The 114,738-nt window shown below is 37.9% G+C and overlaps 3 protein-coding genes across 25 annotated transcripts; 1 reads left to right on the top strand and 2 right to left on the bottom strand.

The window, feature by feature from the left end:
- Positions 1-34,142: 34,142 nt before the first annotated feature.
- On the bottom strand, positions 34,143-43,061 carry MACIR (macrophage immunometabolism regulator). Of its 4 annotated transcripts, XM_068177143.1 has the most exons (4): positions 42,990-43,061; positions 41,420-41,485; positions 37,802-38,168; positions 34,143-35,426 (listed from the first exon to the last, which is right to left on the bottom strand). In XM_068177143.1, exons 3-4 carry the CDS (start codon positions 37,952-37,954, stop codon positions 34,782-34,784), a joined length of 798 nt encoding a protein of 265 aa, XP_068033244.1. In that variant the 5' UTR covers positions 37,955-38,168; positions 41,420-41,485; positions 42,990-43,061; the 3' UTR covers positions 34,143-34,781. The 4 variants fall into 4 exon arrangements, with proteins under 4 accessions (XP_068033244.1, XP_068033246.1, XP_068033245.1 ...); XM_068177145.1 differs by lacking the exons at positions 37,802-38,168; positions 41,420-41,485; positions 42,990-43,061 and adding an exon at positions 42,735-42,953; XM_068177144.1 differs by lacking the exons at positions 37,802-38,168; positions 42,990-43,061 and having other exon boundaries at positions 41,420-41,471.
- Positions 43,062-50,922: 7,861 nt separating this feature from the next.
- PPIP5K2 (diphosphoinositol pentakisphosphate kinase 2) lies at positions 50,923-87,543 on the bottom strand. Of its 17 annotated transcripts, none has more exons than XM_068177106.1 (31): positions 87,150-87,543; positions 85,800-85,995; positions 85,371-85,461; positions 84,331-84,416; positions 82,880-83,034; positions 82,473-82,574; positions 80,601-80,762; positions 79,375-79,496; positions 77,963-78,064; positions 77,323-77,409; positions 76,333-76,408; positions 76,138-76,247; positions 75,000-75,085; positions 74,250-74,375; positions 74,014-74,135; positions 72,392-72,574; positions 70,360-70,501; positions 69,588-69,811; positions 67,889-68,016; positions 67,588-67,702; positions 66,218-66,325; positions 66,006-66,122; positions 65,184-65,357; positions 62,614-62,787; positions 61,694-61,717; positions 61,325-61,394; positions 59,170-59,289; positions 58,251-58,313; positions 54,251-54,382; positions 52,593-52,721; positions 50,923-52,059 (listed from the first exon to the last, which is right to left on the bottom strand). In XM_068177106.1, the coding sequence occupies exons 1-31, from the start codon at positions 87,291-87,293 to the stop codon at positions 51,956-51,958; spliced, it is 3,774 nt and encodes a 1,257-aa protein (XP_068033207.1). In that variant the 5' UTR covers positions 87,294-87,543; the 3' UTR covers positions 50,923-51,955. The 17 variants fall into 17 exon arrangements, 15 of the variants coding, with proteins under 15 accessions (XP_068033207.1, XP_068033208.1, XP_068033209.1 ...); XM_068177107.1 differs by having other exon boundaries at positions 76,138-76,243; positions 76,329-76,408; XM_068177108.1 differs by lacking the exon at positions 61,694-61,717.
- Positions 87,544-97,779: 10,236 nt separating this feature from the next.
- GIN1 (gypsy retrotransposon integrase 1) lies at positions 97,780-108,169 on the top strand. 4 transcript variants are annotated; one of them, XM_068177139.1, is made up of 8 exons: positions 97,780-97,892; positions 101,326-101,471; positions 102,370-102,563; positions 103,418-103,723; positions 104,419-104,607; positions 104,703-104,870; positions 105,315-105,603; positions 107,347-108,169. In XM_068177139.1, exons 2-8 carry the CDS (start codon positions 101,333-101,335, stop codon positions 107,643-107,645), a joined length of 1,584 nt encoding a protein of 527 aa, XP_068033240.1. In that variant the 5' UTR covers positions 97,780-97,892; positions 101,326-101,332; the 3' UTR covers positions 107,646-108,169. The 4 variants fall into 4 exon arrangements, with proteins under 4 accessions (XP_068033240.1, XP_068033242.1, XP_068033241.1 ...); XM_068177140.1 differs by lacking the exon at positions 97,780-97,892 and adding an exon at positions 99,978-100,256 and having other exon boundaries at positions 104,479-104,607; XM_068177138.1 differs by lacking the exon at positions 97,780-97,892 and adding an exon at positions 99,986-100,256.
- Positions 108,170-114,738: the final 6,569 nt, after the last annotated feature.

The following is a 114,738-nucleotide window of genomic DNA, read 5'->3' on the forward strand; positions in this document are numbered from 1 at the left end:
ACTGTTCAAATTATTTGCTACAGTGACTACAGTGATTTATTTCAAAAATAAGAAGGGCTAGTTAAACAGTGTAAGAAATTTTTTGAAAACAGACACCCAACCCTAGATATGTTACCATGTTTGTTTTGTATAAATCTGTGTTCTGAGGTAAAATGCACAACTGTATTTGAAAAAAAGGAGTCATCACAGCCATATTCTACATTTTACAGTGTTTTAAAAATTTTATGTTCAGAAATGCAATTTGCATTTCTGCTACAACTCCAAGAATAAATAATGAAATAGCTATGAATGCTTCTTTTCCTTACTCATTTTCACAATAAAGAAAATAACACTTATAGGTCAAGTACAAATGCTTGAGACTAATAACTTTCCCTGGGTTACCTATCTAATATCCAACAGCTATCCAATTCAGAGTGACAGTTCAGAGCTAAAAAGCAGAAAAGCAAACAAAAAAAACTATATATAAAACAAATGCAAACAAAATTAAACACGAAAAATATCTTTTCCATTAGAAACAGTAGCAAGTCCTGAGAAAGGCAATGCAACTGTAGAAGAGTCTGGAGTACAAATCCTATAAGGAGCAGCTGAGGGAGCCTAGGATTGTTTAGCCTGGAGGAAAAGAGGGTCGGGGGGGTCTTAATGAGTTTATGATTTAAAAAATTCAGTGTAGTGAGTAAACTTAGGATTTCTCAAATTACCATAAACGTTGAAAAATTATTGAAAAAGCAAACCAAAACTATCAAACTTTAGAACATTTAATTTTTAACCCAGGGAATCTGAGGAGGAGCCCAACGCAAGCTTTCTACATTTATTTGAGTCAAGGCTTTTTCCTTTCTGTCCGCTTGACAAGAGATCAGAGTAGCCTATAGCTGTTGCTTTTTCCCTGGGAAGTAGCTACAGATGCCAGGGAGTTGGGCTGCCATCCATTCCTTGTACCACTTCATCTCCTTTTCTTGGTAGGAGAACCAAAGACATTCTGAAAAGTATGCTGAGATTTTTCTCAACGTGTATCAATAACATGAAAATTATCACCAGGGAAATTTGCAAATTCTCAAGCTTAGTGACCATAGCTGATTTTACTGTGATTTTCACCAGGTATTCACACCACTTTTTGGACAATATTTCTAGTATGAATTATAGCTCACTTAGCTTGGCTTACATATGAACTACAGGACAAATGTTAGTAATGGTCATCAAGTCAGCCGTGTCTTTTAAAAAAAAACTAAAGTGGGAGGTTAGTTCTACATCCTTTCCATAACACAACCAGATTTTATTTATTATAATGAAACAGTAGTGCATGCATCTTGTGTTGCTAGTGAATGGCCCTTCCCAAGAATGTCTCTTTAAGGTAGAAAACAGAGTAGCAGAAGTATACCCAGAATGCTCACTTTACTCTTCACTAGCCTAAACATTTAATCCAATACATTTCATATCAGAGGATATGTTATTACCATGCTCCAAGTGCAAAGAGAAATGATGAAGAAGTTACGGTTAAGTTGAAGAAAGTCAAAAACCACAAAAACATGAATCTCTTAGGCAGGGAAAGGCTGAGAGATTGGATGAGGTGGTTTGATGGAGAAATTGTAGCTGTTCAATAGCAAAAAAGACCCTTCCACTTATTCAAGGGCAAACATGGTACTTATAACCAGAACTAAAATTACTGGATGGCATGTGTGGTGGAATGTAAAATTAATTTCTAATTCTTTTAACAGGTATGATATTTATTACACACATAACCTTCAACATGCACTATTTCAGTACTATGCAGTTTATGTTTAGTTATTTAAGATCTTTGTAATGAAAAGTTTTAAGGCCAAATAAATAAACAATGTGCCTTTATTGACAAGGTAGGGTAAAAACCATAAGCAGAACTGTCATATCCATTCCCTTCCTGGGTAACTGCACCACAGCATAAAGCACAATGCAATGTGCACATTTTAGCAGAAAAATACTTTTTTTCTAGTTTTTGCAACATAATGCATGCAGTCTGAGGGCTGAGATATGAAATCTGCAAAATACTCCAAATCCAATCCTGACAGTCCAACAGAGAGTTTCATTCCTTTCTCTGTTTAAAATTAAACATGTGATTACAAGTTAGGAGCATGCCTGTGGTAGTGCATACTCTAATGTGCACGCTTAGCACTTTACAGTCTCATATCTGCGGCTGCAGTTGATTACATTTGTGATTTTAATCCACACTAGGCTAGAGCACAATTAATTAGGAGTTGAAACAAATATTAAAATTTTTGGGTTTAAAATGGGTTAGAAATTATTCTGTATGCAAACAAATAAAACAGTTTTCTCATTATTTCATCTGTAGTTTAGAAAAGATACTTTAAACAATTCTCATGTTTAGTAATTTTTCAGCATCAAAGTTCTCCATTTTCTTATATACGTAGCAGTTATCCTGTAATAAATATTTTATCACCTTAATAACAATAGAATCAAACAAAAGTACTTGGTTGTTAAAAAAAAAAAAAAAATGAAACACTTCCAGTACTACCTACAGCACAAGCAGAACACATGTGAACTTGTGAACTTAAAGATTATCAGATTATCATTTATTTTGTTAATAAAAAATTTCCACACACTGGTCGTGCACCACAATGTCACAATTTGCTATTTATGCATTCTATCTCTTGGCAAAAACTGCTGAGCTGTTTTTACCCCCAGATGTTTGTTGCCATCTTCACCTGAGGGACTGATACACATTAAAATGCCACATTTTGTGAGCCATAAGAATTGTGCAATAATTCCTCATTTTCTCTAATGAAAAGTCACCTGGCAGAGTTTAAATGACTAATGACAGTTTTACCTTTATATGAAAAACTGTTGGAGAACAGTGAGAAAAATCTGATCACAGCAAAAACCCTGCCTCCATCCTGAGAAAATGAAGTCTTTTTAGGCCTTCCCACTGAACTGAGAAAGAAATTAGACACATCTTAGATAATACAATTGAAGAAACAAAAAAAAAAAAAAACCCAAACAAAAAAAAAAAAAAAAAGCAAACCAACCACCAACCAGAAAGAAACCCCACCACCCCACCAGTGGTATATATTTTTCTATGAGAGAGAACAGAGTTCTGAGTTTGCCACCAAAGAAATAACAGTCAATCCAAATCCAGATTTCTCCAAAGGCTGTGGAAGTTTGTATTTAAAACTTTATTTAAAGTTCCCCTTTGGAATTGAAGTTTTAGTGCTCTTCTAAATTTTTGTTGCAATTCCTTGAAAATAAGTGAAACTGGTGAGTTACTTCACTGCTGTCTCAGAGGTCAGCAAAGTTGTACAATCACTATATGGTCAGTATCCTGCTTATGGCTCATTTGTTTACAAAGAAGACTTTATAAATATTAGGAGGTATATCTGCTTTCAAGGTTTTCTTTCCACTACCAGGAACAAGATAACTGTGTTGAAACCAGAATGCTTCCACTATCAGAGTATGTATTGTACTGAGAAGAAATGGGATCGTGTTCTTGAAACAGGGTTTATTCAGATGGTTTTCTGCCCTCCAAATTGAGCTATTTTTCTGCCCTGTTCAATAGGAAAGCCACAGAGGATCACCAAGGCATTCCTCAAAGGAATGAGTTATTTTGCTGGAAATAGTTTGAATCCACAAAAATATTTTTGGGACGTGTATAACTCCCTTTTGTAGCAGGTTTTTGAAGGATAAAGGCACTGGGGTTAGTTTTTTTTACCTTCTTTCTCCCAGACTATGGAACCTGAACCACTAGAAGCTGAAAGTAATTTTAGTGGGAAATTATTTTTACTTTTTCACAGTTAATCCATTTTTCAAACAACACAGTTATGAGATACACATTAGCAAAAGCTGAAACACTGCAGCATTCTGGGACAGAAATCTGACTAATACAAAGACTTTGCTGATTCATGAGTACATGGCCATTCCCTCTGTCAGCATCACAACCACTCACAAGATGACATGCTAATTTTATCTAAATGAAGAGGAAGGATTTCAGCAATATGTAGAATGTGACAAATCTTGGTCAATATGATCTTCTCAAGGGCAATTTATGCCAACCAAGCCAGATATTTACTAACAAAAAACATGCTGACAGAGCCAGGAAAGACATTCCTTTTTCTCGGGAAAAGATACTGCTTTCATCTAAAGGCTTCATCATTTTGGAGAAAGTGTCCTGTTAATTAAAATACACAAGCAAAAAGACCTATGTAATTTCTCAATACTGTAGGACAACTAAAGGTTTTGAAGATTATATTTCATGGGGGGTTCATTTGCATATTAGATTAGATTAGCTGTAGTAATGTATTTATCATTTGTATTTTCCTAATTTTACATTGCTGAGAACATTTTTTATCTAGCACCATCTGAAAAGCATTGTTTTTATTACAGCAAGCTGCAGTTACTGTGATTAAGAAAAATATTTGAAAAAATTAATTAGGAGATGATATATTTCAATAAAAATTAATTATTCTTCTGATCTTTTGTTGGATTTTGGCCTGGATTTTTCTGCAAATAACACCATTGTTCTACATTCTGAAATAAGACAACATGCAACATTATTTAGGAACACTATGAACTCTTTAGCTAAATATTCTTCTCTAAAATTATTTATTTGAATTTTTTTCCTGTTAGGAAATCTGACATCATGCAGGTGTTGGTCCAATCACTCAGAGTGAGTGAAAAGAGCATTTGCTGGTGGCCCAGTGCAGTTTGTTTGAGTGCTGGAAGTAAGATCCAGAATGACCCTGTGCAGCACCACAGGAAAGAGCCAGCACGCCAGCCTGTACTCTGTGTTCCTATGTAAGATAGAGAGACCACAGGTTACGATTCACAAACAATTGTGAAAATTTACCAATGAAACAGACTTCTCTCTACATAATTAGCAAAGTAATCTGATGAAGTAAAGGACGGAAGCAGTGAGAACCACCAGGAAGTAAATTTTCAACCTCAGTCTGCAAGAACTCAAGAAGCAGCCCTAGACAACAATACACTCATTATAATCCACTGTCAAGGAGAAAACATGAAAGCTAAAATACTATTAGTAAGAGCTAAAGTGCAAAGGTAGAAGAAAAAAATTAACATAAGTAGTCACCAGTAACTAAATGAAGAGCAGTAGTATACACAGTGACTGACAATCCCATGGGAAAAGGGAATTCTCAGAGTGAATCATGGTAAATATAGCAGAGGCAGGAAAATCTTATCCTAGCTTTGTATCTTAGACACAATACAAGCTGGCGCTGGTTGGAAATAAGAAGAAATTATACACATAATCCTAGTGGAATTGAGTTTGAGCCTGCTGTGCCTTCATGATGGTAAATACCTGTGTTAGCAAAACAAAAGTTTAGCTATGTCTGCAACAGTCACTCTGTGCCCATGCATTCAGGGTATGTTCACTGCCGCAAAGCTTGTTCATCTGCAGTTACTCTGTTCCATCACTAGGTCACTGCCAATTTCATTATGATTGCAAAACAACTACAGCATAATTCCAACATTATCAACAAGTTGTAACAACAGAGTAGAGAATATGGCCAGATGCTTTTAAAAATTATTCCAATGACAATTTGTGGGAAGAAATGTAGGCTGCAAATAGGACACAACTGATGCTTTGAGCTGATTGCAAGTGTGGATTTCAAGGAGTTCCACCCACATCATGGCAGTGTAAACAAGGTAATCCTACAGGAGATATTCAATGCTAAAAAAAAAGAACAGTCCCTCATCATCAAGCAGGAAGATAGACCAAGGATCTCACTTTCAATCAGGAATTTTCAACAAGTGGACGGAGTGGGATCAGCAAGACCCCCTCCTCTTCACAGACACACAAACAAATATGCAGGACTGACAGAAGAGGTAGTGCATGGAGAACCCTTACAGAGAGCTCTAAGTGCTGATCTGCTGAGATAACAATTGGTTGCTAAATTCAATGAGAATAAAAGGCTACTCTTGAAGACTTTTAAAGCATATTCTGACATTCAGATCAAAGCATTGTACAGATTAATAGCAGCTATATATCCTTTGTTACAGAGTGCTATGCAGCTTTCATAGGGAACTTATTTGACATCAGGTTTGGAGATGAAATCTCAATACTTGTTATTAGCTACGGAGATCTGTCAGGAGCACAGCTCTAGCTTCAGAGACTTCAGATCAGAGGCAAAGGATAAAGACCAGAATTTTAAAAGTCATGTTTCCATGTCATTAGCCTTTCTCCTTAATTTCTTGGGTTTTAGTTACTAGAATGAAGCAAATATTGTATTGTAAGACTTTTTTATAGAACAGTATTATTTTCAGGTCCACATAGCAATGACATAAAGTATTTTTCTATTTTTATCTGCCACAGTCTTTAGCTGTGATTTTTTTTCTTATATATTATTATGTGTATCATACTAGTAAACACAAAATATAAGTTCTTACCCAGCAGTATAATAGCCTGTAACTACTACTCAGAGCTGCCTCCAAAGAGATAAACTGTGATCTATCAAGAATAGCCAAGTAACAGCTCCAAAGCAGTAGTGATTTCTCAACGTTAGTGATAAAAATTAATATGCAAAAAGTGCTAAATATGCAAACAAGCCTATGGGTCCATACTGTCATGCATCCAGCATGCTGCCATGCTGACCCCCAGGCTGCTCCAGACAAGTTAGCTTAGATCCCCAGGGCAGCTTGCCTGGGTATGCGCAGTGCTGTGGTTGGGCTATGAGGTGACAAGCTCATTCAGGTATGTCTCAGTTGTGGTGTGTTGCACATGAAGGCTTTTCACCAAGTTGGCTGAGGCTTAACAGTCTAAGACATCCAAGCCTCTGTTGATATAAAATGAAAGTTTGCAAACTTCCCTGTGCAATGCATTGTAGCCACTATGTATGCAAAATATACTTCCAGTTAACAGAAAGAATGGTGGTTTCCTTTAAAAGTTTGAGTTGCTGCATCTAGAAATAATAAAAGAGAATAAAAAAGAAAAGAAAACTCTTTCAGAAGAAAAATTGAACACAGCACAGTTAGTAAACCTGCTACTGGAGAATTGCAGTGCCAACAGAGAGTAAAAAAGACTCGTTAGCAAAAACAATTTCTTCAGCAGCCAACATGCATTCAGGTATGTGCATTACTGTCTTATTGTTTGGATCCTTAGGAGGAAGAGATGAAGAGCAACTCAAAGTAAGTATAAATACATTTAGAATTTATTTCTTGATAAATAAACTTATCTTGTCATTGTGACAACATATGGAGCACTAAAAGACAAAGAGAGAATATATGAAAAGAGTAAATGTTTTAAAATTTTGGATGGACTGATAAAAACATAGTCTGATGCATCTGTAGCCCAATTTATTTACCCCATAAGTTGTTTTGCTTGAGGTTGCACTAAGGTTAAATAAAATATTTGTAGTCAGCATTATACATGAACATGTACACAGACAGTCTGGAAGGATTGTACTGCTTGTCACTGCTTTTATTTTAACTTTATCCAGATCACCCTAGACCTTGTGGGACTGAACCATTGTTTACTGTTTAGAAGATCAGGCATGATTTTCTCTGGAGATAACTGCCTAGAAAGTGCCTTTTGACCAAATGGAAAGTCTCTACCAAGAAACCCTTAAGGGAACAGTTCAAAGATCTCCATACTGCTGAGGATAAAAAATTATAATACAAAGCCAGGCTTCTCCTAATTAAAAGCATGATTTTTTTTTTTGTTTCAGGTTTTTCTCCCCTCATTTATTTGCTTAGGGTGCCAAACCAGCATTCTTACAAAAGCATTGAACCCCAGAAATTTTGGTTCAGAGATGGGCAAATGGGTAGATGGAAGTGCTTAAGGGAAGTTTTTTCTTCTCTTGTCCCTTTGCAGCTTCAGTATAGTTGCTGGATCAGTGGAAGAACAACGACTCAGCAGAAACATCTATACATATCCACAGTGTGTAGCTCCTTGACATTAAAATCTCCAAGTGGCACTGAGAAGAAAAAGAAAATTCTTGCATAACAGGAGGTAAAATAAGGGGGGCACTGGGAATGGTCACTGAAGGAGTATTCAATGGTGACAAGTGGTGCACTGCAATTAATCAAGATCACACAAAGAGAAATACCGTTTCTGATCCCATAATATTCACTAAAATCACAAATTTTTTCTGCTCTACACTCTGGGATAGTTTGTTGTTGTTGTTGTTTTAACTGTGCAAAGAGACACACTACTTTTGCTTTCCCCTCCACATGACCTTTCTTCCTATTACTGTTTCTCCTGCAAAGGAAAACTAGAAAGCATTAAGCACTAAATCATACTGTGAAATAATTTATTCCCAAACAAATAAAGCACATCTATGGGACTTTTTTTTTGCAGCAATTCTAACCAGCAGCCTCTAACATTCTTCTCTTAAGCATTCAGGAAAAGGATTCACCTCAGAGATGAAAAACTCTTCAAGTCAATTATGGTGCCTATACAATGTATGCCAGAGAGCAAGCATAGAAGATGCTTATGTGTTACTAATGTAAATGTAGACTGTAAGACATACAGCAAAATCAGCTAAACTCAGCTACAAACTAAAACTAAAATTCCTGATAGTATACGCAAAGTGAACAGTCCTAGAGAAGCAGTTTCAAAAGGATTATACACATCTGAACATATACTGTGTACCTAGGACCTCACACTCAGCTTTGAGAGGGAAACTGCAACACAGGCTTTATAACCATTAAAGCAAACAACAGTCTGTCAGCTTCAAAGAGTACAAAGGATTTGCTAGGGCTTATGCAAAGAAGCAAAGGTATCTTTCAGATGCAGTAAGATGTCTTTCAGCAAGTCAGCTTCAAGTTTCCAGTCTTCCGACCCCAGCAGCACCTCCACCACCTTTGCTCTCAGTGTCTCAGTAAGGGAATAGCAAACTGCTCTGGCCCTGTGAGCAGTAAGAGCGAGCAAGAAAGTGTGATGAGAAAGCAATCATTCGTGGACTTCATATATCAACTTCATTAGAGCCAGGCTTAAACTAGTACATTCCTCCCTGATCTCTTTTTCATCAAACAGCTACTGATGACATTGAAAGGAGGGCTGCAAATATGTTTTGCAGCTGCTTTGCTGTCCAGTTGATGGAACTGTCAGAACCAAAAGTATGAAATAAGAACTGGGGTTTTAATAACTTTGTATCCTTGGTGTACCAAGAGTAGAAAAGGCACTGAGACGCTGCTACAGCCTTCAGTAATGCACAGCAGATTCACAAACCCACATTAATGTCTTTTCTGTGCCTCTTGTTGCCCCTGCATGTAAGATCCAATAGAAAAAGGAGAGGGAGGAAACCCAAATAAACTGAGAACCGAGACTACAGGGAAAGCAAATAAACCAGAATAGTTCCTTGAAGAAAATTAATTTTAAGAGTTTCATTGATGATTCGGATTTGACAGATACAGGCAGCTATCCCGGTGAAAAGGACTGCAAAAGAAAAAGCACCAGCCAGAGACTGTAGGAGATAAAAGGGAAGCAGCATGACAAGTAGAAAGAGACGAGGGAAGAGAAGGAAAACAGTAGTAAATGTAGGAATTTTTTGAGTACAGCAAGACAGTGAAGTGTGATGCCAATGAAGATACACAAGAAAGTGGTGTTGTAGGCTAGACTACAGTCTCTAATGTCCCCCAGAAAAGCTGCTACTTCATAGGACTGAGGGAGCGAGGCTGGCAGAAATGCAAAGTAAACAAATAACATTATAACTCATAATAACTGTATGCACAGCACAGACATCTTTAAAAGTTTTGGCAGCAACAGGGGAGAGGGACAATGTGTTTTGACAGATTGTCCTTGCTTGAGGCAATCTAACCTATTTAACCTAAATAGGTTAGCTTGCTTAAATAGTACCTTAGTCAACAAATATTTGAATTATTCTTTCATCTTCCATATGCCCTTGGAGTGTCATTGTGAATTTATGAAGATGACAGCAGGTTGCATGTTACAGAACAACCCATTTGTTGCAGAAGCTGTTGCCAGCAAGCCTGGTAAAAGCATCTGACCGGCTCTGCAGAGAAGCATTTCTCCCAGTCATTCAGATCTTTAAATCATGTCTGTGTACACTCAATGTTTACCCACAGCAATCATCAATAAATGCTTAACTGTGATACCTCAGATCTACAGATTATCTGTAATGTTAGCTCAATGTCCTGAGGTCTCTCTCATAACAAATATCTTGTATTGTGTTCTTTGTGGTCTGCCTTGTGTGGTTTTGTTTGTCTCTCTCTTTGAGGGTTAAACACAAGAAGAACCCCCTTTAAAGAAGGAAACAGAAAGAGAAGTGAAAATGGTTTCTACATCTGCCATGTGACCAGAAAGCTTTTCTTGCCCTAAAATTTTATACCAAATGCATTTCACCATAGAGCCAATGCAGTTGCTGTACTTATTGGGCTATTTACATACCTTTATAGGTATTTGTGTAGATACCTGTAGTAGTGGGATTTTGTTGTTTAAGAAATTGTTTAATATAATTGTAATGGTTTGTCCCTATTCATCCCTGTTCACTTTTCCTAATAGTCTCTCCCCAAAGTTATTTTTCCACCTGCTTTCCTGCCTTTCCCCATGTCAATCCTGGGGTATACCTCCCTTATTTCCAGACCCTTCCCTGTCTATCTTCTAAATCCTGCCCCTGCAGCTTGTCTGTCATTATTTGCTACACCCATTTATCTGGAAGCTTCCCTGCCAGTTATGATATTTTCCTTCACTCATTGGCACATTATGTATGCACTCTTCCCTTCCCCTTCCCTATTGGTTTTATGTTTGCACATATCCACCCCATACTCCTTCTATCTAGCCCTTGATTTGTTGTTAGGCTGCCCCCCCACCGGGGACAGCCCCCCCTTTAAAGCTGCCATTTTTCCCTACTTTGTGCTCTTTTGCCTTGCCTTTACTTTGAGTCATTACAGTGTATCACCCTGTGCCGCTGCCTCCTGCACGGGGAAGAATAAAGATTGCTCGGAGACGCAAGCAAAGGGTCCTTCCCTCTTCCTTTGCCTTGGTGCTTCAACGTGGGCCCAGTCCTATCAGCCACTTCTGTCGGTAAGGGACCACAGCCGACAGCCAAACTGCCACCCTTTGCCTACTGGTGGCTGAGGCGGGGTAGTGGCCACTCGTGACACGCGCTTTGGGGAAAGTGGGGTTGGGGCTTGCTCGCAGCCAGTGCCACCCCCTTCTCCTGCAACCAGGGCGCGACATCAGACACCTTTTCTTAAAAGTGGAAGAAAACATTAGATCTGAACTTCACCTTGTTATATGTAGTATGTATAATTCACGCCTATAAAGTGATATACAGGTAGAAGTTTCATATCATTAAAATGTAGACATAAAGCAGGCGAGCCAGGGCAAGGGAGTTGCCTCACGTATGTTGAAACCATTGCCGACAAGGCTTCATTTGCAAGTTAATACATGTGGCTCGCTCAGAGATGGGCTGTTTCTTGAGATAATCTAGGAACTCCCAAGTGATGATCGATGATTGTACTGACAGCTACCCAAGATTGGGATCACTGGAACCTCAGGACGATGCATCTCAATGCCGGGTTCCTGTAACTCAATCACCAATGTACATCGCTTTTCAGACCTCAAGTTGTTCAACCCAGTGCAGAGAAAAGAGACTTTATGAATATGTGGGGCTTTGATGGAAAGAAAAGGCTGATCACTGAAATCCCGGCCTCAAGCAAAATAAACTGTATAAAAACTGCTTGTGCAGGACAGATGACATGAAGCATAGGAGACCCTCTGTTAGAGATGTCAGACCTGTGTCTCACCCAGTGCTGATCCCGGTCTCGGCACTGTCCTTTTCTTTGTAGCTGGCTCAGATAGAATTTGATCACTATAATAAAAATTGGATTTTTTTCTTTTCAATTTGGCTGGGTCAATTTTTACCTATAACAATCTTGGTGACCCTGACATGATATGACTGGGCCATCCAAGGGCTCCCTGCCCTCAGTCCGGGTGGTGCCGGATTTCAACGGCTGGACAGGATTGGGGAACCTGCAGAACCAATCAGATTCTGAACCAAAAGCCAAAAGAAAAGCCACAATCAGAAAGGGATAAAACAGGCCCAGAGCTCTCAGGTATTCTGAGTCGGAACCTCTGAAGCTGCAGCAGTAACTTTTTCACTCATAAAAACCTACGTGCACGAAGAATCCACGCGGAAAAAAAAGACTGTAAGTATCATGTAGTTGAATGGGGTGTGATCGGACGGGTGTGTGAGACGTGACATCATCATGGGGTGAGAGCGGACCCCAAAATCGCAGTTCCACAATCCCGCGAGGGAAGTGGTTGGTTAAGGGGGAAGTGAGTGAAACTGGGTGAATTCATACCACGTAATAAAGCCTGTAACTCAGGGGATTCAGGGGTTCGATCACGGCAGGATCAGAGAAGGAAGGAACATTCTCGGACACTTGAGAATTGGGAAACCTCTTCAATCCAGGACTTGGGAGTCCAGGAAAAGGTAAGAGAGCTCATTTTTATCAGCCAAAAATCCCCAGATTGGTTCACTGTGCGACTAGTAGGCTGATAAGACTTGGTTGGGGGAGGACCAAGGCACACACTCAGCGACGGCCAGTTGGTTTTGGAGTCATTTTTGGAATTCGACACAGAGGTACGGTAAGGGGATTTTAAAATGTGACAAAAGAAAAGTAAGATCCAGGGAAAAACCCATGAGAAATCAGGGAAGTAGAAAAAGGGGAAAAGAAATGGGGTGCCCAAAATTCCAAGGGAGAGCCCCTTGGGATGGATGTTAGAACACTGGGAGGAATGTCCTGCAAGGCAGGGAAAGTTAAAGGAGAAAATGATCCATTATTGTGTAGAAGTATGGGGGGGTATGGAAATCAGGAAGTACATGTTCTGGCCCACGTATGGTACGTTTGATACAAAAGTGTGCCAAGCTTTATTTGACTATGTATATGGGGAAAGTAGACCGGACAGTGAGGAGATGGACTATGCCAAGTTATGGGAATACGCCAGCGCAAGACTATTCCCAGTCAAGACCTCTGGCAACAAGGTAAGTCCTAGCAAAGCATGGGAACCCTTAGAAAATCTTCCACCACCATATCAGCTCCTCCTTCCTCAAGCACAGGTCCCCATACCTGCCTCAGCAGCTTCCCTATCACAACCCACACGGGCATCGGCACCACCACTTAATACACAGCCCTTGGCACCGGTGGTACCGGACACACCGGGACCTTCCCAATCTCTCCTCCCCACACAACACATGGGTGATTTTAGCCGCACACTTCACACTGGGGAATTCATGTCTCCTCCTGCCAGTAGAATCCAGTGGAAAACGAGTAGAGATAACATCGATTATAGTGAGGAGGAAAAGGATAGACCCAACCTCTACCCCTTAAGGGAAGTATCTACCACTCCGGGAGTTATCAGATATGTAAACGTACCGATTAACACAGGGGATGTGAGAGCCTTTAAGAGGGAAATGGGAAAATTGGTAGATGACCCCCTGGGAGTGGTGGAGAGGTTAGATGAAATCTTGGGGAACAGCATTTATTTGTATGATGATATCTCCGCTATACTAAGGTCTTTGTTCAATGCTGAAGAGTGGGATATGATAAAGCAGGCTGCTGTAAAGGACTGGGAATTCAGGAACCCCCAGGGAGGAAGTGGGGGCAAGAAACGGCCTGAACAAAGGCCACAGTGGAATGCCCAGGCAGAGGAGGACTGGCTTAAAATTATAGGACTGAGGAACATGGTAATACAAGGGGGTGGTGCCAAAGGGACAAAACATTAGTAAAGCATTGGGGGAGTGCCAAGGGAGGGATGAGACGCCCACCAAATGGCTAGAGAGGCTTAGAAAAAGCCTCCAAATGTTTTCGGGGACGGATCCAAATTCTCCCGTTGGGGGAATTTTGTTAAAAAACCAATTTGTTGCCAAATCATGGGAGGATATGCAGAAAAAAAAATCAGAGAAAATAGAAAATAGGGAAGAGAAAAGCCTGCAGGAGCTACTAAGGGAAGCCCAGAAAGTTTATATGAGATGGGAGGATGAAAAGCAAAAAGCACAGGCAAGGGTATTGGTGGCGGTGGTCAGGGATGCTCAAAAGCAGGAGCAAGCCAAAAACCCTGGGAAGCCAGCACAAGCTCAACAGCCTCAAGGAAAGCCCAAGAAGGACACAAACAGACAGGTAAGTGGCCCTGAGTGCTTTTACTGCAAACAGAAAGGGCACTTTAAGAGAAAATGTAAGAAAAGAATAAAAGATGAAAAGATTTTCCAAGACTATTAGAGGTGTCAGGGACTCTATAATTTGTGGTCCAGAACACCTGGAGAGCCCTTGATACAATTAAAAGTAGGACCCCAGAAACAGGAACTGGTTTTCTTAGTTGATTCAGGGGCAGAAAGGACCATGGTCCAGAGATTGCCACCTGGGTGTGCAAAAAGTAAAGATTCAATGGTAGTTACTGGGGCAAAAGGGGAACCTTTCAAGGTACCGGTGTTAAAGGATGTGGAAATAGAATCTGAAAATAAAATCTGTCTTGGGAATATCTTATTAGTAGAAGAAGTGGACTATAATTTACTGGGGCGGGACTTGATGGTGGTCCTGGGGATAAGTCTAATTGCACAGAATTCACAGCTCATGGTAAATCTATATTACGTTAACTATTGAGGATGAAAAAGAAATAAATCCCAAGTTCTGGCACACCCAGGGGGAGGCAGGAAGGTTGGATATGGAACCCATACACATTGAGATTGAGAGGCCGGAGGATCCTACTCGGATCAAACAATATCCCATCCACATGGAAGGCAGACAGGGATTAAAACCTGTAATAGAGGATTTAGTAAAAAAGGGCATGCTGGAGCCTTGTATGTCAAGGCATAACACACCTATTCTAGCGGTGCAAAAATCAGATGAGAGTTACCAGCTGGTGCAGGATTTGAGAGCTGTAAATCAGAGAACAAAAAATTTGTTCCCTACAGTCTCAACCCCCCACACCTTGTTAACTAACATACCTCTGGGGGACACTTGGTATAGTGTCATAGATTTAAAGGATGCCTTCTGGACTTGTCCTTTAGCCAAGGAAAGTCAGGACTATTTTGCCTTCCAGTGGGAAGACCCAAAGACAAAAAGAAAACAGCAACTAAGGTGGACCTCCCTGTCTCAGGGGTTTGTGGATTCCCCGAATCTCTTTGGTCAGGCTCTCGAGAAACTATTGAGTGAATTTGTGCCAGTACAAGGTACAAAATTACTGCAATATGTGGATGACCTGCTAGTAGCCGGTCCCAAGGAGGAGGATGTAAGGACTGGCACTATCGCCTTGTGAAATTTTCTGGGAGAAAAGGTGTTGAAGGTTTCAAAATCTAAACTACAGTTCACGGAGCCCGAGGTAAAATACCTAGGACACTGGCTGACAAAAAGTAAGAAGAAATTAGATCCCAATAGGGTAGCAGGGATCATCACCTTGCCTCCACCACAAACGAAGAGGGAAGTCAGACAGCTACTGGGACTCCTGGGTTACTGCAGGCAATGGATCAAAGGTTACAGTGAGAAGGTAAGATTTCTTTATGAGAAGCTTACCACAGACAGGCTTAAGTGGACAAAACGGATGAGGAAGGTTTCAAAGAGTTAAAAGAGACCCTCATGGCAGCCCCGGTATTGAGCCTCCCAGATGTAAAAAGACCCTTCTAGCTATTTGCGGATGTTAGTAATCACACTGCCTACAAGTCCTAACTCAGGACTGGGCAGGGGCAAGAAAACTGGTCAGATTTGTATCAAAACTCCTAGACCCTGTAAGCGAGGGGGTGGTCCACATGCTTACAAGCAATTGTGGCAGTGGCAATATTAGTAGAGGAGGCCAAGAAAGTAACCTCTGGGGCCTCGTTGGTAGTCTACACCCCCTACAATGTAAGGAGCATTTTACAGCAGAAGACGGAAGATGCTAGGCTCCTGAAATATGAAGCCATCCTGATTCACTCCCATGATTTAGAATTGCAAACTACTTCGGCACAAAATCCTGCCCAGTTTATGTTTGGGGAAGCCACAGGGGTTCCTTCTCATGATTGTGCTGAGGTGGTGGAATTACAAACCAAAATAAGGCCTGACTTGGAAGAAGAAGAACTAGAAGATGGAGAAAAATGGTTTGTGGATGGGTCAGCAAGGGTTGTTGATGGGAAAAGAAAATCTGGGTATGCCATAATAAATAGAAAAACTGGGGAGGTGGTGGAATCAGGACCCCTGAATGCTAGTTGGTCAGCCCAAGCTTGCGAGCTATATGCAGTATATAGAGCTTTACAGAAATTAAAAGGGAAAAGGGGAACAATCTTAACAGATTCAAAATATGCATTTGGGATAGTACACACCTTTGGAAAAATCTAGAAAGAAAGGGGGCTGCTTAATACTTGTGGACGAGGGTTGGTGCATGAGGAAATAATCAGGCAAATCTTAGAGGCCATTAGAGGACTAGAGGCAATTGCCATAGTCCACGTGAAAGGACATCAGACTGGGATGCAGTTTAGAACCCGAGGAAATAACCTAGCAGACAAGGAGGCAAAAAGCACAGCTTTACTAAAGGTAAGCACTCCAGAGATCGAGGAAGGTGAAGTATGAGAATACCACCCCCATCCTTCTCAAAGGGAGATTGAAGGATACCAGAAGATCTGGGGTTGGCTGGAAGAAAGTAAGTGGCTATTACCAGACGGGAGGGAATTACTGTCCAAAGATTATACTAGAAAAATTCTGGGGAGGTTGCACCAACAGACACACTGGGGGGCCCAGGCACTCGCAGAACAATTCTTAAAGTTCTTTGGATGTAAAGGAATCTATGAATTGGCAAAACAAGAGGTACAGGGGTGTATGATCTGTCAAAAAGTTAATCGGGCAAAGACCTAGCAGGTGGCATTGGGAAGCCGCCCTGTGGCATACCGGCCTTTTGAAAGGATTCAAGTAGATTTTACTGATCTACCTAAAGTGGGGAGGTATAAATTTTTATTGGTTATAGCGGATAAGCTAACCCATTGGGTAGAGGCTTTTCCATGCTCCCAGGCTACAGCCCAAACGGTATCGAGGTTCCTATTGGAAGACATCATACCTCAATACAGGATAGTAAATTGTATAGATTCAGATCAAGGAACACATTTCACCTCAAAGGTCATTAAGCAACTGGCTGAGGTTCTGGGAATCCTCTGGGAATACCACAGCCCATGGCACCCCCAGAGTTCCGGACAAGTTGAAAGAATGAACCAAACATTGAAAGCCCAATTGGCAAAATAACTTATGGAAATTAAAATGTCCTGGGTAGAATGCCTCCCTTTAGCTCTGTTAAACATTCGAACTATGCCACATTCTGAGACTGGGCTCTCCCCCTTTGAAATGTTATATGGGATGCCATATGAACATGGCATACCTGTGGGACATCCAAAAATAGAGGATGGGCAGCTACAGCCCTACCTTATATCTATAAGCAAGAACCTTCAGGAGTTACAGAAACAAGGAATAATAATAATGCAAAACACTCCCTAGGCTTTTCCATACACAAAATACCTGGGGACAAGGTACTCATAAAAACTTGGAGGGAGGCTACACTAGTACCTCAGTGGGAAGGCCCCTTTCTTGTCCTCCTGACCACAGATACAGCAGTATGGACGGCAGAAAAGGGGTGGATGCACGCATCGTGGGTGAAGAATATTGAGCTCCGGGAAGGGACACCAGAGTGGAAAATCACCTCCCCCCTGGGAGACCTGAAACTGACCCTGTGCTAGCCAAGTAAATGACTGATAGAGACCTGATAAAGTGCTCTGTACCAGATTGTGCATGTTACCCATTTGTGCATTTTATTTGTGAATATTGTAACAAGGTTTGGGTAAAAAGCACTGCAGAAGGGGGAATTGGCTGTGAGGGTTGTGTGATAAGTGTCTGGAACAGGAACAGTGCCTGACTAGCCGTGTTTTAGGGCTCGCTAAGAGATTGGGGATAATTGAACAAGATTCTACAATTTGGTTTTGCTTATTTCAAGACGGGCTAAGGGGTAAACTACGGTCAAAGGCTCAAATTATTGCTGTTGAGTGCCAGAGATTAAACAGGGTACCCTGCAGTGCAGACACTGTTAAACTACACAGGTGGGGCATTTTCAAACGGAGGTATGTGGCTAGGTCCTGGCATGAAACCATGGGAAACTATTTTTGCTGCCAAGAAGATGGTTTACCCTGCTGCTGGTTGCCACCCAATGGGCATCAGGAAAGGCAGAGGAATGTTAGGGGTGGGAGTAATCCTGATGTACCTGAGTCTAACAACGTGCCTCAAAATTAGTACACCAATAAGTAGCACCTCCAACCTGGAGGGGCGGTGCCCCGACGGTGGGTGCAGACAAAGCGTACTGACTGTCCAAGAATGACAGGGGGACTCAGAGCGTCCGACATCCCCAGCCCCAAGAAACTGCAGCAAAGGAATTTTACTCCAAGAACAGCACTCAGCAGGGGGAATACAAAATAAAAGGAAGGACCAAATTTCATTTGCAAAGAGCAACCCCTAAGGACGGGCATTCAATGCACAAAATATATAGAGGAATGCTGAACCTGTATCCCTCTCAGCCTGTGATAAGTGTAACTGCACTGTATAGGTTGGGGGAAAAATTGAGTCAGTGTTTGTAGCTTATTTTCAGGTAAACCCCCTGTGCTATGACAACAACCAATTGGGAATGTGTGTAATGGGAAGTAAGACATATTGGGTTGGGAAGAATTTAAACTATGAGAGCAAAAAATCCCTCAGAAATGAACCAGTTATCCTTGATCTTTTAGAAGATCAGGATGACAGAGTTTGCTTCCAGTATGACAAGATATTTTACCTCTTGAGGAATAAGGAAGGAGTAGACCCAGAAAGCAAAATAAAACAAGTCACACAAGAGTTAAAAAGACAGGAGGCAGAGGTAAGAAAAAGAACGATGGAACGAGAGAGGTTAAAAACTTTAAGTGAACAATATGATCAGCTGGAGAAACAATACAATAAAAGGGGCTTACCTGCATCAGATCAAAATTTGATTGTGGATCTGATGCAAGAAATTGCCAAAGAATTAGGTCTGACTAATTGTTTGATCTACGGAGGGCTCAAGTTCGCGCAGAGAAGTGGCCATGGAATGGTGAGGGTTTAGCACCAGAGCAATTGTTAAAATGGGAAGATACTAAGGCCCTGAGAATAATTCAGAGGCCTGAGGGATGGATCCTAGACAAAAAGGTAATTGGAACGTTCTGCCTTAGCCAGGACGGGAAAGAATACACTGAAGTGGTGGGAAACACCCCATGTATATCCACTTTAACTGTGAATTCTTTTAACAAAAGCAGGATCTGGCAGCCAGAGAGCCCAGTAGGGTACTGGAGCAGAGAAAAGGGGGGTCAGTGTGAATGGATAGATAAGATTGAACTCTGTTAGAACAAAAGCCCTGGAGCTAACCCTTACCAGTCCTTAAATGAATTAGGTAAATACCGGAAAGAGCCTGAAAGCACAAAAGTTAAGTGGAAAGTCCCACATTGCTTGTATTGGATTTGTGGAAAGAAGGCATACAATGAGCTACCTCAGCGATGGAAGGGATCATGTACAGTAGGATTAAAAAGGCCTGTTTTCTTTACCCTACCTCACTCTAAGCGCAGTTCATTAGGAGCCCCCTTATATGAGACTTTAAGCAGGAAAAATAGGAGTTTAAAAAATAAGTTCCCTATCTTTGCTGGGGGCCAGACCTGGGGTGAGGAAGAGAGGCCTGCAGAAAGAATAATAGAATACTATGGTCCTGCTACATGGGCCCAGGATGGGACCTGGGAGTACAGGACCCTGATTTACTTATTAAACCGCCTAATAGACTACAGGCTGTGGTGGAAATTGTATCCAACCACACCTCGGATGCCCTCGAACTGCTATCTAAGCAGCACTCCCAAATGAGAGCTTTTATATATCAAAATAGGATAGTTTGACAATTTGCTGGCTAAAGAAGGGTAGTTTGTGGGAAATTTAATGAGTCAGAATGCTGTATAGAAATTGATGATTATGGGGAAACTATTAGAGACCTAGCAACTGAAATCAAACGAGTAGCACATATTCCCATGTTCCCATACAGAAATGGAACTCAATACTCCAGGTGTCCTGGTGGGACCATTTGTTTGATGGGGCTTAGTGGAAAAAGGTAATATTTTTCATTTTATGTTCCATGGCTGGAATCATATTCCTGCCCTGCTTGATACCCTGTCTTATCAGACCAATCCACTCAGTACTACAGAGGTTGCAGTTAGCGGCCATGCCCACGGATCCAGAATGTGCAACAGGAAAATTTAATCAGGTATCAAAAATCACGAAATTAGGAGAAGAAAACCCACAGAGCAGAGCAGCAGAAGCCTTGGCCAGGTTTGAAGGGCAAATAAAGGGAGAGGGAGACGCTAACAAGTTTTACGAGGAAATTCCAAGAGAGGAATGGGATCGTGGGATCACAAGGTACTAAAGAAGTTTTTATTATTAGAAGGTAACTACATGGGATCAACAAGGGAATCACTAAATGTAGAGTTTTTAGGAAAGGCACGAATTAAGGTGTTAATATAGAAGGGGAAGGATTGCTACGTGTAGTATGCATAATTCACACCTATAAAGTGATATATGGGTAGAAATTTCATATGATTAAAATGTAGACATAAAGCAGGCGAGCCAGGGCAAGGGAGTTGCCTCACGTATGTTGAAACCATTGCCGACAAGGCTTCATTTGCAAGTTAATACATGTGGCTCGCTCAGAGATGGGCCGTTTCTTGAGATAATCTAGGAACTCCCAAGTGATGATCGATGATTGTACTGACAGCTACCCAAGATTGGGATCACTGGAACCTCAGGACGATGCATCTCAATGCCGGGTTCCTGTAACTCAATCACCGATGTACATCGCTTTCCAGACCTCAAGTTTTTCAACCCGGTGCAGAGGAAAGACTTTATGAATATGTAGGGCTTTGAATGGAAAGAAAAGGCTGATCACTGAAATCCCGGCCTCAAGCAAAATAAACTGTATAAAAACTGCTTGTGCAGGACAGATGACATGAAGCATAGGAGACCCTCTGTTAGAGATGTCAGACCTGTGTCTCACCCAGCGCTGATCCCGGTCTTGGCACTGTCCTTTTCTTTGTAGCTGGCTCAGATAGAATTTGATCGCTATAATAAAAATTGGATTTTTTTCTTTTCAATTTGGCTGGGTCAATTTTTACCTATAACAACCTTGAAGACAAAACCCAGTTAGTGAACTTCACGAAAGACATGCTATGCACTATGGTGATAGGCAAAATCTATCACCAACATCACCGACCTATCATCTTGCAACCAGAAAAACTAGACTGCAATAAGGGAGCACTCCTTAGTCAGCCTTCTGCAAAAGAAATCAGATCTAAAATCCCAAATGTCAAAGCATAAAGACTTTCTGTTGGTGTCATGCAGGAGAAATGTCAGAGTCACAAGAACTTGAAAGTGGAACTAGAGCAAAAGCACCTATCCTTTTCATGTAGTTCAAAATGCACACAGCATTCCCTAACTACTGAATGTGTCTTGAGATTCATGATCCATGCCTCTGACCTCATACTATAGGGCTACAATATTCCTGTACACTTTTCCAGAGAAAAGTTTGAGTGCAGATTTCACTTATCATTCTGGCAACCACATACGTAATTATCAAAAACATGGGGAAAAAAAATCTCTGTAATCATAACCCGAATGTTATAAATGAATGCTCCAATTTATTAATTAAAGAAAATTTATTAAATGGTCCAAATATAATTTAGATAATAACAACAAAAAGCCGCTATCCAATAAAAAGGGTCAGTGCTGAGCCCAGGTATCAGCGCTGGGAGAGACACAGATTTGACAGCTACAGCAGAGGGTCCCCCTGGGCTTCACACCAACTGTCCTGTCCAAGCGATTTTTGTACAGTTTTTCTTGCCTGAGGCAGAGTCTCTTTTCTTCCTTTTCAGACTGCACATATTCATGTGGAGTTCTTTGGGGCAAGTTGAACAAAACATGTCCGGAGAGTGATGAACACCCATGAAACCATTCCCGGAATTCGGTATTGAGATGTATCTCCCCAGTGGCCCTGGCTATCTCAGTCTCAGATATTTATCACATATTCATTATCCGGGCATTCCTCGGATCACCTTGATGATCCATCTCTGGGCTGGCCACGTTCATTTAATTGTCAATGAGGTTCTCCCTCCCTTGTCCAGGTGGTTTCGACATTGTGTTGCAATCCCCATCACTGGCTTGTGTGTTTTAAAAATTCCTTATAAGAGCATATCTTAACAGTACATAACTATAAAATATACAACAATTTTATTTGCACAAATTATCATATACACATGTAACACAAACATGCAAGGCTGTGAGCCTTTTCCACAGTGTATTGAAATCAGACCTCTGTTACATGTCCTTTTCAAATGCCACCCTCTTTACCTGCAAATGTTGCAGCAAATATTCACATCCATAATAAAAGATCATTCACATTCAGATGCAATGGCTAAATTCAATGACATTTTAAGTGCTGGCACTTAGTTTCAAACAGCTTTGTTTTTCCATATGAGGAAATATGAGGGAATATGAGGAAAAAGACCAAAAGCAAAGTAATTATTTTTCAAACTATTTAAAGAAATCACCGTGACTCTTAATTTTCATATAAGTATTACAAATTGCAGTACCTCCTGAAACCAAGTAGGGTAGGTTGCTAAGGCTGCACTGAAAACAGTACACTTTGTCAACTTTCATCCAAATCTATTTTCATCAAAAACACATACCAAAAAAAGATGATTTGGCAATTCTATCAGTTTCAAAGTTAAAAATATATTGTTGTTGGGGTTTTTTTAAAATGGCTTTAGAGAGTACAATTATTATGAAAAGGATTGGAAATGTTTCACTTTTAACTGGAATACACTTACAAATGTCTTTACAATGAAAAATAACAAGATGTCAAATGTAAGAAAAAATTTAAAAACAAACTTATTGCATTGCCTGTAGTCCTCTCTTCTTTTTGCTATGAATAGGTAAAACACTGTATTTTTGCCATAACTGCTAATGTAAAAAAAAAAAAAAAGAAATACATGAAAGTTTTATGTTTTTGTCATGGTTTGACACTGGCTAAAAGCCAGGCACCCACGAAAAATACAAACAAGCATTCATTCATTCTTCTCTGATATAGTTGAGTAGAGGAGGGAGTAAGGAAAGACTGAAGGGCTCATGAGTTAAGGAATAGGAGAAAATACTTAAGGCAAAACAGACTCAAAAAGGTATAAAGAAAAGACATCATTAACAGAATTAAAAGAGGATAATGAAAACTAAAATAAACCTTTAGATCACCTTTTTCCCCTTCCAAACCCTCTCTCCTTTCCACCGACAGTGCAAAGAGACAGCGCATGGGAGTTTTGGTCAGTTTTTCACTCAAAATCTTCAGCTTGACTAGGGAAACTAATTTCTTCTGCTATGTCACGGGGTTCCCCTCATGGGAGACAGTCCTCTGTGAACTTCTCCAGCATGGTTCTAATTTTCATGAATAGCAGTCCCACCTGACCATCTGTAATGCAAGTCACTCCCACAGGCAAAATACTCTTCTCAAACTACATGGTGTGGGACATTTTAGTTCATGGGGTGTAGTCTTTTAGGGGTAAGCCACTCTAGTTTGGAAGCAACAGCTCTCTTTCTCTATTTCTGGAACCAAGGGTCTTCTCTCTCTCTCTCTTTGAGTTTCCCACCAGATTACACCTTTTCAGCATCCATGTGCTCCAGTGTGAACACCTTTTCTCAGGGGCAGTGAGTAGACCTCTGCATCTGCCCAAGAACTTCATGAATTACAGGGAAACAGTTTGTTGTATTAAAATCCTCACCATGGCTTGTAGAAGAATCTCAGCTCCAATGTTCAGAGCACCTCCTGTCCCTCCCTCCTTTCATCAACCTTAATGTCACCATGTTGTTTTCCTCTTGTGACCTTATCTTTTCCTTTTGTCTCAGTTTGAAAAGACAGGTGTCTGCTAAGCAATGCAAGAGCCTCTCTTGAAATGGAAAATGCCCCTCCCTCTGAATTATTATGATTTTGAAATTAAGAGGCTCTCAGGCAAAGATATGGGAATAACAGTTTTTATTATGAAAAAATAAAAATAAAAATAAAAATAAAAATAAAAATAAAAATGCAGTAATACAAAACAACACTGATGGAGTCAGAATATGACCTGACACCCTGTTTGTCAGGGTGTTGGTACCAGTCTGATTAAATGTTTGCTGCAGTCTTCCTGGAGTGACAAATGTAGTTGTGTTGAAACAATGAGCCTGTAGAAAGGATGTAATTTTCCTCTGAAGGTCCAGTGGTGGTATAGATGGGCCTGGTCTTCCTCTGGGAGTCCAGTGGGAAAAGGCTACATGTGGTGCTCTGAATTTCTGATTATATCCAGGTAGGAATGCTTGGCTCCTCCCCCTGGGTGAAGCATCTCACAATGGAATGATATAATTTTATCAATCATGTAGTGAGACTCAATGGCCCATTAACAGAAGATATCGCCCTGGAGGGAGGATGGGTTATGGAAGAGATAAAGAAAACCACCTCACCTGGTTTTAACAGATGGCAATAGAATACACAGTTGTGGAGGCCCAGGGGCCTACCACGGGAAATTTAACCTCAGGGCAAAGGTGACCAAGATCAAAGAGGGACACCCCTCTGAATGCAATGGTCTTGTCCCATGGGCATTTTCAGGCTCATGTTGATGCAGCAGGTTTTGTTGGTATCACCCAGTTCAACTGCTGTTTTTTCCTTATATGTACTTGCCCTAGAATGTTCTCCCCTCTCTTGTCCCCTATTGGTCCTGGCTTACTGCAATGCTCCGCCTCTTTCCACCCATATAAAACCCTGTGTCCTCAGCCTCATTTCGTCTCTGTCCCTGGACCCTCTTTATCACAATAAACAGCACTTGAAGTTCCACACAAACACCCATCTCTCGTCTCATTCGTCAGCAGTTTAAGCAAGCATGCTCTGGGTTCTGGGAGTGCAGGTTGCTCACAGAGGCTAGTTGTGGACACACCACAACACACATCCCCACTGACATCTTGCATTTGCAACCTAAGACACCTTTTCTCTGACTCAGGAGAGAATTGGTGTCCATGGGTTCTTTTCTTCTCAAGTTCTATCAATTGAAAAGTTCTTACAGGGTTTAGCAGTGCAGAAAGGTTGATCCCGTCTGGGCTCCAAACTGGGGAATCGCTCATGTTGGCCACATGGACCCCATTGGCACAGCGCAGGTGGCGCCAGCTGCCGTAGCGCTTCTCTTCATGAGGGGTGCTGAAAAGGAGAAGCCACTGCTGCTGCCACTGCACCTGCCCTTCTATCCTCAGCACAGCTGGCTAAAAGCAGCCAGGCAGGCAAAGTCCACTCCTGGCTGTGCCGAGATGGCAGCGGCCACATGGCCACTCATGGCTTTGGCTGCACACCTCCCCATCCCTCGGAAGGAGGACTGCGGGCAATATGTTTTTTTTTTCTTTTTAAAATATGTTTTCACAGAGGAGTGACCAACTTTTCTAATTCGTCCATTTTAAGAGCCGTCAGGGATTGGCTCTTCCAGACATAGTAGAAGCTTTGAGCAACTTCTCTCAGAAGCTGCCTCTGTCACTTCTGCTGCCCCCACCAAAAAGCGAGGCTGTGTTAAAACCAACATTCTCTTTTTGCAAATACTGTTCTATCTTTGCTTTGGATTCCTATGAATTCAGACTGAATTACTGTAAGAAACAAGAAGACAGCACTCAATATTTCCCAATTAATTTCATTCTGCTTAAAGCATTTGTGCTGTCAGCAGCAGCAAAATTTATTGCCACAGAAAAGTGTGGAAAAGTCAAATGTGCTTTTCTAAAATTCAACAGATCTTGCAGATATAAATGAGGTCCTATCTGTGAAAGCCTCTCTCTTTCTATTAGTTCAAGTAGGGGTCAAACACCCATCATGTTTTCATGTAAAAAATGTATGGAAATGAAATGTCACTTCCCATCCCCTTTTTAGGCAAGAAGAAGAGAATAAAAAAAGGAGGAAAGAAGGAAAAAGCCCCATCACAAAGAGAAGTTCTTAAAATAAGCAGTCACAAATAATGCTTGTTACCCTAGCAACTGCCACATCCTGTGGGATTCAGTTTGCCCCCAGGCTCCACAGCATACTACAGAAATTTACTAGGTTTTGGTCTTGAGAAATAGCTCATGTTTACACGATACAGACACATGTACACTCCAGAAGGTTAATACCCAAGCAAGGAATGCATTTATGTTTCTGAGTAATGCTTTCTGTACATTTTAATGTTACTACTTAGTTCTGAAACCCTGTTGGAGAGTTGGTTACATAACTTTTAAACACTGAATTTGAGATTAAGTTAGCTTTGTGATGTAGAGAAAAATAGCACTAATTGGGACCACTGGGGCAAGGGGAAAACAAGAATTCAAAATAAACTATGTGGATAATATGCACAGACATATCCTACAGGGGTGGTGGCTGCAGATGGGTATTTCTGCACTGTCCAGATGTGCTTCACCAGCTGTTGCTCCATCTGTAGAATTCTTAAATACATTCCTAACCAAGAGGTCAAAGGGACACTGCAAGCCAACCAAGACTGGAATCACCTCAGTTTTAATGGGCAGTCTGATGTACCCCTGCTTCAAGCACAGTAATTCATGCGTGGTTGGAACACATTTTTCCAGAAGGGACTTTGCCTCTGTCTGAAAATATGACAACTCCCTTAATAATCTGTTTTTGACACCAACTGATTAATTCAATGTTTAAGAAAAAAAAAAGAAAAAAAATCAATCCAATATCCTCGGGCTGAGATTTCACACAGTTTTTCTGGTACAAATAATTTATTGTGTGCACAACACTTTCCCCAACATTTTCAGCAATAAAAATGAAACAAGGAATTTACCAAGTCTGTTAGTTTCATCACTCAAGCATCACTTTGACATTTTTTCCTCCTGACTTCCTGCTTTTGATGTATTTAGAGAACTTTTCACTACCATCTTTTGTTCCCATAGAAAAGTGAATTTTCCAACCATCTTATAGTCCTGTTTCCAACTAAGCAGTCCATCAATACTGTCTGCCTTGTCCTGTGCATTAAGCAGGCTTTTAAATCCTTAACATCAGCCCTGTAATAACTACCCAAAATCTTCAAATGACCAGATATGGTTTAATGAAATGCTTTCCTTGGAGGTTTCTTGCTTTTTGATTGCCTCATTTCTACATAATTAAAACATGGGTAGGATTTCTGTGGATAAATTCTGTGAGTTATCTGACTTCCTCATTCCTCTAAAAATTATAAATCTAACTATAATGTAAATGTTACTACAGAGGTATACCAATAATTCATCCAAAGATAAGTGTTCAGCTGGAACAAAGTGCAGAAAAGCTTCTTCCAATTGGCCAAGCGAAATTCTTTGAGAATTCTTCTGCTAAATAAATAAAAATTGTATCCCTATATATAACACACATTCTAATAAATATCTTCTTATTCAGCTATAGCGTGTAGTTAGGGTTCATATTAACTAATGCTGATCAAAGAATTTAAAAAGCTGGCCTTTTCCAACTTCAGAATTAGGTTTGCATTTTGATAGCGGGCATTTAATTCTTCAGCCAGTTTATAGCATCCTGATGATGTCATCTTATCTGGATGATTAAAGACAGATTTAGTCTTCCAATCAGAGAAAATACTCAGTCTAAAAGGGACCTTTAATCAGAATGATTACTTGCTGCAAGAAATTTAAATTTCTGACAGTTTATCACTCAGGATTACTACCTTTTCACACCACATGAGGATTATATGAACTTCTGGATCAAAGATACAAGAAAACCTTTCATGTGGGAGTAGAATATTGCTTATCACCTATTGTTATAAGTTTGTTTTCCTAAGTTCTCTTTAAAGGATACCTTGGATGATTCCAATTACTGAACAAAGCCATGGTCATGTCTCCTCTGACTGACACATATACTTATGCCTTTTTTTTTTCTGGCAATATTTATATGAATTAGTATTAAGCATTAGCTGCTGTCATAAGGTTTCTGCCTTCTGTCTTCAGCTCAATGTCAAGTAAATACAAAAAATAGTGCCCCCAAAATTATTTCTCCTGATGTAAGCAAGACTCAGCTGATAATATTTTTCAGACAGACAAAATAAGTTGAGATTCTTTCCCTGTAAAATTGGTCACCTGAGGCAATCTTTTCATTCTGAAAAGGTCTTACTTTCTGGCTGAAGTTCTAAATTAATCAACAAGAACTCCACAGGAGATAGGAATTCAGGCAGCTGATTGGAGGTTTTACAGCAAAAAAGTGTCACAGCTTTATTTTCTGAAGTCCAGATCCTCTAATGTTAAAATCAGTGGCAATCTTCCCATTAACTGGAGGCCTAAATCATATAAGAAGGGGAAATGCCAACATTTATATGCACTTAAAAATATACCTCTTTTTGAAGCCAGATAGAAAAGTTACCAATTACTGCAGTAGCAATTTCAATACTGATTAAAATCTTGGATGACTCTGCAGTTAATCATATAAAGCATGCATTATATGACAAGAGTATGTAAGAATAAAAAGGATATTTTTTTCCTCCACATTTCTTAGAACCTAGATCTAAGAAGAGAGAAGAAGTTATTTAAAATGCATCACAGGCCTACTGAAAATGGAAGGCAGATAAAAATATTCAAATATTCAAAAACAGCTGCACCTCAAATCCAGTGTTCAATTCTGGGCCTCCCACAAGAAGAAAGACATTGAGGTCGCATTTAGAAGAACTGGGGAAAGAAGACTATCACTTGTGGGGGAAAAACCCAGAATCAGTTGTCTTGTGTTGAAAACAAAGGAGAAGGTAAGGAAATGAACTAACCACATTGCGTGCATTTTTAGGAGACAAATTGTCTCACCTTGCATATGCCTGGTATCACTTATCAAGAAATTGGCCTGGAGTAAAAAGAGGGGGAGTCTCTCTTTAAGAGGAGGAGGAAAGCCTTGCACAGTGCTTTAATTTCTGTGGAGAGTGGAAGGGCAGAAAGAATTCACCATAATATACCAGGGAAAAGCTGGAGAAGTGATACCAGGCATATGCAAGGTGAGACAATTTGTATCTTTTGAATGTTTTTATCTGCCTTCCATTTTCAGAAGGCCAGTGATGCATTTGAAATAACTTCTTCTGTCTTCTTAGATCTAGGTTCTAAGAAATGTGGAGGAAAAAAAAAATCTTTTTTATTTAGGAGTGAGTCCAGAGAAGTGGATGGAGTTGATGAAAAGCAGCTGAGGGGCTGGGGGGGCTTGGCCTGGAGAAAAGGAGGATTAGGGAGGACCTTGTTTTCTCTCTGCAGTGACCAGAGAGGAGGGTGTAGCCAGGAGGGGGTCAGGCTCTTCTCCTAAAGAACAAGCCACAGGACAATAGGAAATAGTCTCAAGTTGCACCAGGGGAGGTTTAGTTTGGATATTAGTGGAAATTTCTTCATGTTTAGGGTTGTAAAGCACTGAACAGGCTGCCCAGGGCTATGGCGGCAGTAACCATCCCTGAACTATTTAAAGACCTGTAGATGTAGCACTCACGGACATGGTTTAGTGTGGACTTGGCAGTGGGTTAATGACTGGACTCAATGATCTTGGACCTAAATGACTCTGTGTTCCTAGAACTGGGTACTCCTAAAAGCCTCTCTGAAATGTTAAAACTAATATCTGTGAAGCACTTCATCATCTTTGAAACATGGCCGTGGCTTAAAATCAGATTAATTGGAGCAAAATTGAATACAGATTGGAGCAATCTGTACAGATCATTGTATGCCACCTCTGCTCCTGAGAGTAGTGAATAATTCTTTGTTTTCTCCACATTTGCAGTTCTACTTCATAGTTATTAAACCAATAGGATGGCCATTATTTACACGAAGGTTTATCTACCATTTTTACTGAGACTCCCATCAGTATTTCTTACTTCAGTATTTTTTTTCCAACTATCTCTTTACCAAGACTAATTCTGAAAAAAACGTCGGCTAAATATTGAAAGGCTCATAAAAATAGTTAAATTCTATAGAAAGCATTGTTATAGATGGATAGGTAAAAATCTTGCATATAGTCAGTCACTTGGAGCTGTAGCTATTCTGGATATCCTCCAATTTTTCTTCATAAAAATTGGAAGATGTTGACCACAATTAACATTAAAAATGTAAAAGCACTGAGATAAGGCAGAAACAAATTAATTTGCATTTAATATATTCTTTTTTCTGCTCTCATCCGCTTAGCTTAAAAAGTTGGTGTTCTACCCCTCGATATTCCAGTGCACAAACGACATTCTCTCTCCACTTCTGCTTTTATTCATTTGCAGTCTATAGTTCACACCATGAAGCTCTATGCTGCAGCATTCCAGGCCTGAAATAGACTTCTAAAGGCATCCCAGCACCTCATGCTTTTTTTGAACATTTTTTTGACTTCCTGAAAAATCAGCTAATGTAAAACACTACAGCACATCGTGGCTTGCTCCATTTTCTCATAGGGTTCAGGCTGTCAGTGCTGCTGTCAATGTTCTTGCATACTTTAGCACTTCTGCCTCATTACAGAAAGAACAGCCCATGAGGAGCTTCAGCACAGGAGAGTCTAGCAAAATGCCAAAATGGAATGCAATAATAATCCTACCAGACATCACAGTCAGTATTTACACCATATTATATAACAAAGCTTGAAATATTCTTTATTTTTTTTAATTGAAATTAATAATAAAGGAACTTAACAGACAGAAGTTTTGCTTTTTCAGAGAGCTTCTCAGACTACAAAATTGCACCATCTACTTATTCACACTGTGTAGGGCTGTTCAGTATCATAAAACACCATAGAACATGAATTCAGGCCATGCTCAGTTGGAATAAAGATTATTATTTTATTCCTTCAGCACTCCCATCTGAATTTTACCTAAGCTTATGAGTATGAAAGTGTTACACACACAGCCATAAGCTCCTGCTTCTTACCTTCACTGCACCCTAGACTGATCACAACATTTTGCTAAGACATCTCATCAGCCTCCTTAGCCAGGCAGAAATACATTCCATTGCTACATAGAGAGAATTGAGGCCAGCACACCATCTTCTTCCATGTCTTTGCTTTTTCTGACACTAGAACTACACTCCTGCTGTTCTTGTAGTGCTGCTCCTCTGAGGTTTCCCATTTATTTTTCCAGCTTTTCCCTGGTATATTATGGTGAATTCTTTCTGCCCTTCCACTCTCCACAGAAATTAAAGCACTGTGCAAGGCTTTCCTCCTCCTCTTAAAGAGAGACTCCCCCTCTTTTTACTCCAGGCCAATTTCTTGATAAGTGATACCAGGCATATGCAAGGTGAGACAATTTGTCTCCTAAAAATGCACGCAATGTGGTTAGTTCATTTCCTTACCTTCTCCTTTGTTTTCAACACAAGACAACTGATTCTGGGTTTTTCCCCCACAAGTGATAGTCTTCTTTCCCCAGTTCTTCTAATGCGACCTCTGTAGGTTTATATCAATGTCATTCTCTACCGCCAAACTACCTAAGGGTAAGAACGGTGTAAGACAGACTGGGTATTAAAATAATAGGGTAATGTTCCCCTGCTGCTTTCAAATATTAGGGCAATGTTCCCTTGCTCCACATTCCTTTTCAATGTGGAAAGGAAGCCTTCCACATTCTGTAGACCTGAAGGTAGTTTGAATTTCCCCAAGTGCTTTTGTGATGTAATAAAGACGAAAAAAAAAAAAAATTACCCTGGCAAAATCACTGGAAAAAAACCCATATAACCTGTCAGAAGGTTTTCGAAGACTTGGAAAGTTGGCATTACCTTCCAGCTAAAACAATGTACTGTGAGACATAGGAAAAAAAAATCAGTAATTCAAACATTATTGTGTTCTTCTAAGGATCTGTCTATCTGGCACGTGTTTGTGCCACTCTTACAGTGTTAAGTGTAATCACTTATTATGGAAACTGATGCCCCAATTAAGAGATTACAACAAACCATTCATGCAAAAAGTCATCCTCAGAATCATCAATAAACCCGCACTTGCCGGCTCCAACAACATGCAAATATATGTGCATTTTACCAATGGTTGCCAAGCTTGACATTGTCTTTAAAGCTATTAGCATTGTAATACATCTACATTTTTCAGTTTTAATCTACATTTTTCCTAAAATAGCTTAACAACTTATTTATACTTCTCTACTCTACTGTAGCTCCACTATAAAATTAGTCTTATTCAAAGCATTTTTTCTATTTTTTTCTGACTATATTCTCACTAAGGATGATCTCTTCCACCTGTGTCCATTTAGCACATAATGCTTTAAAGGTGAAAATAACTAGCTTCAACCAGACCACACTATAGAACTTTTAAAAATTGATTATGTTGGAAAATTGGTTTCTTATTCATTGGTACCATTAAAACTTAGAAAAACCATAAGTTATCTATTAACAATTCCTTGCTTAGTCTGTATAACAGGTAGTGTAAATAGTATTTCCCATGTTATGAGGGCTGCAAGTGTGTGTGAATTAAGCAAATGACATGACCGTGTCTGAGCACATTGACAAACAAATCACCAAAGATAAAATACCAACACATTTTTTATGTATGAACTCAGCTAGTTAGCCATCAAACAGTCTCTTAGTAGCCATACAATTATAGCAGTGGACAACATCAGAAAGATGCACATAAGGAAAATGCATGGCTCTTTTCCCGAAACAAAGGAACAGAGCTAAGCATCTATTTCACAGAAATCTAGGACCCCAACTTTCAAGTTGTTGTTAAATGTTCCCTGGTCTGAAGTTTATTTTAAAGTGTATTTTTTAATCGTCCTCTTTTTCTCCTACACAGCAAATTAATTCACAACAACAGCTGTTTATAATACCCTTTTTATTTTTCAGCCAGAAGTACAATTTAATTTGATATTTCAATAAACAGTAGTGTTTATTCCTTAAATAAACCCCCTATTTCTTTGGCATCTGACCATATTCTGTTTTTAAACTAAAGATTAATACGAAGACCTTACTTTCAAGATCATCGTTCAATACAATAAATTTACACCAGTGTACTTAACTTTGAAAAATACACATTGGGTTTTTTTTTTGTATTTTCTAATAAACCTAAAAAATATAACCAAACTACTATAGGTATTCTCAGTTCAGTCAGGGAGAGAGATTTCTAACTGGGCTTTGGCCTGGTAAAGTGTTTCAAAGGAATGTAAATAATTCTTTACCTCTTTTGTTGTTCACATTGTTTTAGATATATTCTGCCACCATGTGTCATTCAGATCACACCAATGTTGTGAGATGTTTTTACTCTAAGACCAATGAAATTGGTCTGCACGATGTTCCCTATAAAAGAGTGGTGCATTTGAAATAAATTAGTTCATTTCTTGCCTTCTGAACTGGAGTCATTCTGTTCCCATCCTGCCTCAACGGTGACAAACTACGAAATGCTCACTAGTGGGCTGCCTTCATTTAAACTATGGAGTGACAGTGTAAGAACTCTTCATTTCCCAGAGTAAATGCACTAACTAGTGCTTTCCAGTAATTCAGAGTGACAAACAAACAAAAAATATTTTGACTCTATCAGAAACAACTGATCAAATAATTTATGTTTAAAAGCAATATGAAATTATTTTTAACTTTTGCAGAGGTCATCAGGCAAAATCAAGTTATGCACTGCTTCAGTACAAGACTGCACCTAAGAAAAATACAGTATGAAAACTATTTTTCATTTTTAAACTGAAGTAAAATTAAAACAAATTAAACAAAATGTTTTAAACACATCTAAGGATACAGTTGTCAAATGTGCATTTGATATCATATTTGGATAAAAATTTATTAACAAAAGTAACCCAGTGCATTATTCCGCTGCAAAGTTCAAGATCATCCTTTCAATGCTGACAAGAAGTATTTCAGTTGCACTCTTGTCAAGAAAAAAATCCACCCTCCAGAGCTCGTGTTCACTGCTTCAAGTCAACAAAATTTCCAAAGCTATGAAGTTTACACCTTCTGCTACTACAGACAAAATGAAAATCACATGTTAAAATCAGAAACATTACCAACATACCAATACACACATTCCATTTTCTGTCTCTAGGCAATGCAAAAACAAAATCTAACAAAAAACCCCCTAAAAACCCAAAAAACAAACAAAAACAAAAAAAAACTTTACCTCCTGAAAGATTTGCTTTAAATAACTTAAAAGATTAATTCTGAACATGTTTTATAGAATAAAATGGGCAAAGCAATTACTTCCTTACAGAAACTAAAAAAATAATTTCATAGGATTCAAGCAGCAAATGTTTCTTTTATGAACGAATCTCACCCACATCACCAGTACAAGCAAGGTTTCAAAATGTATGAATTGGATTGTTTAAATAGCAAGTGATTCATCCAGTCAAGCTCACTTTCCTGTCCACGCTGTAAGAAAAACACATACATTTTACTACAGAAACAAAAAGTAAACCCAAAAAACCTCCTTGGGTACTTATCCAAGAGCAGTTTCTAATATCAAGACAAAATTAGCAACAACCAAACAGGTATAACAACTTTTTCAGTGTTGAATTACTGTTGTGTAAACAGAAGCAGTACAGAAAAAAAAAATCCCAAAAATCAACACCTTTTTTTTGGTTAAAATGTGTCCAAAGAAATAACCACTAGTTGCAGTCAAATCTGCATCAGAAGCTGCTTGATCACGAAAGATTTCTCTCTCCAAGTATTTGTAGAACACTGCATTGCCAAGACTGTATTCAAATAAATTACTTCCTGGTAACGCTTGAGCTGATAAAACCACCTACAATGTGGACAGTCATGTATACAGTACAACAGTGGGTTTCTGCAGCAACAGACATAAGATTAGAAACCATATCTAAATTTGAGATGATAGCTCATGTGCTATTCCTTGCAAACATACGATCCCCTCTAAGAGTAAGATGTTGGAGCTGGTATTGTAGCACTTCTGTGTCAGCAGGTTCCTGAATGCTCATTTTGTCTAAATTGAGGTAGTCTAGGGATTTTGAATGAGCCCTTTTACCTTTCAAAAGGCAGAGAGGCAGGGGACCATGAAGTGCTTTGTAAGATTCATATGGTAAAGCTTTATTGTATTTATCCCCTGAGCTGGATATCCGTCTCCTCCTCCTTCCATTTATTGCTGGGATCTCATATGGCTGGTAGTACCTACTTCTAGTTTTGTACAAACGTGAGGAACGTGAAAGTCCTGAATCAAGATGTTTGGAGCCCAAGTTAGGACCAGATTCTCCTTTATTCTCTTCATTTCCAATACACTTATGGGCTAATTTTAGCAGCTCCTCTCCAGTTGTGAAGCCAACCAGGTAGTTAGAATCCATGTGAAGGATCTGATATCCTGCAACTGTCTGCCTCAGTGGTGAGCAGGGGGTGCTAGAACAGCGTGGCTTTTCTGCTTCCATCCTGGCTGCAGACCTCACCTCTGCAAGAGGCACAGAGAGGGTGGAAAGGGCAGTTCTGGACTCTCCATTCACATCAACTTCCATTTTAAACACACAGCTTTGCTCCTAAAAGTAAAACAGAGCATGATCAGAAAATGCAACACAAGGTGCTGAGAGAGGACTACAGAAAAGGTATTTTGTATCACCCAGAAGTCATAACCAGTACTTCCCTGCTCAGCCTGGTCTTAGCTCTGCACGGTGTCACATAACAGACTTATGACCAACATGTGTCTTTCAAAATTATCTTGGGTGGGTTTTTTTAATAAAAGATAACATAAAGATAGTAATAATTCTAAATAGCTAAAAACATACTAGAATACTATCATGCACAAAAATGGAACATCTTTCTGGATAATTTTTTCAGCCTTTTCATGCATTTGATTCTTTGTAGTCCCTCACCTCTTGGAGCATCTACATCCATTAGCAGATCCACAGCACCTTCCCCCATCTTTACTTTGTGATTTGTCTACTGATAATATTATTAAACAAAGCTTTCAAAAAACATGCCTAAAAAGTATGAGCTCATTTAGATATGACCATGGACTAGACCTGATCTGAGTGTACTGCAATGCTTCCATCTTCCAGATGTGCACATAGCTTGCTTTAAATTCAAAGAATGGCATCCTAAGTGTTCTACACCTGCCTGATTAAGTCATCAGCAATTCTCACCCACTCCCCAAGAAAATTCACCTATCATCTTATTCACAATTAATCAAACACACACTCTTTTTATATTCTAATAGGATTCTAATGTTTTTCAAACAAAGTATACTGTGTTTAATGAACATAGCATTAAATTCTTAGAAGCAAAATTTATTTGTTTTTTTCCTAGGAAACAGACTATTTTACCCTTCCCTCACAACTATTTCTAATACATTATTTGGTACCTTTACAAACAAAAGTGCTCACTGCAAGCTATTACCACCTCTAACATGGAAAGATATGGTCACCATCACAGCAAGTATACAGCAGCAGATGCCAGAACATCAGAAAGCCTCCCTTTCATTTCTATTTTCAGTGTCATCTGTTTTTTCAGTGACACAGCTACTTCACAAAACAGGTCACATTTGTGACCTGCTTTCTTCATTTCCTGCAAACCGATGCTTTCTTCATTGTCAGACTCACCTTCGTCCTAAAGGTCAGCTAGTGTAGCTAGTGGCTCTGTAGTCAATATACTTCACCAAAAAAAATCAGCATAACTATGTAATGTTTAAAGGCAACAAAGGAAGGAAAGTTAGCGTCCAAGTGTTAAGCTGAAAGAATACTGAAATTATATGTGATCATAAAGTACATTCAAAAGCTCAGTAATATTTCACAAATAAGGCTAACTTAAAACACACTTCCAGGAGTTTGCAAACTTTTGAAGCTACTATTGCTGCTATTTTGAGGCTTAGAAAAGGCCAAGTAGCAATGACGCAACAAACAAGGAAATACTTTATACCATCTTCTGCAATTAGACACCTCCCAAAATCCCACTAAGACCAATCTTCATTAATTTGTTTTAAATAAGAGAGGGAGATGTTTGCAGTTATCACTTGGCAGAAGAAAACACTAGCCTTATGCGCGGCGTCGCATGGTGTTTTCCCGGTCCCCGGGTAGCTCCGGCACCTAGAGTGGTACCGCCTCTCTCTGGGACCCGGGATTGCCACATTTCTGGACTCAGCTCCGTGCCGCAGTCCAGGCGGGGTTGGCCGCGGATTCTTGCCACCGCGAGCGAGAGACTTCAGCAAAGAGTTGAAGGAACGTCTGAATCCCCCACACATGGAAGGCTGAAAGTCTTTTATTGCCACGGGGAGCTGTGCGGAGGCGCTGCGACCTGCTTCCAGCTGGCGTGTGAGGAAAATGGCAGTGGGCATTCCGAGGCGTGGGATTATATCTGGGGTGGGGTGAGGAGGCACATGATAACTGGAGGCACAGCACACAGAAATTCTGCGTTACAACTTTCAGCTACCCTGTGATTTTAGGCAAGAAACCTAAATATCTGTTCTTGCTCTTAATTTCCAAGTTTTATCCTGCAGTTTGGAAATCTCTCCTGTCACCTTCCAGAAAGACTCTATGTGTTCTGTTAAAAGAAACTGAAATGATGCTAGAAAATGTATAAATAAAATGGACGTACTGCAAGGTTGGAAATGAATCATATTACCTAGTAACATATAAACAACAAAAGCAATAAAACAAACAAACAAGCCCAGAACAAACAAATCACTTGCCACAGCACTATATGCCCTAAAGGAGAGGTACGAGGAAGAGATATCTTCATGCACTTTTGGCATTTGAAGTCTTAAAGTAACACAAAGGCTGCTCTTCCCAGAAAACAACTTTTAAAATTAATTTACTTTTGTTTGAAACATGGGCATGTGCTCTGGAAACCATGATCAATCAACTTGGAAAAGTAACCATGCAGAAGGGAAGGAGTCAGCAGTTCACTGCACAATAATTACCCTCGCTGTAAACCAGTACAATGGAAAATCAGAGCAGAAAGTCTTCAAGACAGCAAGGTCCAGCCTAAGTACTTTAGGTTCTGAAACTGCAGAACTCCCATTCTGTGCTGCAGTGTGAAGAACAGTATTAAAACCAAGAAATCTGTCAGACATTTGAAAGCAACAGCAGCATCAGAAGCTGGTGCCACAAACATCAAGAACTGAAGGCACTGAGCTAGGGACTGCTAGCTGGTGACAGGAATGACTGGCCAGCTCCATAAGCAAAGGGCCAAAACTCAGCATGTATGCGTTCAGCTCTTCTTTCCCAAGAGTTTTAATGCCAGTTATTCAAGCTGCTATACAGCTTCAAAATTATTTGTATCCTTAACTGGGAAAAAAACCAGAAAAGACATAAAGACATTATTTAGTAGACTCCTACAAAAAAAAAAAAAAAAAAAAAAAAGAAAATAATTTGAGATTCACAGTGTGTGTCTGCACCATCACCTGTAAATAGATATTTAATACTTTCTGACAGTATCTTTAGGACATTTCTATGGTTATAAATCATTTGATAACTTCTGTTATATTCACTGCTGTTTACAAGTATAAGCTCATCAGTAATTCCCAGCATCAGTTATAACACTGGAAAAAACAGTACTTCAGTTTAAAAAGATTACTTCTTCAGATCACTGCTGGCTTGTCTTCTTGCCTCTCAAACAGAATGACAACAGAGTGATGCCAATTCAAGACAATTTATAAGTAAAGATAATTATTATTGAATCTAAGCAAGGAGACTAAGAACAAGATGGCATATCCTTTGCTGCTAGTCCACATATTAAAAACATATGAAAAGTAACTGGAAGTAGTAGTTACCAAGAGAATTCATTTGACCAATACCTACCAAAACAGCCTTCAGAATAGAATTCAATGAGATTTTACAAGATTTTATCAATTTTCTGTATATTTAAAGCAAGCTCTGCATATAAAGTAACCAGACCCAATCCAGATAAATACCAAGAAAATTGTCTAAAACACAGAGCAGAGAAATAATAAATACTAGATTAACTATTAAAAATCACTGTATGACCTCAAAGAATGCATTAATATTCTTGAGATGGTTCATTCAGTGTAAAACCATCAACATTTCCACATTTTGCAAATAAAAATATTTTTGGTTATTGAATCTTCCACAAAGTTGTCAGATACCATTCATATCCTTCTCATAACATGGGACAAATGAAAAACAGACATTCATGACACACTAGGGCCTGATATCACAATATCTGCACTGTAAATCATTTACTGTCGAAATGATGTCTTGCCATGTGCTTCACTGCACTCAAAATCTTGTTTCTTTTTTTTCTCTGATAAAGTGTTGTTTCTTCTGTTACATGCATTACTTACGCTCTTTCTGAGGAAAGAAATGTGACTTACAAAACACAAATTTTAATTACATTTGAAAAGAAGAAAGATGAAGAGCAGTTTTCCTTGATATTCTTATGCTTTGTAGAAAGTCCACATTATTTTGGAACTACTGTAAATACATCTTAACAAAATAACTGGTTCTCTGTAATTTGACATTTCTATTGTTGCGTATCTCCTCAGCTAGAATCTGAATTGATTTTACAATATGCCTTTTTTTTCTTTTAGCTAAGCATTAAATTTCTGCAGTGTAAATGTTTTCTTCTTCAGAACTGATTCTTCCTCCTAGATGTCAAGCCGTAGGCAATACTTTTAATTAAGAATCACTAAGATATGTCACATTGATAAAATGATAGTAATTGCAACAAGGAAAAGCAAAATGGAGATGGCAGTGGTGATACCAACTGTAAAAGAATCAAACATCCTGACTAGAGACCAGTTTTGACACTTTCCCTTCTCTGTGCTGCCATTACTTGATATATACAATGCACTTGAAAGACAAATTTTTTATCTGTTAGACATCAGGAGTAAGTGAAATAGCCCAGCATGTGTGAAGCAAGGACACCTTTAATTATTTCAATTGTCTCCTTGTGAAGAGCAAAAGGTCTACATAATTCCCCTTGCAGTCTGAAGGGAAAAAAAAAAAGTTTGCTGTTCCTTACAAGAAATTCCATAGTCCTCTAAGCTAAAGAGAATGGGGGCAATATGAAATTGTTGCACCACATAAGACAACATTCAGATGGAGTAACAACTAAGTGTAGCACAGATTTACTCCCTCAAAACAAAATTATGCATAAAACATACACTATAATCCTACATACCTTAAGAAAACATGAATTGTTATCACTGAATAAATAAAGCCAGTGCAGTAACTTCAGAATGTAATGTAAAACAACAAGCAAAGTGTGCCTGTGTATTGGCAGGGTGGGGGGGGTGTGTTCTTGTCAACAGGTAAAAAATTAAGCCATTCAGCTATCCAGTATACCAGGCAATAAATATCACATGGCTTATATAAAACTAGGATTTATAAAGTGTTCTTTTTGAAAAGATGATTACATCAATTTCTACTAATATGCTCCTACTCCAAGTAGCAGGAATCAGTTTTTAAATTCTTGTTATTATTAACAGTTTTGATCAGAAAACTATTATGATCCAGAAAACTACCTTTTAACATTGAAGACCATCATAAGTGCACTACTGAGAAACTACAGCTAGCAACACCAGTGATTACCACAGACCAGATCAGCCTGACAGAGCATACAATTTACAAAGAAAAGAGACACATGGAATGTAAAGAGTCTGACCAGACTAATGAATTTTGTATAAGCAGACGTAGCAAGCAGGAGAGTGAAATAAAATGGTGGTAAAGAAGGCCATTTAGGATCTCTCTGCCAAGCAATACCAGATGGAATTATTTAACAGACAATAACTTCTCTAAAATATTTAGAGCCTTCCACATGGACAATGAGACTTCCTTGTTGGATTGAATCACAGGCAAACACTTCCCCTTCACTTGGTCAGTAAAATGGTGCTCCTGGCCAGCATAAAGGTGGTTGTTTACTTTGCTGACTCATCAAAAAATGAAACAGTGAGATATATGCAAAATAGCTGGTGCATATTGTAACACAAATAATTTTTATTCTTAATTGGATTAGTAAGTAAAAAAATGTTTCCCTTATAATTTCATTTTTACTTCTCTGTATTTTTATCTTCCATCTTTTCATCAACTAAAATCGAAGTTGAATTTTCAAAGTTCTTCTTATTTTCAGGTTAGCCCACTTGGGAAGACACTAAACAACCTGAGATATGAACAAAAAACTAAACTGCCTTTTAAAAACAAAAGACAGGAACAAACAAATAAACAAAAAGAGAGTGCTTAAAGTATTCCAGTTTTCACCAAATAAATACTGATTTCTTTTCTTTAAAAACCAAAGTTCTAATGGGACTATGTGTCTCCACTGTTTTTGTGTTAGAAAAGAAATTTAGGTTGGGTAGTATTCGATACTTACAAGTCAGTGCAGCTCTGGTGACATTATTTTGAAATGATCAGCCTAAAATGTGCAATATCCAGCCTTTGTCTAGGAACAGCTATTCAAGGAAAAAACTTTTAAAATAGACCTACTCACAAATATTATAAAAAATATGTTCAATCAATGCAATGTAGTTTTTTCAGTTTTTTTAATGGAAGCACTTAAAGTCACTTGTTCTTTGTCTTACCTTGCTACAATCTACAGCAGATACTTAGATATTTGGTGGAAAGGTTTTGATGCCTTGAGAGGCTCCCTAGAACAGACACTAGTGCTAAAGCAATAAAGTAGGCATTTACTGAAATGGCCTTCAAAGGATACACCTTGGGTAGTACAAGAGTCTGGCCATGGCTACACCCAAGATGAACAACTGGTCACGAGGTTTCACACTTTTATAAGTTTTGGTCCATTTACATATTGGGGTTAATTGTCCAATTACAGCTTCAGGTTATGAAGTACCATACTCCCAGTTTGCTCTCCTCAATTCGCTGTTGTTAATACTTTTTGGGCCTGAAGCTGCAACTGTGTCCTTGGTTCTCCGGCTGGAAAAGGATTGTTTTGTCTAACTAAACTGTGAAGACAACTTGCTAACACCTTATGTGAAGTTCAGAGTTATATACTAATGCAGTACAGAATCTGGAAAATATGAAACCAAAAACTTAAGGCATCAGTTTCATGTTCATTTATACCGTCCACATTGATAAAGGTCACTTTCTGAAGCTCACTAGAGTAATGTTTGTAAAGGCTTTAAAGTTTTGTTGTTTGCCTGCTTCTCAAAGGCTCCTTCCCTTAAATGCTGCTTTAAAACAAGTGTAATGCAAGTATAGAGTAACAATTAACAGAAGCCCAACAGTACATGCAGTCACAAGAAATTTCTATTAAACTTTCAACTAGTGTGAACAGAAATCTTCCTCCTGGAATGCTCAGTTCTGACCCATCTGACTTTGCAATACCATACCACATTTGCATATGATTATACATTGCTGGTGGCCAAGCCAGCAGCATAAGGCTGATCAAAAAAAGAGACTGTACAGAAAGCTACACTATAATGTCAGTACTCTTACACAAGAGCTTAAGTTCAGTGACAGCACTGCCACTGCCTCATTTCTCTCTGCTTCAAAGCCACTGTGAGAACCATGCTCCTCTATCTTCATTATTTTAACAAATACTCTTCCTCAAGGGGGAAAAGAGACAACTGAAACAAGCCCGAATTCCCTGTTAGCCGGAATATGGTTCAAAATATACCAACAGCAGAAGGGTGGTGGGAGGAGCAGCTTTCTGCCATCGATTCATTTCTGCATGCAGCTATGCAAGCACACATGTATGACATCCTGGCCCACTCTAGAGATACAGTAACAAAGACATGTTCATATGAAGCATTTGTTAGTGTTCATAATTTCTTATTTTCTTTGTAATAAAGAATACATTTATGCTAGGCAAAATATATATAAACCAGCATATAAGTAAGACATACAGAGAATACAGATCTGAGATTGTTTTCCCGCATTCTGCATACCACTCAAAACAGCACTGCAGCTGCTCAAAGACACTTTTCCAGTAAATGTGCAGAGACAGAACTGGAAAAACATGCCTGCTAATGAACCAAAGCAGCTTAGCAAGTTTAATACTCTGAAGTAACACTTTAATATACCTATGAGTGCACAAGGGCAGTCAATGAGCTTCACAGGCCATACAGTAAATATTAAGATAGAACTCTTGAGTCTGTCTTCACTAAGCAAAAGAAATATAAAGTTACTCACAAAAGGCTATGCACTAGTGCACGTTGTCACTGTCAGATTCAATAGTAAGGTCATGTTCAAGTTTATCTCTTGTCTGAGTATGGTGCTTTAAACTGCAACTGAGGAGATGGTTATGCATCCTAAATGCATACATACACTAATACTAGATACAGCTGCAAACAAATGGCTTTCCCACTGCTTACACTGTCACCCATCGGGTGGCACGGAGAGCGCATAGGAGCAGCCTCAGCGCAGGCTGCAGGGCCCGCATGGCAATTCCCCGGCTTCCACGTACACATGGGAATCACCACCAGAATCCTGCTCTCCTAGGGCTGCCGGGCAGCTACTGCTTTGCTCCCGTGCACCGGCTCAGCCCCGCCGCAGTGGGGGGCCGCAGGGCGGGCTCCGAGACCTGCAAGAGCGCAGGGCCGCTGCCCGGCCCCCAGTCCGCCGGCCCCACGGCCGCCGGGAGCTGGCACAGGCGGCACCGCCCTTGGGAGGCGCGGCCCGCACCGTGCGGCTCCCTAGGCCGCCCCGCCGGCGGCACCACCGCCCGCCCCAGAAGGCTCTCGCCCTACGGCCCTTCCCTGGGCGCACCCAGCTCCGGGAGCCGAGGTCAGGGCTAGGGGCCACGCGGCCTGGGGTGAATTCCCGCTCGCTCTTACCTGCGGCCCAACGCGGCGGGGGCCGTGCAGCAACAGCTGCCAGGGCCGGCGTGCGCGGCGCTCCAGTTCCCCGGGCCCGCCCGGTGCCTGGCTGAGGGCGGAGCGCGGCGGTAGCTTTTTGGAGTGTATCCAGGCCATTCCGAGCTCCGCCTCCCTCCCCGGCGTGAGCCTCGGTGTCTTCCACCTGTCCTCAGCTTGGTTTAATAAGCCTTAATCCTCCGTGCCGTTCTGTGTCGTATACAGCTGTAAGAATGGATTCAATCTCTTGGTGACTTTCTCATCATGGGAATACCGCCCACTTCTGTAGTATTTCCAAGCAGCCTACAAAGTTTGAACGCTGACTAGGTAACAAACCTTTAGTGACGGGTTTTGCTAACAACCACTTAGATCGTTTCTCTATTGCATTTTGTTGCACAAGCAAAGATGCTATTGCTGCAGCAAACCTTCCAAACAATTGCTTAACTTGACTTTTGCAAGTAAAATAAAAGGGAAGGGGAATAAAAAGTTTTATGTCATAGTCCTGTTTTTCCACTTTAGTAATAGTTACGAGCTCTACCACACAGTTCTTAAACCCCTAGGGATGGACTTAAGCTAGGTTTTGCTTCTGAAACTGAGTTTTTAAAGACTAATTCTTAAACACACAGCTGAAGTTTTAGTCTGATTGGGAAGGCATGGATGACCCCCGTACAAAGGTCATGTTCTCTTCTCCCTCTAGTCCCAGTGGTCCTGCCAAGAAAGATGCAGGTGCTCTGGTCTTGAATTGCACTGAAGAGTGTTGACATTCCATATTCATCCAGACTAACCGCTGTGCACCCAAATGCTCCTGGAATTTGTGTTCCTTGGAATTCTCAGCTAGAAGAAACATCAGAGAAATAAAACCCAATGTTTTTATAAGGAATTTTAATTACAGGCTCTGCAAGTCCTTAAGAGTTATAGGGTTTGCAAGATCACAAAAGCGCTCTAAGAACTAACTTAGTAAATTTAGCACAGAACATGGGGAATGTATCTGGTCAAGCAGCAGTCTAAGAAGAGGAACCTGGAATGTAGTTCAGGGGCATTACAATGCTCCATGTTGCTCACAGTACACAAACTCCTTTGGTTCATGTTGACACCTGCAATACTGGCCTGAGTGGGAAATCCCATCTTCCTGTGTTGTCCCGAGGTATAAATTAGGCTGTAAGATCTTGTGAGTTAGTATATCACAATTTTCTTCCAACAAACTTCCTCCCAACAACGTCCTGCTCTCACTGTCAACTGAGTTTTCAGACTCTGAAATGGCATTCCAAGGAGGAGAGGGCAGACAGCAGTCAGATATTTTAGGATTTAATTAGCTGTGAAATTTATTAACATTTATCACACTGACAGAATTGACACTGTGCAAAACTTTTAAATTCCCGGGCACCAAAAGAAAGGCAGATCCTGAAGACTTCTCTTAAAGCTAGTATTCAAATTCCAAACCAAATACTTGAAAATGAACCTACAGTTTCCTAAATCCCCATAATTTTCAAAATTTTGCATTTTCAGTCTAATCATGCTGTTAAGATTTTCTTAAGATAAACTACTGAATTTCATTGCTTTTTTCCAGTGTTTATCAAGGCATCCAAGATTTTACATGGAAAATAAAGATACTTTAGAAAAATTGGGCTTTGTTTTCCCACACAAGATCTGATTAACAGTCTTTAGTCCTACTGCAATACAGAGAGAAAGAGACCATCACAAGCCATTTTCTCTGCATCATCCTGGCCAGAACATGAAATACCAACATCTTAGACTGTCTGTGCTCATCAGTAGCTTCCCACATCAATGCAGTCAATTAGAATGACAATACAAGACAATTTGTAAGTAAATACAATATTTAAGGTAAAATACATGGAAAACAGCTCAATTTCTATTATCCTCTTCAAGCTCTTCCTGACTTATTATTCCTAGAGTCTTTTTATCAAAAGGATTATTTTTCTTGCTATTCCTGTATTCCATGTTTGTACATTGGAAACTGCTATGGTGTTTTGAACATTAGTGAAGTTATTAAATTCAACAGCTGAAATCTGAGCAATTTATAGAATATTTACTCATTGTGTTTCTTTGGTTCTCTGTACATGGATTTAATCACCAAGCCAAATGAGAGAAACATCTTTATTAAATACTCACTTTCCTTTCCCTTTTGAAGGATTGTAGCCATTATTTTGAAAACACAATTTTTGCTGGAAACCCAGAACCACATTCAGGATAAAAAACAAGGCACTAATTTGAGAGGGGGCATGGAAGAGAAAAGCAGCTCTGAGGAGGGTATGGCTGATGTGGCAGAAGAAGGTTATATTGGGGGGCGGGGGGGACAACGAAAGGAATATTACATATTGCCACATAACTTGCCACTTTTGCCATCCAAATTCAAAAGTTTAATAATTTCTTAAATGATTATTTGGCTAAGTTAAAAACTTAGGAGACAAGTGAATACAGTGAAAACTTACTTAAAACCTAAACAAAAATTTTAAAGCACATCATTTATTAAAATACCCTCTTAATTTTTTATATAATAATTTTAAAAAAAGTTTGATAAGTGTGAAAAACATCTCTTGATTTGCTTATTGGGCAAATTTTACTTTTTTGCCTAATTAAGCTGATTTCAGCTGGAATAATAGCTATTTAAGCATGGTGAATTTTGTCTGATGGACACAAACACAGGAAAGAATATGAAAAAAGTGGTGGCTTTAGAGCTTTGTGCATTTTGCAGATCTTCAGTTAGTACCAGCTCTGATTCAGAGCATCTCGAAGCTATAAACAGAACTATTCAACATGAAAAGATACACTCTGTCCTACACCTTGAGATCTAAAAGTTACTGGGAAAGGGAAGTGAAATTTTGGACCAGTCTTTAGCAAAATCTGCACTTAGTGTGCACATATATAGGGAGAGGCAACAGAAAATATTTGCCAATGTTGCTGTTGGCTGTTAATTGAATGTAAGTAAGTTTATAAAAATCAAACTACATTGTTAAGGAGCAAGAGAGGTGATGAAGACATGTCTATGAGTGGACCTGGTTGCTCACAGAGTTGGTGCAGTCTCCATCCTTCAAGGCTCTCAAGTGCAAACTGGATTAAGTACATTGTTTGGTCCCACAGATGACCCTCATTTGAGCAAGACATTGGACCACAATCTTCCTGAAGCTGTTTTCATCCTGAGTTACTGTGTGCTCCTATGGTCCTTGTTTAAGACTGTTGCTTTCAGATTGAATGCATAGCCTATGTTGAGTTTAAAATGTATGGCAGTTAATAACAGAAAGAATAGAATAGACTAGACTAGACTAGACTAGAATAGGACAGTTGGAAAGGACCTACAGTGATCATCTAGTTTAACTGCCTGACCGCTTCAGGGCTGACCAAATTTAAAGCCCATTATGAATGACTGTGGAATCCTCTGACTCCTCCCCCTCAGGGAAATCCCCAGGGCCTTGCTTTGCAAGACTGCATCATAGAGTTTTTCCCACCTAAGCTGATAGAGGACCTAACCCATGATGCTTTGCAGCACTACTGCCAATCTACATCAGATTGCCTCCCCCACTGGCCAGTTGACACTGCCCACCCCAATTATTCCTCCCTCACTCCCCCTACAGGTTGCTGCCCTTTACGTGGCCCTTTGCCTGTCCTGTGCCCTCAGGTCATTGGTCACTGACCCCATACTTAAGTTGGGCAGACCACATAGTTTCGTCTTTTGTCTCTGGTCCCTTTGGCTTGCTGGACGTATAAACCCTTGCTGGAATATATAATAAATATACAATGCAAAGACCCTTCTTGTCTTTCCTCCACTGAGCTCTCTGTGGTGTGTGTGTGTGTATGGACTTAAAATGGCTATTCTGTGCAGCTTCTGAAGGAGATGTTTCAAAGAAGGCTGCAGCATTTCTACCACCCTGCCACGCTGCAACAAAGGACGTTATCCATATGCCTGTTTTAGAGGCACCGACAGGCTCAGGGTATCAACTACCTCTCTAGAAAGCCTGTGCCAGGATTTGACCATCCTCTCAGAAAAAAAAATGCTTCCTAATGTCCAGTCAGAACCTTCCCTGATGCAGCTTTGAACCATTCCCACACACTCTGTTGCTGAATTGTAAGGAGAAGAGCTCAGCACGTCCTTCCCCACTTCCCCTCCTCTGGGAGCTGAACACAGCAGTGATGCTGCCCCTCAGCCTCCTTCTCTCCAAACCCCACCATTCCTTGCAGAGGAAGGGTTCCTTCCTGTCCTTCTACCCTTCTACCTGCTTGGTTGTCTTCTTCTGGATGTATTCAGGTGCCTTAGCCATTGTTCTTAATTTTTGTGGCCTAGAACTGCACAGACTTTAGTCCATGTTTACATACTCATAAGTAATATTGAAGCTAGAAAAGGCAAGAACCTCCAGTTTTTTGCTTTTTTCATTCCATTCTATTTCAAATCCAATGTCATTTCCACCTTTTGAATTCTCTTGGTTGGATTTTCTCTTTTATTTTCCTTTCTACTTTTCAGTATTTGTACCTCTACATGGTTCTGTGCAAGTGCTCTTTAAAAATGTCTACAGACTTAGTTTAAATTCATAGAGTTCAAAATGCTTTCCAGAGTAGCCTTTTAAAATAATTTATGGAAATTTTAAATATAATAATTTAAGTCTAAATATATTCCCAGCCATCACTCAAAAGAGAAATGAAAAAGCTATCAAGAGTCTGAAAACAAATAAGACAGGAAGTCTGAATGGACTTATACTCAGATTTTAAAAGATTGACAGATTTTTAGTACTTATATTAATATACAACAAATAATAATCTTATTAAATAAAGGAGCAGTTAATTCCTTTTTCTGAAGAGATGAAATAGGAGATCTAGTAAGACAGGTGCACTCAGACCAAACGAGCTTTGTTGGAAGCAAAGACACTGCCGAAGTATTCTGGATCTGTTGCAAAATGCATGTCACCCAATTACCTTGTTTTCTTTTGTCAGTGACCTTATGTCTTTGATTGAACAGGATGGAAATCAGTAAATTCTAATTTTCAGAACTCTAGATTAGAAGTCTATTTATATATATTACGTTCATACATTGTGTGGCACAGTGACAACTTTTCAATCAAGTCTGTTTTTATTTTTTTAAGCAAGTCCACTTTAGAACTGGTTTTGTATCAATGCAGAATTTAAGCTTCCTGTAAGGTCTTTTCTACAGTAGCTTCTACCTTTTATGATGTGGATGTTCTCTGTATTTAGTGCATTCTCCTCCTCCTAGGCCCACATTTGATGCCATTCACACAGTCACACATTCTCTATGTATGCCAAATATTCTCCAATATTTGGCCTATTTTTTTATTCAACATCTGTTTTTCACAGTAATACACTCTGGACTGCTTTGGTGTTACATCAGTTTCTGTATTTCAGAGCACAAGATGGTTGTTTTTAAGGCTAAGTGAAGGAATAAAAAAATTAGCATTTAAAAAAATGAAGTTTTTTCAAGCAAAATGAAAATCATTATTTAGAAAGAAAAGAAATATGAACTGCTACTAGAAGGTACACTTCTTATACTGCAGAATTGACTTTCTGCAAAAGTTTTTGTGATTTTTTTCTTTAGCAAGTTACTTATGGGATTGTCAAAAATACAGTTGCTGTAAATTGATTAGGAAAAAACGCAGGAAAAATAAAGGAACAGAGCTTCTCTCTGTGTTAGATGACATAAAGTAGTCTTAAACCCCTACATTCTGCCACTTGTCTATTGCACTGAAATGGCTTTTAAAAATCTTTGTTACATGTCTTCTGCTGTTATCCTTTGAACTGGTTTTGATGCTGTTGTTCCATGTATGATCATTGTTTTTATAATATTATTATATGATAATATGTATAATTATTTCTTGTATGCATACCTTCCTAGGCTTGTTTATATGGATTTCTACAAAACTGAACTTTAGAAGCACATCTGCTTTCCCTTAACAGCTTCTGTGTGCTTGGATAGTTATATAACTGAAATTTATTGATTATAATGAGGAAACATAAAAAAGCATTTAAATTAATTTTAGGAATTTTCACACACATTTTTGTGGTTCGTTCTGTTTTGTAATGATGCTTCATTTTTGAAGAAATACTACGCTAAATAATTAAACTACATTGCAAGGCGATAATATTTTGGGAGTCACAGTCATATTTTGACCACTGATTTTCTGTAAGCATATTCTTTGACCTCTGACAAATCTGGTTGGAATAGGATGTATAGTTCAAAAAAGTTAAATGTGAGAGAGAGTGCTATTGCATTAAAAAACTGAATTAAAAGTTGGTTCAAATCTGTGCAGTTCTCATTGTGTCCTATTGTCAAGTCTCAAAAGCAAGTAGAAGAGCACTCACAGTGGTCTTGTATTTGATGTTACCATTCTGGAACACAACAAAGCACTGTGGAATGTGTGACTACCACTTATCTTTTTGAGGAGTGATTTCAGTATAAAATTATTCTTTTATGCTACATCCTTACCACCAAGAGTAATTCTGGCTTATTTGTAAATTATTGGCTTATATGCAAATTCTTTTCCACTGAGATGACTTTGTCAGCTACTCACTATACTTCACAGTGCTTTTCAAAGAAAATACAATAGAGAGAAGTTGTTAGTGACCTTGATTTTATTTAGAAGCACGTAAAAAAAAGTTATGCCACAGCTTTGGTTGACTGGAATGATACATATACTTAAATTTTTGGGTTTTCTTTTTAAACGGTAAACAAGGGTACATTCAATTGTATGCAAGACGAACATTCTAAGTAACACAGTTACACTACAGAAAATGAAATGCTTGAAATACATAGCTGTGGGACCCTTCATATTTTTGGTATTTAATCAGCACTGTTAGAAATCATCTGCTGAAGACCCTGTGACAAAGTGAATGTAACTAGTGCAACTTGCACTGGCTCTGGAGACAAGTAAGAGCCCTACTTAAAACATTTTATTCATAAACTGTCTTCTGCAGCTTAAACATGAAAGGAATTACCTAACTTGTAGTTAATGAAGTCCATTCTTACTACTCAGCCACTTGAAGTTAAAGAAGTGGTCTATATTTTCATACATTTGGCATACTCATAACCCAGTAATTTTTCATGCCACAGAAAAAAATTACAAAAATTACTTAGATTGGATAATTATTCTAAATACCACCATAACTCTATTTTCCACCAATTTAGAAATGCTTCTTACCTCTCATGAAATGTTTAACTATTTTTCCTTTTTTTTGTTTGGATTGTTTTTTTTGTTGGTTTGTGTAGGATTTTTTTGGGCTTTTTTTTTTTATTTGGGGGGGGGGGGGAGGGGTTTGAGAGTTGCTGTCAACCAGGAGATTGGAAGGAGGAAGGTATGAAAATTCCCAGGCCATGACAAATCCTGAGTATTTTGGAATAGTATGCACTGAGTTTTGGTAGTCCACAGTCTCTCTCTGTGCTGAAAGGATGACAATAAAGCATAGGTGGAATAGTTACAATTTTTAGAATAAATTTAGTAGCAGACCAGCTGTAACCATTTCTCATTCTACAAAACTTGCTTTTTAGTATCACCTTTTTCTAGAAACATATGGCAAGGAAAATAAAACTGTCTTTTTTAGTACGCAAAAGAAGGTTTTGATAAAAACATATAAAAGACAGTTTTATCTGCTGGATGATATACAGGTATCTGTATAAAAGCATGTGTATTAAACAATAAAAGAGAAAGTAGATGTGAATGTTACAGGTTTGATGTAAACACAGGGAATAAAAAAGAGTAATCAAAAGTGCTGATACATGAAATCACTCCATCATGCCTAATTATTGCAGCTAATATAATATAATATAATATAATATAATACAATTAAAATACAGAAATATCTGCTTATCTCCAAACCAGGGAAAAGAGATCTCTTTGGAAATGTAGTTAAATTGAAAAAAAGTCAAGATGCGTGTTCTGTTTTAGCACACAGAAGAAATTCACAGGGAGATTACAAACTCCTGAAAATAGAAGTTTATAATGACAACAGACAATGCTTTCATTATAGTGACAACAACAGAGCCACTGTAATACATACCATCTTCTTTTTGTACATGTTTACAGTAGATATTTGAAGACACAGAAAAGGTTCATGTGCAGCTTTTCCATTACAAGCTGTGATGCTCATCAAACTGATAAGTATACTATGTTTTAGAAAATGAGAAAAGATGCTGGACCTAAATACTGTGCACACTAGCTAACCATGTATAAAGATTTTTAAGTGCACTATGAATTGCAGATGAAGACATAAGTGGCTTTTGACATCTCAGTAGCTTGCTTGAATGCACACTAAAGAACCATTTAACAAGTTGTTTCCAGTTTTGTCTGATCATTTCTTCTCAGAAGGAGTTTCACCACAAAGTTCTGCGTCTAATGAGGCCTCTTCAAGAGTTGGTTTAATATTAGATACATTAACAGAACATCCAAGGGTAGCTGTACAGATTGAGAGAAAAGATGTATTAGGTTTTACACTTAATATCCATGCTAAAAATTATCAAATGCAAGAAAAATACGTGTTACCTAGCACAGAAACAAATAAGCTACACTATCTAATGAAATCAGAAATCCAAGTGAAATTTGGTCTCTAAACAGCACAACCATCCAAGAGCAGACAGTGTAGCGGGCCAACAGTTCAGAATGAACATACTAATGATTGAATGCATCATCATGTTATTGGCAGCTTTAGTCAGAACAGAGTCACAGAGCTCTGTATTAGGTATTCAGAAAACATCTTAGAAATTCAGCCATTTAAAGGAATAAATTTACTTTGTCTTACTTGGAGATAGTTTTACTGTTAAAGCTATTTGTGCAATCCTATCCAGTTCTCACTGACCCACAAAATGATTCTACTTATGTAGGAAATGTTAAGAAAAAGCTGCCCTATGAAGTCACATAATATGTAAGGAAGAATTATACTGCTGAAAATAATAAAGTTAGTCATTCTGCCTTTGACAGAATTTACTTACATAAGGTTAGTTTCTCCACCACTAGCCTTTCAGGCAAAGTTTCAAGTGGAGTTGGTTGAATTTTTGCAGGGGTAAATGTATTTAAAGAATTTTTTCTTCCTGAATGGGGCATCATGTAAGTTGGAGAAGCTGAAATGATGGGGGAAAAAAGAACCATTAATAATAAAAATATTCTGACCTAAACCAGATGTCAAAAACTGTAGCCACAGGACTGTGTATCCATCCAGCAAAATAGATACCACATTTATACAACCAGCTGCTCAGCTACCAATTTTTGACTCTAGTGTTAAAACCTTACAATATGAAGACAAGTCTTAAAATCTCTCTTTTACCACAGAAAGCAACACAAGTTCATGCTGTTAAGGCAGAATTTCAGCAACAGGTGCCTTGCCTGAAGACTGGCAAAAGCATTTGTGCTATTTTTCATAGGTTATGAAGATTGCACCTGAATAGGCTTTAAGTCCAATATGTCTATAAGAAGTCCACACAATGCATTAATCTCTAGGCAACATCCAAATGGTACAGGAAAGCAGGAGAACTAAACATCTATGACTTTAATTGTATTAGGTCTATTTTCCAATCACTCCTTGGTAGAAACATGACAACCGTATGCTAGGACATTTTTACTTTCAGTATTTCTTCATTTGTATAATCTCAGTTCTGAACTGTTTTTGAAGACACACAAACTTTCTAACTGGTACAAAAAGACATTTTAAGTAGCTGAGAATTTTCATATACTTACAAGCCTCTCAGAGCTCTTTTTCAGTAACATCAATTTTCTTAAATTGCTTATATTCTTTCTCAAATATAGGAGGCCTACCCTATCAAATAAGCTCCTGATTAAAATCTAAACTGTACAAAATAATGGGGGAAAAAATGAAAAATCCTGTAGTAGAAAAAAGGGATTAGGTCCAAACAGGTAGAATACTGTTGTATCAGTACTTTGATCAGGAAACAGTACAAGTTTCCTGATCAAAGCATAATTCATTAGATACTTCCTTAGGAAGAATGATTTTCAATCACCTGACACATCCTATTATGTGGTAAATCTGACCTAACTGAAACCATTTCCAAAGACACAGTAGAATCACAATGGGAAATCATTTCCCCAGACACATCCACATGGATAGAGTTCAGCTGTATTTCCTTTCAAGATCACCTAAACTTTAAACACACAGCACAAACTGCTAAAAAGAGAAGTAAATGCAAAGCACTCTACAGGTGAAACCCCAAGTAATACTGAAAGAAACAGGAAATAATGACGTTTTATGTGTAAATGCAACACTGAGTTTACTGCCAGTAGAACATTACAATATAAAGCTGGGAATACTGCATGCTCCCTGAAAAGCATTACCTGTAATTGAGCTGAGTGTGGACAGTACAGAGAAGTCAATGTAATAATAAAGGAAATAAACTAACTATGATTTCATTAAATCCTTAATTTACTACCTCAGCCAACAGAGATGTTACTTCAATTAATTATAAATGTCCATACCCACAAAAGGATAGTGCAAAATGTAAAATTATGATTTATGTACATTTTCATTTTCTTCAAAAGCAGTATCCTTTGTTTACTTGTTAGCTGCAAACACTGCAAAGATTAACTACACAACAGTTAAGAATTAAAAATTAACATAATTATAAACTATAATCAGTACATGTCTCCTGTAGATTTTCCCTTGATGGAGCAGCAACAGAAGCCAGAAATTCATCCACCTGCTTCAGAGACAAGGAATTGTGCAGAGTTTCCAAAGGGCAAATAGAAGGCACCATCGAATACAGTTCAAAACCTAAAGGAAAAAAATAATAAAAAAAGAGATTTCCAAACTTAAGATTTAAGGTACTGCATTAATGTATGATAAAAAATGCTTAGTTTGCATGAGCACGTGCAGGCATAAGTCTCTTGAAATCATGGAAATTAAATATTACAGGAGTTGGAAAAAGATGAGCCAGTTTCCAGCTAAAGATAAAATACATGGGATACAAGTCCCATATATACACATGAAGTACATGTGTACACATAAATTATTCCAACATGAGAACTGTGCCATACTCCCAAATCAATTAATGAAAGATAATTTCCCTTTAAGACAAACTTAGCAGATCACTAAAAAAAAAAAAAAAAGGTCAGGAAAAGGTAGTATTTCTCCTACTTATTCTGATACCTGGCACAAGACTAAATAGGTAACTCAATCATGCAAGAAAGTACGATAGCTATTTTGTTAGCAGACAAGAGCTAAAAATGCTGTATCTTCCAAGAAATAAATTTGCAGAATTCATGTTCTATCATCTTCAGTATTCTGTGAAAACAAACTGTTGCCTTTAATATCAAAGGAAAACCACTGTTAGCATTTTTATTCCTTAAAATTACATGGTTTTACAGACAGATATACACCTACCTTTATGCATTTAAAAACAGTATTGTTTAATTAAAAAATAACAGTATTAAAAACTAGAAGTTTCATATATTGGAACAGGTAAGTAAAGCAACCCAAAAATCTAAAAATTTACTGGACTTTGCTTTTCTATGTTAGTAATGATCACACACTAACCATGCATATCCATATTACTAACAGACAAAAAAGCATTTAAACATCTTGGCTAAAAAAAAAAAAATTGCAGTCCTCTAAAGTGATTCAAGTTTGGTAACTCAATAAACAGCTTTTCATCCAGTTGCATTTCAGAAGAGGAAAACATGTCCATTAGTGTTTTCAACACACAACTCTGCAATTCAATACTGTAAATTTCTTCTAAGACAATTAAATGAAGAAGCAATAGTGAATGAAATAATGTTTAGAATTTCAGTTCAAGGTACATTTATTAGAGAGCGTTATGACTGGGAACTGTTCTTTCCCATAAAATAATAAGCAACAATGTTCCTGTGATAGCCAATGTTGCCCATTCCCTCCCCATCAGTACTTTGCATAAAGAAGAAATTCAGCAAGATTTCAACCCCCAAATGTTTATACTTATATTTAGATCCACTTTGGCCATAATCAAATTTTGGGGACTACTGCTACAATATTCAACCAACTGAGGTATATTTATGTAAGCTTCACTTAAATTATAAACAAAATGTTGCATTTCATGAAAACTTGGGTTTTGTGTACAAAAGAAACACCACCATACTATTAATGTCTATTGTCCTATAAAATCAGTAGCTAGCCTTCAGTGTAAGCACTAAGATGCTTACCATACATATTAATATCCTAAATAACTATATGCATGCATGTAAAGCGCAAACCCTTTCGTTGCCTTACAGTAGAATGTATGATTTCTCTTTTCCCTGACAGAAAATTCACTATCACGTGAATGAGAATTATTTTTTCCAATTTTGCAATTAATGAGGTGGGACAATGTAAGTTTAACCTTTTAATAACTATTATTGTTATTGTACATGTTCCAGAGAACCAGGAAGAAATTCCAAAATGCACTCGTGCCCTTTAAAAGAAAAAGGAGAAGAAATAAAATTTTCTTGTTTTAGCAATTTCCCCTCCAAATTTTTTTGTTGAGTTTTGACAATTCTGCTGTCAGATAGTCATATCCCAGCATGTCATTGTAGTGTCTTTATTTCTAAGGGATATGGCTTAAAACATAATATGGAAATCTATGTGTAGTGTTTTATTTGAATGTTTTCTGATAAATATTTTATGATGTTATAAAATGGTAAGTGATAAATGATGATGATGATGTTATAGGAAATAAATTTTAAATTTTATGATGAAGAAGCCCGAAGTATCCCTTTAAGAAGGCAATTTCCCTGTACACTAACAGCCTTTGATTTTTGCCTGTATTTATTCTTAAAGCATCAAAAGGCAAGCCAATGAAAGGGTTAACGCAGCATCTTAAAAAGCCATCCTGCTGTCTTAAGATTCAAAAACTGTAGAGAGACATACCACTGGAGCCTAGAAATTCCACAGAGGAAATGGACCAGCACCTAAAGAGGTGTGGGTGTTCTGCAGAGGCCCAGAAAATAAGGCATAGCACTTTCAGAAGATACTTGTTTCACCATGTTCCTTGAACTAAAGATGGTGTGGGGGGTGGGTATAGTCTGAAATGAGTTAAGAGGGTGTGATAACAACATAAAAGTAAGAAAAAAACAGAGTGAAAGGGACAAGGATAATTAAAATGATAGTCCAGAGGACAGACGAAACAACATCAATATGGTGTGATGTTAGTAGAGAACCCCTGGAAACCTTCAATATACTTAGGGTTCATAGGAGCTCATACTGCATGCTTTAGTTTTGTCAAAGATGTGTGGCAAAACTGCTGCATTAAATGAATCAAAACAATCAGTGTGATCGATAAAAGCTATTTAGATCCTTTTTTTATAAGAATGGAATCACAAAAAGGGACTAAATGGAACAGAAAGTAATTCTATTACTAGCCACAGATTCTCAAATGCAGTTCTTACTTTCTGACCTTGTATGTTTTGGGAATATTGGTTTGAGTAGTAACATAAAAAATGGACTCCAGTCTTTTCTATTTGAGATAAACCATTAGATTTGGCATTTTAGATCTTAAAAATAAATTTAGCCTTACTACAGTCTTCCTTCATAAAGCACTGCAGTGCAAAAAAGCTACTATGGATTTAAAATTGATGTACCAAAATACTACTCTGCTTATAAGCAAGGCTAAACAAAAATTCAAGTCTTTTTTTTTTAACTTTCTTTCTAGGCAAATATATTTTGAATCTAACATGAAAATATCGATGATTTCCACTGCAATTTCAATATCACTATCACTGAACTCAGCCAGCAGTCATGCACATTTTAAAACTGCAGTTAAGAAATCTGGAAAAGCTACATTCAGGTCCAGTGTGTCCTGAAGACTGAGTCAACTTTTCATGAACAGGATATATCTGGGGCCTATTCAATCATGTAGAAAGGGAGGTGCAAAATATTTTGCTGAGGAAGAAAAAGACATACCTCTGTCCTGTGTGTTAAATGAGAAATTTTGCAAACTGAAGACAGTTAACTCTCACTCTTGAAGCTCAAAAGGTCAATGCTGCTCAAGAAGTCACAGCTCTCTTGCTGTGAATTTTAGTGCAATATTTAAGTAATTTGCACATCTGATGAACAGAGAAGTATGATAAGGTAAAAAAAAAAATTGTCCCATAAATAATATAGTAATTTAGCAGGAATAGAAGCAAAGTGTCTGCTTTAGTTTTTGTAATTTAGCATCACTTCAAGAAGATAGTCATAAACTCCAGCTGTCAATTCAGTGATTTATTTTAGAATGGGCAGGCTCAGAGAATCAGCTCAGCAGGAGAAAGACAAAGAAGAAACAGCTACTATCAAGAATTGTATGTCTAATAAGATAAGATTTCATTGTCTGTATCTTGTACCATACAGTCTGAACACACAAGAACTTCTGGAGAATAATTTATTAGAGAGATCATGATTAACAGAAGCACCTAATTTTTTTTCGCAGATTTTTCTAAGTAATGAATTTTGATGTTGTATTTATACTAATGAATGGTAAAGAAAGGATTTAAGCTATCTAATGATTACAAATATATTTGGAATTGTGCTTGAAGTTTGGAACGACAGACCGTTGGATGATACTGTACACCCCATATTTGAAATAAAAATAAAAGGGATGAAGCAAGAAACCTTTTGTTTTCGATTCTGTTTTTAAAATAAAAGCAAAACGTACCATTGGTTGGGTGTCGAGCAAATGAGATAGAAAACCTTTTAACAGCAGAACCGCGTGTGGTGTCTGAGAAAGAGAAAAACAGGTACCTGAAATTTGTAACAGCTACCAAAAGTGGGAGATTTTAAAATAGAAAAGGAAGAAGAAAGGAAAAAAGAAAAGATGAGAAGGTATTAGAAGTGAGTGGCATGCAGAAGGGACCAAGGAAAAGGGCTAAAATCTAAGTAGATGTTAAAAAGAAGAAAATTTGGATTGCTGGTAACTACAAGATGTGTAATGACGTGTATGAAAACAAGCAGAATGAGCTGGTGATTCTGGCATACAAGGTTATTCAGGTTAGAGTCGAATACTGAGAAGTGAAGTGGGGGCAAAACAGCATGAATACTGTTTCACCTCAGAGTTACGAAGGTGTGCTTTGGTATCTTTACATTCTGAAATCTAGTGAGTGAGTTTCTTCTCTATGCCAGATTGTCCAAAACTGAGAATCTCCTGCTCCTTTGTAATCCAAACCCCATGAAAATAAAAGGTCAGGAATCCTAAAATTTTCACCATCAGTATTTAACTTACTACTTTATAATTTCATTCCTTGTATATGCTCCAAATAATTTATGTAATTTCAAGATCAATTAGCAGTGATAAAAAACAGAGCTTAAAATTATTAAAGAATTTAAAACCAAAACTTTCCATTCACTTAAAATATGTACTTGCTGGCATCTCCTGGCACACATTACAAGTCTGTGATCTGATGTTCAATTCAAGGCAAACAAGAATTAACTATGCTATCAAGTTAAACATAAGCAAGCTATGGGCAATAAAGAAGCAATAGAAACTCATTAATACTAAGGCCAAAGATTCTAGGATTCCATTAAAATCTTTAGAAGTTCAATGGGTCGTGCGTGCATGTGCGAGAGTGTGCACATACCATCTATGAAGCCAGAAGAAGTCAGCTTTTTACGATGCGTACGAGCATAATCCTGTAGGTTAGGTGCACTTGAAGAACCCCCGAGCACTGAGGTGCTAAACAGGCCCGCACAGTGAGACCCTGATGGGAGTTAGAGAAAATACATACAACAACCAGGTGTTCGTCCATTCACATAGGGGATGCATGCAGCATGCAAGCACATGGCTCTTACCACACAAAAGGCAGCTTTTGGCAGTGCCTTGGACAGGTTCACAATATGCTTGTAATGTCAGAGTGGGACTTGTAGGCTGAAACTATCATAATTTATTGTGCTTCTACTCATGAAACAGCACAGTTATATGTGCAAAGAGAGGACTGGCTTTAACAAAGTGAGTTCTTGTCCTGTTTTCACTTTTGGTAAAAAAAAGTTACCAGTTAGCATCAATGTAAACATAAACAAAACAACAAAACAAAATGAAGGTGATGATGATAATGATTGATGATGATGATGATGTGAAAGTTGTGTCTCTGAATATCTGTATTCCTGAAACAAATATAAACTGGAAAAATATTGCTCATTGCTTTCATCCGAATGAACCTTTGAGATGACAGGCTGCTATGAAGTACTTACGCAGTTCCACAGACCTAGCATGTGGAAATAATTCTAATCCAAACAAAATCGCAACCAAATTGGAAATATTCTATTCAGGTTTCAGCTACCATTACTAGCAATGTTACAAACTGAAAAAACCCAAAAGTTTCAAGTTTAACTTGACTTCCTTTCCTGAGAAGACTTTTGCACAGCTCCATGCAAGTGACAGTACTTTGTTACAACTCATGCATTCCTGCCACTAGAATGGGAATTTAAACAAATCACTGACAGCCACAGATAAAAATATAAAAATAACTTTTGTAATCATCAACCATTAATGAAACTTACATACAACAATGAACAAAATGGGAAAAAAGTTTCTAGTTTTTTCCTTTACATTTTACTACTAGTTGAAAGGAGAAGTGATTTTTCACTCAGAAATTATCTTTTATATTTTAGATAAGTAATGGCAGATTTTTTTTTTGAAAACCAGCAGTACTTCCTTTCATTACTTATAACAGTCCAGTGAGGGGAAACATTACTAGCACATGTGACCAATCAGCCAAAATAAATTGGTGCCTGCTCTGTGGCAAAAGCCTTTCACACCAAATATAATACCTTAATCTACACAGAAATACATCAACTTCCACAAGCAATATTGTGTCACACGAAAGAATACTCATTTAACTTTAGCAAGCACATAATAAAAACCAGGACTTCAGTAAACAAGAGCACCTGATTGTATGCATTTTGCTATGGGAAAAATATAATGGGAAGAAAACTATCACAGAAAGATTAGACATACAAAAAACACATATCTTTGCAAATAAAGGAAATGCTACTTCTAAGTTTATGGAGTTATTTATACTTATTTTTTCCCTTGAACAGACACACAGAAAAAAAAGCAATACTGATTTACAGCAGTGCATGATTTCATTTTTTTTTGCATGTAAGGCATATGTATGCCTGTTTTAATAAAGCAATAGAAAAGCACCACTTGAATTAAGAGAATTTTAAAGAAGCCTTTGAATTATAGCATGATTCGTACTAATGCTGAAAAGAAAAAATTAATTTTAGGAGAGGAGTACGTGCAAAACCCCTCATACTATCAAGAAACTTTATGTTTGTTCCCCATGCCCCTCCCCTCAGTTAAACATCTTCACTTTCATCAATTGCCCACAATAGGAAACAGAAATTTTAAAGAAAAGTGTTTTAACTGTTTCCAGAGCAGGCCATTTTAATCCAAAATATTCTTGCAAAATCCAAAAGCTCAATCAGAAACTACATTATCTTAAAAGCCTGCTTTATGTTAAAAACAATCCTGTGTACCTGTTGTGAGCAGTACAAAATCAGTAGTACAAAGGGTCTCAAACAATTTGCTCTTTTCAGTTATAACTTATTTTAAAATTTCATTGCAAAAAAAATTGTCCAGTCCATAGGCAGACACTCAGCATATGTTACTGATAACAAGTACTATTGGGTCCTGTTAACAAAAAAGCTATTCAAAGAATATACAACTGTAAAGAACAGCAGGCAGATGAAAAGTGGATAACATCAGACAAAATTTCAACTGTAGGCACATACCTAGACCACTCTGCTTTTGTTCCAGAATAGCTCTTGGTGTTCGTAAGTTACTATTGCTTTCTGATAGGACCTGGATGTAAGAAACAGAAAAATAAGGGAAAGTAGAACAGAAGCATGGATCATCCATTTAACTTGATACAGCAGCCTGTTTCAGACAGACAGGTGTTAATAAGCTGTATGATAATTGTTAGTAAAAATATGTAAAGGAAACATGAGAGATCATGCAATATCCCCTTCTGAAGGGAGTCCATTTCACATATGATGAGTTCCTTGCAATGAAGTGGTGCAAAGCAAGCATTCAGAATGAGAAAGGACATAGACCAAGACTGATATGAGAACAAACATTTGAGACATTTTATTTCATTTTACCAAATGCACTTTCCTAAACTGCGCCTGTATTGAAAAAAGGAGGGGAGGGAAGGAAAGACAGACAAGCTATTGAGGACACCGTATGATCACTGACCATGCACAGGCTCAATCAGTATAATCTTCAGATGCTCACAGCCTTTGCTGATATAAACTTTTCCAATGTATATAATTTTAGAATTTTCTACAATAAATTATGAAAATTTTCAAAGTAAAAGGACATGGTTACAGAACACCATCCATTGTCCTACATGTAAACAATATCTTGACATTCTGAATAGCTTTAGATCTTCACTGGTACTTCCAAAACATTTACTGTTTCTTTTTTTCCCTGCTTTTCCCTCACCCCCCATTACAAGAAGCAATCTTCAAAATATTGTACGAGTCAATGGATGATGTACTGTGTTGGGAGTTTCAGATACCTCCAGATATAGATGGCAAGAATTATTAGTGCTAGAGTTTTTTCCCTGCAATAGTTAATACCAGGCCACTGAAAATATTATATATGCAAAACAAGTTTTGAATAGCAACATGAAATACCAAATAAATTCTTTTAAATAGTACTGGTTGCAATTATTATTTGTTTTAATTTACCTACCACCAAATTAAGCAATGCTGGTTTTAAAGTCTTAAAGGACAACTAAACCAAAGCATAATTCTCTTTCATTACGCAGTATACTAAGTTTTTTTTACTGTGGTAACATTTGCAAATCCTATAAAGAAATCAAATATTTATGAAAGCATGTAACACATTCAGTGGAAAAATATGCACTTGGTCTTTTCCCCCAAACATTCTTGGCACGTTAATTTTAAAAAGTGGAAGGTACTGCTTGAAACATAATCCGTAACAAGGGATTAGATGTCCTTAAAGACAGTTGCTGCTTGGAATGCATAAAATGTTTAATGAAGTAAAGTTTAAAAACCTGTTGCCATGAGCCAAAAATACTGGATGTGAAAGCCAGTGATTTAGGGGAGACAGGGGAAGAAGTGATTTGTTCCCCTGATCTGCGTCTTCGACGCCCAGTACCCACACCACTGGTGTAATGCAGCCAGGTACCAATACACTCTGGGCTAGACACACTCAGGGGGCTCTCTTCCTGGAAGTGAGAAAGGGGGCAAAAAACAGCAAAGCATGCAAAGTTAGATTCAACAGAGCCAAATGAACAGAAAAGAAAAAAACCCAATCTGCTTGCACCGTTTTACATACTACCTTTAAAACTATTAAACAGCAAAGAGAGAAGAGTAACAATACAATATTAGAAAGTTATCAGTTTCACTTTTATCTCTTCATCCAACTGTATCTTTTACTACAATACTTCAATCAAATTTCTAGTAGACTAATATTATATTAGATATGAGAGAAAACATTTGTTATCGATAATTGATCCATAATTTAAAGAATTTTTCAGATGCTGGAAACAGAACTTCTGTTACCCTTGACAGACTGTTTAATAGTTTTCCCCCTCCTAGGTACATTAAACTTTCCTATTTATTACTTAATAGATTCCATTTCTAGTCTATAAGCTTACCTGAATGCTTATTTTTAAATTTTAAAATTTCCTCTGACACTTCACAGCTGACTTACTGATAGTAGCACCAAATTGACTGGTAGTAGTTTTCCAAACTTAAAAATGTCCTAAAAGGTATCTGATGCTGGACACCTTATCAGGACTTCAAAGGAGTGTCAGGGTAAGCACCCCCCCATATCTACATCATTACATATCATTAGCTATAACATTCTTTGTAATATAGAATTTGCTTCCCAATGTCAATGAGCTTTACATTCTTGTTTTACCACTATAACTCAGCTTTTTTTCTTTTCATGACTCAGTCACAGTCGCATTCTTTCTGTAAATATTGCTGACTATAACCCAGATTAAAATTTACATATAATCTCACACCTGACAGTGTCCTTTCAAATTAACGGACATAGGTGAAAACAGAATTACCTTATAGGAGGGGAAAAAAAGGGAGGGGGAGGGGGCAGGGGAAAAGAAAAAAAAAAAGAAAAAAAAAAGAAAAAAAAAAGAAAAAAAAAAGTTCAAGGCAGTTGCAGTTTAAGTTGCAGTGACTTTTTAAAATTGCTCCAAAATACGGTTTAGTTTAAATAATCCAAATACTAATTTTGCAGATTTCAGTAGGCCAGATGAAACTTCCTACTTTACTTATAAGAAAAATATGTTTTATAGTGTAATTTTTTTCTAAATTGTCTATTTCCGTCCAGCAAATAAGCAAGCTCTGAATGCTGAAAGACATCCCATTTTAACATATTATATGCACAGTCAAAATTTGGCAATTTGTGCTTCTGATATCTTGTGAAAGTTAACTTTGATATAATTTATGAAAATGGTAGAAAGTCTGAAGTAATAGACTATTAAGCTGTGCATAAGTGAACTCATAGCTAGGAGGGGAGTTTGCATGATCATCTCAAAAACAACTTTGAAAAATCAAAAATACTGATGTTGTGAGGATTTGTTTATGAAAAAACTTGGAAATAGAAAATGTAAGACATTAACATTTATTATGTCTGTTAATTTATGGAAGTCATGTGAAGTTATACAGATATCTTTACAAATGGGAATCATGCATCTTTTTCTCTCCATACTGCCAATAACCAAGTGATTTCCAAATCTGTAATACTTTTACTGCATACAGACAACTCATTCCCAACACAAATATGAAAGAAAAAGCTTTTGGTGTGAATCTTCATTTCTGATGGTTTTAAGCAACTGAAAATGAGGCAATAAGAAGCCGTTAGTCTGCTTCTAGCATTAATATCACAGAAGTGCTTCTATGCACCATCTGAATTTCCACTCAACCATCCCAATGGTATCAGTGATACAGCTGTGCATCCCCCCACCTCTGTGACATTAAGCCGTATCTTTGAAGCACACCTAGATGTCATGGCTTTCAAGACAGCAAACTAGATTGTTCAAGATGTTACCTACAGAATTCACGAAACACAAACACTAGCCACTTAAAAAAAAAGTTTCCACTTTATCTTTCTTACCTTCAAAACCTTGATAAGTGGAGTCACTTTCACTCTACGTGAAAGCAAATACAGCAGAAGATGTCTTACGTCCTGCACCTCCCCATCCACCCTAATCCCTCCGTTCCCTTTCAGCACAATCACCCTGAAAGTTTGCTCAATTCCCAGTAGTAGCTGTCTTGTAAGGATGAATAGAAAAGCAATGTATGTTAGTTTGTAGATGTAGGTTTAGACTGAAAGAGTCTTCATTTTCAAATATCAACTTTTCTTAAATGGCTTAAAAAAAGGAAATAAGTCTTATCACAGAAACGTAATAATTATAAAAATCCCTTCAGAGAAATTATTGCCCTGGAGGATTTCCCACTGAGTAAGGGGAAACCTTCTGTGAGATGTATCATGCTGGTTCTGTATAATCAAAAGCAGAATTACATTTGGTTTTGTTTTCTTAAAAGCAAGCAAAAGTTTATGTCGTAGACAGAAATTATCTGACACACAAACACTTACTTCAACAGAACCAATCTTCCTGGATCTTGGAAGGGGTGACTTTCTGTGTATGTGAATTGGGTCTGATACCATTGGCTTGAACATCACTACTGATCGATCTGTTTCATCTCGTTTAGGAGCATGCACCTCCTCATCGCTATCATTTCTATGAGAGGTTTTCTTTGAGCCTTCATTCTAAAGAAAATACATAATTCATTCTCAATTTGTCTGCACACCTTCAAACAAGTAGATAGAAGTGGCTCTTAAATAAATATTCTGCATAAACATAAAACATGCTGATTTTAAAAATACAAGATGTAAATCACATATTACTGAAAAAACCGCTCTAGCCTTTAATAATCTACATAATAATCTGGTTTTTATTTCTTCTTCTATTTAGAAGAATTCTGGCCAAGCTTTGCTCTTATTCCTTTCTCAAAAAGCAATCGTTAACTAAACTTAACGGACCACATATATTGGAAAATATCAATCGTTCTTCAACAATATGTATTCATAAACATGCCAAACAACTTTCTTAAATATTTTTCCAGTTCCCAGAATATTATTGATGCGACACTCGGATGTTGATATCACTTAGAGTATTTTGTATTTCTAGTAAAAATTCTGGCAAAGCTTTAGAACATCCAAATTATCTGTGTCCTTTACCTCAGTGCCCACTCAAAATGGAAAATATTGCGACTACTTATATTTTACTGCAGGTTTTTCTACTGAAAGAAAAACCCACACTTGAATTTTTTACATAACAATTTTAAAGTGTTTATTTTAGGTACATCCTTATCCAATAAACCTAAGTTTTGCTTTATAGAAAGGCATAATTATTACCTCTCTGGAGGCAGGTCTGTATCCATATCCAGATGGTAAATTTTTATCTTCCTCACAGCCTTTAGCTCCTGGACTGAAATGCAGCTCTACATGAAAACGTTCTTCCGAAGAAAGTTCCTGAAGTAAAATAATAGGTTTATACTTTAATTTCTAAGTAATTAAATTGCTAATTTAATTAGTAATTTCTGAAGATATTTATCCATTTTAAATACCTTGTTTGGATCCTCATAGAGCATGATAACAATCTGTGTCATGTAATTGAGTTCATTCACCACATTTAAGTAATCCATAGCTCGTTTCCATTGTTCATCTTTTGATTCCTTATGGAGAAAAAAAATCAACAAGTAAAACTCAGCTATTTTCTTTAAAAAGACTGATGATTTCACTTTTCCCCCATTTACACAGATTTTCATAGCAGAAGTGCAAAGGTCATCATAGTTAAGGAAAATGCAGAGGTACAATATAAAAAAAATTATGAATGTCCATGAGTGACTTAAAATTGCTTATCAGATGACTGAAAAGTAAAGAGCAAACTTTTCATATGTTATTTCAGTGTGTATTTCATGTTTTTTCACCAATGATCATATGTAGACAGAGGTACTGTTTTCAATTCTCCTGATGAGAACTGCCAATATTGTAATAAATTGTCAGCTAGAATATTGTGAAAAATGTTTTTAGATATCACACTAACAGAGGTATCAGCCAAACAGAGTAAACAAAGCTTTCTAGTATATAGAGGAGGTACAACCATCTCATCCCAAACTACTTAAATGAATAGTCACCTTTTTCATGCTGTAGAAAAGAAACCATTTAGTAATCTACCTTAAAGAAAAATTCAAAGTTTATCAGACTTAAACTTGGAATGAACCTGTTGTAGCATGTCACAGAGGTTTATAAATGCTTTTGCCATCACTGAGTTTAGTCATCCATTACCAGAAGCAAGTATGTCAATATGACAATTTGAAAAGTAGTGTGTAAGTCAAATAGTATCTTACAAGCTGATAGGTTTGTGATGCTGCATACATCTATTCCAAGAGCTCAGTTTAAGTAATTTCTGAATATGGAGACCTTGTCTTTTTCAGTGTCAAAGACTATCAGATGGAGAACAATGCACCTTTGTAGTATTCTATAATAGTATAGGAAAGTAAGAAAACTATCTGTACAGGAAGAACTTTGTACTCTATTAGCAGTCTTGAAATTAGGTAGGGACATCTTGACAATATGTCAATGGCCAAAAATAGTATGCCAGTGCAAAAGTAAATTCAAAAGAACCTTGAATCATAACTTGAGAATAAAAGTTGGAAGAATTATTGGTGACAACAGAAGACAAAAAAAAAAATCTGGCCTTTCCACATCTATTTGTGGTTCTAACACATACGGCCAATGGAAGACAGCATTACTTTGTTGGAAATTAGCATGCTAATTAATGTGCAATTTGCAATATGTTTCTGAATAAGTAATAGAAAATAAAGTGTTTGAAAAAATGAGATAAATTTCTAAGACACTTAACATTTCAATGGATACAGTCAGAGGAAAATTCAGGTTCCTCTCAAAATATCAGGGCTTCAACAGAGACACTTACATCACATAAGGCACCGTAACGAAGGGTGGATAACAGAGAGTGGACATGACTCTCACTGGTGAAATAGAGCCGGGTACGAACATGGCGTTCTGGGGACATAACACCCCTGGAGTAGCTTAAAAAAAAGAAAAATGTTATTAGACCATGATAAGATGTGGCCTTATTTTGAAAATATTGTTAATAAATAAATTATACTTTCTAATTTCTTTGAGCTAAAAAGATAGTTCAAATTTGAAACCTACAGAACAGTTCTAATTTTTATGGTAATTAATGTAACCATGTAAAAAAGTAACTGGCTTACAGAGGGTGAAGCTTATTTACAGTGTCATCATCTTGAGTTCTCTGAAGATCAGAACGAATTTTTCTGACTAGAGGAGTGCAGTAACCTTTGGCAATCTCCAGTTTCTCAGCTTTAGAAATACCATATTCCTGTGTAAAAACAAACTGACTTTTAAAATTCAGTTAAAGATTAATATGCTTTCTAATTCAAAGCTTCTATACTAAAGCAAATTAGTAATCTGTTAGTTTGCTCTAGCTACAAACCATTTTTTTAAACACTTTCACTACATATGATTAGTCATGTAGCTTCAGCTAACAAGCAGTTTGCCTTTTTGCTGTTTGACCTGATACAGACAAAAAGTTTTTCCTTCACCAGTTAAACCAAAGAAGTAGATTTACCTTCTGGTATGATAAAACTATTTTTCTTAACCGTAACATCTATGGAGTAATTCTGCTTTCTTGTTACCATCTCCATCTCCTATCCTGCCTCCAAAATGTTGTGGGGTTTTGTTTCTTTTTTTTCCTTTCTTTTAACAGTCACTAAAGGGACCTATTTGGTAAGTCTGTCTTAGTTTGGAGTAAGCCACCCCAGAGAAGAGCTTCCATTTATGCCAAATAATAACACAAATGGTATTTATGTACAACTGGGAAATTACTGGTGATATCAAATGTTGTAATATCATCAATATTTAAAACTATGTTCTTCCAGGAGCTTCATACTCTGTGCTGCACATGGTATGAAAGTTAGAATGAATCTTCTTGTTACCCTAGAGAGCAACACAAGCACTCTTCCTTTGCATTATACAGGCTATCAAGTTTTCTTTGTTCTTCTTCCTTCAGTATGTGTCCGCGGCTGCCATAATTTTTAACTGTTCTTTAACTTTCTGTTCAAAATTTCCTATTAACAGACCCACACACAACAATGCATTCTAAGCATCAATACTATTTTTGTCTTCTATGTCAAGGAGTTTGAGAGATGGGGAGAGGAAGAATTTCCTTCACATGTGGCATACAATATGGATAAACACCTCTGTTACAACACTGTTCTGTAACTGCAGGGACGCTTGGGGAAAGCTTTAGTCTGTTCTGTCCTGTCCTGTTATCACAAATCAATTTCATGACCTGCCACTTCCAGGATTTTAGAGCTAAACAAAATTTAACAGCCTACAGAGCATGTAAGTTTAACTTGTCCCCTTCTGGCCTGAAATTCTATGAAATATAATGTCTACATTCACATCATGGAGCCTTAGCATTTTGAAAAAGCAGAAAGGTCTTTTTAATTTTTTTTTTAATTAGTTAAATTGCATAGACTAGGATTAACACTGTCATTTGGAAAGAGCCCAAAAATTAAATTTCTGTAAGTCAGAGAAATTAAATTAAAAGCAATTTCAGAAGACAGAGTTATTCTCAAAGGCAACTGTTAAATCTACGATGAATGGTGAAGATGAACCATTTTATTTTAATACACTGCTGTAAAGGAAGGAGACATGTCCATGCCCTAAATTTCTAGAAAAATTCACCCTGAACACAGCTTAATTAATTATGAATTATATTTTTCTGAAAAAATCCCAGTCAGCTTGCTACTGAAAGACATAAGGTTAAAAGCTTCTATTGCAAAAAATGTGAGAGCTTAAAAGAAAATACAAAGTAGACATTTTCACAAAAATTTAAAAGAACATTTATTCTAAACTTTCTTCTATTTAGTAACTGAAAATGCTTACCTGAGGAATCACAATGTCAGCTAAAGCCTTTGAAAGCCTATATAATTCCATTGTGTTTTCTAATTTTAAGGATCCATTGTGTTGTACATCATATTTTATACAGTCATAAATATCAGGAATTTTGCTAATATCATATCTTCCATTTTTTGTTTTGAAGTCTTTTTCCAACTTGGCCCACCTGCGCAACATCAGTTCTAGAGTTTCACTGTGGTATAGCTGAATATCTGAATAGACACATATCTCTTGTAAGTAATTAAGGCCATTCAAGTAATAAAAGGAAATTTTAATTACATAGTATTAACAACTGAATTACAGAGGGATCAAATAAGTTACTATTAAGAAGTAGGGATAGCAGGGCATAAAATTAATTTTAGTGCTGAAAGCATCACAATTAGAAAGCTCCACTATGATAGTAAAACACTTTGCTGCAGAAATGCACCACTAGCCCTTAAATAAAAGATGTACCTATATAAATTAGCTTTAGTACCATCAATTTTTCCTATTAGTTTTGTGGAATGCTGCGTTTCAAATATCTATGACAAGAATTCCTGCAAACACCAAAGAGCCCTTACCTGCAATACAACTACATGTTTCTCACGCTTTTTACTTAAAAACAGTGCATATGAAATCACACTGTGAAAATCCATTATTCCATTATTGTTTGACTAATGTTCTGCTAAAAGTGAGTTTAGTGAAGAAAAGTTACGTTACAATTCTCTTTCATGTATGTTAACTAGAGAAACTAAATACAAGTACAAAAACATTTCAGTACCTGCAGACTTTGGATCTTCCATTCTGTGCCTGATCTGAGAAGTCAAACTCTGTATCAAGTAATAGACCTTGTCACATGTCTTTACAGGATTTTTAATAACCTGCATTGATTTTATCAGTGAGATGCTTCCAGATGGAGTGAGCTGCAATTTGAGATAAACACAAAATTAACTGAACAGACTAAATTTGAAAGACCTGGTGAGATAAGATGAACATGTCAAAGATACAAAGTATGGGAGAAAAAGAACTCAAGCAGGTTGCTATGAATATTTTTAATAATTTATCAACTATCTATTACCTTTGAGGCATTAAGAAAATACATCAAAATGTAATAACATTTACTAGAGATTCAAAGGCAGTAAGAAATTCATAGAGCAGCTAATTCCATACAGTAAATGTAAATAACTACAAGAATTCATAAAACCATTTATTTTATTCCAAGACAGGAAAATTGGGAAGATGCTTAAAACTTTGTATATACATAGCAAGCTTCCGTATTTTCCTTTCAAATAACTTCTGTATTCAAAAGCTGACAAAAGTAAATTCTGTTAGAAATGTTGTCATTAAGCTACACACCTCACAAAATATTTTTTGCTCTATGGGCACCAGATTTGCAACAGTAACTGGTACCTTAAAAAAAATTTGCCTGATCCTGTTGTAGGTTTTTGTTTCTATAGGACTGCAGGACACAAACACAATAAGAAAGCCTTTAAATGCACATATAGCAACAACATATAAGATGTTCTTCAGAACTGAATCAATTATAGAAATGGTAAAAGCTACAAATTATCACCACCAAGGTGTGTGTCATTAAAACAACATGTGAGGCTTAGCCTCATTTTTTCCCAGAAAAGTCTGCAGATTTCAAATTGACCTATTATATGAAACAGTAATTTATACACAAAATACACACTTATTTGCACTTTCCCCAGTTTCCTGAAATGGATAGAGTAATTGGATGTGGAAAACTTGTGTTCTCTACCTAACACTGAGCAGTTCCTATCTCCATATTATGATTTAAATCAAGAAGTTGATTATTTATACATAATAGGGAGGGAGGCACAAAAATAAACCCCATACAATTTTCCCAAATCACAAGTAAATTGAAAAACCTCCACAAATAAATGAGCCCCCCCCCGCAAGTTTTTATTGCTTTATAATCCCAAAGGTTAGTAACTTTCGATGACTAAAGAGCACTCTATTAGTTCTAGCCAATTTCAAACCTTATTATATGGACATAACAAACACCAATAAATCCTTGCATTTTCCAATTACTGTTGAATCCACTGCTAGGAGTGGTTTGCATGATACTTTATATATTTAAATGAATCCACACAGGGTAGGTACATGCAGGGTAAATTATTCTTAATTAATTTGCTTTCAAAACCTTTTCAAAAATAGCACATTAAGCTTAAACCTCATTTGAGGACTTGTATTTAGTTGTTATACAAGACAATATGAGCAACTGAAAGAGAAAGAAGTTTCTTAACTATAACAATACATTTAAAACCAGGAACAATGACATGGTCTGTATTAAGTCAACATAAACTATATTACTATGTGCTAGTTTAGCATGTTAATGAGATATTTCATTTCACTGAAAGTATTCTACTGATTTTCAGTAACTTAGTATTTTAAGTAAAAAAAAATCTTGCAGCAGATTAACGACTGAAACAACTGCAGTAGGAAGGAAAACATTTTGTTATACTACACACTGTCAAAGTAAAGATTACAAAAAACGCAAACAATATAATTTCTTGAATAATTAAAATATTTTAATGAACAGTGAAAAAGGTTTACAAACGAGATCCCTGTCCACTCCTACTTCAGAGTTTGCAGCTATTCTGATTACCGAAATTGCAGGATGAAATAACTACAGCCACAATTGGTACAGCCACCTTTGCACATCAAACTATTTGCAAGCATGCAAATAATTTTGCAAAACAGATACATAAAATCACTGCTCAGTACTTTTGCACAGGAATTTCCAGAGTTTTTTCTTTTATTTAATGAGAAACGAATCATATGCTAACCTTATCATAGTCATCAGCAGTAAATTCTCTGTCTCTCTGGAGAATTTCATGGAGTCTTGCTTTAACGCGATGTTGACAGCTGCTTAAAGAATCACTGTCACTGTCCAACAGACCATTCATATTAGCACTTTTTACCATCTGGACAAGAATAGGAGTCAGCTCTCCCTCTAAGGCCAGTAGTCCCTGAAGCAAACAATATAATTATTCAGGCAAATAGATGAAGATGAAAAAATTAGTATCTTTTAAAAAATGCCCAAAACACTAATTTAAATTCAAGATGGTATCACTTAGCTCTAGGTTAGCTAAACAGGGGCGCAATGCATATATTTACAGAGTAATGGGTGCCTATACACTGCTAGTCTGCAGGATTGATACAGGTGGTACCACAGCGATGGCGACATGACACAGAGAATGTTTCCCAACACCAGCTGTTCAGGTCTTGAATTGTAGGGAGTGCAGGTGCCCTCTCCCTGAGGCTGGAAGCAACAGCTGCCTGACTTGTGGGTGACATGCTTTGCTCAAGGACTTGTGTTACCAGAGAGGAGCTGCAGGAAGGGTTTGCAAACCAAATAGCATCTGGCAGGATAAACAGCAGATAGGTAGGGTCTTTACAGAGACTCTACAGAGGCAAAAACCCAAGCCATTTGAGTCACAGGACAATCAAAGGCTTTGACAAGAGGTGAATGGAGAATTCCAAAATGAAGGAGGCTGGAAACTTTTATGACTTTTCTGGTAATGGAAGGGAATTGGAATAAAGAAGGAAATGGTGTGGTGTCTCTTCAAGCCCACTGAACAAGGGAAAGCAGATCAGATGGCTGAAATATTTCTGTAAAACATATGCAGCGTAGAAATAAATAGAAGAAACAGGAAGTCTCAAGACTTGTAGAGCTTTAAATTAATTCACATCACTGAGATATTGTGGACTTTTGAGATATGAATGGACTTTTGCTGTAACTAGTTATAGGACCTTTTGGAAGCCAGGTGGACAGCACAGTATCATGGTAGGCTTCTATTACAGATCCCTGAGTTTAAAAGGGGAAATGGATAAAACTTTCTTAACACAAGTGGAGAAAGCCACCTAATTGCAGGCCTTGTTTCCATGAATATTCTCGGCACTGGATACCTCTATGGCAATACTGCAGGGGACAAGGAACCAAGATTTCGGGAAAACACCTAGGACAATTCTTTCACAGAGGTTACTGATGAACTATTGAGTGCTGGCATTGCCCTGGACATATTACTCACAAGGGTCAGGAAAGTAAAGGTAGATGGCAGTCTTGGTAATTGAAATCTGATGTTATAACAGACCAACAGAGAAGTGAAGAAAACAAATACTTGCATTAGAGTCCAGGATTTCAAGTGAGCAGACTTTAGCTGGTTCACAGAATCTTATGGAGAAGAGGACAAAAGTGCCTCAGACAGGGCTATTTAATTAAAAACTGGCTTCATCTGCTGAAAGCACTTCAAATGTTTGGCACATTATTTGGACACTTTTACACACTGAACTACTCTTTGAAAATACCTTCTTTTAATAAACTGTAAATCTCTCCCAGACTTCAAAAGAGAATATAAACCTGAGAATATCAGAATTTTAGAAATAAAAATACCATTTCACATTGTACCTTTGCAAAAGCTGCTGCAGTCATCTGAACTCGTCCCTCATCAGAAGCATAGATTTTGAGATCATGTCGGTAAGTGCTATGTAATCTAAGTAATCCACATCCAGGAAATCCAGCATAATCTCCTACCAAATAAACATTTTGTTCAAACTCTCATCTTGCACTTGATTATCTTCAGAAGTGATTTATGACACTCAATTGATTTGCTTTTTAAATTATTATGATAATTTTCTTTTTACCTTGTCCACCTGGATACATACACCTGAAAGCTCTTCCAAGCTCCTCTGCTTGAACCCTGCCTGCTGGGGTCAACTCTCCTCCCCATTTTAGAACCAGAAGCAGGGATGGCTCATTTCTTCTATTATCTAATTTTACACAGGGAGAAAAGCTTAGTAGTTAAGTATATTGTTATTTTTTTTTTTCCAAATTAACAAAAAGTATTTGGTCTATGAGAAGCTTAATCAAAGAATCTCTTCAACATTATGAATCTTTAATAGTAGTCTAAAATTAAGGACATATTGACCTGATGAACTAAATGGACACTTTAAACAGAGAAAACTGAAGAAATAAAACTATAAAGAGAATATATGTGAAAAATATTTAGCATGAATTTGAAACAAAAAGTAAATCAAAACAGAAACATTAAAACAAATTGGATGCTAAACACCCTACAGTTTGTAACTGTTTTAAAGACAGTAATTATTGAGTGAGATTTTCATATACTGGCTCAAAACACCACTTTGGTGCATCACTGAAGTTTCTTCTCATGTTACTTTTCTGTTGCACAAGAGCAGGGTTAGGAGACAAACTTACTCCAGAGTTTTATGTGTACAATTCAGCATATTAAAATACTGTGAATATCTGCTAACTATACATTCTTTCAAAACAGAATATTCCCCTCTTTTTAACATCAAGACGTTATACCAGTAGTCCATGAATATTTATATACACATAATATTAAGTGATTAGGTACAAAAGTAATACAATACCTTCCTCTTCACTGGAAGTCTTAGGGCAGCCATGAGGAAGATATGTTAACTGAACTTTGCGATTTATGCCTGAAAAATGCCCATACCTTAAGCAGGAGCAGGAAAAATGAGAGGGGAAAAGGGAGAGAAACATTTTAAATATTTTCTTCCAAAACTGCTAAAATCCTGCAACAGGATATAATAAATCTCTCTTGGTCAATGATTTGTGCTTTTGACTAACATTTATTGAAGCAGTCCTTAGAATAAACATTAACTCGACAAGTACAGAATTAGCAGAAATAACAACTATGCTATAATGAAACATCTTAAAATACTATCTAATTCTACCTTATACAACACTGAACATAGAACTGGAACCTCCCTCCCCTGCCAACAACAAGCAGTACTGGACATGGCCCAAGTAATTTATCTATTCAGATCCAAAACTACAGTGGCTATCAGTATCCAGAAACTGGTCTCACAGTGTAGATGGCTACTGGTTATAGCCCATGAAGTTCTCAAGCAAAACTCAGTATTTAAATGTATTATTATAAATTTCAATAATAATTGTCTGTTCCTTGATATTTTTTAATTAAAAAACGATCCCACAGTCTAAGATCTCAGATCTTTAATAAACCTTGAAGCCTTTTTTTTTTCTGTTATTTTCTTTGTTTTGTTGGATTTTTAAAGATTTTTGGGTTTTTTTGTTACTGAATATTTCAGGCTTAGTATACAAAGACTTATTTATCTTCAGTCCTCAAAGTTTCCTGTAAGTAGACAAGTAAGCATGGTGATAGTTCTTACTGGCTTTATCAGATGTCATTATGTCACACTGCAAGAAGCAGACCCTGCTTACAAGTATTTTCATTTTAAAAACATGCAAGAAGACAAAATTTGACATCAACAAAAGTAACCTTCTCTTTTTGAATGTATACTGAGACAGTAGATACAGCAGTAAGTTAAATTAAAAAGTCAAGAAGAAAAAACCAGATTGATGGCCCATTTAAATCATTACATCCCTTCTTTTCAAAAACACTGTGCTTGAATTATTATTTTATAATATATTTGATAACATTGGAATCCACACAATAACTGGTGGAACAAGTCAAAACAGCAGATATAACTTCATTGCTATGAAGCCTGAAAATTAGACACTTACATTTCTAACACAGTCTTTAGCTGTTCAAGTTTTGCTTTGCTTTCTTCAATTTCAGAATCATTGTTTTGCCCAAGTTCTAAAAGGAGCTGCCTTGCTATATCAAGTACTTCCTAAAGGAAGGAAACATAGGATTTAATTAAATAGATAGACTTCTACTTACAAAATATTAGAGTAAAAAAATAAAGACAAACTTGCCTGCAACTGTTTTGGTTTTTTCAGTTTCAGTTTTCCAGATTTATATCCATCACATTTTTCAAAGAGATCAAAAAATCTTTAAGATAAAGAAAAATAATTCAGAAATTCCATTAATAAAATAAATTACTACTACTTGAACAGGAGGCTCTTAAAGGGATCTAAAATTAGTACCTTTACTGTATTTGAAAGGTTAACACCTGCAATATGGAAGTCAAACCAAGATTTATTCATATCCCATCTCCCCAGAAAGTTTTCAATGCATTAGGGAAATAAGAGCACCAAAAATGACTTAGTCAGTCTCTTACTGACTTGCTAAGTATTAAAAAAAAAGGGGGATATTCTATATATTTGAATGATATACTATTTGAATATGCAGCTATATCAATTCTTAATCTTCAAGAATGATCCTTAACAGAAGGAGGGACCAAAAATACCAAGTGAGCAGTCCTACTCTTCTTCAGCATGTTCTGAATGCAAGAATCTAGTTCCAAAATAAATAATTCCTTTTTACTGGAACTACACCTAGTTCCAGGTCAATTATGTAAGTTGTCTTACGAATTTCTTACCAGAAATTCAGAGTCATTAAACTTTGACAAAAGTAACTAGAAATAGTAATATGACATTTCATACAAGAATAGTTATGATAAGAAGCAGAAGGCAGAAGCCATGGTCTAGAAATATTCTCGGCTGCATTATTTTTAATAAAGAAATTTTTGGACACAAATGCATTTTCCATAAAATCAAACAGGACAGTTCACAAAGCACAGCATGAGTTGAAGGAAATCTGCACAAGTAAGTTGACAGTCCTGTTAGAAAGAGAGGTGCATACTTGTAGTGATATTTGCAGTATCTAAAACTGTTAGATTTAGAGGAAAACAAAACAAAAAGTAACTTGCAATTGTGCAACTCCTGGTTAATTCACTGCTTGCTTAGCCCCAAAATCCTAGACTCTAAAATACAGGAAATAACTTTTACCAAGATTCAATTTACCTCTGATGTTTTACTTCCATTTTCATTTTTTGCTTTGGTGTTCGATCCCCATGGCGTATTACAGCTATTACACATCTAAGCTCCATCCTGAAATTTCAAGGGTTGTATTTCACAAGTCTGTACACAAGGGTCTTTAATTTAATATTAAACCAACTACAATCAAGACAATTGACAAAATTGTAGTCATCTGACATAACTACAGATGTGATGGAAGCATATGCAAGAATATAAGGTTAACTGAAAATGATTTAAGGTATAAAATATAAATACTGATTTTAAGACTTAGGTAACTATAGAATATCTATTTTGAGTAGTTTTTAAAACAATGATTTTGAGGATCATTAAATGAGAGAGCATGTTTATTAGAAGCACATATTAAGTTGGTGCTGGAACAATGATTAGCAGTGGAAGCTATGTATAAAAGATGCTAAACTATAAAATCTGCTGTTCTGTACTCAGCTTGACTAAGGGTGAGAAACTCTGACTGCTGTTATAGCAATTGTGATTCCTTCCTTGTTTTCAGCACACAAAGCAAGCATTCACAGACCAACGTGGGCACACCTTGCAAAGAGAAAAAAAGATTCACACCAAAGTTACATTGCGAGTTTGCACAATTCAGGTGTAGTTACTATTTTCTTACATTGTTCCAGAGGTGGTTGGCACAATAGGAATGTCTTCAGCTTCCAAAGGAATTGACCACGGTATTTGAAATTGGGGAGCAAGTTCTCTCATTATGATATTTCTAAAATAGGAGTTAAAAATAAAAAAAAAATCAAGTAAGTTTAAAACACAGCTTATACAACACATGCAATCTCCGAACAGATAATATATATGCATTTTTATTAATGTAGTTTTAGAGTACTAGCAGTCATGAATGTATAGGTACATATTTTTCTTCTAATTGCATAATAAAGACCACTTAATAATTTAGAGCTATTACAACTGCTACAGGAGCATTAGACTACTGGCCCTGTATTTGTAACAAACGTCAGCTTTTCAACTCCAGTTCCTAAAAGATTTCCTTGGATAGGAATTATTCTTGTTCATTTATATATGCAGACAATTGGCTTCACTGCCTAACTAAAAGTGCCTAATAATCACCAAGCCATTCTCATTACCAGTAGTTTCTCAAAAGCTTCTGTAATAAAACTGGAAAAATAGGTACAGTCTCTCATTGTAACTATAAAATGGCAATGCAGTCTTCACTTCAAGAATGATGGTACATATAATGTGTTTCACAAATATTTCATCAAAATACACTGAACTTCAGAGTAATAGTTACATAAGAAGCAGTAACACAGAGGGGGAAAAACGGTCCATCTTAAAGTGGAACAAGCTAAAAAATCTTGAAAAGCTTGCAAAATCCTTCACATAATATTCCAGACCATTAGATCATGCAAAAAGTCATGCTGTATCTCATTAGTGTAATCTCACTGTAAAGCCAGTCACAATGGGCTTAGCCTACTTTGAGGACAAGATTTCCTTAGCATAGAGTTCTATACCTAATTCTATATGATCCCTCATTATACTTTTTTTTGCCTCCAGTGGCAGAGACAAGATGGTATGATAGAAGACGCCATGATTTTATTTCAGTTTGGTTTAACACGTATAAAATCCACAAATATACAAGTGTACACCAGCTTCAGATCAAGGACAATGTACAGTAATTTGGACACATTAAACTGCATGAATCACAACCATCCAGCTGTGCTTCACTACTTGAAAAGATCTCAGGTACCTTTAAGAACTTAATCTTGATTTCAAAATTCTTATTCAGTTAGCTTTAACACTTTTAAAAACTCAGATGTTTGGGATGATTTTAGGAACAAGGAATTTATTTAGTGTTTATTTATTGACTTAGGATTCTCTTTAAGGATTTTAAATTGTTTATGTTAATTACTTTTAATGTGATATTAATTTTAAATAAATAATTCATAATTAATAGTAATAAGAAATAATATAAATAGTAATAAGAAATTTGGCAGTAAACAAACTACAATAATATGGAAAGGAGTTAATAAGCAAATCTGAAATAAATCAGTAAACTCTTACCCCAGTATCTTAGCACAATCATCATAGTATTTCATGGAGTTTTTCACAAAACTGAAGCCATTCACATCACAGACATAGGACTGTCCATTTGCACGTAGCAAATCAAAGCCACAAACTGTTTGCTGTTTTAAAGAATAAACGTTCAAGTGATTTAGGATTGCTTATTCTAAACAAATTTTATATTTTAATCAGGTATTAATCTGAAAACATGACACACTTTACACTTACTACCTTATGTCAGTTCCATGTTAGGCTCACCCGCATCATGCAAACATATTCCTGTTTTTAACTTTTTATCCCCAACTTGATTTTATGCTTGCTGCATATCCCTAGCACTATTAGTATTGAAGGTCAAGTTCACAAGAGCACATACTTCAAGACTTACAGCAACCATGGGCCTACAAGTCCCCCTTTCTGACAGTGGTTTCCCACTACATAATAGTTTTTAAGGATGGCAGGCTAAAAATTATCAAAAGAAAAACCATTTTTGTTAAAATTTTACAAGATAGTTTTGACATTAACATACTATTGACATCATTAGTAGAGGATACTAGAAGCTATTTCAACAGAGTGATTGTTAAGATCTCCAAGCCCACTTCACTGATAGAGGCCCACACCCTACAGAATACTATCACAGTCACATACAGGTAAAGGAGACAGACTGAAAACTTTCTTATAAAACAGGTGAAAGGAGGGTAAGGGACTGAATGATGTTTTGAACAAATGAATCCTTGTAACTATACAGCAATCTTAAAATTATACAAAAATTGCAACTATCAAATTAATATAAATTTCTTCAAGTAAGTACTTAATCATATAAGTACCAAATTAACAATGAATCTGTACCTGATGAAAATACTAGGTAAGAGAAGTTACAAAAACTTTATTGAAACTGTGTTTTGCAAACTTAGAAACTATTATCAGAATGTGTGAAAATATTATACACAAAATAGATACACTATAGGCTAGCAAAGCACAATAGCAACGTGTAAATTCAGGGAACTAATGCAACACAAGCAACTTATCCAGAACTTTTCAATACATTAAAGGAAAAATCCTTCTTGATTAAAAAAACATGTCATATGGAAGTTTAACTTTCCACGTTCCTAGGAGCTCTGCGCCAATTACCACTGCTGGCTCGTGCACCAAAACCCTACGTAAGTTTCATGTAAGAAGCAATTAATTAACACTAAATGTTTGATTAGATAGGAAAGCAGTCAGCTTACCTTAAAGGCAAGGCATACTTTCCAAGCAATTAACTTCTCTCTTGCATTCAAGATGACTGGATATCTCACTTCTTTTCCTTCGCTGTCTCGTTCTACTTTGCCATCCAGAGCTGGAGACTTCCGGGCCTCAGCATGAGCATAGTCTGGACCTACTGTGTAGACCTGTATTGAAAAACATGAGCTCTTGATCCAGTGTATTTAAATTATGTTGCATAAATTTGCAAAATGTATGCATATAAATCAAACGTGACAACAACATCAAAAGATACTAGCTGCTTCCGTCATTGAAAAGGTCACCCTAAATTATCTTTCTCAATGGCATTCTCTGCCTTCAGAGAACACACATCATTTACTGACAGCCTGGGATAAAACAAGAAAAAGAGTAATTATAAAGACTCAGTTAATAAAAATTAATTTCTCAATTATGATGCTACAGAGATATAAATGTTTTCTTTTCCAAAACATCTGCAGAACCTGGAGAACAGGCTAATTTGAGAATTATTTCCATTTCCTTATGGAAATCTGGCTGTTGGATTAAGTTTTTTCTTAATTTTAAAAGGATGTTTAAATTTTAGACAGGACTAAACAAAGCAAGGATCTGCCCAGCTTTAAGATGACAAGGCAGGAGATTGAGAGAACAATTGTGTTATCTCTCTACTGCAGTTTCGATGGTCATTGAAGTGTTTGGGGCATATGCTAGAAGAGATTTGTCAGCAGTTCTTAAAAACGGGCTGCAGTTTCTTTAATTAAAATACAAACTCCAAGCATTGATTTAAAAAGTATTTAGCTAAAGCAGATGAGTGCCAATACTGCCAATTCAGTGAATTCAGGCAAGAGGGTAAGTTTAGTGAAATTGCCAAATATAACATTGATAGTCTTATTAAAAAATCCATTACTTATTTGGAGTATTAAAAGCCCACTGCTGCTTGATGACTACACTGCAACTAATCAAAATAGTCCCTAATCCTCAGGCAATTTGCATCTCTTCTTGTTGCAAGAATCTTTGCAGAAAGTTTGTAAAGCTCTTACGCAAACATCTGTAAGCAGAAAATAACATATTGTGAAGTGTTGCACAGAATAACCTTCAAAAGAGTACACCAAGGCATTTTTTTGAGAACATGAAAAGAGTATTCCCCTCATGCACCATATGAAGTGATACCAAGAATCTGACTGCAGTTAATAGAAGGGCTTTTTGGATTAGACCTCACACTCTCTACATCTGCACTTTTTTGTTTAAATATGGTGATCTCTCATGTATATTTTAAAACATTGGTTTCACATGTTTTGAAATGGGCTTAAAATGGGCCAAAATGAACACAAAGGGAAAGGAAGTAATCTTCACACAAAGCTGGTTTAACACTACTTTGTTATTGCTCTGTTTTAGCATTCTCTTATGGTACCTAATACCTCTGTTAAGAACCTAAATGAATGAAAGAGTGAAAATTATGACAGATAAGGTCCACAAAGGTTATTTTCTTTGGCTCCATAAAATTTTAGCAAGTAACTTTTGCTTATTAATTAGCATACTAAGATCTACTTCAATTAGATTTCTTTGTAACCTTTAACCTTCAGATAAAATATCCAGGCGCACCTGTTAGCATGGGAAAGAAGATGCCATTCTGGCACCAATACAATACAGAAAAATAAAAACAATATATTGGGTAGCAAGCCTCCAGCACTTGATTCTAACAATGCAAGCACAGCTGCTCTACATTACAAGTACTATGTTTAGCTAGACCCAGAACTGCATTTTTTATTTATGAACTGCATTAAAACTCAATTAAAATTAATCTTTAACCAAGATTTAAAACTGACAAGCTCTTTGAGCACTTAATTGTTCTAAATATAAATAAGAATGTGCAATTGCCATACCTTCACATCAGTTCCATCTGTAGGCATGAATTCCTCATAAATATAGGAGCCTGTTTTCCTCACACTGCTTTCAGGAGAATAAACACTGCTTCTGCTGCCAATCTGAAAGATGTATTTTCCCATTAAAAAACTCAGAGTACTGCTTGAGAAACTTTGAAACTACCTAAAATAACACACTTAGTCCTGAGATTTTTGTAAGATTCTAGAAGTACATTCATGGTGTGTGCTAAGAATCTGCAGTAGCTAACCATCTACTGCAAGAAACATAGGCCTTCATTCAATCTGTATGTTCTCCTGAAATTTCTCTGATGTACCACTATTCCTAAGCAAGCAGGACATGACAGAATTACTCTGCAATCCTGTTAGACACCTAAAGCTTTTCAATAGCTTTAGTACCATAACCTCACCTTTCGAAAGAGCCTCTGGCTTCCACCCCCAGCAGATGTTGGATAATAAATGTAAACATTGTGGTCCTCAGCACTAACTGGCTTTTCTACAAAAGGCTTCTGGAAAATTTCTCCATTCACTTCCACATGATCTTCTCCTTCAATCAAGTTGCATTCTGAAGAACAGTGCAAAGAATAAAGTTGTAACGGTATACTAGTGGCGTACAATTATTAAGAGATCTACATTAATTTGCAGGTTGAAATAATAATATTCTATTACATCTTTGTTTCTCTGATTTTTACTGTCTGCGCAATGACTGATGATCACATGCAGTATATTTTTGCTGAACCATGTCTGTATTATGTTATTTAAATACTACGTTCTGGAATTACTGTTGATTCCCTCAGTGCCAGATAGGAAATTGTCTCCTGCAGGTGCATAAGCTGCATCAGATGGTATATTTGAAGTGTTTTGAAGAGAGGGAAGTGCTATTTGTCTTTTTTTTCAGTGTCTTTCTCTGAACTATCCGGGAGCTGGCAGGTGAACAGTACACAGAGTGTGGTGTTAGATGCTACAGTCACCTTCCATAGGGTTAAAACTATTTCATACTGTGTGATAGATGCACCCCGCACATAAAATTAGGTCTTCTGGTATCAGCAATCAGGAATCTGGTATTCAATACTGGTCAACTGCAAGCAGCAGCTTTAATTTCATTTTTGATGCATAAATGTCTCATTTTTTCCCTAGATCACACAGACATTTTAATGCAAAATTCCTTTGACCTGTCATTGCAATCCCTTACTGTTGCTTAAAGTCTTCATTTTAGTAAAAAAATTCAATTTTTTTGCAGGTACACAAAAAATTAATTCCAATTTATATTCATCGTACAGCACCTGCAGATATATCTAGAGCAGATTTCAAATATATGGCTGCTTATACTCAGAAGGGGAAGAATTCAATAGCCTGACTTGTTTCTGTCAATATTATTTTCCTAAGGAAAATTACTAATAATTATGGTTAATATAATATCCTGAATGCTGCTTTGTTTAGTGACATATTAGAAGCTCAGTTTGAGTAAGAAGGCCCTTATATTCCAGTTATTCTATGATGTCTGTAAGATGTATGGTGTCACAATCATACTTCTCAGTTGCATACTTGAACTGCCTTTGGCTGGGATGGAGTTAATTTTCTTGACAGCAGCTGGTATGGTGCTATGTTTTGAACTTGTGACAAAAAAGTCTTGATGTTTTTGTTAATGCTGAACAGTGCTTACACAATCTCAACCTCTTTTCTTTTTCACATACTGCACCCCACAGCCAGTAGAGGTCAATCCACAACAACACTTTAAATGTTGGCGTAGAAATCAAACTGTAAAAATGAATTGTCTAGGCAGGGAAATTTAGCTTTCCACTATGTCCATACTGCTCTCCACTGAGATGTTAATGGTTGATATTTTTTCTGTTCTTTTTACCTTGGGGATTGTTTGGATCACGGTTCAGAACTGCATAGCGAGGAAGTAAAATTCCTTCCGCTTTAAGAATACCATAGACTTCTCTTCTAGAAGAAAAGAACATGAAGAAATGAGCCAGAAAATCCTGCAAATATTTGCATTTTACAATCTATGAGTAAAGGAGGAGAGAAATAAACACTTTTTTTTTTTTTATCACACAGGGTAAGGTTACATATATAATACTCTATTTACTAATATAATGTTTTAAAGGTCACCGACACAGCCATACCTTTGCAGTGATCTCTTCAACCCCAATAAAAATGCATATTGCAATGCCAGTCCTTTCATATCTGCCAGTGCAACAGACATTTGCACAAAGCAATTGCCTTGTTAAAGGAGATTTTCAGCTTTTCAACTTTATACAGAACAGTAACTGAAGGCATTCAAAATAGCAAGTCTGCTCACTGTTCAGAAGGTTTCAGTGTTCATGTATTTTGCTTACTGTTGTTTCATTAATGTTTGCTATGCATGACCTCAGCTCCAAAAGAAAATTTGCTTTCAATAACCACGTGACCTTTGAGTACCAAAAACATGTGTTAAGTATCATCTTCACAGAAAAAAATACTGTAAATCACAAGAATTCTACAATTATCTGAGCTTGTACAGCTGCTATACATACTTATCCTACATGTGTTTTAAGAGTTTAAACATTTCTGTTTGCTAAGCTTTAGAAAAATGTATCAGCAAATTTCTAAGTTGGTAAATCTTCAGACACATCAATGTAAAAACAGCAAAAGAAAAAAACACACCTGACGACACATTCCAGAAAACTATGCATACATTAATAAAGTGTAACATTCACTGTAATTTTATTTAAACTACAGTACAACCATGCAATCACAGGATGGTTTGAATTAGAAGAGATGTTAAAAATTATCTAATTCCAAACCCTCCACCGTGGGCAGGGACAATACACTGGAACTGTTGCTATGCAATAACAACACATTTTTATAGCCTCTGACAAAAATGGTTTGCTTTAAAAGGTGGTTAGTGTTATTTACCTGTCTTGTATGTGATACTGCATATTCAAGTCATTGATTATGAATGGATTCCTGAGTTTTGCATAAGCTACTGCTTTGTCCAGTGGAAACCCTAAAATGTTTATTAAGAAAAACAATATTACAAGATACATTACTAGTAAATAGTTTGGAACCTTTGCATTACATCACTATTTCCACTGGCTTCTAACGTATTTACAAGTGAGACAGCTATTCTTATATTGTGTCAGGCAAGACTTTATCAAGCAATGTAAACAGTATAATTTAAAAAACTTGCACTTTACAAGTCAGTTGTATTATATTAAACAAGACAAAAGAATCACTTCCTAGGAAAATCCAATAAAACTGTAAGACAAAAAACCTAAAAGGACTTTCAAAGAGCTTAAATAATTTAGATGTCACAAGTATTTATGGTATTATTACAGGATTTACCTTTAGAGTGAAAAGAAATGAGACAGTCACATAAAGGCCAATTTTCTACTGGCTCGTTCAAAATAACATCCTCTTCAAATATCACCACAGTTATATACTTAAACATGGAGAGGCGTTCAAGAATTTCTTTCATTGGTTTGGACTTTGATTTCTTAGCCATTGAACAAATCCCAACTGCAATTTGTCTTTCTGGTGGCTGGAAAGGAGGTAGGAGAAAGGGAAAAGTAATTTTTAAGTGTTCTCAAAACACAACAGGGTTTTAGCAGCACATTATTAGAGCAGGTATATTCTCTTAAAATTCGTATGCTACCATTAATTTAGTTTTTAATCGGGTAAATTGCTTTCACGTTAAACTTTCAATAATTTTTTTTCTGTCAGTGGTATTTCTAAAGGCAAAGGCCAACCTACTTTGCTCTATAAAGGAAACAAAAAAAAACCCACAGAGCAATCCTTTAATTCAACTTACAACTTTTTGAAAACCTAGCCGGCTACCTTCCTTTGCCAAAATAGGCTCACTGAATTGAGCTACCTGAGCTGCTAATTTGCACTGCTACTCTGCATTTCCAAGTTACTTTTAATCAGGGAAAGTACTTTAGCATTGCTGTCTTGCATTTAAACTTTTTAGACAAATTCACAATTAGTGAAAATTCCATCTATTCCATAAAATGCAATGTTGCAAAAAGAACAAACAACAAAGAGTTTAAAAAGTCACATGATGACTCATGCATAATACCATTAAGAGTTTGTCTTAAGCAAGCTAAAAATCAGTGAGCACAGTGCTCAAAATACAATTCAGAACACTTTACGGATATAACAAACAAAGGTATAATTAAGATGAACTTAGTATGCACTTTCAATATACCAAGACAAGGAAAGGAAAAAAAAATCAAAAGTTAACTCTGAAGCAGTTGACAGCACACGAAAGGAAAAATTCCCAATAATTTTTTGGCTTCCAACTATCCAAATAAATAAAACAGAGGTTTATGCCAACATCAAGTTCATTCGCAGAATCCAAATCAAATCTTCAAATCTGCACATCAACCTCAGTTACCCTGGAACTCTCTAAATAAAGCACATCTACTTCAGAGATCAAGGTATACTTAATTTTCCGGTATTCTTCTTTTCCAAATATTACTGACACATCATTATATGAATATGAAAAATATCTCAATTTAGAACACCATTTCAGTACTAGACTTATGTGAGTTAATGCCATTTTTGGAAAATAATTAAATACTGAAAAATATTTTGAAAAAATATTTTTATAAACCATTTTTGAAAAAAATATAGAAGTCAAAAATAATAGCTTAAGAACAAAGAATAGTAAACAAGTGTCCCTACAGTACTTACAGAGTCATACTCTTCCTCCTCTTCTTCCCCATGGTCATAGAAGTGTTCATAATCTGTAGATCTGGCTGAATCCAATAATCCTTCTCCATCTTCTCCACCCACAAAGAATCTGGGAGGATCACTCTCTGTCGCATTAACAGACATGGTTACAAGACCTACAGAAATCTATGTAAAAATTGCAGGCACTCTGGCAGCTGAGATCCTTGGCATGTTTCCTACTGACATGGGAACACCAAAGTCCCCTGCTCTTTGATGTCTTTGCTTGTACAGTGTTGCCACTGTGATTGCGTTGTTTACCAGGCACTGTTTAACTCGTTATCATCTGCTCATTACTGACCAGAGTTGCTGCTCCAAGAAACCCACAGTGTGCTGCTGCTTCCCTGAGATGGTATAACTTTTTAACCTACAAGAATAGACAAAAAAAAAAACAACAAAAAAAACAACCCACACTTTGTAAGGGGAGATAAACTCTTTTTACTTAGGAAAAATGTTTGGACAATTATGTACCTTTGAGCAAAGCATTAGAAATAAAACAGTGTGCACCATACACAGTCTACAGTTTTAGATGTATGTTTAGAGCATGGGGAACAGTTTCAAAATTACTATCAAACTACTGATGCATAAATTTTAGAAAAAGAAAATATAACTCACAGAAGTAAAAGCTGGCAAATGCATCTTTTTTCTAACTTCAGAAGGTTTAAATTGAGAGTTTATATTTTACAATGAAATATGCAACAAAAATATTCTCCAATATTTACAATATTTAACTCACTATCCATGGCACTGGCTTTTTTTTCCACAGAAATTTTGTGGTCAAATGACAATGGCAAACAGACTACATTCTGTTTGCTACTGTCTGTGCTAATGAAAAACATAAACCCACCATTAGGACTATTAAAAAAAACCCTAGTCTTAAAAGTCAAGTGAATCTTTTCTATGAAAACAGAACATATGTGACAGCTTGCAACAAAGTGTTGCCTTATTTTCACTGCTAAAAATTAAAAATTACTGAGATGGACACTAGCATTGCCTTCTGACAAAAGGACTTCTTGTCGCAATTTTAACCACAGAATTTTGTCCCAGTTCTAACCACTGATGAAGCAGTGAAGTGAACACATATTATACCCTTTTAATCTGCCATGTGAAAATAAAAAATTGGCAAAATAACTCAAATACAGAAACAGACCGATATATCAGGCATCTGTTATTTTAACACGGTAACTGATGCTGTGAGATGTATATGGCTTTATAAGATTATTTATAATGCATCACTACTACTTACAAAATTAACAAGCAGTTACTTTATAAGCAGTTTAGAAGCTCATCTGATCCAACGGGTTAGACTGTTCAGTTGTATGGCATTACACAAGTGCCATTCAACAGTGATGTCTCAGCAGAACTGAATTTGTTTTTAAATATCAGTGAAAATTACTTTGGCTATCCTATGAACTAAGTGAAGCAATAGTAAATTCCCACTAGTGGTCAACCATGAAGGGGGATGGCACGCAAAGCAAAAGTTGCCCAGAAAGAATCTGTCCTAATTCAGAGGTTAGGTGTGGGTGAACAATACTGTCTTGGTTTTGGAGACAGGTTTCAGGAGAAAATGCCCTGGAATGAGCATTTCCTCTAAAGAGAAAAAGCCCTTCAATAACTCCCTTTTCTTCTGCCAATGGGAGAAATTGATACCAGCAGGTGAAAGTGAAAAACCAACAAAAGACCTGCTTATTAACAATAACAACAAAAAAAGAACCAAAAAAATCCCAAACAAACAAAAAGGCATTGGGGTGCTCTAAGGCACAGAAAAGGAATGAATAAATGTTAGATATGAATTCCCAGAAACCTACCCTCCACACACCCAGACATCTACCAACAGGAAAACAAAAAAAGGTCAGAAAAATGCCCAGGGGAAAAAAAAATACAGAGGCTGATCGTGTGCCCTGGAATAAAATGGCAGTTGATCCCTTTTGTCTCTGGAAAGGGAAAGAGGAGATCACATAGCAGCCCACAACAGAGCAGATGGGAAAGTTGTTGAATTTCTGGCATAGATCTCCTCCTTGCAGCAGGTGAAGTTGGTGGATTTCAATGTCCTTTCTCATTTTGGTTCAGCTCCTCTGAGCTCTGGGGTTCAGGGTGGTCCTGCTGGCTTCAGGCTACAGGAAGGGAAGGGAAGTTCTGGGAAGGGAAGTGAGAAGGGGAAGGGCCCTCTTGCTTCAAGCTAGCAAGAAAAACCTAATCCAACAAAAGAACAATTCAGCATCCCTTGTCCACACTGTCCAGAACACACTGGAGAGAGAGAGATTGAACAGAGCCCATTCCCAGTGTTCCCAGGCTCTGGCCCTGCCTCCTGGTAACATCTTAAAGATACTACAGCCATTTCTGGGCATAAAGCAGATAATCAGGGAATAAAGTATCATCATAAAATCACCCCAAGACAAATACAGAAACTTCAGACCCAGAAGCTGAAATTGAGCTCTGAGCATAAAGAACCTGGGGACAGAGAAGAGGATTAAAAAGATTTACTTCTTAAATGCATTTGCTACCTATCTGTTGTCCCTCAATTCTGCTAACAAAAAACTACTTTCTCTTAGAATGTGGAACTGTAGCTGTCTGCCTTTCAAGCAATAAGAACAAGATGCATTTCAAGAACCTAATTCATCTGACTGTCACAAGAGTTAGAAATTGGGTGTTCAGGTAAATTAATCCTGTTTATGACATGGTAAAGAAAGAGAGCTTTCCAAATCCTATTTCTAGCAAGCTTCAGAAAGGCAGAGGTTATTGCCAACAGGTACTGTCAACTAACACATAATTTTATAAAGGCATTAAACCAAAAGAGACACCCCCAAAAAACCACTGACGAAGCCAAAAAATGAAGTTGTTCTTGTATCATCTTCCATCCTACTACCCAAAATCTGTATATTGGTAACCAATTTCTTAACAGCTTTCTAAAACTTAGGAAAAAGAGGGAAGAACAATGACTTGAAACAAATAAGTTGAAGGTCTTAAGAGTTTTAGGCCTTCTTTCCCCTACCCATTCCTGTAGTACACTTCATGACAGCAGTAGAAGTTATGAAGTTTGTGTACAATTGATAACTGGTTATTTCATGGGGATATCTGACACTAACCAAGTCTTTCTAGCCCAAAAGGATTACTTCTGAAAGTACGTAAAACCGACACAAATAGATTGAAGGGAAAGAGCAATATATTTGACAACAAAGATACTACCTGAAACACTTACTTCCCCAACAATCCTATCTGAAAACTCATTGTTCTGCTACCTTCCTCATTCAAGAATCTGGAGATTGTTGGTGTTATGAGTGGAAAGTACATTGCAGTAGGGCTTCATGTGCAGAAAAGAGACTTTGAACAGCCACATAGTTTGCTTGGAATTAACAGATTATTTTCTCCAAGATTAACACTGTTCACCCATTTGAAGCCAAATGAATAATTAGATTGCCACTCCACACTACTGTCACTAGGCCCCAGAGTTTTAATACTGTTTGTAAAAGTAATACCAAAGGCTACAGATCAGAAAAGGATACTGACATTTTTCAAGCTTATAAACTACTTCATGAACTCACTGAATTGCATATAAACTGACATCCTTACTGCTGATGGTTGCCAGTTTAGCTCCCTGACAGCAGATATTGTTAGCTACTGTCATTACCATAAATTTGTTTCAGGATATATATAATAAATTATCTATTTTTTAGAATTAATGCTTTCAGAGATGGGAATTAAAATTCTTTTCCCCCATATCCTACAATAAAACTTGGGATATCCTTTCTTGTGGCATTTGAAATAAAAATAAATCAAGAAAAGGGACAAGCAAAGAGAACTACAAAGTGACTGCAACTACAGTAAACAACTTACACATCTCCAACATCTACAGTTATCTGACATAAAAAATGCAGTAAGATCATGCTTGAGTTAACACGTGGTTCTCTAGCTGTATGAAGGAGAAATAATAAATGGCAGAGCAAGAAGATGGAGCTGTCTTTCTGCTTCAGAAATACTATTGGTGCTGATGGAAGAAGCTTCAAGTACATGGTGCCTTATGCAGAATTCCCTCTTGCTGCCCCTTGAGCATGTAAGAGTCTTCCCAGCACCATTTTTCTCTCTTAAGAAGTGAGCAGCAGCAGCAATATAAGCGGCAGAGACACTTTATGTTAGATCTTCTTTAGCCTCATTAGACAGTGAATGTTAGACAATTATGTACTCATCTCAGCCATGAATAACTGCACTTTAAGCAAGACAAACCCCAAAGCTTTGTGTTGGAACATACACTATTACCAAAGAGACAGCATCAAAAACATCCAGACAACCATCTCCCTCTGTGCTATGACATCTCCAGGTAAAATTAACTACACTATGTTCTGTTTAAACCTCACCTGTTACACAAGGCTTTTCTTTCACAGCTTATAGATTAAAAAATGAACATTTTTTTGAGAAATGTATTGCTGTTCTTAAAAAGACTTTCAACCGAATGCGTGGCCTATCTGCAACATGATATATCTTGGCCAAAAGCACAAACCTCCCCGCCACCAAAAAGGATAAAAAACAATTCTAAATATATAAAATCAGAGATTTTGATAGCCTGTGCCCTGCATTCCAAGTTCTGTGTTTACTCCAGTGGTGCTCTACAGATTTTTTTCTTCTACTTTCTGGAACATCTCTCTATTTCTGTAAGAATATTCTTGTTAAAGGAATTCCACAGAATGTTCTGAAAGAATAAGTCAAAACCTAGTCCTCACTGTGTTAACAGATATATCCACAGTTTTCCCGACCCCATTCCACATGTTTCAGGAGCTCAGGAATCCAGCCCTGGTGTTTCTCATATTTACATAGACCTTAGTAAATATTAGTATTCCAGTAACTTTCAGCAACAAATCAGCTCAATGCAGCAGCAGTGGTCTGAGCAGTCATGAAAAAGGGGCTCAAAGTTTTAACACTCACATCTTGAATACTAATAAGAACATATACAACTCCTGTACCAACAGAAGCATTTCACCAGATTGTCTTCTGTGTCTCTGCAGCCATCAGAAGAACAAATATACACTTTCTGCACACTAATGAAAAAAAAACTATAGTAAAAGTGCTTCTTATCTGTTATCTCAAGAAAAAAAGACAACACAACATGCATTAAAATAGTTCCAACGTATTTCTAAATTACTAACCACTCAGGAAAACAACTTTTAAAAATGGCATCATATCAAAACAGTTTACATTGTGGAATTTAGAAACAAATAACAAAGAATCATAAGTAGCACTTATCTGTAACATGATTCTGTAACCTGATCTTAAAACTCCTCCCATGGGACACGCGATAAAAACCTCACAGACCTGGGTCTGGGCATTCAGCTCTCAAGCTGTCTAGGCTTTGCTCAGGCTCTCAGACCTCCGCCCCCCCACTCCCCCCAGCACGGGGTTGGGGGGGAAATAAAATGGACTCTCGTGCTACTCAGAAAGACTTGTCTCGTCTATTTTCTCTGTCTATTTTCCCTGTCACCATTGTGGACTCCCTGGATCACGATCGTCTCTGTAGCTACACGCTGCTACAAATGGTGGAGAATGTGGGCAACCACTGAGGACCTCAACCAGTAGCCCTTTGAGTCACCCACAGATTAATACACCCTGTGGGACCCCTATCTTCCATGGAGGTAAAAAGCTTACAGGGAGAGGAATTCCCAGTAAGGACACCAGCTTACTGGGACCTAGCGATGGGACTAACATCTACCATCACTTAGCGAGACACTTATGAACAGTTTTCTCATGAGAGGGAGTTTTTAAGAGCTGCAAGCAGCTACTCCGCCTGCAAAAAGACCATTAGACAGACTCTTGTCAACTTTCCCAACACATCTACTGCAGCTTATGGACGGTAAAGCCCTGGAGGGTACTTATGGACGGTTATGGACAATTGCATGCAGCATTTCGATGCCCTAGATCTGTGGTCCCCTCTCCTGAGAGTCTTCATGTTTTTCAGTTTCTGTGAAGCTGCCGGTACTTTTCTTTACCCTTTGTTCCTAGGAGCGCGGCAAACAGTGAAAATGCAAGAATGGCTCAGGGTTGCCACCGTCTTCTCTGTCACTTTCTGCCCCTCTGCCACACCATCCCCCCTCTCCCTGAAGTAGGACTGTTATGAATAAGAAATTGCTCACTTCTTAAAGGTTATAGAGTGTTACCTAATGGCCTATTGTTAATCAATTGCCTGTTGTTCACCCTCTGTTAGCTACCTGTTGTTCCTTCCCTTTTAATTACCTGTTGTTCATTCCCTGTTAGAAATCCCTCCCTGTCAGGTTGGGTCTCACCCCTGCTGCTTCCTAGAAAATGGCACCCGGGACTGTGAGGAGGAAGTGACATCGGAGTCAGTATGCAAATGAAGAAACATGCCGAATTCAGCACCAGAAAACCCCTAAAACAGCGAGCCACAATGAAACTGAAGGACTCAAACTACTGCAAAGGGTAAGCAACTAGTTCTAGTGTCTGCAGGAACCTTTTTAATCTCTCACTCTAACCAGCAGAAATGTCGGCTTGAATGAGGACCCCAAGCCACAGCCCAGACTTCGGAATCCTGCCGCTCCCGTGAGGACGGAATCCCCAACTCTGCCTGCGTGCAAAGCAGACACAAAGCTGCATTGGTCCTCCTCCGTGCCACTCCAGGAGTGCCACTCCAGGAAGCAGCAGCGATGTGCACACAACCCGTCGGGCCCCCGCCCGAGCTGGTCACTTATTAATAAAGGCATTTTAAAGGAGCATGATCTCCTGTGCGTTCTTATCCAGACAAGGTTGGAAACCGTCCAGAGCTGATGCAGGAGTGCTACTGTCCTCTTGCCGCCCTGCATCCTCTTTCACACCTGTCTCTTTGCATATCCCACGTTCCCTGTCAGGGAAAGCACTGGCCACGCTATCCTGGGTGCTTCTTCTCAAAATAGCACGACCATGTGGTTTTGAGCTCTCCTCTTTACTGCTGAGTCCTTCTTTTCTGGTCCTGTGCCTGCCCTTCCCCCTCACCTACCTTCCCTCACCTACCTTCCTTCTTCCTGCTGTGCAGTTGCAGCTGGCTCCTCCCCTCCCCCAGCCCCCGGGGCTGTGTGAGGCGTGGCGGGGCTGGTGAGCCCTGAGAGAGGCCAGGCCCCGCTGTGCCTGCAGGAGATGGGAGGCAGAGGCGGCATGGTGGAGCGGGGCGGCCTCGAAAAGGGCAGAGCCCTGCCATGTGCTGCAAGCTGTCCCATGGCTGCTTTCATCCTTCCTTGTTTCACAGTCATCACCATCAGAATACAACAGAGAAACATCTACAACACCAGTACCAAAGCCAAGATCAAACACTAAGGACTGTGCCCCTCATGAAAGAGGAGACCAAGAACAGCGCCCCTTCTGGTGAGAAGAAAAAAAACCAAAGGAGAATGAACTATTAACCCACTAAACAAAAATGTATTCATTTAATTCAGTATCATAATTTCTGTTACTTTATTCTCTGTAATTAAGTCTCAAATGGTTTTCTGTTACTGTTAATTCAGCTTAATTAATGTTCATTTTAGTTTTGTAAACCACTAAATCATATTCCTGAAAATCCCCTTGTTTCAACCAATTTATAAATGGAGGAATTGTGGAGCCTCCCCTTTCTGAGGAAACAACTCTGCTCAGGAGTACCTAACATTTCTCAAAACTCTGTATAGCTAGGCTAGCTAACAAGCTTCAGTTGCCCAAGTCTTTTTCTGGGGATCCTTGTTATGTTCCAAGAGTAATGGATGTCTGTACCAAAAGTAATATTCAGTCTGATCCTCTATATTACAGTATCTTAGCAACAGAAAACTGAGAAGAGCCATGTAAGCCAGAAGTCTGTTAAGAGGTGAGCTTTGGAGAAAGGAAATGCATATCTTCAAGGTTGTTAAAAAATAAGATTTCTAGTCTTAAAGCACAACTGTTCCAGTTTTCAAACAGTAACTACTTGGCTGATTTCTCCATGTCTGCCTTTTCTCCCAGTAATTAAACAGTTAGTAAGGCAAAGTATTTTCAGCAATTCTGCATTACCAAACCTAAAGTAAAATAACTTTTCAATGGGTCTTTTCCTGACCAAGTTCTTTGCTTGCAGAACTTATTTTTCCCTAACAGTTCACCAGCAGAAGAGTAACTTTTTAGCACATAAAAACTCTGAGTTTTTCTTCAAATATTGCAGTATCACAGGCATATTTCAACTCTGGTTGTGGTTTTTCTGGTTGAAACCACAAAATAAACCATGACTATCCCTTAAGAGAAGTGTTAAAACAGCCTTAGAAGTCTAGAAAAACCCACCTAGTAACTATCATTCTCCTATCTTCCACACAGAAAGGCAGTGCTATTTTAAACTGGCAGACCACACAAACTGGTATCTGGCATGTGTTTAAGTTCCCCTGCACAGCTACAGAGTAAATAACCTTCACATTCATTAACCTGCAAGTTCCTTTCTAAATCAATCTCTATCAAACACATCACATAAAATCATTTACATTTGAGACAAGTTGCAATGTTTCAGGAAGGCTGGCTTCCAAAATTTTAAAGATCCCAGTCACAGATGTCAAAACAGCTTCTCCAGATTCTAACAAAGAACTTTAATTCAATTTTGTAGAGATGAGAAGTTTTGCAAAAACCTTCTGTACCCAAGTTCATTTGGCTCAGCCTCTGGAGGCTTGATCTGTTCTAATCACAACTGCCAGAAGGGTGAAACTTTCTTCCATAGAAAGAATAAGACAACCAAGATAAGCAAGTAAGTATAAAAATTCTAATTTCTCACACATTGAACCATAAGAGGCGTATCACATCACTATATACCACAAAAAAGGTTTTACATAGCAACAATGTTTTGTTACTGATTGAATCAAACCTTGTTCACCAAGACGAAGATGGATTCAATAAGAATTTTGATGTAAGGAAAAAAATAACAGCCTTGGCTTGTTACTTAGAGAAATCTGATACAGAAGGGATGCAGAAAAGTTGGGAAGATACAGGCTAATCAGATAGAGGGAAATAGCGCTTAAAAAGACCGATATAACAATGCAGAAACACTATTACAAACAGCTGTAAAGGCTACAGCAGTAGCAGAAGTAGTTTGTATGAGAAAAAAACCTACTTATTTCCTTGTGGTTATGATACAGATATCCCCCAATCTTCCTGCTTGTGACTACCTACAGGGAAACAATAGAAGCACCAAACCTCCAGCATTTTCAAAGCTAACCAATACTCTGTAAAGTTCCCACGTTCTGGAAGACACCATAAAAAACAAAGATAAATGTAACGCAGGACAGGCAGTCTTTACATCTCTCTCATCTCTGCTCCTGACATGTAATCAATTCTCAGCTTCGGGGCTTCTGCTGCTGCTTTCCCCCCAGCCCCCATTTTGATTACAGAAAGCCATCTCCCTTGCTCCACCTTATTTTATACTGAATTTTTCATCAGGTTTTGGGATGTTAACAGAGTGCTCCAAACGCAGAGCTCCAAGAAGTGCTCCATCTTAGTGAAAAATGCTTACTTTGCATTTGGCTTTTCGCAAATATTACAAGGAATATTGTATGTGTAATGTTAGAAAGCTATGCTGTATTAATTCTCTCAAGTAGTGTGTTAAATATAGCTTTAGGTTACAGCATAATGTTAAAACAGAAACTCTGCGATGCAGGATTTTTTACTAGCTCAAGAAAGAGATGAGATAATTAAGAAACTCTTCGCACAGAGATGGCAGTGATGGGGCCCATAAAGAGTTACGGCCCCCTTATCAGAAAAGACAAACATTCTTCCACCTTCTCTCCGTCTTTATGGAACCACCAAGATTAAGGGGAAGAAGTTGACAAAAACCAGAAAAGTTCTTAATTTGCAAGGAATTTATGCATCATGTATGAGACATATGAATATGCAACAGTGTATTGTTTTAAGGGTGATTCCGTTGTTCACAAGGCATGCTTATTTGGCTTAGGTGCCCGAGAGCATCCGGACGTTCGTAATTCTTTGCTTTTTATTGTCTTGCAATTGTCCTAACTCTAAATTTTTATTACTCTAATTGTATTACTGTTTTTGTAACTATTTTATTATTATTAAACTTTTAAAATTTTAAAAGCCAAGTGATTGGCGTTTTTCACAACTTCCATCCCCATCCCCGTTTAGGCGCACACCACCTTTCACCCCGTGGTCATCTGTACCAAAGCGCTTCACCCGACACTGACAGCACTGCACACTTGCAACCTCACACACCCAGTGTGCGGCACCGCCGCTGCTTCAGCGCAACCGTGTCTGAGAGCAGAACGACCCAGACACAAAGCGCTGACCGCGCACATGAACCGTGCCCGCTGCAGCGGCTTTGGGCGTGCCCGAGGAACAGGCGGGGGAGCCCGCGGGGCTCTGCCCACCGCGCGCTCCAGTGCGGGGCCGGGGGCCGCCGCACCGCCTGCGCTGCCCGCCCACTGCGACACGGTTTCTCACGGGAACTCCCGCTCTCCTCAGCCACCGCGCTGCCTACCTGCGTCCCGGCCAGGCCAGGAATGGGAAGGAAGGAAAGGCAGGGAAGGAAGGAGGGAACAGCCACCTCACCTACCCGCGGCGGCCCCGCAGTCCCCCCAGAAGGCGGCGCCGCCGCCGCTGCCCCGCCTCCTCCTCTACCTCTCGCCACTTCCGGGGGCGCCACAAAAGTCTCGGGGAGCTGCTGGGGCCGTGGCTGTGGTTGGTCTGGCCGGGAAACTGTGGCCCCCGCGACGGGCCTTGCCGGTACCTCTGCTGGAGCAGGTGCGTGCCTGCGGCACGGCGGATGTTCCCGGGTGTGCCCGACGGGCCGAGAGGGCGGCGGGTGCCGGTGCCGGGAAGCAAAAAGTTCGCGTTGGCGTCGCCTCGTGCATGCGCGGGGTGTGAGGCCCAGGGGACGGTCACTGGCGACCGCCGCTCCCGGCATGCCCTGCGCGGGCGCGATGCACTTTGGGATGTGTAGTGCTGTGGGCGGGAGGGAGGATGCGGAGGCGCATTCCCGAGAGGAATCAGTGGAATTCTGAATGGCGGCTGACGATACCGCGGGCGGCAAGACGCGACTTCGCATGCCTACACACTCAGTCTCATAGGCGCCTGCTCAGCCCTCTGTCGCACTTGCAAAATCAGGAGGAATGCAGGCGAGTCTGTTAGTCTGAATTACACATTTTTGGAAGCACCTGGGTTAGAAAAGCGGTGTTTTGAAGCTGTGTGCTGGAGACAGCCTGTAAAGAGGGGGATTTCTTACATGAACGTACACAGATACGGCAAGGGGGAATGCATTCAAAGAAAGAGAGCAAGTTTAGACCAGATATTAGGAAAAAAATCTTTACTGAGAGGATGGTGAGGCACTAGAACAGGTTGCCCAGAAAAGCTGCGTCTGTCCCATTCTGGAAGTGTTCGAACCCAAGTGGGTTTGGAGCTCTGAGGAATCTCATCTTTTGGAAGGTGTCCCCGAACCTGGCAGCAGTTTGGAAGTTGATGATCTTTAAAATCCATCCCAACCCAAACCATTGTGTGACTATGATTCAGGGCTCCACAGGCAATTCCTGTTTCTTGTAGGAACAGCAGTCAGAAGTAGGGGAATTTGTCAAAAGCTGGACTAAAATAATAGTTTTGCAGTTAGGATTGTTGTTTGTCTGTAGGAGAAAAAGGGCATTAAAGGATGAAATACCTTAGTTTTAATGGGTGGGACTATTTTGGCTAAGCCAATAAAACTAAAGACCACTGGTTATATGAAAGTTTCATTCTCTCTGCTAAAATACGTTCTTGTGTATACTTTTTGAGCTTCTAAGGTACTAAAAAATGGGTAGCTGATTTTATGTCTTTGATTTTTAGACTACCAGATGCATTATGAGTACTGAGAGACATAGCATATGAATTATCTGAATAAATAAGAAAACCAGAAGATTTCATAAATTGTTCTTTTCAGGGTGTTTTATCTGGCATTTTTTAGGAGTAGGCCAAACAAAGTAAATTAGGTGGTGGGGGAAAAGATTAGTAGGGGCACAAGAAATTAAATACCCAGGAAGGAAGCTCATATTGGGCAGCAATCCAGCAGACTTAAGTACTTAACAGTTTGCTCGATCAGGATAATACTAGATTAATGTATGTGGGTGCTACATAGCGCATTCTTTCCTCATTGGCTTACCTAAGCTCTTTAAAATGCTTATAACAGAAACTGCCATTGCAGAAATGTGGATAGCACGTCTGCTTAGCAGAAGTGTATGCTGTGGTCCTGCTTAGAAGTATTTTGTTGCTGTGCAACTTCATTTTATTGAAATGGGCAGTTTTGGGCTCCATGGAAAATATTTGCTGGTTCAGACAAGTTTCAAAAGTACTGGAAGAATAAAGATTGTTCTGTAAGATCTTTTCTTCCCATATGTGAAAGTGTGTGTCAAGCCAAAAGAATCCATCATCCCTGTAGTTAAGTGACAGGTCATACTGGGCTAGTTTTGACTTCAGGTAACTTAAGTGCAGGACTAGCCTTGAGGAGGCCCCTGGGTAGAACTTGAATGTGTGCCCCTGGCAGATGGGATATTTTAATTGCCCTTCACCAATGTTTTTTTACTGTCAGAAATACTAGTTAATTGACTTCTTTTAAAAACAGAAAAATTAATTTACTTAGTGGTAGCCTCACCTCCTTTTCTGCTGTTAGTTATCCAATTTACCAGCTCAGTGGGTTGGTTTAGCATTTGCTGTCAGATATAAATTTACAGGAAACTGCTGTGTCAGAACAGTCCTGTGTTCTGGCTCCTCTCCTTCCCTCTTCTGAAACACCGTCTTTCTTCACAGGTGAGATGTGCTGTTGGGAAGTACATCTGTGTTAGTTCAGGTATGAAAATTTTACTTTAAAGCACTAATGCTGTATGACGAGAAACTTGGCTTGTTTTGAAAACCAGCTCTATGTTGTATAAAATGAAGTATTCAATGAGGCAAAAGTCTTGTCACATTTTGAATGGAAAGGTCCTGTCATGCATTTGCCATTGCTAACAGCAGTGCTTAGCTCAGGGTGCAGGTTCCAAAAATAACATATAGCATTTTATTTTCTGGGAGGAAAGGATGAAATGAAAGCAGGCATAACCACTCTTAAGAGGTCTTTACCTCCTTCCCACCACCGGCATAGTAAAGGTAGGTCAGAATCTATAAATTGAAAAATAGACATCTTGTTCTAGATATTTTGTTTTCAAATAGCATCCCCACATGATGAGATGATGTGCATTCCAGAGTGACTGGATACTGTCACTTCCCCATAATTATAAGCCACTTAGCACATATGGCAGACAAGCTAATTACTCTTTTTAGCAGGCTACATAATGTCACAGTCTGGCACTGGAACAGTGCCAGAAATAAATTTATTTAATGCTGTGGGTAAGAAATAGATTTACTTAATGCTGTGGATAACCAGTATTCACTATGAAATTATGGCATGGCAGACCCCAAGCTTGATCCTGCTCCTGCAGACATTGATGAGAGCAGGATTAAACTGCTGCCTCATCTATGCTGCTGGAAAAATTTTGGAAAAAAACCAAACCACTCAAATGATGTAGAGGCTGCATGAATAATCCTGCCTGTGAAAATTTCAATTTTCATTATTACATAATTATTTTGATGCTATTCTTGCTAAACCCAAACAGGTTCTGTATCAGTGGCTCAATTTACAAATGACATTATTGCTTATTAATGTATCAGGAAAGTCAGCTTGTGTCAAGGAACAAATTGTTACCTCGCATGCAGTCTGGTTTGGAATTTCAAAATCTAATTGTGTGACTAATTAGTGAAAAAATAAATTTCCATTCGTTTTTCTTTGGGAAGTTGTTTTTTTTCCTCTTTGCCTATGTAGCTTTTTGTCAGCTAAGATGGATCTTTGGACAATCTCAAGCACAACTGAATTTGAGAGGTATCCAAGAATGAGAAGAACAATATTTTTCTCTCTGATGCCATTTCCTTTCCCTGTCCAATGAGTGTAGTAGAAATTTTAAAATATACTTAGACAAAATCAATTCTGCCTAGAATAAAATTAGTGTTTCAGGCAGTGCTCTTTGTTGCTAAAGCTGAATGTCGATGTGTATAGTGGGTGGTGCAACCTCTTCTTAGGGGCTACATAATAAGGATGCCTCTGAGCTACAAAGAAATCAGTAAAAACTTGGCAATGTGCTTCTCTGACAATTTATCTAATAAATTCTGTCCATTTTTTCAGATTGGCAATGGTTCGTAGTGGAAAAAGTGGTGGGCTCCATCTGAAGCAGATTGCATACTACAAGCGAACAGGGGAATATCATCCCACAACATTATCAAGTGAAAGAAGTGGAATCAGGAGAGCTGCCAAAAAATTTGTTTTCAAGGGTAAAATTTTTTCTCTCAAATTATGCTAAAAATAGATATTAAGGTGAAGATCTGTTAATATGAATAAAAAGTGAGATCTTGCTCTGCACATTCTGTGATTTTAATAAGCATTCTCTATGACACAAATGCTGTGCAAATCCCTGGTTAATATATAACAGTATGTTTGTAGAAATGGAAGTTCAATCTGCTTTAGTCCATTCCAGGACAGGTTTATTTATCTATATAAAAGCCAAACCTTATTTTATATATATTTTTTTATACTGTAGAAATATGTAGTCATTGCAATCCATAATTGAAGGGATTACAGAAAGGGAAACAGATCTGCAGCTAGAGACAAGGAATGCTCCATCCAGTTTGGGGGATGACTGGCAGAAGTACAAGGACAATTTTGCCATCAGTCACCTGAGAGCCTGCAGGCCCTTCCCGACTTTATTGCAGCCCTGGGAGGTATATGAGCCTTCATGAGCCATTGTAGTCTGCTGTGCTGTCTCAATCCCATTGAAACTGCCAGTGTTGTGTAGAGAGAAGGTAGGGAGGAGTTAAATCCTTGACTATCCCTGTCAGGTTGCTGGCAGGCACCCAACAGCTTCGCAAGCAATGTTTTCAACACTCCTACCTCCCCTTTTCAACCCCACTGTTAGTTTGTGTTTCAGTCAGATTTCCTATGGGAATGCTGTTTGTATTCTGACTTGCCTTTGTAACTTCTTGTGTCCAGATAATAAACATAGCTGACCTAATGGCTCTTTGGAGGACATAATTAAAATGTTTGTAAACAAAAAGATATGTTTACAAAAGTGAACTTTATTACACTAAATTCTATTCTGAGTCATGCTTAGTAGTTTAGGAAACTAAACAGAAGACAAAGCACTTGCTTATAATTTGCTGGTACTTCTTTCAGAGAACAAGTTGTTCTATGTTGGAAAAGACAGAAAACAAATGCGCCTGGTAATTGTTTCAGATGAAGAGAAGAAAAAGGTCCTCGAGAAATGCCACAAAAATGCTGCTGGCACTCATCATGGTATATCAAGGACACTGACTTTAGTGGAGTCTAATTACTACTGGACCTCTGTAACAAATGATGTCAAGCATTGGGTATGGCTTCATAGCTACAGGATACTTTATGTAGTCTGTTACAAGTGTTTGGTAATCCTATGAACTTTGGTACAGCAAGTGCTCAGGCTGTTTCACAAGGAGGAAATGTAAGCTTGCAATCACACTGCACCTGGTCATCTTGGCAATGCATGGTGTTTCTTTTTACTCTTCTACTACTTTTTACTCTTTTACTAGCTTGCACACCACTATGGTGTGGAGCCATAATCTCTTTTGGTAGGCAGCGCACATCTGGTCCCTGAGAGAGATTTCTTGTGCAGTCACTGTCACATATCTTTGTTAGAATGCAATGTACCATCATAAGGATGTGTGACCAGAGTAGCTGCTAGCAGATAAGAACATGAAAATGGTGTCTCTGCTTTACAATAAGTTGTGGGTGCTCTGTCCCGTAGGTTAAGTTGTTGTGCATGGAAGATAATGTATACTTCCAGTATTTTTCAGCCACAGCATACATAGATGAACCAAAAGGAGAATGATTAGGACTTCCTTTCACTCCCAGTTGCTTCTTACTTCCTTTATTATTTACAGATAGTAATGGATTTTAAAATTTGTACTGTGGACTTGAAAGAGCACAGTGCTTTCAGAATGAAGAGAATTCAGGTATGAGTTCTTTTACATGTCCCTCTCCTGGCCTTCAGTATCATTTGGTTTTATTTTAGTTTTATGCTGTTTCTGAAAAATCTAAGTGAAAAAAATTGTAAGAAAAGTGATAAATTTGTTTTGCATTGCCTGGTTTGGAGACCAGACACTAGATAGTGGAGATCTATGATTCTGGTGGTTGTCATCACCTCACCATCACTTTTCATTGATAACACCTTCCCTGATGTCTTCTCTAGGTGCACGCCTGCCAGCATTGCCAGATGGCAAAGAACATAGCCACCAGAGTGCCCAAAATACACCCTATCAAAGCAGAGGACCCATGGACAGCAGTCACTATAGAGCTAATGGGACCTTTCAGTGTTACCAATAGAAGTCACAAATACATCATAATTATGACAGATTTGTTTACAAGATGGACTGTTATCTTACCACTGTATGACACTTCAGCAGCTGAAATTGCTAAGGCAATCATAAACGTGTTTTTCTTATATGGGCCACCTCAAAAGATGCCTATTGATCAGGGGAAGGAGCTTGTTTATCAGGTAATTATTTACTTAGCTGGTTAATAACTTTTTTTGGTTGCTTTTTGTCCTCAAGAAAAATACATTTTCCCATGTATTAGATTTGAATTTTAGATTTTTTTTGAAAAATACTTTAGTATTTTTTTCTTTAATTGAAAAAGTAAAGGTGTTTGCACAGTACAAAAAATGTCAAACCAATTATTTGCAATTGTAATGCTATGCAATGTTTCCCAGGACTTTATTCATTGTAAAAAGAGCAAAGTAAAATTATTTCCTGGCAGTCATAGTGCAGGTTTTGTCACTCACTTGGATTGGCATAAATTTGTACACTGCGTTCTGATGTATGTCATTCATCCATATTGCCCAGTATAGCAGTAGCTAAGGGTATTTTTGTTGTTGGCTTATAGTGATTATGAAAGACTTGACACACTGTTCCTCTAAAAGGTGATGAAATCATCAGATTGTGACAAGGAGGTAATGACAGATCGAGTTAAGTGGCAAAAATATGGTTAGGAACCATCAATCACTGGCTCCTAAGCCCTACTTAATGCTGTAGCTCTCATTCAGAGTCCTGGTGTGTTCTGTGCCAATACGTATGTAAGATTTTTCCTAGTCACCATCATATTAACCAAAAGGGTGGTAATCTGAGGTTTTTACTTGAAATGGGATACAAAACAGGAGAAATGTTCACTAATTGTGTTTTTCTTCTTTTGAAGATAAATGAAGAACTGTTTGCACTGTTTGGAATGAAGCAAATTGTATTGTCTTATCCTCAGACGCATTGTATAAATGAAAGAATGTCCAAGACAATCAAAACTTTCCTTAACAAGTATTGTATGGACCATCCAAATGATTGGGATGAACATTTATCTGCTATAGCCTATGCTTTCAATTTGACAAATTTGGTATGTGAAAATTATTTTTCTTTTGACTGAAGTCCTCCAAAATGTCAGCAAAGCTGTATGCTAAATTTGCTTGCTTTTGGTTCCCATATAAATAGGAGCCAGATCAAAACACCCCATATTTCCAAATGTTCAACCGTAACCCACGTGTTGTTGAGCCCATGAATATATGTGTGGAAGGAGAATACAGTAGTTTTGCCAAAATATTTGAAGCAACTAAAAAACTCAGTCAAGTACTGGAAAAAGACAAAGCCTCAGGTTGCCAGGTAAATGTTATGTATTTGAATTTTACTAGTAAGAAGACTGAAGATAAAGATGAAAAAGTCTGAGGCATAAAGTATAACTAACCTTTTGAAATAATGTGGGGGTTTGAGTGTTGGTTTTTAGCTTGTTTTCCTTCCTCTGTGATCCCTTAATTTCAATGTAACACATGTATTTGGAGGGAGTGATGTTAAAAGAGACTTATTTTTAGAAGTTTATTATGTCTGACTTAGAGGGCAGAACAGAGAAGTTGAAAACTATTGCCTATGGAGTAGTGATTTATGAAGATAAAAGCAATTTCTTTATCACTTGTCAGTCCCACATAATTGCAAACTGCACACATCTAAAACCACTCAATGTCATGCTTAAGCACTGTTAACCAATGCTATGAAATTGCATGATTACTTTTGGAAAAAAAAAAAAAGTAATTCACATTTTTCTTTCTGTAGGCAGATAAAAAAACTTCAGATGAACAAAAAATCAGAACCAAAATCACAGTCAAAAGGAAGTCAAAACAATTAAATACCCTTGAACTTAAAGTTGGTCATGAAGTCCTCAGGCAAAGAAAAAACTGGTGGAAAGATGGTCGTTTCCAGTCGGAATGGATTGGTCCTTGTGTCATAGATTACATCACAGAAAATGGCTATGCAATATTAAGAGATTCCACAGGATCCAGGCTGAAAAGACCAATCAAGATGTCTCACCTCAAGCCATATATAAGAGGGTCCAGTGAAAAAGGTGTATATAATTGTTTATAAATTTGTATTTTTATATATGTAAGAAGAGTTGGATTTTTTGTTTTGTTTTTTTTAACTTCTCTGTTGTGGTGTTAAGTTACTAGAATGAAAACCAGTGGGAATTATGTTAGCACACACAATAATGTAATAGCTAAGTAAGGAGAATAGTGAGTGTGAGTGACATCAAACTATGCAGAGCATGGAACAGAGCTCATGAATAATGTTCAAAGTATTTTTAGAAATAGCCTCTATTAAAGTTGCTTCTAATCACTGGCTTGGATCTATTCATGCTGGCTGATAGAAGTTTAAGCAGGCTGACTGGTATTCAAGGAGCGTTTTCTGATTCTGTTTCTATTTTGGTGTAGGCAGAATTCACATTAACTTTGCTTGTGCAATGGAAACTGTTTTTTTACAACATTGGAGTGTCTTGTAAAGCCTTAAAATAGAAAGACTACATCAGGGAACTGATTTTGGAATAGTTTATTTTAAATTGTCCTATTAAAGAAGTCATCATTTCTCTTACCAAAGTAAATAGAATTGCCATGCTCTGTGGTAGGGTGGTTAGAAATTTCCAGAGGTTTGGATTACCAACTTCTGCTCTTTGTCTTACATATTCAGCATGCCCTTTTGCAAATCAAACAGTGGCAGCTGTTTCTTTTCTGCTCATGCTGTCTTTGAGTCACCAGAGGCATTTCCAAAAAAATTAAATACTTAGTATACAGAAGACTTCTGTCACAGAGCAAGCTGCTTTTTACTTCAGAGTTCTTGAAGAGTAGAGCAATTCCCACACTATTGGCACATGTGATCAAACTTTGTTTCTTGTAAATAGATAAACTACATTGAGATGGTAATTTCGTCCATCACCTCTTAAAGCTGAGAGATTGGCAAAGCTGAAACTAATTCTAGAATTTCATGTAACAAGCTGAAATATTTATGTCAGTCATCAATTATGGATTTTGCAACTAAGATACTGATTTCATGTCATGTCAGGAGGCCTCTACTTTTTTTGGACAATCACTCTGTGCCTCCTGATTCCTCATTAAACTGCTGATAGATGAGGAGGAAGTCACACATGTATCAAGCATGTAGATAATGAGCAGCTATTAGAATAACTTTTGGTAAATTGTGTCACTGTACAAAAACGTGAAAGTAGTGATCTTTGGAGTATTAGAACCTAATATGTTTACTGCTGAATACTGTAGAAGCAGTGTGTAAACGTAGAATTCCCTTTTTCAAGAAGTGACTGTCTTGGTCTTGGCTGGGATAGATTTTGGTTGTTTGGGTGTTTCTTACTTTACTTACTTTTTAAACTTTTTATGGTTTGAGGAAAGCCTGTTGTGTGTTGAACTAAGATTTCCCAGCGAGAGCATGAAGAAACCACATTTATCTGTGTGCATGCACAAAATGAAAGAATCTGCATATCCATTTATTCAAGCTAGTAGTTGTATTCAAGCATTAGTTCAGTAGATGACTGAGATAGGCATCAAGCTAATCATTGATTTAGGAAAGAAAAGTTCTAAATGTGGATCATCACAGGGGTTATTTTGTGGATGTAACAAACATTTGATGTTTGATGCCAAACATTTGATCCTCAGTGAAATTGGAAAATTCACATAATCAGTTTGCTGTCACTCAAACATTCTTGTCCTCTTTTGTAAATTGTTTTGAAAAGTAAGTTAGCACCTCAGTAACATTTCAAGTATGGCTTCAGAAATCTGACCTAATGGCTACTTTCCTTTTACAGGCAACCATTACATTCTACAAGGTGTCGTAGTTTTTGACCATGACTATATTGGCTTATCTGAAAGATCTAATAATTCAAGTCAAGCAGACTCTGTTGCTGAAAAAGAAATAAATGCCTACAAAAGAGATATCATGTCTGCTGTACAGATTCCACCTGCAGCCTGCAAAGACCAAGAATCAGCAGATGGCAAACATGAGTCTGAGCTGAGAGAAGAGCATTGCACTGAACCAAACACTGCAAAGCCAGAGCAATGGCCTTCACCTTCTTGGACCCTTCAGAAAAAGACAGAGGACACTTAAGCATAGTCTTCTATCACATTTCCTTGCCAAGCAGTTTGAAACGACTGTGGCAAACTGAAAAAAAAAAATTAACAGCTCCAACTTCGTTAGCCCAATCCACTTTCCTCCTTTATGAATCTAAGAGTATTTGGAGGTATCTAATTTGTCTGGGTGTTAAGAAAAAGCACTAGTAAAAGTACATATTCTGATCATGCATTTAAATTCCAGATTTTGTTGGTAGAATGGCAATGTAGCCATGCCTTACTGTTATCCTCTCAGGACACAATGCATCATTTCACTTGTAAGGACCTTTTCCATTTAACCCTTGGCTGACTCATTCCTAATGTGCACTGTGAGATGAATTAAACCTAAGCAAGTTGGTGTAAATTTTCCCTCCCTACAGAGAAGCTCATGTCTTCCTTTTCCTGTTATATAACAGTTTTCTATTCATTCTGGGAAGCTGCTGCATCATACTTGTACAACTTTTAATTTCTAATCTAATCCAATTAAGATCTCACAAAACAATAAAACTGCCAGAATAAAATTACATGTAGTGTTCTGTGCATGAAACAATGAGGGCTTCAGCTGTTCCCTGCTCATCAAAAGTCTACTAGTGTAGGCACTTTTAATATCTCAGGCATGTGAAAAAATCTTGAGAGCATTTAATATCAATATGTGCATTTTCCACAAACATCTGGTTTCTCCATTACAGTTACCTCTTCACTGAGCCTGTGCATGTTGGGAGATTTTCCATGGACAGTGGGCTCTGAAAGGTGAAGCAGTGTTATTAACTTATTGTCTGATTTCCTTGACTAACTTGTTATTGGTCTGGACTTCCTGTTGAGAAGACTGTTTCTCAAAGTCAGCAGCACAGGAATTTTTTGACATGGAAAACTGATGAGTGGAAGTCAATTTTTGTTGTTTTGGGGTGGTTTTTTTTGGTTTTTTTTTGGGGGGGGTGGGTTTTGGGTTTTTTGGGCCTTTTTTCTTTGTAGGGGATTGACTTAAAGAAAACCAGCAGAAAAGTGAATTGAGGAATTCAGCAACTTATGGATGATGCTATGGAGGATTTGCTTATCTTGCTGTCTGAATTTGTGTGTTCCTTCTAATTTCTGCTCCTGAATGTCATGTGACTTCTCACACAGGAGGAAGAAAGTACTATTTATTAGGAGTTTTCATTTCATTTTAGGCAGTTAGATGTGGCTGATTAGGTACCTACCTCCTACAGAGACTTACATGTGCAGTACAGTATGTCTTTAATATGCATCTGTGTGAGAAAAGAGCTAAGCACCATGACAGAATCCCATCTTAAACTTCAAATGAAAAATAATTAATACTCAAACTATTTTGTGTCTTCTGAAACTGCAGTCCTACAGATACAATTTTTCTCCACCAAGACTTCAGAAAGAGTCTTTCTGAGTACATTGTACGTGTGCATACACATGGAATAAATATTTATTTCTATATATCATCCTTTTGAAGAAAACATTACTGTCAGGGATAAAACTGGAGAGTAAGGCATTGTTTTAAGACTCATTTCTGCTTTAGTAGCTGCAAAAGAGAACCAGCCTCTCTTATTCTTTTCTTACTCCAAGTGAACAGTTCCTGAATTGTGCACAGTACAGAGCTGTTTTCTGCAATAGCTCTGGAGTAACACAAGTGCTGTAGAGTTGTTAGAGCTACAATGAAGAGAAAGAAAATGCTGCAGTGAGAGAGTAATTGGGAAAACACAGAAACATTTAACATACTGTGTACATTTAACATACTGCTGATCGCTCAGGCTTCCTGGTAATTTTTATCTACTGTATTAACAAGCAGGCATTAGTGACTTTACCAGTGCACTGAAATGTGGCCTTCTGTGCATGGGGAAGGTTCACTGAAATAAAATATAGGGTTTTCAAACTATTGACATGAAGAACATCACTGGAAAATGGAAAAGAAACACTGTTTGGTGAAAACTGACACAAGGAAGCAAGATTTAGCAATGTCTTCAATAAAAGGGTACTCTTCTGCCCCTATTAGAAGACCTGCTGGCTTGCTGTTTATCTTGGTAACAAAACTATGTAGAAATTTTGAATGAAAAGCAGCGCACCAAAACCTCTAATTTGAAGAGGAAGGCTCTTCCAGATAGAAGTAACTAAACAGTAAACTGAATTTTAAAGCATTTGATTCTAGAGCAGTTAATCCTGAGAGACCCATTCCCTGGTCAGTTCTCCTTTCAGCTTGTGTGTAGATGAAGGGATCTGCAGCAACTTTGCTGCACTGGTAGCAGAAGTAGGTGTGCCAGTAAACAATAACTGTTGTAGGAAATACAGCATGTCCCCAGTGCCAGGCAGTGCTGCCCTGTTACAGACTACTAGTGAAGTGATGAGCAGATCACTTGGATACAAGTTTCTATAATTCTGTATTACCACATACTACTCATTACTCACATGGGTAAGCCCTTTTTTGGGTGCTTGAGAAGCATCTCAAAACTCATCAGCAGAACTGAAGCATTCAGAGCTGCAGATGGTGGCAAGAATTGATGCCTTGAATATGTAAAGTGATATCCAAGTAAGTGGGTTAAAAGGGAATAAATCAGATTTCACAAATTCAGTATCTAAACTTAGTTGATTATTCTTGGCAATTGATGCCTTTAATTTCCTTATGCCTCACTTCCCCCTTCTGTACAGAGTAACACCTTATCAGATTCCTGACAAACTGCAAAAAATACTCATTACTCTTCACAAAGCTGGCAGACATAGTGATAAAAGCCCCAGTAGAAAAGCCCTTAAGAAAATGAGTTCTGGTTTCTGCAGCACTTCAGTGATATGCAGTAAATAATACCTGTGGTTCCCTACCAGATTGATTCTGAGTCTTCACCTAGTCAGAAACATCATCCACCGCTCCCATAGAATAAAGACAAAGAAGAAGGAAAGCAGAGCACACAGTTACAGTGTCATTCCGACAAACATTTTTTTTAGAGTCTTAGCTTTCCTGTGTTCGACTCCAGAGGGAGACGTTTGGATTTGTGTTGGAGTGTCGGTCGCACAGTGGCAGCCTGGATCCGCGGGGAGCTGCTGCCGCCCTGCCCTTCCGAGGACTTCTTTCCAAAATGATCTTAGCAGCAGAATTTTCGGTAATTTTTACATGGAATTGTCGGTAATCACGGGAGCATGAATAGATTTCTGAGAGCAACATGACCCGCATTTTGTGAAGGCTGCTTGACTTATGGCGGCCAGGGGTCCCAGGGGTCCATCCGGCCCCCTGGGCAACCGCTGCCGTAGGTGTCCCGGATAGCGCTGTGCTTAATCAGCTCAGCCTTTCTGGGTCCCCTGGGCTAGCTCCCAGCCGCAGGCAACTTAGCGAGCAACTCTGGAGTGATTTCAGCTCTAGTGAATTCAGCTCTTAGTGATTTTGCTCTGTGCTCACAAGTGCCTTGGCAGACTCAGGAATAGAGAGAGCAGAAGTCTGTATGGAGTTCCACAGCAGTGTCTTTATTGGCAGATCCTGCAAAGGTTTCCAGTGACAGCTGTTCTGCCAAGCTGGGCAGAGATGGGGGTTTAAGTAGGCTACTGGGGTGCTGGAAATTGTCCAAAGGCCAGGCTTGAGGAGAATACGACCTATAGCCTTATGGAGAGATAACAAGTGTCCGAGGGCGGAAGAGGGGCTGCTTTGGTCCACTCACCATGACTCTGCATTTCTTATCGTAGGCGAGTGACCGCCAGGGAGGCCTTGCAGGGCCTCTGACTGCTACAATGACTGACCTGTCATGTGAGCCAAAGTACAAAAATACTCGTGCTTTAGGTGGTTTTATACCACAGCTGCCAACTGTGGTAAACTTTCCATACAGCTTTACACCTTCCAAGCACCTTTCAGTACTCATTACACCTTGGTTGCTGTGAGCAGGATCTCCCAGGCAAGTGGCTAGAATAATGCCATGTTGCGGTGTGCTTTCATGGTTTACCCCCGAAACGTGGTTTTCTCCCCTGAAGTTGTCTCCCAGGTGTGTCAATCACTCCTCCTTTCCCCACCCCGACCCCTGCTGAGCACTGTCTGTCACTCCAGAAGTGCGTCGAGTGATTGGCAGATTCAAAGGGTGCCCTCCACCCCCGGGGGGCATTGGGCCATCCAGGTGTCCTTTGTCCCCTGAGACCTCCTCTCCCGTACCTGGTTGGAGGCTCCCTATCCCTTCCCCCCTCCCCTCCCCCAGGTAAAAGAGAGGGGAACCGCGCAGTCCGGGCAGTTCTGATGGAGCAGTGACCAAATTCAGGGGCCTGTAGGGAGTTCTGCTTGGAGCTGTTGCTACAATCGGAGGCCTCCGGGCCAGAATAAAAGCTCTGGATTAAACCCTCCATCAGAACTGACTCCTTTCTTTCACCATAGCCTTAAAGGATTCTCCGACAGCGGGAAACCTGAGGAGCGGACCCTCTGTGAGAGGAAGCTCCATTCCGCCGCCACCTGAGCTCCAGCTTGCTTGGACTTGTCTCCACACGCCCAGCTGCAACATCCAGCTAGCCAAAAGTGTCTCTGGGGTGAAACACCACAGTTGCTGCCATTTGGTCCAGCAGCAGGGGCCAGACAAGCCAGGTCACGTCCTGTTCTTTATATTGGAGCCTCCAATATAACGCCATGCCTCCACTTCCTTATGTGTGGCACAGTGTGTGTGACCCAAGAGCCGACCCAAGGAAACATGGCAGAATTGTGAAATTCAGTCCTTTTTCCTGCAAGTAGTTTTCTCTTGAGCAGGTCGTGTCGTGGTTGAAGGAAGCAATAAAAGAGGGGAGAGGGTACTCAGAGCACTAAGGATTGCAGTGGTCAGGGCAGGGTCCGCTCTGAAACCCTAAGTACCACCTTTAGCCTCTTTGGCAGTTGCCTAATCTCCATTCTGAAAAAATTTTTCAATTCTAATTAAAAAGAGTAGAAAATTTAGGTTTCTCATATGTGTCAGAAAAATAAGTATAGTCTAATTAATAATTTCCCTAGTTTGCTGAACTGTTACCACTGACTATTTTCTAGGAATAAAATTACTGCATCTTAAACAGTACTTTGGCACAGTGCCTCCAGGAATACTGCCCATACGTCACCTGTATATTTTCTAAAATCTATACAGTGAAATCAGACAGATCTTCACTCACAGGATGTCATGTTTCACATGCAACTCATTCATAAGAAATATGTGTGGAATGGAGATAAATAAACAGTAAAATAAAGTGCCTTCATGACCTGTAGTATTTAGAAAAAATCTGATGCAGCTTCCAGATTGACTATCATGCAGTATCTCTCCAAAATACATGTCTAACAATGCCAGCTGAATGTTCTTTTAGGTTTTTTAGCCACCATATCCAGAAAAAGTAAGGAGTTTGCAGGTTTTGCTTTGATAAATAGCTATCACTGCAGATTTTACATTCTCCTCTACACTGTCTACTACTCCTCTACATTCTCCTCTCTTTTCTTCTGCCAGTAATGCTTAGCTATACAGACAAATCTAATTTTTTCCCCATTACTGGAAAAGAGCCTAAAGAGCAGTTACAGTGTAAATTTTACTAACAAATTTTGATAATTCACATAAAAAATATTTTCACATTTAAGAATTAAAAAATCCCATCAGGTAAAGCCAAATTAGGGTGCTAAAACTGTAGGGTTCACTAGCATCTGTTTTACATAGAAAATACAGTGTCTTAATTTCAGCTCTTATTTTTAATTTACTTGAATATTTGGATCTGTTTTTGCAGTTTTTTACTGAACAATACAGGAATCCACACAAACTGTGAACTACATAATGACATAGTCTTTAAAATTTTAAAGTATGTCCTAATGTTCAATTAAGTAATTAAAGTTGCTCTTGAATTGCTCAGCAGTGATGGTCCCCACAACTTCTACTGTTAATACATATGAAATCTTACAAATAAGTTCTCACATGTGTATTTGAACAGCAACCTAAAAATCACCAAGCCCCTTCTCTGTAGCATGACACATGCTTAATCCTAATCCACTGTAGCATGACAGCCATTACTGACCTAAAGACTCTGATAAAACTTGAATAAATCTAGTTTTGGCAAGGAAGAAGCTTTTGCAATTCACCACAATTATCTATAAATCCTCATTAACTCTACAGTGTTAATTAAATTAAAGTTTTATTTTATTTTAATTAAATTGATTAAATTAAATTAAATTTATTAAATTAATTAATTTTAGTTAAATTAATGAATTATAAATTAATTAAATTAAAATAAAGTTAATTAAATTAAAGTTAATTAAAGCTTGATTAGAAATCTACTTAATCAAGATGCTTCCCAAGTAATCAATTTATACCTAATGATACTTGGTGGCAAGGACAGCTGCTTAATTGGGATTGTTATTTCAGTTAATTGGGACACCTTCAGGTGACATGGGTGACAACCTGTTTGTTACAGGTCAGTGCATCGTCCCCATGGCACCTTGCAGTTGACACAGTCTGCCCTCACTTACTGCAGGTTCACAAAAAGGTACAAAAAATTACCCAATGCCACTTGCCAGCGGATCACAACCACCTTCCCATAACCCTGTAAGACTTCCCATGGGTCAAACTATTTAAAACAGGGAGATGCTTAATAAAGTACAGAAAGGTGCTTAGCTACTTGGTCAGCCTAATTTTAATGAAAATATTCAGCCCCTACAATAGCCAAGATTCTTCTTTCTTTAAAAGGCTTAAGAAAAGATTAATCAACAACACATGGAAGGTAGTACCACATCTTTTAAATCTTAAAATGTGCAATTACATGTTGTTAATTAAAGAATAGTCTTATCTGGAGCAACTGCTGGAAACTAATTTAAATATGCTCTCTAAAGTTTAGACTGAATAACCAGAATTCAACATTTAATACAATAAATAATATTAGCACACAGAACCTATTAGGATGGAGGATGGTCTGCTGACTACTTAAAATGAGAACTGTGATTCAGAAAGCCTGTATCTTCCTTTTTTACATCAATTTTTCTATTGCAGTATGGAGGTTCTGGTACATTGTTTTCATAAGATGCAGCTTTAATAAGAGACTAAGAACATTCAGTGCCTTCAAGTAGGTTCAGATGTTCCAATTTTGCCATTGCACCTGTACAGAATTAAAAGCATAAAACCTGATGTGCTGAATGT

The sequence above is a fragment of the Anomalospiza imberbis genome, chromosome Z, assembly GCF_031753505.1.
Source record: "Anomalospiza imberbis isolate Cuckoo-Finch-1a 21T00152 chromosome Z, ASM3175350v1, whole genome shotgun sequence".
Taxonomy (NCBI): domain Eukaryota; kingdom Metazoa; phylum Chordata; class Aves; order Passeriformes; family Viduidae; genus Anomalospiza; species Anomalospiza imberbis.

Bases quoted from the DNA above. Each gene is read 5' to 3' on its own strand.
- GIN1 (XM_068177139.1), top strand. From the start codon at position 101,333: ATGGTTCGTAGTGGAAAAAGTGGTGGGCTCCATCTGAAGCAGATTGCA. The intron at 102,564-103,417 runs GTATGGCTTCAT...TGTCTTCTCTAG, and splicing joins CAAATGATGTCAAGCATTGG to GTGCACGCCTGCCAGCATTG. The intron at 104,608-104,702 runs GTATGTGAAAAT...CCATATAAATAG, and splicing joins CTTTCAATTTGACAAATTTG to GAGCCAGATCAAAACACCCC.
- PPIP5K2 (XM_068177106.1), bottom strand. From the start codon at position 87,293: ATGTCTGTTAATGCGACAGAGAGTGATCCTCCCAGATTCTTTGTGGGT. The intron at 79,497-80,600 runs GTAAGCTGACTG...TCTTTAAAACAG, and splicing joins AAGTATGCCTTGCCTTTAAG to CAAACAGTTTGTGGCTTTGA. The intron at 78,065-79,374 runs GTAAGAGTTTAC...CTCCTATTTTAG, and splicing joins GATTGTGCTAAGATACTGGG to AAATATCATAATGAGAGAAC.
- MACIR (XM_068177143.1), bottom strand. From the start codon at position 37,954: ATGTCTGACAGATTTCTTGGTTTTAATACTGTTCTTCACACTGCAGCA. The intron at 35,427-37,801 runs GTAATTATTGTG...TTTTACTTTTAG, and splicing joins TGTACTGGTTTACAGCGAGG to GAGCAAAGCTGTGTGTTTAA.